General features: G+C 49.3%; 4 protein-coding genes across 5 annotated transcripts in view; 1 reads left to right on the plus strand and 3 right to left on the minus strand.

Annotated features, from left to right (window-relative positions):
• The window catches only part of PPP1R14B (protein phosphatase 1 regulatory inhibitor subunit 14B), a 6,743-nt gene extending 2,311 nt beyond the window's left edge, over window positions 1-4,432 (plus strand). The window contains exons 2-4 of the mRNA XM_056853158.1: window positions 3,595-3,678; window positions 3,844-3,876; window positions 4,322-4,432. Of these exons, the coding sequence (XP_056709136.1) occupies window positions 3,595-3,678; window positions 3,844-3,876; window positions 4,322-4,390 (186 nt within the window). The 3' untranslated portion in view covers window positions 4,391-4,432. The remainder of the gene's footprint in view (window positions 1-3,594; window positions 3,679-3,843; window positions 3,877-4,321) is intronic.
• Window positions 4,433-9,585: 5,153 nt separating this feature from the next.
• Window positions 9,586-20,077, minus strand: FKBP2 (FKBP prolyl isomerase 2). Of its 2 annotated transcripts, none has more exons than XM_056852955.1 (6): window positions 19,973-20,077; window positions 15,780-15,958; window positions 13,866-13,978; window positions 11,385-11,431; window positions 11,141-11,176; window positions 9,586-9,659 (listed from the first exon to the last, which is right to left on the minus strand). In XM_056852955.1, the coding sequence occupies exons 2-6, from the start codon at window positions 15,945-15,947 to the stop codon at window positions 9,598-9,600; spliced, it is 426 nt and encodes a 141-aa protein (XP_056708933.1). In that variant the 5' UTR covers window positions 15,948-15,958; window positions 19,973-20,077; the 3' UTR covers window positions 9,586-9,597. The 2 variants fall into 2 exon arrangements, with proteins under 2 accessions (XP_056708933.1, XP_056708934.1); XM_056852956.1 differs by lacking the exon at window positions 19,973-20,077 and adding an exon at window positions 18,556-18,670.
• Window positions 20,078-37,637: 17,560 nt separating this feature from the next.
• VEGFB (vascular endothelial growth factor B) lies at window positions 37,638-65,423 on the minus strand. The gene is made up of 6 exons (XM_056853037.1): window positions 65,386-65,423; window positions 49,165-49,361; window positions 43,390-43,463; window positions 41,999-42,031; window positions 39,947-40,072; window positions 37,638-37,685 (listed from the first exon to the last, which is right to left on the minus strand). Exons 2-6 carry the CDS (start codon window positions 49,348-49,350, stop codon window positions 37,664-37,666), a joined length of 441 nt encoding a protein of 146 aa, XP_056709015.1. The 5' UTR covers window positions 49,351-49,361; window positions 65,386-65,423; the 3' UTR covers window positions 37,638-37,663.
• A 13,699-nt stretch (window positions 65,424-79,122) lies between these two features.
• On the minus strand, window positions 79,123-121,675 carry DNAJC4 (DnaJ heat shock protein family (Hsp40) member C4). Its single transcript, XM_056853633.1, has 6 exons — window positions 121,584-121,675; window positions 118,329-118,428; window positions 93,159-93,361; window positions 91,569-91,742; window positions 82,230-82,316; window positions 79,123-79,276 (listed from the first exon to the last, which is right to left on the minus strand). Exons 1-6 carry the CDS (start codon window positions 121,673-121,675, stop codon window positions 79,123-79,125), a joined length of 810 nt encoding a protein of 269 aa, XP_056709611.1.
• Between the last annotated feature and the right edge of the window lie 5,277 nt (window positions 121,676-126,952).

Consider the following 126,952-nt stretch of genomic DNA (forward strand, 5'->3'; position numbering starts at 1 on the left):
CCATGCTCTGTGTAATCTTCTGTTTTTTCTCCAGATCCCAAAAGCAGATAGATCCTATAGATTTGCCCAGGGCCTGCTTCCCTGTCCCCAAAATTGTGGAGGAGGCTGTGTGTCTTTGTGGGAGACAAAGAACATTCTCTTTACTTTTACATTTGTGGTGAAGGTCACTTAAGGTCATTGGGACATAATCTGGCCCCACGTGTATTGCACATGTTTTGGGAAACTTATTGTAACCCTTCCCTCCCCCATTCCTCCCCCCCCCTCACATACAGGAAGAGGTGGAACAGAGTCTGCCTTAGATTTCCTTCTTCCCATATCCTAGCACGTTTTGTGGGGCTGGGGAGGAGTCTTTGACTTCCCCCACACTCTTAGCTTTGCTAATGATGTTTGATCTTAAATTTGGGAGAATGCAGTCACCTCTTCCTAGAGCCAACTTTTAATGCATTTATATATAATTTGCTAACCCTGTAGGATTTGTGCACAAAGAGGCTGTTAAGAACGCTGAAAACATGGTACAATTCCCCCCTTCTCCTTCCATCCTTGCAAATCTGTGGTTACCGCATGACAGGGGAAATTGAGGGGCCGGGATGCTGGAACTCTTTCTCCAAGATCCCTAGGTGGATTCCTGGCCAAGGACTTGAACCCGAGCCCCAAGACTAATTTTGTGTCCGCAGGGCTGCCATGGCAGGATCAACTTTCTGTCCGCCTCTCTTTCCCCTCCCAGACCCCTCCCCAATGCCATCTGGCAGCAAGCCAGCCCCCAGCATTGTGGGGAGAGGAGGATTTAGCAGCCATATGGACCTTGTGTCTGAGCAGGCTAATAGGGTAGGAAGAAGCCAGTAACTGGCTGATTAGGGATGCCAAAAGCTGGTGCCCTGGGTTCAAAAGCTGCCCTGACCCCTCCCCACATACACAAACTAGTTTATCATTAGCCAATGAAGACTTTATTGGCGGCCTTGGAGACAGGGTGCCGGCTGACCTGATTACCTTTGTCCCCATCCCTGCCTCAAACTTCCCACCTCTGCTAATTCTCTTCAATATCCCTCAATGGCTTCCTTGTTACCAGGCTAATGGGTGCCAGTTAGGGCAAGTCCCAGCATGCATTGCGTGAGCTCACGCTAAGTTAGGTTTAAAGGGAAGTCGGCTGGCTCCCAATTAATAGTAGGAGTATTAATGGATTGAATGAGAATATGCGGCATTTGCTTATGAATGGGCAGTAGAGCGGAAGAGAGCTGACTTTCATTTGTTACATCCTTGGGGAGAGATATTCCCTCCAATGAGGGAGAGCTGGAGGGAATCCTCTTCTAAAGGTAGTACCGCCAGCCTTCCTTAGGGCCACTATTAAAAACAAACTTTTAAAAACTGCTGTCCGGTTTATTGCAGTGACTATCAATGAAAAGCTTTTTAAAATCTATTCATCTGACGGACCGGTTCGATTGAAAGGCTGCAGCTTGGCATGGGAGGGGAGGGGGAAGAAGGAGTCCTCTTCCTTGCCATAGAGCAGCGGTTCCCAAAGTGGGCAGTACCACCCCCTGGGGGGGCGGTGGGATTACCTAGGGGGGCACTAAGAGGCGAGGGGGCAGCAGGGGGGCGCTAGAGGTGGGCCCCTTCAACTGCGTTGTTGGATAGGATAGGGGGCGCTGGGGTTGAGTTTGTGGAACCAAGTGGGGGTGGCCCGAAAAGTTTGGGAACCACTGCCATAGAGTCTGGGGAAAGAAGGGACTGCTTCCCGCCACCACTCAATTCCCACAGATTGGGTCCTTGTATCCCTTGAGCACATGATGGAAGTTGAGGTCCACGCAGGCAACTGAACGAGATATGTTTTGAAATGGTAGACATGACTACTACTCTCAACAGTACATGGGGAGGGTGCGTGTGTGCCAGTGTTTTTGAAAACATGCCTACGTTTTTAAAAATATCCTGCAAATTGAAAAGCTAGCATCTCAGGGAAAGGAGTGAGATAGAACCTTTTCCTCCATGGGTTGTTCTTTAATCACAAGAAGATTTAAAATGGCACCTCCTCCCCAACATAGTCCACTGTACCACTTCCGCTCTACAGCAAGATTAGAATAGGGTACAGAATGGGAGGGGGCATGGCTCAGTGGCAGAGCATCTCAGCATGCAGAAGGTCCCAGTTAAAGGGATCGGGTCATAGGTGATATGAAAGACCCCCTGCCTGAGACTAGAGAGCCGCTGCCAGTCTGAGTAGAAAGTACTGACCCTGATGGACCAATGGTCTGATTTAGTATAAGGCAGCTTCATATGTTCATATGTGGCATAGTTCTGGCCTGGAGGGTTTATACTATGAAGCCAGGGGAGCAGGCAGAATTTGCAAGGGAAGGGGATGGGAAATAAAGCAAGCTCCTCCCCCCAGCTTTCCAACTCAGGGGATGCAAGGGAACGAAAGCTGCGGTTGGTTCCTTGGAAATAAATGGAGGATGGGCTCAACTCCATTTATTTAAATATTTATACTACACTTTTCTTCTCAGCGGGGACCAAAGGCGGCTTACAACCTTAGTTTTTCACAAGAATCCTGTGAGGTATGCTAAGCAGAGAAAAAGCGACTGGCCCAAGGTTGCCCAGCACTGCACACTGAAGCCTTGAACCCAGATGCTAGTCAGATACTCTAACCACTACACTACATGGCACTTCTTGATTACCTACACTTCCCCCATTGAATACAATTGGAAAAGCAGGTTCGTGTAGGGTTGTGTGAAAATCTGGAGAAGGTAAAAAGGACAGATCTTTTGCCTTAGGAGGGCAAAACAGGGGAGCAACTTACACTCCTGGAGACAGTGTGATATAGGGGTGAGAGTGCTGGGCTATAGTTTGGGAGATCCAGGTTCAAATCCTCATTCTGCCATGGAAGATCATTCTCCCTTAGCCTAACCCACCTCTCAGGGTTGTTGTGAGGATAAAGGGAGAACAATGTATGCTGCCTTCATTTCCTTGGAGAAAGAGACCCCGATCGGGTGGAACGGTGGCATAAAGATGTTTTAAATAAATAACAGTGTACTAAACAAAAACTAATCTCCTTCCATGAGGGTAGGGCAATGCCTTCGTAATGTACACCTACACAGTCATAGAACTTCTCTTCATTACACAATTTGTCGTTTTTTCTTTTATGTGTGTGGGGAGGCATAATTCTCTCCACCCCCAGAAGTGTATTATCCCTCCAAGAGTGGCCATTAGGCAGAATCTTTCTCCCCTCTGTCCAACTGTGAGTGGCGCTTCCTTGGGACAGGAGTCTTATAAAGCAAGCCCCTCTCCCCTTGATGAAGGTTTTTATGCCCTGCTTTTCTCTCCCTTTAAGGAGTCTCAAAGCGGCCTACAATCACCGTCCCTTCCCCTCCCCACAACAGGCACCTTGAGAGGCAGGTGGGGCTGAGAGTTTGGAGAGAACTGACTAGCCCAAGGTCACCCAGCTGGCTTCATGTGGAGAAGTGGGGAATCAAACCCGGCCCTCCAGATTAGAGTCCTCTGCTCTTAACCACTAAGCCACACTGGTCCCACGGAGGAGCCTCCTTCCTTCCCTAGCCTAGAATTATCCCCTTTCTAGCTCCCAAATCCACATGCATCTTTGTTTCCCTGCAGGAAGAGGAGATCCCAGAGTTAGAAATCGATGTTGACGAATTGCTGGACATGGAAAGCGATGAGGCCCGCAGCGCCAGGGTGAAGGTAGGGGCAAAGAAGATTCAGCAGCACCACCACCACCCCGGTCTCGCGGGACGGCCTGGCTCTCAGAGACCCCCCCCCAAGGCTCCTGGATTGGGGGGAAAGGGCTGGGAAAGGGTTTTGGGGAGTCGACCCTCTCTGAATACTGGCCTCTGTCTCTTTTAACAGGAACTCCTGGTGGACTGTTACAAGCCCACAGAGGTGAGTTTTGTCCTCATCGGCACTCCCCTTTCCCTTAACGAACTATCAGGTTCCCCCAGGGCAAGGGAGGTGGTTCTTTCCCAAGTCTTCCTTGGCAGCTGCAGCAGCCTGGAGAAGTTGGAAAACAGCAGCTGACTCTCCCGGCTCCTCCCTCCCCCAGCAGGGAATGAAGTCCTCTTCCCTGGGCAGCACCGCTCAGAGGGCGGGGGCTGCTCAGCTGTTTCCCCACCGTCAGTGTTGCTTTGGGGAGGGGCAGGGCACAAGAGGGAGATGAAAGGTATGTATTTGGTGCAGGAAATGATCGTAATCTGATTTGAGTCTCCCTTAAGTGGTAGAGAAAGTCGGCATATAAAAACCAACTCTTCTTTTTGATGTGATTATAAATTGGGGAGTGTGGCTGTACCTCGATGACTCCCACCCCCTTTCTGTGTTCTTTTCTCTCCAGGTGTTTGTAGCAGACTTGCTAGACAAGATCCGTGGAATGCAGAAATTAAGCACTCCGCAGAAGAAGTGAATTGTCCATAGGGATCTTTCACTACTGTAACCACCCCCTCCCTTCCAGGTGAAGGTTGTTATTAAAACTCTGTTTTTTGAGGGAAGGGGGGTGATTTCATAATGGGGAGGCTGGTGAAGAATCAGTTATTGCTTCCCCCCATGAAGTGTGGGGAGGCCCTCTTTTTTGGGGGATGCTTCGATAATCAAAACCATCTGGACACTTTTTTTAGCAATATCTACCTGTCCCTCCCTGATGTTCCTCCCTCCGCTTGTGTGTTTGGAAAGGGGGGGGTGGAAGGAGAGAGGAGGGGGAGAGAAAAAAGGGTAGGATCTTGAATTTTTTTTAGAATGTTTTGGTTTTTTTAAATTGTGTTTTTATATAAATTTAATAAAGATGCTTTGAGAAAAAGTCTGATTTCTGCCTCTAAAGGGAGGGTGGGGGTTGAGGGAGGCACACAAATTCATTTAAGACAGATCAAAGTCCTTCATACGCATATTATGCGACCAACCAGGTTGCCAAAGCAGTAAACTTCACCCACCCATATCTAATATATACTCCACAGGTATGTACTGATGCCTTAATTTTAGGATTGTCAACCTCCAGGTGGTAGCTAGAGGTCTCCCGCTATTACAACTGATCTCCAGGCCACAGAGATCAGTCCCCCTGGAGAAAATGGCCACTTTGGCAATTGGACTCTACGGCATTGATGTCCCTCCCCTCTCCAAACTCCACACCCTCCTCAGGCATCACCCCCAAAATCTTCAGGTAATTCCCAACATGGAGATGGCAACCCTACTTAATTTCATGTTATCCATTGAACTACAGAGCAAGGGATGGTCTGGGTTGGTTAATCTGGGTCAGGAATGCGAGGACAGCGGCCGTCTTCTCCCCTTTCCCGGTTCGCCGTCTGCAGAGAACTCCGCCATGGGAATACACAACAGCCAGCCAGAGCCCCACCTAATAACGCGCTGTGCCACAGGTCCCACAGTTAGCAACACAGCCCCACTGGGGCTGCGACCAGCTTCGCCCCTCCCCGGGTCTGCGGCTGGCTCGAACACAGCGCAGAAAGAATGTCTTGCGGGCCTGGAACGAATCGGCCTTCGTGTTTCTCGCCTGAAGTCACCCTGCTGAGGCGAAGTGCCCGCCCTGGAGAGGCTGCTGCGGCCATGCCCTGCTCTTTCCACGTGGCTTCGGGGCCTCCCCTCCTCCCAAAAAACAGAAGCACCTATTACTTTAGAGACATTGGCACAGACTGTAATGGGGGCTGGGGGGGGGGAAGCAAGTAGCTATTGGAGCCGAGCCGCAGACTTAACACACACACCCTGGTACCCAGACCAGAGGAGGCCCACCCTACGCCGCTGAGGGGAGGGCAGAGATGCTCACAGGCTCAGTCCTGCTTCCATTTCATGAGCCAACCGGGTGAAATAAAAGCAAGGCTTCCGCCTGAGGGTGAGGCTGGGCCTCCTTCCTCTCTCATGCCAAAAGGGGTGTGCGCGGACTCCTAAAAAACAGGTGTCGCCTTTATTGAGTTCAGCTGCAACAACTTCACTGCCACCAGTTTTTTTTTAAACGCCTGCGCATTCCTTCACCTCACAAGCAGGCCAAGCGTTTTCTCACTGGGGGCTGGAGGGGATTTCCTGAGGAAGGGACTCGCTTTCTCGGCCTCCCCTATGAGTTCTTGTAGGCTATCCGGGCTGCGTGACCGTGGTCTTGGTATTTTCTTTCCTGACGTTTCGCCAGCAGCTGTGGCAGGCATCTTCAGAGGAGTAACACTGCCACAGCTGACGGCGAAACGTCAGGAAAGAAAATACCAAGACCACAGTCACACAGCCCAGATAACCTCCAAAAACCAATGAACTCTGACCATGAAAGCTTTCAACAATATCTCCCCTATGAGCTTTGTCAACAAAGCCACCCTCTTCCAGAGGATTTATGCATCCTTCCGTTTGGTCCTTAATTTTAGGGCTGTTTAGCTTGGAAAGAAGGTGGTTAAGGGGAGACACGATAGAGGTCTATAAAATTCTGCATGGTATGGAGAGAGTGGACAGGGAGAAGCTTTTCTCCCTCTCAATACTAGGACGCAGGGTCATCTGCTGAAGCTGGAGGGTGAGAGATTCAAAACTGAGAAAAGGAAGTCTTTCTTTACACGAAGCATCGTTAAATGGTGGAACTCCCTGCCGCAGGATGTGGTGATGGCTGCCAACTCGGAAGGCTTGAAGAGGGGAGTGGACATGTTCGTGGAGGAGAGGCATCCATGGCTACTAGTAAAAATGGATTAGTCATGATGCATACCTATTCTCTCCAGGATCAGAGGAGCATGCCTATTAAATTAGGTGGTGGAACACAGGCAGGATAATGCTGCTGCAGTCGTCTTGTTTGTGGCTTCCTAGAGGCACCTGGTTGGCCCCTGTGAACAGACTGCTGGATTTGATGGGCATTGGTCTGATCCAGCAGGGCCTTTCTTATGTCCTTTGGTCTTGCTAAGAAAGGAGGCCTGAGACTTACATCTGTCATGTATGACACAATTACATGCCTATACCTTAACAAATACGGAACAGACAACAGAACCTAACATCTTAGTTTTTAGTTGTGGGGTAGGGAGGCAACAGGCTAGCGCTTATGACCCATGAGACCAAGGTGTAAGCTATGTGGCAAAGTCACGGCAAATGGGGGGACAAAAAAAATTGAGCACAGCTTTTAACACTCGTGGCTTCAACGTTCAGCATGGCTTCTTGGTCCACCAATTCAGGAAGTTTGCTAGTTCAGGAAGTTCGCACTTGCAAATTTACTTGATTTGCATAAAGGATGCACATTGTAAAATTAGGCACATTTTTTTAAAAAATCAAAGCAGCGCTTTATGTCAAATGAAGGAAGCACAGAGAATCCTCTGTCGGCAAAAGATAGCTTAACTGGCCCTTTTCTTTCTCCAAGGGGGCCAGAACCAATTATTCGAGAGCGATCCGCAATGACCCCTTTCCCCATGATTTCCATGCAGATGCAACCACTGTTCTTCTAACAGTAGACAATACTGGCAGATTCCAGCAATGTTCATGCTAGCAGCTTATTGGAGAAGTGCGCCCGATGCCTCATCACCATTTTATGTGCCAGCTCACCACGCTTGCTTACCCTGTTCCCCCATGCGGCTTAAACTCCTCTTGCTCTCTACTGGGGTACCACAAAGTCAGGGTGGGTTTGTCTCACACAACCCCCCCACACACACACACCTTGTGAGCTGCACCTGAGGGACCACTGCCTGTTGGGCAGGAAGGTAGCACGGGCAACACAGATGAAGAAAAAGGCCCACTTCCTTCTGCCACCACTCGGAGTTCCAGTGCTTTGAATCACACCTTAAAGCAAGGTCATGAGTTGCTGCAAAGGACTGTGGGACAAGGGGCTCCAGGGCACATCCTTACTTGGCCTGGCCAGGCTAGAGATGGCTTTTTTGCCTGGCTGGGCACCATGCCAAGATCAATGAGTTGGCTTCTGCCAGGCAGGCCCTGCATCTTCCCTGCCAGCCATGCCTAAAGAATGCCTTCATCCCCAACTCTTACCTTTTCCTGGGCTTTCAGCGACCAGCTACAAAAGAACAGTGTCTGCTCCATATACCGTACACTACCAAAACACACCCCTGGTGGTGAGAAACTCTGGGGCGGGTGGCCAAATTACTTGCCCCCTGTGCACAGGGAAGAGTTTTTTAATCATTCCTGAGTAAGTTGTTGCTCTGTGTGGGGGGAAAAGTGCCTGGTCATCTTTCCGGTGAGAATGAAGACAACTGACTCAGCCACAGTCATCCCCAGTTGCAACAACAGAGCAGCCCAGCGTGGCCAATACCATCAAGGCTGGTTGGTGATGGAGACCGAGGCCAGGACTTTTAATGGGGTTTGGCTGCATGAGGTTTTTTTGTAGGAAGAAGAGTCGGTTTTTATATGATGACTGTCTCTACCATTTAAGGAAAAATCAAACCGGCTCACAATCACCTTCCTTTCCCCTCCCCACAAGACACCCTATGAGGTAGGTGAGGCTGAGAGAGTGTGACTAGCCCAAAGTCACCCAGCTGGCTTCATGTGTAGGAGTGGGGAAACTAACCCGGTCCACCAGATTAGACTCCACAGCTCATGTGGAGGAGTGTGTTCTCCAGATCAGAGTCCACCACTCCAAACCACTGCTCTTAACCCCTACACCACACTGGCTAGGAGGGGGAATGGGGTTGTGAGATGCCATGGGGAAAGGCTGCACAGAAATATAATATATGTGAACATTAACACAAGTGAAGCTGCCTTCTATTGAATCAGACCATAGCTCCAACAAAGTCAGTATTGTCTACTCAGACTGGCAGGGGCTCTCCAGGGGCTCGGAGGAGGTCTTTCACATCACCTACTGCCTGGTCCTTAACTGGAGATGTCAGGGATTGAACCTGGGACCTTCTGCATGCCAAGCAGATGCTCCACCACTGAGCCATGCCCCCTCCCCATGCCAAGCCGCCTTATAAAGACTCAGCCTTCTGGTGGAAAGTGCCAGCAAGGCGCACCTGACTTATGGTAACCCTGTGGGGTTTCCAAGGCAAGAGATGAACAGAGGTGGTCTGCCGTTGCCTGCCTCTGCGTACTGACCCTGGACTACCATGATGGTCTCCCATCCAATAACTAACCAGGGCTGACCCTGCTTAGCTTCTGAGATCTAAAGAGATCAGGCTAGCCTGGGCCACTGGGGCAGGAGCTCAGCCTATTGGTCCACCTGTGGCACCTTTAACTGGAGATGCCCCATGTTGAACAGAAACACTTTCTGCAGGCCAGGTGCAGGTTCTACCACCAAGTGATTCCCCTCTACGGATGCCAGAAGGGCTCAAAACAGGACCCAGTTCAAAGTACTTTGGTACACCCATTGCCCCCACCCCCAGGGCTGCAGGCCTGGTCCAAGCTAGGACTCTGCAGCAGCACTGCGGGTCCAGAAAGCAACACCATCCACCCGCTCCACCACCAATAAGCCTTTCAGCATCCTCCTCATTGGCTGGAAAACGCTCTTGGGTACAAAGCCTGGAGCCACGAGGCCCCGTTCCCCTCCTTTTGTACAGTAGTATTACCTGTCCTCCCACCGGCCGCCACGTCTCTTACTGCCACGATACAATTCTGGTCTGTGCTTTTATTTGGCCCATCAATGTCAATGTATCCACAGCCACTTCTGCAGATCCCTCCCCCCCATGCCCTCTCTCCCCCCCCGAGACGTAGCTACAGTTCCTGTCGTCGCTCGATCTTCAGCAGCTCGACTTCAAAGATTAACGTCGCACCACCTGGGGAAGAGTGCACACACAGAGAGAGAAATCAAGAGAAATGACAGCAAGATTATAATCTCTCCCATTCCTCATAGACGGCCATCTGTGAGCAATGCTGATTCTATGACCTTAGGCAGATGATGAGAGGGAGGGCATCTTGGCCATCTTCTGGCCATGGAGTAGGGGTCACTGGGTGTGTGTGGGGGAGGTAGCTGTGAATTTCCTGCATTGTGCAGGGGGCTGGACTAGATGACCCTGGTGGTCCTTTTCAACTCTATGATTCTATGTCCAACCGCAAGATTTGAGTCCAGCAGCACCATAAAGACGAACAAGATTTCCAGGGTATAAATAGGTACATATGTATATGTACATTTTTCTTTTAGCTTTAGTAAAAACAAATTTGCAGTGTTATTTTTTAGATACAATGGTTGATGATATAGCGAATGATATAAATTGTTTCACAATGTAGCTAATTTGCTTGAGGTGTGAGTATAATTACATATATCCTGTTTTATTAAAGATTTATTTACTCTTAAGATTTAAAGATTAATGCTATAGTATAGAATGTTAATGATAGAATAGAATGTTAAATCTCCGCTCATAGGGTGGATGTAGATCTTGTTTCAAGTATGAAGAAGGGTTGGTTTTTATATGCCGACTTTCTCTACCACTTAAGGCAGAATCAAACTGGCTTACAATCACCTTCCCTTCCCCACAACAGATACCCTGTGTGGTAGATGGGGCTGAGAGAGAGTGTGACTTGCCCAAGGTCACCCAGCTGGCTTCTTGTGGAGGAGTGGGGAAACAAATCCAGTTCACCAGATTAGCTTCCATTGCTCATGTGGAGAAGCGAGGAATTGAACCTGGTTTTCCAGATCAGAGTCCACTGCTCCAAACCACTACACCATGCTGGCAGTATGGAGCAATGACTATGTATACAGAGTGTGTGTTGTATGTGTTGTTTTAAGTTGTTTGGAAAATTAATTTTTTAAAATAAATAAAATCTCTGCACAAGAAAAAAAAGATTTCCAGGATATCAGCCTTTTAGGGTTAGATCTGGCAAAGGGATCCTGGAAATCTTGTTGGTCTTTAAGGTGCTAACGGACTTCACCTTGCTCTTCTACTGCAGACCAATTCAGCAACACACGTTCAACAAGTAAGAAGTATCATGTTTGGAAAGCTGACTGGGCCAGCAAAAAAAACAAAAAACAAAAAAAAATTAAGGACCACCAAATTAACAGAGTCACTCATTTTCCAACTCTCTCCCGCTGTTTTCCTGGTACTCTGAAGGCTGGGAGACAGGTGGCAGGTTACGGAAGCAATTCACTCACAAAGCAGCAGGGAATCTTATCTGGAGGAGAGTTGCGAGCCCATGAAACGTTCGGGCGTGCAAAATTCCAGAACTGTCCCTCCCCCCGCTTTCCCATTCCGCAGTTCAGAAACTGCAGCGGCATAAATCTTGTAGGTATGGAGAAAAGGGGACGGCGTACAATATTTACCTGGGATTTTGGGTGGAGCTCCCCGGTCTCCATAACCTGTGAGCAGAGAGGATGGAAGCAAAGTTATTCCCGAGGCCCAAAGATAGTGCCGTCATAGCTACCGTAACCATGTTTCAGAAGTGTAGCAGGGCTCCTCAGTTGGGGCGAAGTGCCAGAATCTCCCCCCACCCCCGCAAGCCTGGCTCTGACCTACAGAGCCCCAAAAGCATTTCTTGCACCCTTATCTCACTTTCTGTCTCCTCACCCAGCTCAGAGGGAATCACTAGTTTCCTCTTCTCACCCTCGCACATCCTAAAGGACCAAAGAGACAGTTGCCGTTAGTGCACCAAACCTTTAAAAATCATGTAGTGCTAACTGTTTCTTAAATATGCTGATTGGAAGGCTTAGTATTCACTATCAGTTATGTAAAATAATGATCAAGTATTGCAATTTATATAGATAGTATGAAGGTACGAGTACAAGTTTAGGTATCTTTCATCTGGTTAAAGGATTATTTCCTCTTAAGATTTAAAGATGAGTTTTTAGAATAATGTAAGAAGGCACAGAATGACTCAGATCCACTCCAAATAGCAGTTTCTGAAGGTCTTGTTGCATGTATGGAGTACTGAATATGTAGAAGGTGTGTATGTTATACGTTGTATGTATTGTTTTATGTTGTTTTTGAAAATAAATTTTTTACTAAAAACCCCCCCAAAACAAGCAAACCATGAGGGCTAGAACCTGGATGCTGTAGAGGATAGGTTAGGAGAGAGCTGGCTGAAGTTAAATCCTTCAACAATGAAGATCATGTGGTTGCGAGGCTCATGGGTGGCCAGCTCTGTTAGGAGCTTAGGGGTGTGCCCGATTCTTCCCTGGCGAAGACAGCATTTTATCACCTATGCTGAGCCTGCCAGCCGGTCCCCATCTGTCCTGCCCTGACCTTGCCACTGTGATCCATGTGACAGTCACCTCCCAATTAGACTACTGTAACGTGCTCTATGTAGGGCTGCCTTTGAAGATGCTACGGAAGCTTCAGGAGGTCCAGAATGTGGCTGCTAGATTGCTGTGACAGAGGGGGGATAATGTCTGCTTCAATAGAAGCTTGCTATGTGTGTGCTAAGGGAGTAGGGGAAAAGTCATGGAAAACGATAAAGCGAACTGGATAGAACCGCTGAGCTCTGAGGCTCCAGTCTATGTAAAACAACCAGATAAGCACGGAATGTTGACGTGCATTGCCAGAGCATGGACTTGGGATAAATGTCTGTTCCCCAGTAAAATCGGGGCTCAGTGTTTTGCTTGCTAGAGTGACTGAGCCGCAGCTGCAAATAAAACTGTTTTTCTTGACAACGGTCTTGGGTCTCTCTCTCCCCCCACGAACCCCGGTTTTCTGTAACATTCCTAACTGCGTTTCCCTGGTCTAGATGTTTAACATCAATACTTCGACACCTGGACTAGCTTCTGGTCAGCTTCCGGCGCAAATTCGAAGTGCTGGTTTCGACCTAGAGAGCCCTAAACAGTCTGGGACTGTCCTACCTTTGGGATCACCTCTTCCAGTACGCCTCTTCCCTGCTTAGATCATCACAGGGCCTTCTACAAGTGCCTGGTCCGCAAACTGCCTGTTCATCAACCACCAGGGCAAGGGCATTTTCAGTGGTTGCCCCTTCCCTCCCCGGGGAAGTCTGTGCCCTACAGGATCTTTCAGCATTCTGGAGGGCACAGCGGTTTTGTTTTGTGTGGCATTTTTTTCATGTTGCGAACCAGGGAGCTGGCCAGTTGTTTTAATTCACCAAGGAATTTCTGAAGTCATAAGAACATGAGAAAGGCCCTGCTGGATCAGACCAAGGCCAAGCAAGCCCAGCAGTCTGTTCAAACAGTGGCCAACAAGGTGCCTCTAGGAAGCCCACAAACAAGACGACTTCAGCAGCATTGTCCTGCTTGTGTTCCAAAGCACCTAATATAACAGACATACTCCTCTGATTCTGGAGAAAATAGGTATGCATCATGACTAGTATCCATTTTGACTAGTAGCCATGGATAGCCCTCTCCTCCACGAACAAGTCAGTTTTAATTGGCTTTATTGTTCTATTTATTGCTTTTATTTGCATCTATTGTGTTTTAAATGTTGTACTTTTACATGTTGTAAGCCCCTCCCAATTTTCCTGTGGGGAGAGGGTGCAGGATATAAATTAAATAAATACAAGTAGGTAAAACAAACAAACAAACAAACCACACCTGGACAGAGAGAAAACAAACAAGCAAACAAAACCAACTCAGCACCAAACTCGGGCTTCTCATCATTCTCAAAGGGAAAAAAAAGCATCTCCCATAATCCCCTGGAGAAAGGAAGCTGAGATGGCGACACAAGGCAAAGCTTCAGAGAGGGACATTAGTCAGGGGTTACAGCTCATGGAAGGCTGAGTCCTCGGTATCACCAATTAACCAGATGTCAGCCCCTGGGAAAGAGCTCTTTGCCAAAGACCTTGGACAGTTATGTTTTGCTTTGAAAAAGCCCTAGTTTTCATCTCCCCTTCAGACCTCTCATGTAACCGGCGCTGCGGGTTTCTTTTTTAAAAATTTGCCTGAAAGAGTTGCCGCCAAACAGAGAAGACAACACTGGGCCTCTTCACGTTCACCACAGGGGAAACTCTGCTCCTGTTCTTCCGCTGCTCAAAAACCGGCAGCCGTGTTGAAGCAGGCAAGTCCTGGCCTCGCCCCACCACAGACCCTGGGCAGGAGAAGGACTTACCCAAGCAGTCCTTGGTCCCAGCCTTTAATTACTTGCCCGGTCCCCAATGTGAAGACAAACGGCTGATCGCGGGTCAGGCTGCTGTCAAATTCGGTCCCATCTTCCAGCTTTCCCTGGGGGGGGGGCAGAATGGGATGTTGCCAGTCACAGGGAGCAATGTTTTCTTTAGAGCCAGCATGATGTAGCTGTTAAGAGCAGTGGTTTAGAGCGGTGGACTTTAATCTGGTGGATCAGGTTGGTTTCCCCACTCCTCCACATGAAGCCAGCTGGGTGATCTTGGGCAAGTCACAGTTCTCTCTGCTCTCAGCTCCACCTACCTCACAGGGTGTCTGTTGTGGGGAGGGGAAGGGAAGGTGATTGTAAGCCAGTTTGATTGTCCCTTAAGTGGTAGAGAAAGTCAGCATATAAAAACCAACTCTTCTTCTTTAACAATGGGCACCCCTGACTACACATCCCAGGGTGTTTCGGTTACAGCTAAAGTTCACAGGTACTTGATGACTCACAGCTTGCTGCAGGAACAAGATCCACTGAGAAAGATTCTTATTTTATCTTAAGTGTCTGCAACCCTGCCATTTCCTGTGCTCAAGAAGATAGATATGAAAGTTTTATCTATGATGGCCCATTCACAGAGGCAACCCATTGCTGGATGCTGCACCCAAACAATGAACAGATATAATTTATTTCATTTCAATATTCATCCCCTACTTATTCTCCCCAGTGGGGACTACAAGGGAGCTGATGCCATAATTATCCACCACTCCATTTTATCCTCGCCCTGTGAGATAGGTCAGGCCGAGAGTGACTGGCCCAAGGTCATCCAGCAAGCGTCCGTGGCAGAGCGGGGATTCAAATTTAAGTCTCCCTGACGCTCTAATCACTACACCACCCTGTCTCTTCATGTGTGAACCAGCCCTTGGTCAGCTAAGCTGTGTGGTTGAAGCCCAGAAAATATGCTGATGTGATTCTGCAATGGGGAAACAAAAATGTAGCACATGAGGCAGAATAGTATTCAGCTAAATTTTGTTACAATAAACCCAAGATTCTAGTCCTTATGGCAGCAAATACATTCTTTTAAGCGTGTGTTTAATGTCTGGAGAAACCTCAGCAGGTAGAAAGGGAGCTGAACAAGATTATCTTCTGTGGTAAGCAAGCAAGTCAGAGAGGACACACTTCGTCCTAAAAGAGGAACCACACAAATTAGCTCAGTTCACCCAGGGTTGCAGAGTTTTCTGATCACAGAATTGGGGCTAGAATTTTAATTTCATTTTTACCTCTCTCTCTCCCTGACCTTGAATTATTCGCTACCATCGTTTGGTATTCTAAACTCCACCCATCAGGAATTGCCAGTCCTACAGCTTCAATCTCCAATTCATTCTTTGAACATGCAATCATCACACTGGACATTTTCGCCTTTTATGCAAGGACTATATCCTGCAGTCACCACCCCGCTCCCGACTGCTTTGGGCTTCCTTTTGATTATGCATGCCTTTTCCGCCTGTCAGAGGTTGCTTCGCTCTCCCCCGTTTTGCCCGAGTTTTCCGGATGCTGTTTTAGTCAGAATTTGGAAAATGCAGGCAAAACACGCAGGGAAAGATGTGACCACTGATGGGCGGAAAAGGCATGGATAATCAAAAGGAAGCCTGAAAGCAGTCGGGGTGTATGTGTGTGACCGTGGGGAAACGTCCCTGCATAAAAGGCCTTTGTGTAGTGCTTTCAATTGTTCAAAGCTCAATCTCTTAGCCACGGTGCGGCACCAGCTCAGAGAGGGGGAAGATTACCCCTCTGGCATGTACTTGACAAAGCATGTCCCCCTCTCAAACACAGACCTGTGTCTGCCTCAGAGGCCTCTGGGAAATATTCCCAATGACCTGTGTTAACAGGGAAACGGTGCCCTCCCCGCATCGCTGCACTTACCGTGTAGTGCATGTGGAGCACATCTCCCTTGCGGGACTTGATGGGGCAATTGTCCACCCGCTTCTTGACTCCGATCTGGAGCTTCCGTTTGCCTTCCGTGCTCAGCGCTGGTGAACAGAGCGCCCACAGGACAAGGGTGAGCAATGCTGCCCCCTGGCTCGCTTGCATCTTAGAAGCCCCTGGAGCAGGGAAGAGCGGCCCAAGGGTGGAAGTTGCGTTGCCTACCCTATGAAAGCTTCACAGGAAGAGGCTGGCTCAGCAGCTCCCAGCACCCTCCTCCAAAAACAAAAACCCTTCCTCCCTTGAGCATGTACCAGAAAAGGTTAAGTAGGAAGAGGTGCCACTCCTCCATGCACCCGTCAGGCCACTGCATGTAACGCCACCCTTGGTACATCCATGATCATAGAGCGGTACAGCTCGCAACCCAGCTTCGTCACTCAAAGACTGCTTTCCCATGAGACATAAGTACATAAGAAAAGCCCTGCTGGATCAGACCAAGGCCCATCAAGTCCACCCGTCTGTTCACACAGTGGCCAACCAGGTGCCTCTAGGAAGCCCACAAACAAGACATTATTCAGTGAAAGGTTAAAAAATGAATTTGGGGGGTGGGGAGAACTGGGCGTGCGTGTGAGAGCCCCAAAAATGAAACACAAGTACAAGAGCATTGTAGAGACCGGGGCATTAAAACTGATTTAATCTGCAAAACAAATGCCACTGGATTCCTGTTACTCCAGAGAAAGTATCTGAAGGAGGAACTGGGGAGGGTGAATAACCATGGAAAAATCTCCCCACCAAGAACTGTTTCCCACCATTTGGAGGTAAGAAAGGGTTTCGTGGAAGGACAGCTCCATCGTCGCCCTTGGAAAGCCCCCTTCCCCAGCAAAGAGGGGCCAAAAGAGGCCCCTGGCTCTATAAACTGGGGGCGGCGCCCCCCCCCATCTGAGAAGGCTCCACTGCCGATGTGCCATCCTCCTGCCAAGCCAGAACCTCCGTAACTAGACCCGGACAGGTTATTCCTATTTCCTTTGCCAACGAGATTTGATATTTCTAGTTCTATTCCTACTGCTCCAGAAGGTCGGACCAGAACCAACAGGTTTAAATTAAATCAAAATATCTTTCAGCTGAACATTAGGAAGAACTTCTGGACAGTTAGAGGGGTTCCTCGGTGGAACAGACTTCCTCGGAAGGTGGTAAGTGCTCCTTCCCTGGAGGTTTGTAAGCAGAGTCTAGGTGGCCATCTGACTACAAGGCTGATTCTGTGAACTTAGGCAGATCATAAGATGGAGGGCAGGAAGGGATGAGTCAGTGCTCAGCTCACATGGCCCTTTCTTACATGCCCATAGTAATGCCAATCACCACTTTGGGGTCAGGAAAGAATTTTCCTCCAGGTCAGATTGGCCCAGGGATCCTGGAGGGGTTTTGCCTTCCTCTGGGCATAGAGCAGGAGTCACTAGGGTAGTGGGGGGGGGGAGAGGTAGTTGTGAATTCCCTGAATTGTGCAGAAGGGTTGGACTAGATGACCCTTGAGACCCCTTCCAGCTCTATGCTTCTATCACATTGGTCATTAGATGTTTTGTACTGCATAATTACACCACCACTTGCATTGTTATTCAATTCTGTATTCCTAGTCCTACTGCATTGTTCAGTGGATGTCCAAAATTGTATGATTACATTTTTTCCTCTTTCTGTAGTCTATAATCCGCCTTGAGCCACAGCAAGAAAGGTGGGCTATAAATAGGCGAGATAAATAAATACATGTTCATGCTGTTACCTCCCAGGAGTATAGCATAGATGGCTGTGGTTTTCTATGGCCAGCAGCAGCAATAACCATGTGCCCTTTTCATGCACACATATGTTGGGAGGGGACTTGGCTTAGTGGCAGAGCAGCTGCTTGGTATGCATAAGGTCACAGGTTCAATCCCCAGCATCTCCAGCTAGAAGGATAAGGTGCATGGTGTGAAAGACCACTGCCTGAGATCATGGAGAGTGGCTGCCTGTCTGAGTAGGCAATACTGACCTTGATGGACCCATGGTCTGATCAGTATAAGGAAGAGTCACATCCATCAAACTAAAAAGCTGCATTGAATTCCAAATAACTTTCTCCCATTGTACACAATGAATCAGCCAATGGTGGACAATTCCTGGGGCATTCAAGCTCCTAAAAAGGTGATCCTGGTGTGTGAGAACTGTAATATTTTCTTACATCTGTACAATGCTAGCTCCCATATATATATACTAACTGCGCAATATTTTCCCCTGCCATAAAGGAGATTAGAAAACATGCAGAACGCATGAACACATCAAGCTGCCTTACACTGAATCAAACCACTGGTCCATCAATATCAGTATTGTCTAAGCCTTGCAGTGCCACATCCCCTCCTACCTGACCCTTTTTAAGTGGCGATGCCGGGGATTGAACCTGGGACCTTCTGGATGCAAAACAGATGCTGTCCCACTGAGCCACGCCCCCCCTCTCCTGTGAAAGCAGAGTTGAGGATGGAGAGATGATGCCTGTCAAGAAATGTCGTAAATTTCACCTCTTAGGGGGACTGAGCTCCATCCAGATGGCCAGCCTGCCCCCTCCTTTTACGTGGAATCCCCAGGAAAGAAAGCCTATAACCCAAAGGCAAACAGCCCCAAACAGTTCATGCACATTTTGCCCTTCCGGTTGTCTGTATAAATTAGCCTAATCGGCCCAACTCCCACCTCCTACCCTGGCATGCAGCAGCGCGCGGTCCGTTCAGGTCCCCCCAGGAGCCTCCGGACCCCGACTTACCCGTGCAGCCGGATGTGACTTGACACTGGTCCCTCCCACTGGCAGCCACTGCCACCAGAGTCCAGATTTCCTCAAGGATACTGGGGTGTCGCCACCCCAGGAACCATCCGGCAAGGCCTCTCTTCCTCCCTCTCTCTCCCCCCCTGAGACCTCCCTCCCCACCCTTCTAGACAGGCTCTCCTCCATCTGAACCCTCACCGTTCCTAGCTTCTCCCCCCAAAAGATGACCCTGGCCTTTCCTCTCCCCCCACCAAATGTAAAACGGCAGTATCTCCCCTCCCCCAACCCCCCCCTCCCAGACGCACCCCCTTTAAGAGACCCCGTAACCTCCCTCTCCTTGCCCGCCTTTCCTGGGACCCTCTTGGCTAAAGGTCCACACCCCGCCTTCCTCCGCCTCCTCTTCGTCGCAATTGGTCACCTGGGCCCACACCCACATGACCCCCGCCCCAGAGGGGTTCCGCACCTTGTGCACCCAGACATCCCCCGGCCCCCCTCCGGCGGCGGCGGCCGGCTTCTCCCTGGGGATCCAGACCTGGCTGAGCTCCGAGTGACTCCCGGCCCGGCCCGGCTCCGCTTCCCAGCCCCCACCTGCTCTCCGCAGGTGAGCGGCTCCTCCCTGGGCCCAGGTGAGCCCCACCCCCTGGGAGGCCCGGCCCGGCTTGCGAGGGACCCACACCTGCCCGGAAGCCTCCCCGGGGCCCTGGCCCCACTCCTGGCGGACCCACACGGCCGCCCCCCGGACAGGGTCCCGCCTGGACCCGTCGTGGCTGCAGAGGCCCCCGAAGCTGCGGCTGCTGCTGACGCCCCCCGCCCGCACCCCCTCGCCCTTCGCCCCCCCCGCACGGGGCGGCGGGGCCCCCACGTGCTGGGGGCTGGCCCCCTTGGCCGCCAGGACCACGAACGAGTCGCAGAAGCCCCCCGGGGCGCCTGGCTCCTGCGGGCTCTTTCCACGGGCCCCCCCGCCCGCCCCGGCAGGGCCTCCGCCCCAAAGCCTCAGGCCCCCAAACTCGGCGCTGCTGGGGCGGGCCCCTGGCCCACGCACGCCCCTCGGGGCCCCCGCCTCGGCGGCCTCGGACGCCGGCGCCCCCCCGTGCTCCAGCCCCCCCCGGCCTGGGCCCCACGAGACCTGGGTCCCCACGTCCTTCAGCTGCAGCCTCTGGGGCCCCTGGGCGACCCCCGGTCCCGAGGGCACCCCCTCGCCTCCAGAAGCCCCCCGCTTTGGGGGCCCGCGCTCCTGGGTTCTCTCCCGGCCGCTGCTGCCGCCCCCCGTCCCCCTCCATCCTGCGTCCTGGGGCTCCTGCCCCCTCTCTGGGCCCCCAGGGGACTTCGGCCGCCCCTCGGCCGCCCCATCTCTCCTAGGCGCCCCCTTCCCCCGCCCCGCCCTTTCCTCGGGACCCCCCATCCCCCCCTCTCTCACCTCCTTTCCTCACTGGATGCCACCCCCCCTCTGCGCATGCGGCCTTCTGCCGCACGCCTGGCTAAGCGCGCTGGAAGCCGCCCTGGGCGGCGCCATGTTTAGGAGGCCTCTGTCATGTGAGCGGCCGGTTGTCCACGTCACGCGAGCCCTGAAAAAGTGATTTTAATCTTTCGCACGGCTGCGTCTCTTTCTTCCTCGTGCTCTGAGGCACAAAGGGTGGGGGGGGGATCTAAAAGGACGAGCCCACCCCAGTCACGTGACTGAAAGGAACCGTCACTTCAGGCTTCAAGTTGAAACCTGGGGAGGAGTGGGCGTGGTTACGCGTGAGGGCTCCCCCTGGCGTGGGAAGGGCGGTGGTGCCGCTTCTTTGTCCCTTGTCGGGCTCAATAAAAAAGCCTTTTTAAAAAGATAAATTTTGTTTTTACAATTTTCTGTCTTTTTTTTCTAATACTTTCAGTGTTCAGGTCTTCTTTCCTTTCCATTTAGGCCTCGCTCCCTGCATGTGCGGCCTTTCCTTCCCCCACTTTGCTTCAATTTATCTGTTTCTTTCCGTTTCCAAATTTCATTTTTTTCCTTTCTCAGGCATCACTGGGCCACAGAGGAGCCAGAGTTTTGCTAACAACCATGTTTTGTTTTTATGTATTTGGTTTATTTATACTATGCTGGACTGGTTGCCAGAGTGGCTTACCATACAGAATTTTTTTTTCCCCTTCCAAAATTAAAGCTAGTTGTTGAGATACCGTTTCATTTTTGTTGATCTTTTACACAACAAGCTTTTCCAAGTACTGCTGCCGTGCTGACAACACGTCTTTGATATACCTTCCCTAAATCTATAAATAACCAAATAACAACATGTTTGTAGTCACCATGTCTTCCAGATGCACTTGGAAAAAGTTTGGATTTTCTGTGTTGGTGACAAAGCGCTGTCCCCTTTATTCTTATTTTAATCGCCATTTTGCAAACTGAGTGCACCCCCCTCATCTCCTGAACAACATAGCTCCTCCCCTTACAGATTAAGGATCGGACAGACATAGGGATGCCAGCCTCCAGGTGGGATCTGGGGATCCCCCCGGAATTACAGCGCATCTCCAGACTACACAGATCAGTTCCCCTGGAGAAAATGGATGCTTCGGTGGGTGGTCTCTATGGCATTGTACCCCACTGAGGTCCCTGTCCTCCCCAGGCTTCATCCCCAAATCTTCAGGAGTTTCCCAATATGGATCTGGCAATCCTACCCCTACATCCCACTGGTGGCTGGGGGGACCTGGCATTGGCAACCCTAGCAGACACCTTCCCACGCTAGCAACTTTTGATTTCATTGGTCACCCCTTTTTGGACTTCTGTTTAAACTGTTATTTGATTGGTTCTTTTATCTCTCGGCTGGAGATCAATTGTAATAGCAGGGGATCTCCAACTAGTACCTGGAGGTTGGCAACCCTGGTTACCAGCCTCAGTTTAAGGTACGAACTATCACATATTGTCCCTTTGAACTGTGTGTCCTGAAAAATATAATAAAAACAATTAGTGTTTTATTAAATAATAATAATAAAAAATAATAAGTTAATAAATAAAAATGCACATGTGCTTTCTCCATATGTGATGTTATGCTCTCCCGTTCCCCCCTTCCATTATTCTGTCAATCCCTTACACTGTCTCTCATGCTTGCTCTTCCAACAGCTTTTTTTTTTAAGGACTAGCTTTACTATACCCATTTCACAAGTTGGGAACACTGAGGCTGAGAAAAACCTGAGTGGACAAATCACCACTTGCAATGGAGAGACTTGGGGCAGGGACTTAAATATCTCCGCCGGGTAGGGTTGCCAGCTCTGGGTTGGGAAACACCTGGAGATGTTTGGGGTGGACCTTGAGGGTGGGGTTTGGGGAGGAGAGGGACTTCAATGCCATAGAATCCAATTACCAAAACTGCCATTTTTCCCAGGGGAATTCATCTCTGTCGCCTGGAGATCAGTTGTAATAGCGGGAGATTGCCAGCTAGTACCTGGAGGTTGGCAACCCCACTGCCAGTGGTTCTCATTGCCTTTCTTGATAGCCGTAATCCCGTGATCTTTCTGTAGCCCATTAGCATATAAAACCATGTGATCCTGGCACCAAGACTTTGATCCCTATGCCCCTTTGTGAATTTCTTATCCTGGTGGAAATTGACCTCTAGGGTCGCATAATCCGATAAGGTATTTTAACCCTTGTATCCACATACAATCTGCCCAATTCATGACAATCTCCCTCCCACCTCCCTCACACAACCTCCTTGACCTCTAGAATTACATGGGTGAAATAGCGCTTTGACCCTCTGTGACCTGATCACCTGTAACGTGACCCACTCCTGATCTTTTGGCTTTCTCACCAACCAATTTCCTATCTGGTGATCCAGCCCAGTGGCTGTTGTCAGGCCTGTCCACATTCCCAACTTTCTAATGTCTCTAACTTCAGATAAACTGCTCAGATGCCTGACAGCTCTTCCCCCATTAAAACTGGAGATTATTTTAATATATTTATACTCTGTTTTTCTCCCTAATGGAGACCCAAAGACGCTTACAACATTGTTCTCCCCTCGTTTACCCTCACAATAACCCTGTGAGGTGGGTTTGGTTAGGCATGACTGAGACTGGCCCAAGGTCACTCAGAGAACTTTCATGGAAGATTGGGAATTCATAGAATCATAGAGTTGGAAGGGACCACCAGGGTCATCTAGTCCACCCCCCTGCACAATGCAGGAAACTCACAACTACCTCCCCCCCCCACACCCCAAGTGCCCAGAAGGTGGCCAAGATGCCCCCCTCCCATGAACTGCCCAAGTTCATAGAATCAGCATTGCTGATTCGATCCAGTGTATCCCAGATCTAACTCTCCAACCCAGAGGTCCCCAATGTGGCACCCATGGGTGCTGTGGCACCTGCCGACACCTTTTCTGGAGCCCGCCAAGGGTTTTTAGGGAGTGGGTGGGGCCAAGTAGGGTCTCCTTTCAGTACACAACAGTTGTAGAACAGCTTTCCCTGGGAGGCGTGTCCAGCACCCATTCTGTTTTCATTTCGGTGCCAGGAGAGTCCATTTTTATTTCAAATTCTAGGCAGGTAGTTGCTACCAAAATAAGAGTCTTGTGACACCTCCATGCCAGGGTTCCCAGTGCTGTTAAATCTGTGGGTGCTTTGGGAATTGTGAGGCAGCTGGGCCGCAGGGGACTGGGAGAGCTACCACACAATGGCTGCCAAGGGAGGCAGGAACTGTCACAAAATGGCTTCCAAGTTCCAAGGTGTGTAGGGTTGCCAGCTCCAGGTTGGGAAATACCTGGAGATTTTTGGGGTGGAGTCTGAGGAGGGTGGGGTTTGAGGAGGGGAGGGACTTCAATGCCATCGAGTTAGGGTTGTCAGTCCCTCTTTGCCATCGGCAGGAGATTTTGGGGGCAGAGCCTGGGAAGGGCGGGGTTTGGGGAGGGGAGGGACTTCAGTGCCATAGAGTCCAATTGCCAAGGCGGCCATTTTCTCCAGGTGAACTGATCTCTATTGGCTGGAGATCTGTTGTAATAACAAGAGATCTCCAGCCACCACCTGGAGGTTGGCAACCCTGCATAGAATCCAGTTGCCAAAGCGGCCATTTTCTCCAGGGGAACTGCTCTCTATCAGCTGGAGATCAGTTGTAATAGCAGGAAATCTCCAGCTAGGCCTGGAGGTTGGCAACCCTAATGGTGAGCAATCTCAAAAGACTGGAAAGTTCCAAGGCAAGCATTCTCCTTTGATAGGGACAGTGAATTCTGCTGTCCTCCCAATTTTTAGATCTCCTTTAGTTTATCTGTTGCAAAGCGAAATGGCTTGAGCCACTGGACTGTGAAATTATCCTACGGCACTTACGAAACGAGGCTTTCATTTTTTTGATCTTGTTGTTCATATTGGAGATAATAGGGTTGGATCCTTCCATCTGCTCAGCTAAATGCGCAGCCTTTCTCTGGTGTAAGCAGTCAAAGACTCTGTGTTTAGCTGAGCGCAGTGATCAGGATCCAGCCCTTTCCTGTTGACGTCGCTAGTTCTGGTTTTGCTGTTAGGCTGCTATTTATATTTTTTAATCTGCTGTCTTATTCTTCATGTATTTTAAGTATTTTAGACCACATTGTTTGAGTTCGGTTTTGTTCGCCATTTCAAGCATCATAGTAGTATAGTATAGTAGCTGTTATGTGTCATTTGTAGGGTTGCCAACCTCCAGGTACAAGCTGGAGATCTCCTGCTTTCACAACTGATCTCCAGCCACGAGAGATCAGTTCAGCTGGAGAAAATGGCCGCTTTGGCGATTGGACTATGGCATTGAAGTCCCTCCCCAAACCCTGCCCTCCTCAGGCTCCACCCCAAAAACCTCCCACCGGTGGCGAAGAGGGACCTGGCAACCCTAGTCATTTGGTTGGTCCTAATAAAAGTTAATTACATGGATGGTGTTCTGGTTTTTCCCCAAACTGTGCCCAACATGTCCTGCAGGGGGCACCAGAATCCCATGCCAGTGCGGGTGGGGGCATTTGTCTGCTGGTAGAGATCTGGGAAGAAGAGCCCCTGTTGCCAATGAGAGGGACAATTCTCCACCACCTTCCTTCTGCTTTGTCTCGTGTGTCTAGCTGGGATGCCGCCATCAATAGGTTAGCCAGGAACTGCATGGGGCCAGACAGATGATCTCTCCCCCCCACCCGGACAATTTGCCCAGTCGGGCTGCTTAAGGCCGGATACCTGGCACCATTCTCTCATATTAAAGCTTTTGTCACTTGCAGGGCTCACAAAAATAGACAATTCAAGTTGTTTTCTGTTTGAAAAGTTGGAGTGGCAGGTCAGGAGAGAAAAACAGATCAAGAAAAATGCACATAGGGCACAGCTAACACACTAGTTTAATGAAAAACTAAGAATATTACTCTACATATTCTGAGGGAGGAGCGGGGAATCAAACCCAGTTCTCCAGATCAGAATCCACCGCTCCAACCAAGCTGATGGATAGGGACAGTTGACAGCCTTGGTTCTCATCCTTTTACTCCCCACCCACCCACCAAACCCCCAGCTTCCAGCAAGCAGCGGCCCTGATCAAGGGCTTGGTGGAGGGGGGTGGGGTGAGAAATTGCTTCGCTGTGCCTCCCACTGTCCAGGTCTCCAACTGGACTCTCCAAATATTGACACTTCTTCCAAGGTTGGGACCAAAGTCCACCTGGAAACCCCACGGGGCGCACACAGGCACCTATTCCTACGCACGGTATGCCTACGTCGCCTCCTTTACCTGTCTTGGGAAACTCAGGGAGCGAGGGAATGGGAGTTGCTCTGGTTATGGGACTCAGGACCCTCCCCTCCCCCAGAGGAATTAGGACGGAAAGCAGGAGCCCTGCTGGATTGGCCATTTTCGTTTCAGGTGCAACTGGGAATATGACAGGGTATGAAGGCAACAAGCAGTCCTCCCTTTAGCCTCTGACGCTGAAAGATATATTGCCTCTTTACATGGAGGTTCCATTTAGCTGTTCTGTAGTCATCAATAGTCTTATGCTCCATGAATCTGTCTAATCCCTCTTGGGAAAGTTAGTCCTATACTTACAGCTAAGCAATTTCCTCGGGTATTAGAGAGGAGGAGCCAGTGTGGTGTCGTGGTTAAGAACGGTGGACTCTAATCTGGAGAACCAGGTTCGATTCCCCACATGAAGCCTGCAGGAGGCTGGACTAGATGGCCTGTATGTGTGTGTAAAGTGCTGTCAAGTCGCAGCCGACTTATGGCGACCCCTAGGGTTTTCAAGGCAAGAGACGAACAGAGGTGGTTTGCCAGTGAGATGGCCTGTATGGCCCCTTCCAATTCTATGATGGAGTGAGCTTTGACTTTATGAAAACTTATGCTGAATACATTTGGCTAGTCTTTAAGGTGGCTCCAGACGTCTGTTTCCTTAGGGCACTGTTTTCAAGCTCTGAATCAAGAGAACTGTGAACGTCCTCACAAGCGATTTATCAGGGGCTTATCCCAGTGAGAAGATGCATGGCGCCTAAGAGTTCATGTGCATGCATTCAAGAGTTCATGTGCATGCAGAGAAGAGGGGCCTGGAGACCAAGCCCTATGAGGAAAAGCTGAGGGAGTTGGGAATGTTTAGTCCGGAGAAGAGGAGGTTGAGGGGGGACATGATTGCTCTCTTGAAGTATTTGAAGGACTGTCACTTAGAGGAGGGCAGGGAGCTGTTCCTGTTGGCAGCAGAGGATAGGACTTGCAATAACGGGTTTAAATTGTGGGCGGAAAGGAACTGGCTGGATATTAGGAATTTTTTTTTTACAGTAACAGTTGTTCAACAGTGGAATCAGCTACCTAGGGAGGTGGTGAGCGCCCCCTCACTGTCGGTCTTTAAGCAGAGGCTGGACAAACACTTGTCAGGGATTCTCTAGGTTGACCCTGCATTGAGCAGGGGGTTGGTCTAGATGGCCTGTATGGCCCCTTCCAACTCTATGATTCGATGATTCTGTTCTATCCTTCAAAGGCAAAAATAGGAACAGGGAAGGAATGGGATGTAGGGGGGGGGAACCCAGATGAATAGAGACAGCTGGAGGCATTGTGGTGGCTTTGCCGTCTGATTACTGCAAATGCATCTCTCAGCCAAAAATGATGTCTGATGGGAAGCCACCGCTTACGACAAAGGAATGTTAATGGCTGCCGAAGTTTCCTCAATGGGAGCTAATTGTCAGGAGGTGGTCTCCTGATAGCAGACACTTTCTTTTGTTCAAGGGCCCTGTGAAAGCTGGGAGAAAGTGACACCCCACCAGCTGAGGGAAGGGGGGCAGATGTATGTGTGCGCATGTGAAGAAGTGCACCTTTGGTGTTTGGGAAAGAGAGAGAACAAGAGGCAGAGCTGTGGTCATAGAATCATAGCGTTGGAAGGGACCGCCAGGGTCATCTAGTCCAACCCCCTGCACAATGCAGGAAATTCACAACTACCTCCCCCCCCCACACACACCCAGTGACCCCCTACTCCATGCCCAGAAGATGGCCAAGATGCCCTCCCTCTCATTATCTGCCTAAGGTCACAGAATCAGCATTGCTGACAGATGGCCATCTAGCCTCTGCTTAAAAACCTCCAGGGAAGGAGCGCTTACCACCTCCTGAGGAAGCCTGTTCCACTGAGGAACCGCTCTGTTAGAAAATTATGTCGGAAAGGCCTCATGGGGCACAGGGCCTCTCTCAATGGGGGTCTGATGTGTAAAGGCAATAGGGTTGCCAACCTCCAGGTACTAGCTGGAGATCTCCTGCTTTTACAACTGATCTCCAGCCGATAGAGATCACTTCACCTGGAGAAACATGGCCACTTTGGCAATTGGACTCCCTGGCATTGAAGTCTCTCCCCTCTCCAAACCCCGCCCTCAGGCTCCACCCCAAAAACCTCCTGCCAGTAGCAAAGAGAGACCTGGCAACCCTACAAATCTACCACCCTGTAGGAGTGCCAGTGTGTCTCCACCTATGCTCTTCGTGTGTACTTGTAAATAAAACAATGACGGGTTGAGTATCCCGTATCCGAAAAGATCCAAAATCCGAAACATTTTGAGCGTTGACATGATGCCAACATGAGATCATCTGACCTCATGTGACGGGTCACAGTCAAAACGCAGGCGCACAACAGACAGTTTATTCAGCATCCCCAAGGGGAAATTGCTTATTGGTAGCATATAAACTCAGAGTCAGGAAAGATGGTGATGCCAAACAACCACAGATTGTCCACATGGATGGCTGAGATAGCGACGCCTTTGCTTTCTGATGGTTCAGTGTACACAAACTCTGTTTCATGCGCAAAATTATTACAGATATTGTATAAAAGTACCTTCAGGCTATGTGTATAAGGTGTATATAAAACTGAATATAAAACACTGTTGTTGCTAGCCCTGCACCTGTCCCGAGTCTCTGCTTGGCAATGCCAGTCCTTTCCCTTACGCTACGGGGATACCAAATTCTCTTTGGGTAGTAACTGCTGCCTAGGGTTACCAACCTCCAGGTACTAGCTGGAGATCTGCTATTACAACTGATCTCCAGCCGATAGAGATCAGTTTCCCTGGAGAAAATGGCCGCTTTGGCAATTGGACTCTGTGGCATTGAAGTCCCTCCCCTCCTCAAACCCTGCCCTCCTCAGTCTCCACCCCAAAAACCTCCAGCCGGTGGCGAAGAGGGACCTGGCAACCCTACTGCTGCCACTAGGGTTGCCAACCTCCAGTTACTAGCTGGAGATCTCCTGCTATTACAACCAATCTCCAGCCGATAGAGAGCAGTTGACCTGGAGAAAATGGCCGTTTTGGCAATTGGACTCTATGGCATTGAAGTCCCTCCCCTCCCCAAACCCTGCCCTCCTTAGGCTCCACCCCAAAAACCTCCCACTGGTGGCGAAGAGGGACCTGGCAACCCTAATAATTTCCAGCACACACCCATTCTTACTGATTGCGGAAGGCCTCACCCTGCCCGCCAAATTAATTTGCTCTGCGGCAGCCTAGCCTCAGTTCGTTGAAAAAAGCCAAGAGAATGTTTATTCTTCTGGTAAAGCTACATTTTGAAAAACATAAATATCCTGCAATATGTTAGCAACGGTTCAAAATATCCCTCACCAGCTGCAGCCTGTGAAATGGCAGGCTGCGCACTGCATGGCGCCTTGGTGTTCATAAGCGCACATAGACCTATGAAAAACGCATCCTCTACCCTGGGAAACAGTGAAGAATGGTTGGAGTATTGAGCTAGGATCTGGGAGACCTGTGAAAACAAATGGTATTGTGCAAGAAGAATCAGATGAGATGATCAATGCTGCAAACACTCATTCATGGGGAGGGGCCGTGGTTCAGTGGTAGAGCATCTGCTTGGCATGCAGAAGATCCCGGGTTCAATCCCTGGCATCTCCAGTTAAAGGGACTAGGCAAGCAGGTGAAAAACCTCTGCCTGAGACCCCGGAGAGCCGCTGCCGGTCTTAGACAGTACTGACTGATGGACCAGGGGTCTGATTCAGTATAAGACAGCTTCATGTTTTCAAATGACAGGCCACTTGTGATAACTCAGAACCCGGCAGTAATGAACCAAAAGTTCTGTCAGCAACAGCTCTGCGTTTGCTTGAGACCAGATCTTCGGAAGACCCTCTACAAACCCATCCACTTACCCTGTATGTTTCGAACGCCCTGGTTTAGTTCCTGGCATCTGCTGTTAAAGGATCTCGGATACAGGGTTCCCCCCCCCCCCCCCGCTGCATAGCCGCTGCCAGTCAGAGTATGCCAAACCTCCCAGACTGAAAGAATACAGCAGAATACTCTCTTAATCATTTCATTGTGGAGGATAGGTTCATCAGTGGCTAAACAGAACCTCCATGTTCTGTGGCAGTATACCTCTGAATATTAGTGTGGGGGTCAACAACAGGGGTGGCTTTGGCCTCTGCCTGTGGATCTTCTGGTGATGAATCTGGTTGTCCTCTGTGGGAAGCAGGATACTGGATGAGATGGACGTTGTTTTGATCGAAACTGATCCAGACTTTTTTTGATCAGATCTTCTTGTGTTCAGAACCACTTTCCACATGCGTGAGATTAAAAGAGATGCTTCCGGTTCAGATTGTTAAAATGTGAAGTTAGCACCAGGTCTTTGCCCTGGAGAGAGGACATTTTTTGTCCCTAGTACACATAAAGCTGCCTTATACGGAATCAGATCTTTGGTCTATCAAGGTCAGTATTGTCTACTTAGACTGGCAGCGGCTCTCCAGGGTCTCAGGCAGAGGTCTTTCACATCACCTACTTGCCTAGTCCCTTTAAATGGAGATGCCAGGGATTGAACATGGGACCTCCTGCATGCCAAGCAGATGCTCTACCACTGAGCCGCAGCCTCTAAAGTATACACATGAGCAAGGTACAATCCGAAGTTATTGCACGTATAACCCAAGATGATAAGTGGGAAAATAAAATACAGGATATTAAAGGAAAATGGTCAAATTATATGGAATGGATAAAAAAAGAAGCCAATTCGTACATAGCATATAAGATGGAAAGATTGTGTTCATGGCTAAAATTGTAAAGGGAGCCTTTGGTCCGAGGTGGGGAGTTGAGGGTGGGGGGGAGGGAAGGGAGGAAAAAAAAGGTAAACTAAATGTATAAGAAGATATATTGTGTATAAAATTTCCTCTAAAAAAAAAAAAGTATACACATGAGCATAAGACACTGCCTTATACTGAATCAGACCATTGGTACATTAAGTCAGTATTGTGTACTCAGACTGGCAGCAGTCTCCAGGGTCTAAGACAGAGGGCTTTCACATTCTCTCCTACCTGAACCTTTTAATTGGAGATGTCAGGGATTGAACCTGGGACCTTCTGCGAGTGAAGCAGATGTTCTACCACCACTGCCCCAGGGGGTTGCTAGCCTTTTTCACAAGTTACGGTGAATGTGCATACAATTATTGTACAATGTACACTTGATTTTTCCTTATAGGAAAATCAAGTGTACATTGTACAATAATTTGTACAAAAAATATTTTCCTTATAGGTATGTTGATTCATTCTGATGTTACAGCCAACACATGTACAACTGAACATGTGATTAAACCTCCCATTTATCCAGGTACTGGTCCCTGGTTTCATTTGTAAAGTGAACGTGAATTGGTTCTTTTTAGCAAACATGTAAATGCAAGATGTACATGCATTCAATGTAACACGTAACATGTGAACCGGGCAGGGAAGCCAGCCTCCAGGTGGCACCTAGGGACCCCATGGAGTTACAGCTCATCTCCAGACTGTAGAGGTCAGTTCCCCTAGAGATAGGGTTGCCAACCTCCAGGTACTAGCTGGAGATCTCCTGCTATTACAACTGATTTCCAGCCGATAGAGATCAGTTCAAACAAACAAACAACTTTATTGTTGTTCCCCTCCCCAAACCCCGCCCTCCTCAGGCTCCGCCCCCAAAATCTTCCGCTGGGGGTGAAGAGGGACCTGGCAACCCTAATCGGCGCCATTCTCTCCTAGATACTTTCCAGCCCCCTCACCCCAGCCTAGGGTTGCCAGCTCCGGGTTGGGAAATACCTGGAGATTTTTGGGGCGGAGCCTGAGGAGGGTGGGGTGTGAGGAGGGTAGAGACTTCAATGCCATAGAATCCAATGGCCAAAGCGGCCATTTTCTCCAGGTGAACTGATCTCTATTGGCTGGAGATCAGCTGTAATAGCAGGAGATCTCCAGCTAATACCTGGAGGTTGGCAACCCTACCCCAGCCTGAGTAGTCCAGCGCGGAAGGAGTGTTTTAATAGAAGCCGGTGTGGGTTTCTCAGCCTCCCTAACTCACTGAACTTTACCTCCATTTCAGTAGCTCCTAGAAACACAGCGAGGGAGGGGGGACAGGCTGACTTTGACCCCAAAAAAACTACGGCTGGAGAGCCAGAATCATTGCAGGGCATGCCGTGCAAGGGTAGACGGTATTGGTACACTGTGTACAGGAAGTTGGAAATGAAGGCTTCTAATGTTATTATTAAGAATGGTGGTGGAAGAATGGCCAGGGAGCGGGGGGTTGTTTGGTTTCTTTTCGCCCTCTCTCCTCAGGGATTGCCAGGGAAAGTGTTTGGCAATCAATCCACGAAAGTACTTCTGGACACACCTTATAATTAAACATATGGATTTGGCTACCACAAGGAGGAAGACGAGGATTAAAAAAACAAACAAACCCAGAGCTCGAATAGAGTTAGGGTTGCTTACCTCCAGGTAGCGGCAGAAGATCTCCTGCTATTACAACTGATCTCCAGCCGATAGAGATCAGTTCACCTGGAGAAAGTGGCCACTTTGGCAATTGGACTCTAAGGCATTGAAGTCCCTCCTCTCTCCAAACCCCACCCTCCTCAGGCTCTGCCCCCCAAAACTCCCACCGGTTTCAAAGAGGTAATTGGCAACCCTAAGGTGGGGCCTGGAGATCTCCTGGAATTATAACTGGTCTCCAGACTACAGATTATCAGTTCCCCTGGATAAAATGGTGGCTTTTGAGGGCGGACTCTGTCATGCCTCGCGGATGTCCCTCCCCTGACCAATCCCCGCCCTCCCATGGGTCCACCTCCCAAATCTCCAGGAATTTCCTACTCCAGAGTTGGGAACTCTATGTGGAGTAGCAGGTAGTGTGTTGGACTAGCATCTGGGAGACCCAGGTTTGAACAAGACAAGGGTTGCCAACCTCCAGGTGGTGGCTGGCGATCTCCTGCTATTACAACGGATCTCCAGGCGACAGAGATCAGTCCCCCTGGAGAAAATGGCCATTTTAGAAGGTGGACTCTATGGAGTTATACCCCACTGAAGTCCCTCCCCAAACCCCACCCTCCTCAGGCTCCACCCCCAAAATCTCCAGGTATTTCCCAACACAGAGCTGGCAACCCTAAGCAGGGCTTATCACAGGCCCTGGAGGCAGTGGGGGAGGCTCGGACTGGCTTGACCTGCCCTTGGCTGTCAGTAGCCACGCAGGGCAACAGTTCACTTTAAGAAGGGTTGCCAACCTTCAGGTGAGGCCTGGAGATCTCCCAGAATCATAGCATCTCCATACAAGAAGAAGAAGAGTTGGTTTTTATATGCCAACTTTCGCTACCACTTAAAGGAGACTCAGACCGGCTTACAATCACCTTCCCTACCCCTCCCCACCACAGACACCCTGTGCGGCTGAGAGAGCTGTGGCTAGCCCAAGGTCACCCAGCTGGCTTCGTGTGGAAGAGTGGGGAAACAAATCCAGTTCACCAGATTAGCAGCTCATGTGGAGGAGTGGGGGATCTGTTGCTCTGGAGGAAACAGCAACTTTGCAGGATGGACTGTATGGCATTCTAGACCGCTGAGGTCCTCGCCTTCCCCAAACCCCACACTCACCAGTTCCACCCCCCCACAAACCTCCAGAAATTTCTCAACCCAGAGTTGGCGAGCCTAACAATAAACTTTCCCAGGCCAGTCTGCCCCAGGTAGCTCCCACCTAGCAAGGGAGGCTGGCCATGTTCCTGGGCACAGTGATAACTCACTTGTAGGCTTCTTGGAAGTGCCACGCTGCTCGTAGCTGGAAACAGGATGCTGGACTGGGTGGTCCTTTGATCTGATCCAGAAGAGCTCTTTGTGATGCTCTTCCATTCCATGCCAAGTTCTTGAGAGAGATTGACGCCTTGGGTAAGGATACCAGGAATCTCAGATTCTCTAGAGTGAGCAGCCGGGTCCACAGAGCTGCCGGTGGATCGTGGGGATTAAGAACTCTTTCCTCACTCTTGGAGGAGAGAGGAATGAACTAGGAGGGCACTGGGGCAAACTTGCAAACGATTGTTAAAGTGTATCAAAGGTGGACTGAAAGTGCATTATTCAGCTAGTGTGGAAGCAACACTGTTTCCCACTCCCTTCCAAACCCTAGAAAATCTCATCATTTCACACAGTAAAATCCAGCAGCAAAGTGCGTTGGAAGTGGATTATTAAGCATGTGTGAAAGTGCCCAGAAGAAAATCAAAAACAGGGCTGGAAATCAGAGCGGTGGACTCTGATCTGGTGATCCAGGTTTGATTCTCCACTCCTCCATATGAGCGGCAGATGCTAATCTTGTGAACTGGCTTTGTTTCCCCACTCCTCCACATGAACCCAGCTGGGTGACCTTGGGCTAGTCACAGCTCTCTTAGAGCTCTCTCAGCCCCACCGACCTCACAGGGTATCTTTTGTGGGGAAGGGGAGGTGACTGTAAGCCGGTTTGATTCTTCCTTAAGTGGTAGAGAAAGTTGGCATATAAAAACAACTTCTTCAAACCCATGCTATTGCAAGGGCTCAGCTCCAGAACCTGTTAGGAATGCTGGGACTGAGCCCGGCAACCCAACCACAGCAAGGGTGGCCCTGAACCCATGCCGTTTGCTTTTCTATCACCACCAAGTTTCTAGAGCCACTTCACACACATACAATTTCCAGATTATTATTATTATTATTTTGCTGTTAATTGGCAGGCAATTTATGGCAAAAATTGTAGGGTTTTCAAGGTTAGAGATGCTAAGATCATAAAAAAAACTCTGCTGGATCAGACCAAGGCCCATCACATCCAGCAGTCTGTTCACACAGTGGCCAACCAGATGCCTCTAGGAAGCCCACAAACAAGACGACAGAAGCAGCACCATCCTGCCTGTGTTCCACCGCACCTGATATATTCGGCATGTTCAGAGTTGGTTTTCCATTGCCTGCCTCTGTGTAGCAGCAACCCTGGACTTCCTCGATGATCTCCCATCCCAGTACTAACCAGGGCTGACCCTGCTTAGCTTCTGAGATCAGGCTATCCAATTCAAGGCAATTTCTGGATAAGGAAAGGGCGGTTTTTAGCAGTGGCACAACTCTTTTGAGAAACTTAACGATCCGATCCTGCCCTCGTTACGGCCTCGGCTCCCTATTCTCACACCACCAAAAGCCCGATCACGTGAAGCCAATGCAGCTGGGATCTTGCACGCACACCCCAGCAATGGCTGGAGAAGCCATGCAGAGCAGCACGTCTTCGGGTGGCAGTGCCAAGGCTGGGCATGGCTAGGCCCATTCAGCAAGCCTGGGAAAGAAAGGAGCGACTCAGCAATTCACAGGCCTTGAAAAGAGAAAGAGGGGGGGAATCGGGTTCCCTGTGCCGCTGGGGAGGGACGGAAGGACACCCTGCAGGAATTGAAGCGGCCCGGCCAGAGTGAGCGGCGGGAAATGCTAGGCTTTGCTCCCCCAACCCACCCACAGAGCGTGCCAATTTATATACCCCCATCAGCCCTGATAGCTAAGTAGACCCTCCAGGTTCTATTTGCTATCATAGCTAAAAAGAAACAGAATAGCAGTTTTGATCCATGGAACCTCCACATGGAGAATCATAGACTCTCAGGGCCATCTAGTCCAACCCCCTGCACAATGCAGGAAATTCACAACTAGCTCCCCCCCCCAACACCCCCAGTGATCCCTACCCCATGCCCAGAAGATGGCCAAGATGCCCTCCCTCTCATCATCTGCCTAAGGTCATCGAATCAGCATTGCTGTCAGATGGCCATCTAGCCTCTGCTTAAAAACCTCCAGGGAAGGAGAGCTCACCACCTCCCGAGGAAGCCTGTTCCACTGAGGAACCACCGTTAGAAAGTTCTTCCTAATGTTTGGATAGAAACTCTTTTGATTTAAGATCAACCCGTTGGTTCTGGTCCGACCTTCTGGAGCAACCGAAAACAACTCGGCACCCTCCTCTATGTGACAGCCCTTCAAGTACTTGAAGATGGTTATCATATCCCCTCTCAGTCTTCTCCTCTTCAGGCTAAACATACAGTATACCTTTGAAAACAGCAAAGGCCTCCACGCAGAGACTGTAAGCTTCCTGGAAACCGGGTCCTAAACTAGGTGGGGATCCAGCAGGGCCCTTTTGGCATTCTTATACTTTGTTGGCATTCCTACACAAAACTTGTGATTCTCTTTCAAATACTGGCAGGGGAGCCTATTCGCTCCCCTGGGAATGATGCAGCCTCCTCTGGGGTGATGTGGTAACTGTTTAGAACAGGGACCCCTCAATACTTCCTCTTGAAAACATACCTTTCCCTGGGAAGTCCTCAGTGTCACCTTTTTTTTCCTGGCTCTTAAGCCAAGTTGGCACAGATGTGAATTACATTCGCTCACCTCCTAGGGTTGACAGCCTCCAGGTACTAGCTGGTAATCTCCAGCTATTTCAACTGATCTCCAGCCGATAGAGAACAGTTCACCTGAAGAAAATTGCCACTTTAGCAGTTGGACTCTATGGCATTGAAGTCCCTCCCATCCCCAAACCCCACCCCCTCCTCAGGCTCCTCCCCAAAAACCTCTCGTCAGTGGTGAAGAGGGACCTGTCAACCCTGTCACCTCCATAAGACCTCTTCCTTTCTTCTTTTGACTCTTGCAATTTTTGTGCTCCTAGGGGCAGCCTGCCCTTTCCATACACACGTGCCCTTATTTATTTTACTCCGTAACGGAAACTGGTGGCAGAATATAATTACAATAGTTGAACTCTGCTGATTATTCTGGAACGGGAAATGCAGCACGTTAACTCACGTTAAGCTTCCTGATACTGAATCAGACCGTTGGTCCATCAAGATCAGTATTGTCTACTGAGACTGGCAACTGCTCTCTAGGGTCTCGGCCGGGGGTCTTTCATATCACCTGGAGATGCCAGGGATAGAACCAAGGACCTTCTGCACGCCAAGCAGATGTTCTTTCACGGAGCCACAGCCCCTCCCCCCCCAGGCCTCAGGATGAGATCTTCTTGTTATCTTACCACTAACACAGGGACTATTCATTAGCTAAGATCCCATGGCCATAATTCCAAGCTAGGATTGCCAGGTCCCTCTTTGCCACTGGCGGGAGGTTTTTGGGGCGGAGCCTGAGGAGGGCTGGGTTTGGGGAAGGGAGGGACTTCAATGCAATGGAGTCCAATTGCCAAAGCGGTCATTTTCTCCAGGTGAACTGATCTTTATCGGTTGGAGATCAGTTGTAAAAGCAGGAGATCTCCAGCTAGTGCCTGGAGGTTGGCAACCCTATTACGAGCACTATTTATTTACTTCATTTATACCCCACCTTTCCCCACAGTGGGGACCCACAGTGGGCCACACTGTTGCCCCCTCCTCTGTTTTTCCTCACAACAACTCTGTGAGGTAGGTTAGGCTGAGAGCATGTGTGACTGGCCCACGGTCACCCAGCAAAGCTTCCAATGGCAGAGCGGGAATTTGAACCTGGGTTTCCCAGATCTTAGTCCGACATTCTAACCACTATACCATGCTGACTTTTCTAAGCCACATTGGCTCATGCTGGCAGAAGGGCTTAGTCGATTCAATTCCCAAAGCTATTATGAATTCCAGCACCCATCACAACTGTAGAATGCAAATAATCTCTTTTTTAAAAAGTCTAAATCCATTCTCCTTCTTTCTCCTGCCACCACCCTGTCCCAAAGACTCTCTTTGGGGCAGAGACCTGTCTCTTTACCTTATGAGAACCTGTAAAGTACCCGGACGAAGTTTTATAAACCAGCAAGACTGGGAGACAGAGTTCTGTAGGGTGTCAGCTGCGGAGCGGTCACCGTCCCGTGGCAGTGTCTTACAGGCAGATCTTTATGGATATTAATATTATAATAATATAATAATATTCCTAACAATAACATTGCGTGACAGGAAGCACAAGCAGGTGCGGGGCTCTCACAGCTGCCAAAGCTCTAAAAGGTGTCTCTTTCTTCAGCCTGGAAGGAGGTGATCTCTTGTTGAGAGTGCAGTCGGGGCAAGGTTGTGAATGTAAAAAAGATGGGGCGGTGGGGCGGGAGGCGGGGAGAGAAGGCGCCTTTGAAAAGGAGGCCATTAAATTAAAAGTGACATGGGTGGACCACAGGGGACTGGTTTCAGGTTTTAAATATGGAGGCAGCATCTTTAAAACGTCTCTAGGCTGTGGGGGGGCGGACTTTGAGCTTCTGTGGCAGTCCTGGCAATATGCAGTACAGCCCCACTCTTCTGCGGATCAAGGGGGGGGTGCAGGCCAAGGTGGCTGCAGGCATCCCCTCCTGGCAATTGTCAGTCATCTCCTGAACAAAGAGGTCTCCCCGACAAATAACCCTCGTCTGTTCCCAGATGAGAAAGGTCATCGCCACCGGAAGGGGATCTCATCGCAAAGTCCTTCTTTATTATCCAGTGACAGTGCAAGATGGGGAAGGGCTATTCCTAAGCCCCCCTCCTCCTTGCTTTCCTGGTGGATCATCTGCGGAGCTTTTCACACCTGCGGGGAGGAAGACAGTTCAGTTGGAGACGGCTTAAAAATGCATTTCAGTATTGAATAAAAGTCCTTTCCAGTACAGGGTGGGGAGATGATCCTTGGGGGGACATTAACACATGAAGCTGCCTTATACTGAATCAGACCCCTGGTCCATCAAAGTCAGTATTTGTCTACTCAGACCGGCAGCGGCTCTCCAGGGTCTCAGGCAGGGGTCTTTCACATCACCTACCTGCCTAGTCCCTTTAACTGGAGATGCCACGGATTGAACCTGGGACCTTCTGCATGCCAAGCAGATGCTCTACCACTGAGCCACAGCCCCTCCAGGTGTGCTCAGTCTGGCACTTACATGCTAAAGGTGAAAATAAAGAACCTGGCGTAATGGACTACTTTCCGAAATGGTGGTGGTGGGAAGTGCCATCAAGCCGCAGCAGACTTAATGGCAACCCTATAGGGTTTTCAAGAGAAGAGATGAACAGAGGCGGTTTGCCATCACCTGCCTCTTTTTAGCAGCCCTGGACTTCCTTGGCGGTGTCCCATCCAAGTACCAACTGCGGCTGACCCCGTTTAGCTTTTGAGATCTGACAAGATCAGGCTGTTCTGGGCCATCCAGGTCAGGGCATTTATTGAAATGCAGGTCACTCATTTTCCATCCTCACCTACGAAGCTCTGGTCACCACACCTAAAAAAGGATATTGCACAGCTCGAGAAGGTGCAGAAAAGAGCAACCAAAATGATCAGGGGACTAGAGCAACTGCCCTATGCGGAGCAGTTAAATTGCTTAGGGCTGTTTAGCTTGGAAAGAAGGCGGTTAAGGGGAGACATGATGGAAGTCGACGAAATTATGCATGATATGGAGAGAGTGGACAGGGAGAAACTTTTCTCCCTCTGTTATAATAATAGAATGCAGGGTCATCTGCTGAAGCTGGAGGGTGAGAGATTCAAAACAGATAAAAAGAAGTATTTCTTCACATAACACATAGTTAAATTGTGGAACTCCCCGCCCCAGGATGTGGTGATGTCTGCCAGCTCAGAAGGCTTTAAGAGGGGAGTGGACATGTTCATGGAGGAGAGGGCTATCCATGGCTACTAGTCAAAATGAATACTAATCATGATGCATACCTATTTTCTACAGTATCAGAGGAGCATGCCTGTTATATTAGGTGCTTTGGAACACAGGCAGGATAATACTGCTGCAGTCATCTTGTTTGTGGGCTTTCTAGAGGCACCTGGTTGGCCACTGTGTCAACAGACTGCTGGACTTGATGGGTCTTGGTCCAGCAGGGCTTCTCTTATGTTCTTATGAAGCTGCTTTACAGTGAGTCAGACTCTCAGCCCATCAAGCTCAGGATCGTTCATTCTGTTTAGCAATGGCTCTCGGGCAGAGACAGATCCTTTCGTAGGAGATGCCTAAGGCAGAACCTGGGATGCTCTGAATACAAAGAAGGCTCTACCAATGCCTATGGGTCTTCTTGCAGGCATTTCCCCTAGCCCTCTTACTTGAGATTCCATAACTGGATATGTCGGCAATTGAACTCGGGGGTCTTTACCTGGAAGTGATGTCATCGTATTCTAATGACAGTTCTCCCCCCCATCTACCCCAATCCATTGAGGGAACGGAAGGGACTGCAGAGTGCAAACAGGAATTTTCCTGCCATGGGGCAACTGGCATGCCTACCCCCTCCTATGTCATCAAGGGTTTTGTTAATTGATAACTGACATACCAATATACCATTATATAGATATCAATATAGCTATATATCAATCTCCAGAAGCATTCAATAGGTGGAGACGTTGACAATGGCATTACGCAACACTCTAGGAATTTCACAGATCTCTATGGTAGGTGACACTAATCGCTGCCCCCAAACCCCACTTTCCTAGACCTCCCACCAGTTGCGAGGAGGGACCTAGCAACCCTAGCCATGCAGTCCACCTTCCAAAGCAGCCATTTCCTCCAGGAGAAGTGGAACAAATGTTTTCAATAAATAAATAATAAACAATCGATGTAGTCTGGAGTTCAGCTGTAATTCCAGAAGGCCTCCAGCCCCCACCGGGAGGTTGGCCACCCTAAATCTCCGCTTTCTTTTCTAAGTAAGTCTCCAGATGCTGATGAGATATGAGTTGAAATGGGTAGGCAGAATTTTATGCACACATTTCATGAGAAAAACAAATCCAGTTCCCGCTTTCCATCACAGTTTGACCATCCTTGTCAAAAAGTGGAATAAATAAATTGAATATAAATAAGAGGTTACGGGAAACCCCACCTGCAACTGTGTTCATTGAGTTCCAAGCCAAGGTTCCGGCAGCGCTGGGGCCGGCGCCGGCAGCGGCATTTGCACGTCTGTGGATCCGGCTGCTTCCGTCTGTCCAGACAAGGCGGGCAGGGTACCCTGGGAGGGACAATGGGATTCTGGGTGAAACAAGGCTTTTGGCCCAACAGTTTGTGGGGTTACAAGTGACCTACGTTTGCCATCCTCTTCCCGTTTTTCTGAGAGTGTTCCTATGCCTTGAAGATAGGGTTGCCAGCGCCAGGTTGGGAAATACCTGGAGATTTTTGGGGCGGAGCCTGAGGAGGGGGGGTTGGGGAGGGGGAAAAATCAATGCCATAGAGTCCAATTGCCAAGGCAGCCATTTTCTCCAGATGAACTGATCTCTTATCAGCTGGAGATCAGTTGTAATAGCAGGAGATCTCCATCCACCACCTGGAGGTTGGCAACCCTACTTGAAGAGTTGCAAGGAAAAAAGAATTTCGGTCGTGTACGTAGGGTCCTCAGCTCTGGGTTGGGAAATTCCTGGAGATTTTGGATGTGAAGGCTGGGGAGGGTGGGGTTTGGGGAGAGGAGGGGCTTCGGCAGGATATAATGCCATACAGGCCAGCTTCCAAAGCAGCTATTTTCTCCAGGTAGGGTTGCCAGCTCCGGGTTGAGAAATACCTGGAGATTTTGGGGGTGGAGCCTGAGGAGAGTGGGGTTTGGAGAGGGGAAGGACTTCAATGCATAGAGTCCAGCTGTCAAAGTGGCCATTTTCTCCAGGTGAACTGAGCTCTGTCAGCTGGAAACCAGTTGTTATTCTAGGAGATCTCCAGCCACCACCTGGAGGTTGGCAACCCTGTGTACCTGCTATCTTTCTTGTCTAATGTGAGCTACATTAGAAACTGAAAATGGTTCCACATGGGTTTTAACTGCCACACTTTCATCCAAGGAACTTTAGTTTCCAGCACAAAGAACCCCGGGAACTGTACTTTTGAGCCGAAAGAATCTTGACAGCTGTAGTTTTTAGAGAATGCCGACATTTTCCAGTTTGAGATCTTTTGCTTCTTTACTGAACTGCAGCTTCAGAACTGTCTGAAGCCATGACAGTCAAACAAAGTAAGATACCGAATTACATTTTTAGGCTAGTCAAGGATGATTCATCCCATCCTTTACAGCTCTATGACGCTATGGGCCCTGTTCACACAACAAGCCATTCTCTGATCTGTTTGAACCAGGGGTCAAAATTCGGACCCCCTTCAACCTCACAGATGTGGATCCAGGTTACCAAAAAAAGGATGTACTTCTAACAGCTTCATGTCAGGCAGATGTCAGCACATGAAGCTTTGACTACTATGGAGCTGGTAAAAGGTAAAGGTCCCTTGTGCAAGCACCGGGTCATTCCCCACCCGTAGGGTGACGTCACATCTTGAAGTTTCCTAGGTAGACTTTTGTTTATGGGGTGGTTTGCCAGTGCCTTCCTCAGCCATCTTCCCTTTACCCCCAGCAAGCTGGGTACTCATTTTATCGACCTCGGAAAGATGGAAGGCTGAGTCAACCTTGAGCCGCCTACCTGAAACCGACTTCGGTTGGGATCGAACTCAGGTCGTGAGCAGAGCTTGGACTGCAGTACTGCAGCTTACCACTCTGCGCCACGGGGCAGGGCTCTAATGGAGCTGGGGGGAGGGGCAAAAGCTGCTCCTGTTGATTTCTGCCTGTCGTATGGGTGTTAAAGGCACAGAACCCCATTCACGCAGGACCGCCTTAGGGTGTCCATACCACCAAAACAGTTTGCTCTTCCCTCCTGTTTCTAGACCATTTATCTTCCGACTTCCTCCTCAGGAGAAGAAGCGTTGCAAAACAAATGGTTTAAAAAAAACACGTTTTGGTAACTGCTTCATACATTTCTTCTAAGAAATGACTGATTTAATGTCTCTGAAGCATGCTGTGCTCTCAGAAAAAGTTACATAAATGCTCAGTATGATTCTAATTCAATCAGCCATTTAATCTTTAACTGCCCTTGAATGAACCAGCAGATGAAGGAGAAAGGAGATGGAATTATCTTACCTTTCTGTTTTGTCTGCGATCAGTTTCTTTGGTCTGAAGAGTGAAATAGAAGAGAAGAAGATTAATACATTGCGGCGGTTTGGGGTTGGGGGGGGGGTTCAACAAGGTTAGCCGGTAGGGTTGCCAACCTCCTGGTACTTAGCAAAATGTAGACACTCCTGTGAAATTAGTAGTAGAATCCAAACTTGCCCAGAAAGGCAACTAGTCCAATAGTAAACAATAATAATATACTTCATCAACAAAGAAAGACAGTTTTACAATGATATACGTCACAGCAAAGGTCATATACACACATCTATACATGAACAATTACAATATATGCCATAAATATAGACTGAAATCTTTTTATTCGCAGGGATCTCGGGTAAGTATACCCCGAGGTCGGAGAGGAAGAAGACAGCCATTTCAGTTCTTCATCAGTTCTTCTTCCTGAACCTATAATTGCGTACATGTTCTTTTTTTTTAACTTCCTTAGTTTACTTCACTTTCCTTATGTACTTAGCGGACCTTCCCCAGTATGATTCTTTGAAGTTTAGACCATGTCCTTCTAGTTACATCATGTTCGTTCCCTATTTTGCTTTGAAGAGGACAGTTAGAGGGTGCCTTTTTGAAAATTTTAAATGATCAATACAGCATGTGGTAGCTTCCCTGCCTTTGCCACCATTGTTGTAGTTGCCAACCTCCAGGCGGGGCCTGGAGATCTCCCAGAATTACAACTTGGGCCAAAAACTGAAACAGGGGCACATTGAAAAATTGAGCAGAATGAGTTGATCATATGTCCCTTAACCCACTTTATTCCCCGTTTCAGCCAGGATCAAATTTACCCGGGCTGGGGGGGGGGGGGAACTGTACGCATTACCTTGAAAAGCAGGGATGAAACTGTGCCAATCGATCCACGTAAACAGAAAGTGCGGGAGACATGAAGTTACTGTTTAGTTGGCACACACCCCACGCCCCCGGTGATTGGTTGTTTCAAACTGACCAATGAGGGCCTTCCCTGCCCGGGAAACGACCAATCACCGGGGGCGGGGGTGTTTCAAGCTAAACAGGAACTGTGCACGTCTCCCACACTTTCTGTTTACATGGATGGATTTGCACACAGTTTCGTCCCTGCTTTTCAAGGTAATGCATACAGTTTCCCCCCAGCCCGGATCAATTTGATCCTGGCTGAAACAGGGAATAAAGTGGGTTAAGGGACCATGTGTTTTTGGCCTTGGTCTGATCCAGCTTGGCCTTTCCTATGTTCTTATGTTCTTAGATCCTAGCCCAACATTCTACATTAAGGCACTGAGATGACTGCAAAGGGCTTGACATAATTTCTTTTAAAGTTATTAATATTAGCTGCTTTTCTAGGCTCCCCAACTTGCCCGTCTACGGCCGCTGACTCTCACCTGCATTCACATGCACTGTGCTCCACAAAAGACATCTGACCTAGGTGGCTGTGTGGGAACCGGGTTTTCATCACCTAAGTGACAAAGGGAAAGAACGTAAGAATCACCTTGCTGGAATATACCAGCTAGACTGTATATCATGGTGCCTTCCCACCCACACCCCCACAGTGGCCAACCATTGTCCATAACCCTAGTCTCTATTGCAGAGGTAGACTGCCTCTAAACATGGAGTTTCCATCTAGCTATCACAGCTAGACGAAGAGTTGCTTTTTTATATGCCAACTTTCTCTACCACTTAAGGGAGAATCAAACCGGCTTACAATAACTTTCCCTTCCCCTCCCCACAGCAGACACCCTGTGAGGTAGGTGAGGCTGAGAGAGCTCAAAGAGAGCTGTGACTAGCCCAAGGTCACCCAGCTGGCTTCATGGGTAGAAGTGGGGAAACCAACCTGGTTCACCAGATTAGAGTCTGCTGCTCATGTGGAGATAGGGTTGCCAACTGGAGATCTCCTGCTATTACAACTGATCTCCAGCCGATAGAGATCAGTTCACCTGGAGAAAATGGCTGCTTTGGCAATTGGACTCTATGGCACTGAAGTCCCTCCCCTTCCTAAACCCCCTCCTCAGGCTCCACCCCAAAAATATCCCGCCAGTGATGAAGAGGGACCTGCCAACCCTATGCAGTGGAGTGGGGAATCAAACCCGGTTCTCCAGATTAGAGCCCACCGCTCCAAACCACTACTCTTAACCACTACACCATACTGCTTCTAGTAGCTGGGCATGATGCTGTCTCATTTCCTTTTCAAATACAGCTAAGAAGACTCCTATTAGGTCAGAACAAAGGCCCAGCATCCTGTATCTCGCAGCAGCCCAAGTTAGAGATGCCAACCTCCAGGTGGGACCTGGGGATCCCCCAGAACTACAGTTCATCTCCAGACTAAAGAGATCAGTTCCCCTGGAGAAATCGGACTTTATGGCCTTGTATCCTACTGAGGTTTCTGTCCTCCCCAGGCTCCAGCCCCAAATCTCCAGGAGTTTCGCAACCTGGATATGGCAACCGTACCCCTGGCCCAACTATTGTTTCCAGGAAGTTTTGAGGCTGGATGTGCCAGTGACACTCTGGTTTGCACCCAGCATCGGATATCTAATGACAGAGTGTCTCTGAAGTTGGAGGCTCCATTCTTTGCTTATGCTGGCCAATGGCCGTAACAATAAATTACGCTCCATTCTTTGCTAATACTCATTTATAGGCCTATATTCCACTGATTCGTCTAATCCTGTTTTCAGTACCATCTAAACTCAAGCTCTCAGAGCACCTTTTCCTGATTTGGGTCCGGTAGCTCCTTAAAGACCAATGAGATTTCCAGGAAATACGCCTTCAAGTTAAAGCTCCTTTTATCAAATATAAGTAGGGGAGGGGCTGTGGCTCAGTGGAAGAACTTCTGCTTGGCATGCAGAAGGTCCCAGGTTCAATCCCCGGCATCTCCACTTAAAGGGACTAGGCAAGTAGGTGATGCGAAAAGCCTCAGCCTGAGACCCTGGAGAGCAGCTGCCGGTCTGAGTAGCCAATACTGACTTTGATGGACCAAGGGTCTGATTCAGTAGAAGGCAGCTTAATGTGTTCATGTGTTCAAGTAGGTTTACCAACTCTGGATTAAGAAATTCCTGGAGATTTTGGGGGTGGAGCCTGGGGAATGTGGAGTTTGGGGAGGAGAGGGACCTCCGTGTGGTCTTATGCCATAGATTCCACCATCCAAAGCAGCCATTTTTTCCTGGCAACTAATCTCTGTCATCTTGGACAGCAGTTGTGATTCTGGAACACCTCCAGGTGGTGGCTAGGGATCTCCTGGAATTACAACCATTCTCCAGATGACAGAGATAACATTTACTTGGAGAAAATGGCCATTAATGAAGGTTGACTCTTCGGGTTGCCAGGAGGTTTAGGGAGGCGGGGTTGGGGGCGGCGAGTGGCATCATCTACGTGATGCTGTCCGTTCTGCATAAACCGGAAGTGATGTCATCACGTACATGATGCCGATCACTCCCCCTCCCTTCTCCTGGCCTGCTTCCGCCCGCCAACCAGCTGTTGGCGGGCAGCAGAAGCAATCGGCGGGCATAACCTGACAATTCGGAACCAGGCAGTTGAGAACCCTATGGACTCTATGGCATTATACCCCGTTGAAGTCCCTCCCCTCCCCACACCCTGCCTTCCCCATGCTCTACCCCCCCAAATATTCAGGAATTTCCCAACCTGGAGTTGGCAACTCATATCTGACAAAGTCAGCTTTAATTATTGAAAGCTTACACCAGTGGTTCCCAAACTGAGCTCCACAGAGCACTTGGTGCTCTGCGAAACATCTCTTGGTGCTCCATGAAGAGACTGGAAAGAAAAAAATACCACTTTCATTTGGTTTAGTAAATAGAGGCTAGGTGAAAATTAGTGCTCCGTGACTAATTTCTCTCCTGAAAAGTACTCCATAACTCAAAAAGTTTGGGAACCTCTGGAAATCTTGTTTGTCTTTAAGGAGCTACTAGACTCGAATTCTACTGCAGACCAAAATGGCTACCCAGCGGAAACCATCCTCCTGATCGTTCCTCATGTTTTCCACCGTATTCTCATTCTCTCCAGCGCACCAACCGAAGGGAGTGGCTACCATTATACCCAATTAAGTGGGCCCTGCATTTGATACCCCTGCCAAAGGCACAACCGCCCTGGTTTAAAAATCAAAGGGTGTGTGTTTGTGCGACAGCCTCGCATTTAGTTGAAAAACACATTTCAGTGGTAGGACAATCGTTGTGCACACAGAAGGGCCAGAGTCTGGTCGCTGACACCTCCAGTTAAAGGATCTAACATGTTGGGAAAGACCTTTCTCTGCCTGAGGCCCTGGAGAAGCCAGGGCTGTTCCCCGTTGAAAGCACTGAGCTAGACAGACAATTGGTTGGACTCCTTAGGAGGTATCATCAAATATTCACCGGCAGCTATTACATTGAAAAAAGACAACAGCTAGGGTGCCAGGTCCCTCTTTGCCACCTGAGGGAGGTTTTTGGGGCGGAGCCTGAGGAGAGCAGGGTTTGGGGAGGGGAGGGACTTCAATGCCATAGAGTCCAATTGCCAAAGCGGCCATTTTCTCCGGGTGAACTCATCTCTATCAGCTAGAGATCAAATCAAAGTATTTATTACGGTCCACGACCAGCAACTACAGCAAAAGTACAGAGTGGGAACGTTATAAAAATAATCATAGAAAACATCAACCACGAATACAGACAAATGTAATGTGTTTAACATATTATCATATTAACAGTCCTTAACGAAAACTAAAAATAAAATTACCTCAAGGACTTAAAATCTATACCACTCTGATGTAAGATCATGTCTAAGGTTAGAAACATAAGTACAAAACCTGGCCACCCTCCGTGTCGTTTGATGGTTTTTATCCAAGAGCAGATATTCAGTTTCGATTTTATTAGATCTCCCTGGAAAGCTCAGCTGGAGATCAGTTGTAATAGCAGGAGATCTCCAGCTAGTACCTGGAGGTTAGCAAAAATCCGACACAGTTTACAACCACAGTCTTTCAAAAGTGTTATTCTTTACTTAACAAAAATTGTCACAGGACTCCCTGTGAAAGGAACTGGACATACGTATATTATTATAAACTATACTAAAGCAATTTTAAGACTTACCTGTGTTATGGGCTTGTATAGATATTGTTTTGAACCGCGTACTACTGATTACTGCATGCTCACTTTGTGACAAAGGGATCACTGTATATTATTAGAAACATTTATGTTGACTAAGGTTACTTTTTGACAATTTTGTTAAGTAAAGAATAACACTTTTGAAAGACTGGGGTTGTAAACTGTGTCAGGTTTTTGCTAATATCTAAGTGTACACAGTGGTGCTTATTTCCTACAGTACCTGGAGGTTGGCAACCCTAACGACAGCTCATTGGTGGAGTACATGCTTGCAATGCAGAAGATCTTTGGTCCAGTCCCTGATACACACACGCTTTAAAGGGTCTCGAGGCTCAGATTAGAGGAGAAAGCACCAAGCTGACTGACCAAGCGTCAGCTAGGGCAGTACTGAAAAGGGAAAAAAAGGATGGTGCTGTGGCTCAGTGGTAGAGCACATGCTCTGCATGCAGGTCACAGGTTCAGTTCTTGGCATCTCCAGTTTAAAAAGGTCAGGTAATAGGTGATATGAAAGACCTCTTCCTGAGACCCTGGAGAGCCGCTGCCAGTCAGAGTAGGCTACAGTGACCAATGATGACTTAGTGGAAGACAGCTTCCTGTATGTTTGGGGATTGGGAGGGAACAACGGGTTGAAATTAAATCAGAAGAGTTTCCACCTAGACATTAGGAAGAATTTTCTAAGTTAGAGTGGTTCCTCAGTGGAACAGACTTCCTCGGGAGGTGGTAAGCTCTCCTTCCCTGGAGGTTTTTAAGCAGAGGCTGGATAGCCATCTGTTAGCAATGCTGATTCTGTGACCTTAGGCTGATAATGAGAGGAAGGGCATCTTGGCCATCTTCTGGGCATGGAGTCTTCTGGGCATGGGGTCACTGGGTGTGTGTGGAGGAAGGTAGTTGTGAATGTCCTGCATTGTGCAGGGGGGTTGGACTAGATGACCCTGGTGGGGCCTACCAACTATGATTCTATGACATGTCACCGTGGTAGAATATCTGCTTTGCATGCAAAAGGTCCCAGGTTCAGTACTTGGTATATCTAGTTAAAAAGGACAAAGTAGTAGGTGATGTGAACAATCTCTGTCTGAGAGCCTGGAGAGCAACTGCCAGTCAAAATAGACAACACTGACTTGGATAGACTAATCTTCTGACTCAGTAGAAGGCAGCTTCATTCATTCATTCATTCATTCATTCATTCATTTTATTTCTACCACACCGAAGCCGACGTATCTTCAATCTACCTTGCATGCAAAAGGTCCCAGCTTCAGACCTCGGCATCTCCAGGATCAGATAGAAGGTAATACGAAAGACCTCTTCCTGAGATCCTGGAGAGCAGCTGCCAGCCAGAGTAGACAACACTGACTTGGATAGACCGATGTTCTGACTCAGCAGAAGGCAGCTTCATGTGTGTTCAAGTCTACCTTGCATGCAGAAGGTCCCAGCTTCGAATCTCGGCATCTCCAGGATCAGGCAGGAGGTAATGTGAAAGACCTCTTCCTGAGACCCTGGGGAGCAGCTGCCAGTCAGAATGGACAACGCTGATGTTGACAGCTCAACATCATATAGAGTATTCAAGCATTCAAAAGAGAGAAAGGGAACCAGAACACATGGACCATTTATGCTTGGTAATTAGCAGCGTGTTCCAGGCTGAAGTGCCCCACAGATTTTTTTGAGTTTTTCATGCTGAACCGTCCTTTAGGAAGTGACTGCGAAGCCAGCGCATACCTGCTTCGCATTTCTTAACAGCCCCTTTAACGTGACCTATTTTGTTTGCTCTGCCCCCACCGCGAAGAATCCCCTCAAGGAAGCATGCAAAATTCACAGCCACCCGTTAGCTATGCAAACAGAGGTTGCTAATGGAAGGAACAAAGGAGCAGGTGAGTGTGTGTGCGTGGGTGGAATTTCTCCTTCCGTGAATAAGCATTTTAAAGGTCACATTAAAAAAAAACCCAGCTTTGAGCGAGCATCAAAATTGACAGTGCATAAATGGCCATGCTCTTAGAATACACAAGGTGTTTAACCTTGTTGTTGTATAAGTCAATGTTCCCTTCCGGTCTTTCCGAGATTTAAAATGGCGCCCCCCGGGGGCCTCACCTCCATGATCACCACGTGCATCTGGACAGGCACACACTGCAGTTCCTCGTCCGAGCAGCAGCCAGCGCAACGGCGCAAGGGCACACAGGAGGGCACCAGGATGTGTTCCACCTCCCCGGGGTGCTCGGCGCTCACTGGCACCAGTGTCTCCTTGGGCTGGCAAAAACTGCGGTTATACACATCCATCCACCGGATCACTGCAGGGAGAAGAGCATCAGCAGAATCAGAGAGCCGCTCTGGGGACAGCAAGTGTTAAACTACAGGGCCCAGGTGGTAGTGCAAACCTCTAATCTCCCTGCCAGGGCGTAGAAGCGTAGAGTTGGAAGGGACCACCAAAGTCATCTAGTCCAACCCCCTGCACAATGCAGGAAATTCACAACTACCTCTCCCCCCCCACACACCCCAGTGACATCTACTCCATGCCCAGAAGATGGCAACAAAAACCCCTTCAGGATCCCTGGCCAATCCGGCCTGGGGGGGAAATTGCTTCCTGACCCCAAAGTGGCGATCAATCAGCACTACCCTGGGCATGCAAGAAAGGGCCTTGAGAGCCAAACACTGATGCAAACCTTCCTACCCTCCTTTTCAGGGTTTGCCAAAGTTCATAGAATCAGCATTGCTGCCAGACAGCCATCTAGCCTCTGCTTAGAAACCTCCAAGGAAGGAGAGCCCACCACCTCCCCAGGAAGCCTGTTCCACTGAGGAACTGCTCTGACTGTCAGAAAGTTCTTCCTAATGTTTAGCCGAAAACGCCTTTGATTTAAGCATAGTTAGGGTTGCCAATCTCCAGGTGGTGGGGAGAAAAAAGGCACCTCTGTACTAATACCACGAGGTTAGGAAAACAGTACAGGATGATATATATACACAAAGTGCAAATTTTATAAGCTACTGAGATGAAACAAGGACCATATACATAACACATACAAAGCACAAATATATACAATATGTACAATCTGCATAAAGCAGAAATGATTCCAAAGGTCTCAACAGAGTACCAGGTAAGTATTAGTATTGTAATCTTTGTGTATAAAGTCCATATAAAGCCACAATCATCAATGGATACGGCCGTTTCAGATCCACAGCAGTGGAAATCTTTCTTCAGTCCTTCCTAAAATTAATATTATACAATCAGTATATAAATATATAAAGATTATGACTATTGAAATATAATTGAATACAATACACTCACAAAAAAGTGCTGTTATACATTCATAATTCCTTCCCATGCAGGGTAAGTACAAATTGATTCAATCAGACGTCAGCAAAGTACATCACATAAGTGCAGCAAGTAAAGTCAAACACAGCCTTAAGGAAAACCCAGGTGTGCACGGTTGCTGGTGATGCATACCAAAGGCAAGTTAGAAATCTTAAAGTGACAGTGTGCATTTAAACAGAAGCCAACTCAGACTTATAAAAAACATGTCAGATCATTATCTAGATTTAACCCATTTGGAGACATCGTATTCAGGAGGTGAATGAAAAAAGCCTCCAGCAACAGTGCATCACCAGCAACCGTGCACACCTGGGTTTTCCTATGTAATTGAGTAAGGCTGTGTTTGACTTTACTTGCTGCACTATGTGATGTACTTTGCTGACGTCTGATTGAATCAATTTGTACTTACCCTGCATGGGAAGGAATTATGAATGTATAACAGCACTTTTTTGTGAGTATATTGTATTCAATTATATTTTAATAGTCATAATCTTTATATATTTATATACTGATTGTATAATATTAATTTTGGGAAGGACTGAAGAAAGATTTCCACTGCTGTGGATCTGAAACGGCCGTATCCATTGATGACTGTGGCTTTATATGGACTTTATACACAAAGATTACAATACTAATACTTACCTGGTACTCTGTTGAGACCTTTGGAATCCTTTCTGCTTTATGCAGATTGTACATATTGTATATATTTGTGCTTTGTATGTGTTATGTATATGGTCCTTGTTTCATCTCAGTAGCTTATAAAATTTGCACTTTGTGTATATATATCATCCTGTACTAATCTCCAGGTGGTGGCAGGAGATCTCCTGCTATTACAACTGATCTCCAGCCAATAGAGGTCAGTTCCCCTAGACCAGTGGTTCCCAACCTTTTTTTGACCAGGGACCACTAGGACTTTTTGCTTGGTGCAGGGACCCCAAGGTTCAAAATAAAAATTCCGAGAATTTGAAAATAAACTTTAATCATAACTGTTAGTTAAACATTAAATTATATTTTAATATATTTTTATAATAGAGAACTTTTAATTGAAAATATTAATTTATTATGGGTTTATAACTTTGTTTCACAAACCTTAATTTAGTTCTTGCGGACCCCTGGGGGTCCATGGACCCCTGGTTGGGAACCAGTGCCCTAGACAATGGCCGCTTTGGCAATTGCAGTCTATGGCATTGAAGTCCCTCCCCTCCCCAAACCCTGCCCTCCTTAGGCTCCGCCCCCAAAAACCTTCCGCCGGCGGCAAAGAGGGACCTGGCAAGCCAAAGCATAGTGGGTGTGAAGGGTTGCCAAAGTCTGGGTTAGGAAATTCCTGGAGATTTGGGGGTAGAGCCTGGAGAGGGTATAATGCTATAGAGTCCACTGTCCGAAGAAGCTGTTTTCTCCAGAGGGACTGATCTCTGTTGCCTGGAGATTAGTTGTAATTCCAGATCTGCAGGCCCCACCTCGAGACAGGCAGGCCTCCAAGTGGGCGACAACACGTTCAGGGGGGCGTAACCTTTGCCGCAAGTCCATTTCCATGATCAGGGGTTTCCAACGGCCCTGGAAGAAAATGTCCTGTCCCTTTAATAGTGGCTTAATGTCTAGAAATGAGCAGCTGAAGCTCATCGTGGCCTAGAGGTAAATAAAATCTAATTAAGTCTTTCTGAAAGGGAGAGGACAATGTTCTATTTAGGTCATTTCAGACATAAAAAGGTGGAGGGCCGGGGAAAATTGAAGGGGAAAAAAACCCACTCCCAAAAGCTCCCTCATGAATAGGGTTGCCAGGTCCGTCTTTGCCACCGGCGGGAGGTTTTTGGGGTGGAGCCTGAGGAGGGCGGGGTTTCGGGAGGGACTTCAATGCCATAGATTCCAATTGCCAAAGCAGCCATTTTCTCCAGGTGAATGGATCTCTATTGGCTGGAGATCAGTTGTAACAGCAGAGGATCTACAGCTAGTACCAGGAGGTTGGCAACCCTTCTCATGAAGATTTTATAAAGGGCTTGCAGCATATTTAGTCCTAGGATTGCTAAACGCTAGGCGAGGCCAGAGATCTGGAATTACAACTGATCTCCAGACTACAGAGATCAGTTTTGGTGGAGAAAATGGGGTGCCATGGAGCGTGGGCACTGTGGCATCACATCCCTGCTAAGCCATTTTCTCCAGGTGAACCAATCTCCGTCGACTAGAGATCAGTTGTAATCCCAGGAGATCTCCAGCCATCACCTGAAGGTAGCTTACCTGTATCTAGGGTTGCCAACTGCCAGGTAGTAGAAGACCGCCTGCTAATTCAACGGATCTCCAGCCGATAGAGATCAGATCACCTGGAGAAAAATGGCCACTTTGGCAATTGAACTCTATGGCACTGAAGTCCCTCCCCTCCCCAAACCCTGCCCTCTTCAGGCTCCGCCCCCAAAATCTCCCACCGGTTGAGAAGAGGGACCTGGGAACCCTACCTGTATCCCACGGAGGAATGGAGGAATTGTAAATGCAATGCTTATGGGTAAATACAAGAAATGATACGATTAAGGAGAGCCTTGTGAAATGAAACCGAAGAAGGACATTGAAATGGAGTAACTCGAGAAAATTGTCTTCCAGATTCTTTTGTGCACTCTCCTAACCAGACAGGTTGCTTAATGAACTGTTGGGAATGTAAACTCCAACGGATGCGGAGCTTTAAAACTCACATTGGTGTAAAACTGTTTTTCCTCATGTATGGTCCTGTAACCAGATTTTCTTATTTAAGAATTGCTATTCTGGATACTGGTGTTGTATAATATATAGAAATAAGAGGGAGATTAAGACTGGGAAGGGCAGCCTTGAAGGAGCTAAAAAATATTCTGAAGTGTAAGGATGTGTCACTGGCCACCAAGATCAAGTCAATTCATGCCATCATATTCCCCATTACTATGTATGGGTGTGAAAGCTGGACATTGAAGAAAGCTGATAGGAAGAAAGTAGATTCCTTTGAAATGTGGTGTTAGAGGAGTGCATTACGGATACCATGGATTCCCCCCCCAAAAAAAACAAATCAGTGGGTTATAGATCAACTCAAGCCTGAACTGACCCTAGAAGCTAAAATCAATAAACTGAGGCTATCGTATTTTGGTCACATTATGAGAAGACAAGAGTCACTGGAGAAGACAATCATGATAGGAAAAGTTAAGGGCAGCAGGAAAAGAGGAAGACCCAACAAAAGATGGATTGACTCAATAAGGAAGCCACAGCCCTGTTTGCAAGACCTGAGCAAGGCTGTCAAAGACAGGACACTTTGGAGGACATAGATTCATAGGGTCACCATGAGTTGGAAGCGACTTGACGGCACTTAACACACACACACACACTCACACAACATATAAGTATTAAGGTAGTATTGCCTATCTGTGTTGTATTTGTGTTGAGACTTTGGTTATTAACACAGAAGTGTCAGACTTTTGCTAGTACCACCTGGAGGTTGGCAACCCTAATCATCATTAGGGTTGCCAATTCCTGGTTGGGAAATTTGGGGGTAGAGCTTTGGGAGGGAATGGCTTAGGGAGGGACCTAAGTAATAATGCCATAGAGTAAGTAATAATGCCAAAGAGTATATCCTCCAAAGCAGCCATTTTTTCCAGGGGGACTGATCTCTGTCACTTGGAGATTAACTGTAATTGTGGGAGATCTCCAGCCCCCACCTGGAGGCTGGCAATCCTAGCAACTTCATGCTTTTTTATTGGGCCAAGATAAACCGGGTTGCCAGGTCCCTCTTTGCCACCGGCGGGAGGTTTTTGGGGCGGAGCCTAAGGAGGACAGGGTTTGGGGAGGAGAGGGACTTCAATGCCATAGAGTCCAATTGCGAAAGCAGACACTTTCTCCAGGTAAACTGATCTCTATCGGCTGGAGATCAGTTGTAAGAGCAGGAGCTCTCCAGCTAGTACCTGGAGGTTTCAAACAAGTAATCTCAACTGTATAGTTATAGTTGTAATCAAAGTTACAGTTGTAGGCTTATTATAAAAATGTAAACCACTGACAAAACATATAGTGATTAATATATTTACAATTATAATTATTCAGTATGAGACATATATTGTAGACACATTATTGTTCGCATAATTTTAACATAGAAGTATCATGGTTATATGCTTCACCAGGTACATAACATCTCATCCCCCCAAAAAAATTTTTTTATACAGCTGCAAAATGGCACAAAATAATGTTCTTGTTAATTTTATGTTGATTTTCTTTTGAAGTAAAGTTAGGCTGTTATCCGTCTGGTAGTGAACGAGGCTGTTATCCGTTTGGTAGTGGTACAGGATACCGGTCAAAATGCCTGTTTCGATCCTTCTTCAGCCACCCCAATAGTTCACAGAAGTCTTCAGCTACTGGGTATTTACCTCAGAGCTATAGCTATTAATTTAATGCCAATATTACAGTTAGCTCAACATTATACTTATCTCTTAATTAAACTATGCTTACACCTTATATTTTCATTATATTTACAGCAGTCAAAAAAAGTCTCATACTCACTTAATTGTTGACATTCAGCAATTTAGCACAGTAACTTGTGAGGTTTGGACGTGACAGAGATTCTTTCTTGTTCACAGTCATTATGTTACTAGCAAACTCAGTTTAAATATCTTATTTCGATCCCAGGTGCAATGTATTGTTACAGAAAGGGTGTATTGTTACAGAAAGGGTGTAAAGTCATTGATCATGTTTAACCCATTGGGTATTACACAATTAAAGAGATGCACAAAGCGTGCCTCTTGTTGACAGAGTATTTTCTCTACATCAGACTTTTGATACTTCTTAGGTGTAAATTGCCAAACCGCAAAGAGTTTTAAGTCATCTTCTGAATGCTTGTATTGCATCCAGTGCTCTACAATAGGCGCCGCTGTCATGTGATTGCGTATTCTGGACCTGTGTTCCCCAATCCTTAATTTTAGGGGGCGTGTCGTTTTTCCTACATAAATTATTTTGCATGGGCAAATTAATATGTAAATCACATTCTGCGAATTGCAATTAGTAAAGTGGCATAGATTATATTTAAAACCAGTGTCTTCTCTCGTGAAACTTTTCACTGGTAATGAAAAGCGACACACTGCGCATGATCCGCAGGTGTAATGACCTACTGCCCCTACTGTAGGTGGAGCATTGGTCCAATCTGTATGGACTATGGAGTCTCTTAAAGATACAGTCCGCTTTAACCTAATTAAGGGTAGCTCTGAGCATCCTGGTATGTCCTGTACTATGTGCAAATGTTTAAAAATAATATTTTTTATTTTATGGGCTAGTGATGTGTAATTAAAGGAAGCTGTTAATCTGCCTGTAGTCCGGGTTTTTTTGGATAAAGAGTGAGGAACGATCTATGCTATTAGCACGTTGTTTAGCTGCATCAACAATGTGTTTAGGATAACCCCTTCTTAATAAGGTGTTGGTAAGATCATTTGAAGCTATGTCATAGTCCTCCCTTTTTGTTGCATTTCTCTTTAAATGCAAGAATTGCCCATAAGGTAAATTATTTTTTTAAAAGGGGGGGTGATGTGAGTCATAATGCAGTAATGCTCCCTTATCTGTTGGCTTCCTATAAGGGGTGACCCATAGTTTCCCTTGTGCATCTATGTTTACCACAGTATCTAAAAATGGCAACTTCATAGTATCCATTTTACAATCAAATTGAATATGTGTATCACACTCATTAATTTCTTTGCAGAACCGTTCATAATTCCATGCATCATCAAATAACATTATCAGATCATCCACAAATCGGCAAAAGAAATCACATGATTTTTAAAGATATCATTAACAAAAATAAATTTCTTTTCAAACAAAATCATATAAATGTTTGCCACCGAGGGAGCCACCGCTGAGCCCATCGCGACTCCTTTCGTTTGTTGATAACAACAAGTACCTGGAGGTTGGCAACCCTAGAGATAAATGATACATGGTCCCCTGCATGTTAGCCCAAGAGTTACAGGCATAAAAGTGATTGTTCTTCCCTACAGAGTTAATGGTTTTAAATTTAAAATGTTAGCAAATTAGATCATCTAAAGCAAGGGATTGTAACCTTTAGTCCACTACCACCCACCGAGTATGCAATGTTATCAAACATTCCCCAAGTGAAAACTTAGGACATAAAAACAGCACTCCAGACAGGCTTTATTTAACTGTTTATACGTCATATTTATTATATACATATACAACACACAGGCATACATCCAATGAAACCCTTATGTCCGAAGGCCGTGAGCCAATTCCTTAATGTTAGGTTGGATTTCTATTAGCTGTTTACCATTTTTTAAAGGACCCTGGGGGACCTGGGATTTTATCCTCAGGTCAAGGCGATTACTCACTACAAAACAACTCTCCCTAGCTGTCAGAAGCCCTTGCACGTAAGGCAGAAGGAACAACCCAAAATCCCAAATAGTGGTGGGGATAGGGTTGGCAACCTCCAGGCACTAGCTGGAGATCTCCGGCTATTACAACTGATCTCCAGCCGATAGTGGTCAGTTCCCCTGGAGAAAAAGGCCGCTTTGGCAATTGGGACCTGGCAACCCTAGGTGGGGAAAATGCTGTCAAGTTGCAGTTGACTAATGGCAACCCCCAATGGGGTTTTCAAGGCCAGAGGCGAACAGAGGGGGGTTTGCCATTGCCAGCCTCTGCACAGCAATCCTGGACTTTTCTGGGGTCTCCCATCCAAATACTAACCCTGCTAAGCTTTAGCGTTGCCAACCTCCAGGTACTTAGCAAAACCAAACCAAAAGCAACTCCGTGCCTATACCTTGGTGGTTTGGAAATTAGCACGGGTAAATGGTACACAAATGCTCAGAGCCAGTTAGCAAAATACAAATATTATTAGGTGCTAGACAAAAAAGACAAGCTGTGTGAAGCAAATATTCTTAACAACTGTGACTAAGCAATATACATTATATACATGGAATAATTCATATTATGGGCAAAAAAGTCCTCTTCTTAAATATTTCAAAGATCCGTTCCAATGGTATAAGTTATTCTCAGGTGTAAATCCAACAGGTAAGGATCCAAGGTTTATAGATAAAGATATATATATAGATTTACAAGATCTAATGAGATTGGGCTAGCCTGGGCCATCCAGGTCAGGGCAAAATCACACAAAAAAACCCCCTCCTATTTAACCCCAAATGTCCTGAATGCCCTCTCAGTTCTGCCTGTTGCCCTCTGGGTGGGCTGTATGTGAAGAATCTATGGTACCGTAGTAGAAGCCAGTTTTAATCGGAGAGGTGGAGAGTTTACATTGGTGTATGAGTTTACATTGGTGTGTGTGTGTGTGTTTAAAGCTGATCTGGTTCCGGTGCATTACTGTAAAAGGGAGTGAAGCAGAAAAGATTAAAGACGACCTTTCCTCTGAACAATGTAACTTTTTATAATTAAATGGCAAGTTCTTCCCCATTTCCTTCAATATCTCTCAAAAGCATCTGCATTGTGGTTTTGTTGATATGCGAGTTTATTTAAACTAAAGTGATTAATCTACTGATGCATTACGTAAAAGGCGGGCAATAAATCAACTTAAAAACCCTCTTTCCAATTGCTCATTTTTTTATTGCGGTTTTGGGAAACTAGGGAAAAGGATATGGCTTAACTACTTGCTAGAACAGTGGTTCTCAACCTTTTTTGCTCCATTCCTCCCTTTCCCCATTGTTCAGAATACAATTCCCCCCTTCCCCAGATAGTCATAAACTTTGTTGAATGTCGCAGATTAATTTAAAAACAAACTACAATTTTACAGATTGTACATAATCTACAGGACATCCCACTTTGCTGAATAGTGGTCCCAATCCCCCCCTGGAACCCTAACCCCCCACCCAGGGGAATTCCCCCCTTGTTGAGAACCCATGTGCTAGAATAAGAACTCCTGGGACTTCTTCTCAGTCCTGGGAAGGGGGGTGGGGACCGATTTTTAGAATTGCTGAGTGTTAGAAGGGGAGAGGGTCTACAGGATGTTAACTGGGAGGGAGGGGAGCAAATGGATTCACGAGTTAAAACTCGTGCAAGGGGGACCTGCCTTGGAGACAAAGGCTGCACGTTCAGCAGGGGGAAAAGCAGTTGATGTGGCCGACGAAAGCGCTGACAGATTGTAAATCTGGACTCCTGGGTTCTTTAAAGGCCGAGTGGGGCCTACAGTTTGGAGACTCCAGTTGCCAGGACTTCTATGTGCTTCAAAGCTCAAAGAAAAGGAACTGGTTGTAATGGTTACAGCAGAAGTGGTCTGGGCGCCAGGAAACGGGACAGGAGGGCGTCAAGATTGAGTTGATTAATTAATTAATAGATTAAAATCTGTTTTGCTTGGCCAAAAGTGGCCCCGATTACTCCAGCAACATATTTCATTTTTTCCAAGCTCAACTCCCCAGTGTGCGTGTGTGTGTGTGTGTGTGTGTGTGTGTGTGTGTGTGCACAGCACCATCAAGTCGCAGCTGAGTTATGGCGATCCAACAATGGGCTTTCAAGGCAAGTGAGGTGGTTTGCAATTGCCTTCCACTGGCAGAGCCTTCCTTGGTGGTCTCCCTTCCAAGTACCGATCCTGCTTAGCTTCTGAGAGTTGATGAGATCGGGCTACACCACTAGGGTTTCAAACCTCCAGGTGGTGGCTGGAGATCTCCTGTTATCACAACTGATCTCCAGCTGATAGAGATCAGTTTCCCTGGAGAAAAAGGCCACTTTGGCAATTGGACTCTATGGCATTGAAGTCCCTCCCCTCCCCAAATCCTGCCCCCTCAGGCTCTGCCCCAAAAACCTCCCGTTGGTGGCGAAGAGGGACCTGGCAACCCTAAATATCACGCCACCTTCTCCAACTCCCTATTAGAAGAGGCATTCTCCTGTGCATGATATAAGACCAAATTCCTATTAGATAATGCCCACTCATATTGCAGTAGACACTATCTCAGAAGAAGAATTCCAGAAAGAAGGTGGAATTCTTTGCTGAGACCTTGCCTGCACATATCACAGCAAATGCCATGTTAGAAGAGGCATTCCTTCCTCGTGTGAGAAAGGAATGTTTCTTTTAGGATGGCACCTGACATGACACATATGTGCATCATCTAAAACTAGGGTTACCAACAGGCCTGGATAAAAATGCCCCGTCCCTTTAACAGTGACTTAATGTGTGGAAATGGGCAGATGAAGCTTTTCACAGCATGGAAGTAAATAACATCACCTGGTAAATAACATCCTATTAAGCTTCTATTAAAGGTCACATTTAAGGAGCCCTGTGGTGCAGAGTGGTAAGCTGCAGTACTGCAGTCAAAAGCTCTGCTCACGACCTGAGTTCGATCCCGACAGAAGTCGGTTTCAGGCAGCCGGCTCAAGGTTGACTCAGCCTTCCATCCTTCTGAGGTCGGTAAAATGAGTACCCAGCTTGCTTGGGGTAAAGGGAAGATGACTGGGGAAGGCACTGGCAAACCACCCCGTCCGTTAACAAAGTCTGCCTAGTAAATGCTGGGATGTGACATCACCCCATGGGTCAGGAACGACCCGGTGCTTGCACAGGGGACCTTTACCTTTACCTAAAGGTCACGTTTAACGAGCTCAAAGCAGTCTCATATATTATCTTGACAGTTCTTAAAACAGCCTGTAGGATAAGCCAGTGCGGATGCTATTTTGTAAACAGGGGAAACTCAGGCTGAGAGGGCTTCCTAATTCCCTCTAGTAAATTTATACAAGAAATGAGATTTCTACCTTACAAGATAAGTCATTATGGTCTTAAGCCATTACGTATTTCTCCCGTCACAATTTTCTTTGCAGATTGGAATACCATGTGATGAACAAACAAAGCTGCTTTACACCGAATCAGACCCTTGACCCGTCAAGGTTGGTACTGCCTACTCAGACTGGCAGCAGCTCTCCAGGGCCTGAGGTGGAGGTCTTTCACATCACCTACTTGCCTGGTCCTTTCCAACTGGAGATGCCAGGGATTGAACCTGGGACCTTCTGCATGACTAGCAGATGCCCCAGCACCTCCCTGCTTCTAGACATACAAGCATTCCTTGGAGACATTGCGGATTTGGTTCCAGACCACCACAATAAAGCAAGTCACGCGAATGTTTTGGTTTCCCAGTGCATATAAAAGTTATGTTTACACTATACTGTAGTCCAGGGATGTCAAACATAAGGCCCACGGGCTGGATTCAGCCCCTTGAGAGCTCTTGGCTGTCTCGGCCCACGAGACAGCCAAGACAGCCACCCCCCCCATCTCAATCTGGGCTGGCGAGGCATGGTCTGGCAAGACCAAATGACATTTATGTCATATCCGGCCCTCGAAACAATTGAGTTCCACACCCCTGCTGTAGTCTATTAAGTGTGCAATAGTATTATGACTAAAAAAAATGTACATAAGAACATATCATAAGAACATAAGACCATGTCAGATCAGACCAAGGTCCATCAAGTCCAGCAGTCTGTTCCCACAGAGGCCAACCAGGTGCCTCTAAGAAGACCACAAACAAGACGACTGCAGCAGCACCATCCTGCCTGTGTTCCACAGCACCTCATATAATAGGCATGCTCCTCTGAGACTGTAGAGAATAGGTATGCATCATGACAAGTATTCATTTTGACTAGTAGCCATGGATAAATATCCTCCATAAACATGTCCGCTCCCCTCTTAAAGCCTTCCAAGTTGGCAGCCATCACCACATCCTGGGGCGGGGAGTTCCACAATTTAACTATGCATTGTGTGAAGAAATAATTCCTTTTATCTGTTTTGAATCTCTTGCCCTCCAGCTTCAGCAGATGACCCCATGTTCTAGTATTACGAGAGAGAGAGAGAAAAGCAATATTTGCGAGTTGCAATGAAGAGAAGCACAGTAAAATGAGGTATGCCTGTAATTTATAATTTCTTGGGTTTACAAGTACATTTCAGTGGTAGCCCAGAGGTAAACACAGCCTTGGAGAGCACCTATTCCTGGATGTATGGGTAGGCCAACCCTCATCTTTCTGCATTTCTGCCTGAAATTCCTTGAGTTGGGATGAGCAGTAACCACATATTGGGCTTCTACACTGTGTGCTCAACTACATTAGTGCCAGGTAGGGTTACCAGCTCTCGGCTTGGAAATATCTGGAGAATTTGGGGATGAAGTTGAGGGGGGCGAGGTTTGGGGAAGAGAGGAATTTCAGTGGGGTTAATGCCATAGAGTCCACCTTCCAAATCCTCCGTTTTCTCCAGGTGAACTGATCTCTGTCAGATGGAGATCAGTTGTCATCCCAGAAGACCTCTAGCCACCACCTGGATGTTGGGAACCCTAGTGTCAGGGTGGCCCAGGTGTGTGGAAAAGCTATTGTTTGCTCCTATGTGTCTCTAGGATGAAATTTCTGTTTGTTCTGCAAGACTGTGTTTTCTTTCATTCTTGGTGCAAGTGGTCTTTTCTGCAATGGGTTGATCCCTTGGCCACCAAATTCCATATGATTTCAGAGGGCAGCTCTAAGGGAAGGATGCTTCTAAAGGTGAAGGTTCCCTGTGCAAGCACCAGGTCATTCCTGACCCATGTGGTGACGTCACATCCCGACGTTTCCTAGGAAGACTTTGTTTATGGGGTGGTTTGCCAGTGCCTTCCCCACTCATCTTCCCTTTACCCCCAGCAAGCTGGGTTCTCATTTTACCGACCTCGGAAGGATGGAAGGCTGAGTCCACCTTGAGCCGGCTACCTGAAACCAACTTCCATCGGGCTCGAACTCAGGTCGTGAGCAGAGCTTGGACTGCAGTACTGCAGCTTACCACTCTGCGCCACAGGGCTTCTAGGGTGCTTCTACTCATTTGTTATTTATGGGAAACAATTGATCTTTTATGCATGGATTGTTTCCCACCCCAAGTAATTCGGGGCTTTGTTTTCATTATGCAGGCATTTCCCAACCTTTAGAAGTCGCCTTGCTCTCCCCTCACTTTCCCCCTGTGTTTTCTGGACACGGTTTTAGCCGGAGTTTAAAGTCTGCCTCGATCCCAAATTGAAAGCTGGTCTTGTGCATACCTGTCAATTCGAGGTTTTCTCCCCATGCCCAAGGAGGAACATAATTGGCTGGTGTGTGTGTGCAAGAGGGGGGCGGATAGATCTAGCCAGATGCAAAGGCCTGCTCTAATGCTAACCTGAGAGTATTTTAAGAACACTTATTGTGTGGAGAGAATGCTGAAATCATCAGAAAGGACCTATGAGGCTGCTTATTTGGTCAGTTTCACAGAGAGTGTTGGTCAGTTTCCTTGGCTGGATGGAAGTTTTGTTTGTTTGTTTGTGGGTAGAAGATTACCATTAATTCAGAAGCTCTGCATTTTTGCAGGTAATGCATAATTTATCTCTGAATAATCTCAAGTACTGGAATTTCTTCGGGGGGGGGGAAGCCCCTGTGCATAGTGTTTTAAGAATTCAAATGGAAATACTGTGCATATAGAGAGAAGCAAATCCAGGAGAAACAATTTATACATAAAAGGCTATTGTGTCCTCTCCAAACGAGGGTTCCCAACTCCATATTAGGAAATACATGGAGATTTTGAGGGTTGGAGCCTGGAGAGGGTGGAGTTTGGGGTGGGGAGGGGAGGTTCCTTAGCTGGGTATAATGCCAAAATGCCACTCCAAAGTGCCATTTCCTCCAGGGGAACTGATCGTCTGGAGATCCATTGAAACAGCAGATCTCCAGGTGCCACCTGGAGATTGGCAACCCAACCTCCAAACCCATTTGCTTACTTGTGTGGGCAGAATCAAGTTGTTGATGTTCAGGAGGGAGCTGAAGACAGTTTGTAAGACTGCATTGGATTGATTTAGCTTTTATTATTTGCAATCCTAGTAAGAGTTTTGACATTGTGACTTTGGTGGATTTTGTAATTGTTGTTTTTTCTGTAATATTCCGCAAGGGAGAAAGATAGCTGATAAACGTTTTAATAAATTATAAATAAAATAAGTTGTTTTGTTTATGTATTTATACCCTACTTTTCTCCCCAGTGGGGACCCAAAGTTGTTTATAACATTATTCTCCTCTCCTCCATTTGATTCATACAAACAACTACCCTGTAAGGTAGGTTCAGCTGAGAGTGACTGGCCCAAGGTCCCCCAGCAAGCTTACACAGTAGAGGGAGGATCTGAACCCGGGTCTCTCAAGTCCTAGCCAGATGCTCAAATCCCCACGTGACACTATCTCTGCCAGGGAAACATGCACTGTTTTTTAGCTTAAGTATTGCACGTTTGCAGAATGATCTTTATAAATGTTTTTGTTTTCCTTGTTTATCTCTACTTTTCTCCTGTTGGCTCCTTTCCTGTATTTGTTTTTATTGGCTTGTAAGTGTTCTGAATGCTTGGAAGTGTAACATAGGAGGCAAGGGACCGCCTTGTAAGCCAGAAGGTTGTGGGTTCAAATAGTGCCTCTGCCACCAACTTGCCTACTGGCCTTCAGCAAGTTGTTCTCTCTGTCTTCCATCTGCAAACTGAGAATATCACACTGACCTACCTTGCATGGGTGTTGTAAAAATGGCCACTCCGGAAGATGGTATAGCATTATACCCCATTGAAGTCCCTCCCTTCCTCAAACCCTGCCCTTTTCAGGCTCCACCCCCAAAATCTCCAAGTATTTTCTAGCCCTGAGCTGGCAACCCTATCCTGCCCAGGAATTAAGATCGCAGGGAGAGGCCTTCCTGACTGTCCCATCAATCAAAGAAGCTCATTTGTTGGGCACGTGAGAGAGGGCCTTTTCATGTATTTAAAGGGCTGTCACTTGTACTGCAGTCCAAGCTCTGCTCACTACCTGAGTTCGATCCCGACGGAAGTTGGGTTCAGGTAGCCGGCTCAAGGTTGACTCAGCCTTCCATCCTTCCGAAGTCGGTCAAATGAGTACCCAGCTTGCTGGAGGTAAAGGGAAGATGACTGGGGAAGGCACTGGCAAACCACCCCGTAAACAAAGTCTGCCTAGGAAATGTCGGCATGTGATGTCACCCCGTGGGTCAGGAATGACCCGGTGCTTGCACAGGGGACCTTTACCTTGTAAATTTGTTCCTGTTGGCAGCAGAGGCTAGGACTTGCAATAATGGGTTTAAATTGTGGGCAGAAAGGTAAGGTAAGGTAAAGGTCCCCTGTGCAAGCACCGGATCATTCCTGACCCATGGGGTGACATCACATCCTGACGTTTCCTAGGCAGACTATGTTTACGGGGTGGTTTGCCAGTGCCCCCAGTCATCTTCCCTTTACCCCCAGCAAGCTGGGTACTCGTTTTATCGACCTTGGAAGGATGGAAGGCTGAGTCAACCTTGAGCCGGCGACCTGAAACCAACTTCTGTCGGGATCGAACTCAGGTCGTGAGCAGAGCTTGGACTGCAGTGCTGCAGCTTACCACTCTGCGCCACGGGGCAGAAAGGTACCGGCTGAATATTAGGGAATTATTATTATTTTTACAGTAAGAGTTGTTCGACAGTGGAATCAGCTGCCTAGGGAGATGGTGAGCTCCCCCTCACTGGCGGTCTTTAAGCAGAGGCTGGGCAAACACTTGTCAGGGATGCTCTAGGCAGATCCTGCATTGAGCAAGGGGTTGGACTAGATGGCTTCTATGGCCCCTTCCAACTCTATGATTCTACCTCTGTTTGGATCTTGCCTTGAAAACCCTACAGGGCTGTCGTAAGTCAATCGTGACTCGATGGCCCTTTCCACCACCAATTCATGACGACAAATTCATCCATAACCATGAATGCCAGTCCGCTTGAGACCATCTGCCCAAGGCAGCACCCTCGGTTCACGTGTGCACGGAACGTCAACATCATAAACGCATTGCATAGTTTAGTATGCCGTATGTAACAATGACAAATTCATTAATAACCATGAATGACAATTCACTCGATAAGCAAAGAGGTTTGACGTTGGACTCTGTGAGCCGGAAGGTCAAACAAAGGTGGGACCGGAACAAATTTGTCCACTGACCTTAGGCGATAGAAACCAATAAGTGGGGACGCTTGTTCTGGGGAGCTCTGGGGGCAGTTTGCCCCCTTTCTGTACCCCTGGTGATGACCACAGCCCTCGAACCCCCCACCTAGCTCTTACCTTCCCCAGATGGATGGGCCGTGTCAGCGTCAGGATGCATAATCTGCAAACAGATCAGAAAGAGAATCGGGTCAGAAACAAGAGGCCATTTCCCGCCATAGTTTGTTTCTCCGCTCCTCCACATGAAGCTTGCTGGGTGATTACTATTCTCGCAGAACTCTCCAAGCCCAAGCAGAGGCAGGCAATGGCATAAGAACATAAGAAAGGCCCTACTGGATCAGGCCAAGGCCCATCAAGTCCAGCAGTCTGGTCACATAGTGGCCAACCAGGTGCCTCCAGGAAGCCCACAAACAAGACTGTGGCAGCACCATCCTGCCTGTGTTCCACAGCACCTACAATAATAGGCATGCTCCTCTGATCCTGGAGAGAAGAGGTATGCATCATGACTAGCATTCATTTTGACTAGCAGCCATGGCAAACCACCTAGAAAACCCTACGGGGTCCCCATGAGTCATCTGTGACTTGACAGCACACAGACACGCACATAAAGTCTGGTTTGCAGATCTTCTTTCTCGGGGCCAGCCCCCAAACGATACATCCCTCTATCTCCCCTTCCCCACGACCACTACAAGCAAACACAGCTCAGGGACACAAATGATTGTGGGAATCTTACAGTGGTTGCAGCGGGACGTGTACTTGGGTGTGAGGTAGATGGAAAATCCTTGGGTGAGAGAGGTGATGTGAGTCTTCAGTTGGAGGGATCGGGCAAAGGGGACGGAGTCCAGTTGTGAACCATGAAACACACAGTCACCAGAAAGGCACTGGTGTGAACCAGCACGCAACGTTCACAGTTTGTGCACATCTGTTACGGGCTGTCAAGTTGCTTCTGGCTCACAGAGACCCTTTGAATTAATGACCTCCAAAGAGTCCTCTCGTTAACAGCCTTGCTCAGGTCTTTAGGGTTGCCACCCTCCAGGTAGTAGCAGGAGATCTCCTGCTATTACAACTGATCTCCAGTCGATAGAGATCAGTTCACCTGGAGAAAATGGCCACTTTGGCAATTGGGCTCTATGGCACTGAAGGCTGTGGCTTCCTCGATGGAGTCGATCCATCTCATGGTGGGACTTCCTTGTTTCCTGCTGCCTTCATATACTAGTTGGGTGTTAGAATCATAGAATCACAGTTGGAAGGGACCGCCAGGGTCATCTAGTCCAACCCCCTGCACAATGCAGGAAATTCACATCTACCTCCCTCCCCCACGCACCCCCAGTGACCCATGCCCAGAAGATGGCCAAGATGGCTTCCCTCTCATGATCTGCTTAAGGTCACAGAATCAGCATTGCTGACAGATGGCCATCTAACCTCTTATTTAAAACCTCCAGGGAAGGAGAGCTCGCCACCTCCCGAGGAAGCCTGTTCCACCAAGGAACCACTCTGTTAGAAAATTTTTCCTAATGTTGTTGGTTTTTTAAGACTCCAGTTTTGGATCAAATTGAACCAAATGTATAATGTAAATTGAACTCATGGGTGCAATGTATCTGATTTTATATCATTTATCCTGGATTTCAAAACTATTTTGCATCATATATATTTGCTTCTGCTAGTCATAAGGAGAGCCACAGAGGAAGGGCAGCACTGTGAAATCTTCCTTCCTGACCACGGGAAGTCTTATTCAGTAACTCCAGCCAGAGAGGTTTTGTGGTCACTGTTTGGTCTGGGGAGATGTGGCTTCACATTCAGTGGAGTTCACTGGATGATGTTAGATCAGTTTTCACCCCATGAGGTTGTTGACAGGATAAAGGGGAAGGGAGTGAATTATACCGCCTGAGTTTCTTGGAGAAAGCAGAAACAAAATCTAATAAATAAACCAGCCCAGCTTCAAAGCACACATGGCCCATGTTTTAATGTGGAAATTTGCAAACCTAAGGACTAGAAACCTGTTCTCTTTAAAAAAGCAGAGAGATCTTCGGTTTTCTGCACCCCTGTGGAATTACGACAGACCTGTCGCTCAGGAGAACCAGGAGAAGAGAGAAGAAATCTTGCAAAGGGAAAAGTCTGGCAATCCAAACCGAAATCTCTCCCCAAATTCTCCATCCTTCTGAACCACCCCCTCCCCTAGGAATTGCTCAGATTTTTATGATAAGGGCATAATGAGCTCTGCTGGATCAGACTGTCCAGTCCAGCGTCCTGTTTCCAGCCAGATGCCTCTGGAAGTTCATAAACAAAACGGGGAAACGACGGCCATTCCCACCCAGAAGAGCTGATTCGCCTCTACACGGAGCTTGCTTTTCCTAGGGATGCATCCAAGTCTTTTCTCAAAGGCACCGAGCTTTGCGGCTTCCACCCCGTCTTGTGGCTACGCATTCCACAAGCTCCTCATGTATCGCGTGCAGAAGGCACTCTCCCCCACAAACACACTCTACCACTGAGAGATCCCACATGGAGGCAGAGGGAATCCAGGCTGTCAGGATGGTCGGGAAAAGCATCTGGATTCTAGGAGCGCGTGGAAGTGCTCCAAGGCGCGTTGCAGCGTCGAATCGCTGGTACGTGTTTCACGAGCCAGGAAAGCGCAGCTGGGTGACCCTCAGGTGAACGGTCTTTACTGAACATGAGCCCACGGGGGGGGGGATGCGTGATGGCCATCTTGTCTGTGGTGTTGAATCAGGGGACGGGTTCAGAACGGACCGATTCGCCGCTGCGCATGGGCTCATGTGCAGGATGGGACACGCCGGGAGAGAAAAGGAAGGGATGGGACATGCGCTTGTCAGAAGCCACGTGGCAGTCTTTGTGCGAGGAACATGCAATTGCAAAAAAAAACCCACCCCCCATGGCTCTAACTGCAAGAATTGGTGCAAGGAACTAGCATAACCTAATGGCTGTGATCTGGCTATGACCCCAGAAGACCCAGGTTCAAATAGCTGCTGTGCCATGAGCTCACAGGGGAGGCTGGAACACGTCACTCTTAACTTCAGCCTCCTGTCTGTAACACTGTGGGGGGGTGGTAAGAATGCTGCCCTACCTTATAGGGCCGTTGTCAGGATTACCAGTTGTACAGGGAGTGCTTTAAGCAACCACAGCGATGAAAACCCCACCCTCTCTCAAAGGCCCGATCCACGCTTATTTTCCAGCAGCGAAACCTTAAATTGTCTCTAGAAACTATTGACGGAAAAGCCGGAGGGAAATCCAGAAGAACAAGCGAAGACGGAAAGTGCTGGGAACATTTCAAGGGAAACAGAAGAACAAGCATAGCAGATTGGATTAAAACCTGGGGATGAGATGGAAGATTCAACCTTTTCAGCTGCTGGTGACAAAAAGAATGGCGAGATTTCCCTCCCCACCCCTTTTCTTTTTTTGCGTCATGGGCTCAACCCTGGAATTAGTTTCCAGGGCTGACACCTGGAACATAGGAAGTAAAAGACCTCTGAGCATGCGTCGAGAGCATTTCTACTAGCTCCTTTTGGACTCAAGATTCAGTGCCTCTAAAGCCATTCTCACCTTTTTTTTTTTTTTTGCCATGGGCTCAACCCTGGAACGTGTTTCCAGGGCTGAAACCTGGAACATAGGAAGCAAAAAACCTCTGAGCATGTGTAGAGAGCAACCCAGAGAGCAACCTTTTTTGGCATGGGCTCAACCCTGGAATGTGTTTCCAGGGCTGAAACATGGAACATAGGGAGTAAAAGACCTCTGAGCATGTGTAGAGAGCAACCTAGTTCCTTTTGGACTCTAGATTCAGTGCCTCTAGGGCCGTCCCCACCTTTTGGGGTCTGTAGTCATACCCGAATGGCTTCCCAAATGGGAAAGGGGGTGGGAGAAACGCTGGGGCAGCTCAGGGGCCACGGCTACAGCCCTACCGACCCTGGGTGCAAAAAGAAGCGTGGCCAAAGGGTGTTTCGGTCTTTTAGAAGATACCACACACATGGTGTGGGGGGGGGGAAGGCTGGTTAGTCTGGAACAACTGCCAGGTGGTGGAGGGCACAGCAGTGCCCGGTGGCAATAAATAAATAAATAAATAAATAAATGGGAGCTGCAGGAAGTGAATCATTCCAACCACAGGACGCCACCTACCCCCCCCCACCTTCGCCTGGAAGCTTTAGTTACCCTCCCAGAGAGGCACTGATGGGTGGGCACGCCACTCTGGGCAAGGGGCCCCTCCAGGGGGCAGGAGCCACACCCCCTTGCCCGCAGCCACTCCAGTCCCTCTTCAGCTCGCCCCCCTCGACAGCACCCCCATTCTCTTCGTGCCACGCTCCATTGGCTACCAGCTGTGCCCTCTGCGGCTCCTCCCCACCGCCTGCGGCGAGACTGCCCGGTGCCAGCTGCGCCTCGTTTCTGGTGCACCCACGACAGCTCCTTTTCCTCGCTCCCTTACGCCCCCCCCCCCGCCCGGCAACGCTGCCAGGTGTTGCTCGGTCCCAGCCCCCCCCCCACACACCCGGTGCCCACCTACCGTCGCGGCACAGTAGAGGATCTGCAAGGTTGTCGTCAGGAGAAGCTGAAGGGCATTGCAGGGGGCATTCATGGTGCCAAGGCTGCGTTGCTTGAGGGGCGGTGGCGAATGGGGCAGGGGCGTCTTCAGTGCCGGCGCCCCGAGGATCCGGGCGGCCCCCTCCCTCCGGCAGCCTCCTGGCACCCTGGCATTGTAATCCAGGCCAAGGGGGGCGAGGCCAGCCGCCCCCCTGCCCAGCCTCGCCTCGGACGCACAGCACACTTGGCCAAACTTTGTTTCTCTTTGGGCAGGGGGCGGCTGCCAGCTCCGAAGAGCCTCAATCCGTCGAACCGGCGGGGCGGGCGACGGGAGGGGTGCCGGGCGGGCAAAGGCGACCCCCGAGGTCACGGGCAATGCCCCTAGGCAAGGGCATCGCTGCCCGCCGCTTCCCCCGCGGCTCTGCAATCCGTGCCGGAGGTCCAGCGAGCGAAGGGAGGCGCTTGGGGGGGTCGGTGGGGGGGCAGGCTGCAGGTGCGCCGGGGCGCCGTGCCCCGCTCCTCGCCCCTGCCCGGGAGGCGGCGTGCCAGGCGGGGACGCGCCCGGGGAAAGTCACCGGCTCCGAGTGGCAGAGCGGCGGGCGGACGGGGGAGAGAGAGAGAGAGAGAGGCCAGGGAGCCGCGCCGGCTCATGTGACCCGACAATCCCACCCTACGGAGCGGGGGGGGGGAGGGAGGGAGGCAGAGCCGGGCGGCTGGGAGCGGGGGGAGGGAGGCCAGGGGGAGAGAGGGCGAGGCTGGGGGCAGCTGCTGGGCTGGAGAGACGGGCAGGGGGGCTGAAGGGCCCTCCTCCCAGCAGAGGTGGCAGGGTAGCACTCTTCCCAGCGCCTTGGCATTCAGGTGTAGACTGCTCTTGCGCGTGGAGGTTCTGCCTGGCCATCGCCCTCCTCCCAGCGCCTTGGCATTCAGGGGGTAGACTGCTCTTGTGCGCGGAGGTTCTGTCAGGCCATCGCCCTCCTCCCAGCGCCTTGGCATTCAGGGGGTAGACTGCTCTTGTGCGCGGAGGTTCTGTCAGGCCATCGCCCTCCTCCCAGCGCCTTGGCATTCAGGGGGTAGACTGCTCTTGCACGTGGAGGTTCTGACGGGCCATCGCCCTCTTCCCAGCGCCTTGGCATTCAGGGGGTAGACTGCTCTTGTGCTTAAAGGTTCTGACGGGCCATCGCCCTCTTCCCAGCGCCTTGGCATTCAGGTGTAGATTGCTCTTGCGTGTGGTGGTTCTGCCTGACCATCGCCCTCCTCCCAGCGCCTTGGCATTCAGGTGTAGACTGTTCTTGCACGTGGAGGTTCTGCCTGACCATCGCCCTCCTCCCAGCGCCTTGGCATTCAGGTGTAGACTGCTCTTGCGCGTGGAGGTTCTGCCTGACCATCGCCCTCCTCCCAGCGCCTTGGCATTCAGGTGTAGACTGCTCTTGCGCGTGGAGGTTCTGCCTGACCATCGCCCTCCTCCCAGCGCCTTGGCATTCAGGGGGTAGACTGCTCTTGTGTGTGGAGGTTCTGCCTGACCATCGCCCTCCTCCCAGCGCCTTGGCATTCAGGTGTAGACTGCTCTTGCGTGTGGTGGTTCTGCCTGACCATCGCCCTCCTCCCAGCGCCTTGGCATTCAGGTGTAGACTGTTCTTGCACGTGGAGGTTCTGCCTGACCATCGCCCTCCTCCCAGCGCCTTGGCATTCAGGTGTAGACTGCTCTTGCGCGTGGAGGTTCTGCCTGACCATCGCCCTCCTCCCAGCGCCTTGGCATTCAGGGGGTAGACTGCTCTTGTGTGTGGAGGTTCTGCCTGGCCATTGCGGGGAGGTTCTGGCCATTTTTTATTTTGCCAGCAAGACGCAGCTGACTTAGGGCCACTTTGTAGGGATTTCAAGGCAAGAGACGTTGGGAGGTGGTTTGCCATCGTCTTCCTCCGCGTCGCAACCCTGGTGTTCCTCAGAGGTCTCCTGTCCAAATATTGTCCAGGGTGGACCCTGTTGAGCTTCTGGGATCTGACCAGATCAGGCTAGCTTGGGCTATCTGGGTCAGGGCTGTGGTTGCTTAAGAGGCAAGAGAAACCCTTGCTGGATCTGATCCAAGGACTGCCTAGCATGCTGACTTTCCAGTAGTGGCCGACCAGGTGTGTTCAGGAACAACCCTGGTTGTTTGTCCCTGGTAGCCTGGGATACAGAGTTACACTGTCCTTGAACACAGAGGATCCAGTTAGCACTTAGAGTTAGCACTTAGAGTTAATAATTCTGTCCCTTCAGCCTTGCTGGATCAGACCAGAGCTGCACTTAAGACCAACCAACACAAAGGCCAACCAAATGTTTCCCAGAAGGCCCCAAAGCCTCTCGCTGCTGCCTCCCCCTGCTGGCCAGGGGTATGTTGCTGCTGGACAAGAAGGTTCTACTTGGAAATCACAGCTAATAGCCGACCTCTCTGCCTCTCCCATGAATTTGTCTAAAATGGAAGGAGAATTATGTATACTGCCCTAAACTTGGCAGGGTAAAACTGTTAAGAGGCAGACTGGTTCGAATTATCTTTTAAAGCCATCTAAACCATTGAATCTTGTGCCAGTGAATTCCACAAGCCCATTATCCACTGCCTGGGCAGTGGAAATGTGTTGCAATGCTCCCCCCCCCATCGTTATCCAGTCCTTTCTCTGAACAACTAAGGGTGGCATGCACGGTCCTTCCTGCCTTCTTTCATCCTCACAACAAGCTTGTGAAGTAGGCTGGGCTAAGCAAATCACTGGCCCAGGGTCATCCGGTGAGCTTCATGGCAGAAGAGGTATTTGCACCTGGGTCTCACCAGTCCTCATCTAATGCTCTAACCACAGAATCATAGAGTTGGAAGGGACCACCAGGGTCATCTAGTCCAACCCCTGCACAATGCAGGATATTCACAACTACCTCCCCACACACACACACAGTGACCCCTCCTCCATGCCCAGAAGATGGCCAAGGTGCCCTCTCCCTCATGATCTGCTTAAAGTCATAGAATCAGCATTGCTGACAGATGGCCATCTAACCTCTTCTTAAAAACCTCCAGGAAAGGACAGCCCACCACCGCTCCGAGGAAGCCTGTTCCACTGAGGAACCTATCTGTTAGAAAATTCTTCCTAATGTCTAGACGGAAACTCTTCTGATTTAATTTCAACCCACTGGTTCTGGTCCGACCTTCTGGGGCAACAGAAAACAACTCGCACCATCCTCTATACGACAGCCCTTCAAGTACTTGAAGTTGGTGATCACATCCCCTCTCAGTCTTCTCCTCTTCAGGCTAAACACACCCAGCTCCTTCAACCTTTCCTCATAGGACTTGGTCTCCAGACCCCTCACCATCTTTGTTACCCTCCTCTGGACCACTAGCAATCGCTCTCAAGCAAGGCAGGACAGTTTGAGTCAGCCCCCCATATATTCCCATTCACTTGGTGCAATTATATTTTTAGGAGTTTCTAAAAGAGCAGCTTGCAGTTCGAGAGAGGGCCGTCCCAGATCAATCTGCACCAGAGACGCAAAATGGGTAGAAACGACCGAAAGAAATGAGGGGAAAAAAGTCTTTGTGTATCATCTTTAAGGCTTAACGGATTGTGGCAGAAGTTCCTGCTGCCATAAATCTGCGGTCTTTTCAAGAGGCTGCAAGACTCCCTTTTCGTTTCTGGCTGCCAAAGAGTAACACGGCTACCACTCTGGAATGCGTTACCAGAAAGCCATTCTGTGCCTGGTGTTGGCATTGGGGGCATTCAGCTCCCTGGTTGCCTGCAGAAAAAGAGTGCCCGACTTCCACAAGGTTCTGTCCTCGGCAGGTTACAACTTCTGCCTGGCACAAATACCAGCAAAGGGAGCCCCGGTTCAGCCTGGCACAGGAATCTCATTCGAGGGAAGAAGGGTTGGCTTTTATACGCCATTTTTCTCTACCTTTTTAAGGAGTCTCAAAGCGGCTTACAATCGCCTTCCCTTCCCCTCAGTGGTGGAACATCTGCTTGACATGCAGAAGGACTCAGGTTCAATCCCCGGCATCTCCAGTTACAGCAGCCTCTGCTTGGCATGCAGAAGGTCCCAGGTTCCATCCCCGGCATCTCCAGTTAAAGGGGCCAGGCAAATAGGTGATGTGAAAGACTTCTGCCTGAGACCCTGGAGAGCCGCTGCCGGTCTGAGTAGACAACACTGACTTCGATGGACCAAGGGTCTGATTCAGTAGAAGGCAGCTTCATGTGTTCATGTGGTAGGTGGGGCTAAGAGAGTTCTCCGAGAGAACTGTGACTAGCCCAAGGTCACCCAGCAGGCTTCATGTGGAGGAGTGGGAAAACCAACCTGGTTCACCAGATCAGAGTCCACCGCTCATGTGGAGGTGTGGGGAATCAAACCTGGTCCTCCAGATTAGAGTCCACCACTCTTAACCACTACACCACGCTTGCCAGCGGAGTTCCATTCATACTCCAGCAGCTTGGTCCTGATGAACTAGAAACCAAACATCAGAAGCTGTTACAAGCCTCCAGGTTTGCTTTTCGTCCCCCCTCAGGCAAGGAAGGGCTTGATTCTTAGGCTGTGTGAAGACAACAGTGTCCTTGAACATACGCAGAGTGCCCACAACTGCCTTGTGTTTGTATATATTTAATTTTTTTTAATTTGACGAAAAATACCGTTATCAGCCAAGGTGCATAGTTTTCTGCAGCTGACCTCGTGAACAGGGTTCCCAGCTGCAAACATTTCATACGGACAAATCCATTGCCCCACCCCAGTCCACCTGCGAACTTCTGGACATGTGCCTGCTTCATACCCAGTGTGTCACTTAAGTAAATCTTCCAGTAAAGGACCCTGAGAAACCAAAACCACACCTTTGTGGCTCTAGGAATAGCTGGGACCTTCCAGGTTTGGAGCATATCTTCCAAGCCCAACACCTAACAGATCAGTAACTAAACATGGATGATAACTCTTCAGCTGCAAATGGAATCCAGCAAATGAGAGAACTGCTAGGTCAGCAAGAGGTGTGGTTAGAGTGGGACATATTCTAAGTCTGGGCAGGGAAAGTCTGTACTTTATCCGGTCTGCCGAAGTCCAGCATCGTTTCCATTTTTTAAATGGATACCCTCCCCGTCCCTTCCTTCCATCCAAAAGGTTTCTTCATCAGCACCTCAGAGTCACGGCAAATGTCTGAGAAAGGTTGTGGACTTCGGCCACATCTGGGGAAACTGAGCTACACCTCCAAACAAGGTCATCTCCATTGGGTGGGAATGCGCTTCCTGAATCAGTCAGCAGGGGGCACTGGCAGAAGAATAATGCACCCAATCCAAGGAAGAGAGGGTACCTGGGGGCTTCACACGTTACACAGGCAATCCTGGGTTTGACGTGAAGCGTGTGCTCAACAGCAGATCACAGCTGCACATGAAAAGAGTTCCAGGCCTTTTAGCCTGACGTTTTTAGCTTTCTTCTCGCAGGGAACTTCTGAGACACGCATGGAGGAAAGCATCCTAACAAGCCACTGTTCTGGATGTTTGCATGGGCTGGAAATGTGCTGGGTCAAGCGCCTACCTTCATAGGCGCCATCACATACACTCTTTGCTGCCCTCTCGCTTCCACTGATTTTATTTACTTCATTTATATTACATAAGAACATAAGAGAGGCCATGCTGGATCAGACCAAGGCCCATCAAGTCCAGCTGTCTGTTCACACAGTGGCCAACCAGGGGCCTCTAGGAAGCCCACAAACCGGACGACCGCAGCAGCACCATCCTACCTGTGTTCCACTGCACCAAATTTAATAGGCATGCTCCTCTGATCCTGGAGAGGAGTCCAGTAGCACATTAAAGACTAACAAAATTTCTGGCAGGGTATGAGCTTTTGTGAACCACAGCTCACTTCTTCAGATACAGATAAATGTCATGGAGAAAATAGGTATGCATCATGCCTGGTATCCATTTTGACTAGTAGCCGTGGATACTAGCCCTCTCCTCCATGAACATGTCGACTCCCCTCTTGAAGCCTTCCAAGTTGGCAGCCATCACCACATCCTGGGGCAGGGAGTTCTGCCTTTCTCACCACTATTCCACCTTTCTCCCCAATGGGAACCCAAGGTGGCTTGCATCGTTCTCCTCCTCCATTTTATCCTACCAACAACCCTGTGAGGTCGGCTAAGGCTGAGAGTCTGTGACTACCCCAAGATCACCCAGCAAGCTTCCATGACAGAGTGGGGATTCGAACCTAGGTCTCCCAGATCCTACTCTGACACTCTTAACCACTACCCCATGCTGGTTCTGCTTAATCCGTGTCCAGTCAGTCCAGCCGTCATCCTCTGGGTGTTCTTTCAGTATATCTGTCCCTTCGTTTTCTTCTCCTGGTCATTCTTTTCTGTTTTCAACCCATGGTGCATCTCTCCCCCTCCCCACTTGCGCAAGTACACGCAGACTCTTTCTGGGAGGCTGAGGACACGTAGGGGTTGTGAGGCACACTCGGTGGTGGGGTGTGCTCTTTTCCTCCCACCCCACAATCCGAAAGCTACGAGCAGGAGTCTTGTGGCTCAGGCCCTTGCGCTCAATAAGATTAAAACTGCATTTCGCACATAGTTCCCATTGCAGCGGGGTCTTGCTAATCCTTCGTGCGCGTCACTCCCAGCCACCTCCAAAGGTCCTTTTCCCTCTCCTTTCCCCAGCCCGTCCCCCCCTTTTTCTGAAGGAAACGGGCTCTGAATGTTGAAAAACACCATTTTGAACGCCTCAAATCCTCCCCTCCTCGTGATCACAGCAGAATCTGTCAATTTCTTCCCCTGGGGATTTTTATGCTGTTCTCTTCCTTACCCGATTCTTCCCACAAACCCCTGTTTTGGGGTCCCCAATGTACTGCCAGTGGGCGCTATATCCCCCGCTGGCACCTTTCCTGGCACCCGCCAAGTGTTTTTCGAAGTGGGTGGGACCAGTTGGGGCTTTTGCCCAGCGTGGCTTCTGATGGGACACCGGACATTTTGGCTGGTTGCGTCAGATTTTTCAAAACATTGGTTCGGCGGCAGCAGCTGCCGCCACAGCTCAAGGATCTTCATGCCGTGAGTGAAGGCAAGCTGTAGCAGCCACTGCCTGGCTGGCTCTGCCTCCTGAGGCAGCCATTTTGTGGCAGCCATTTTGTGGCTGCGCCCACCAAGCTGTGTCAGAAATTCAAAGGTGCCTCACAGGCTCAGAAAGGTCAGGGACCCCTGTCCTACTTTATCCTCCATTCAGGAGCAATGCTTTGCTGCAGATCAGCCATTCCCATAAATGTCTGGCTGGGGGAGGGGGAATAGATGTGTGAAATGACCAAAGGCTCCTGTGGAAACAGAGACCCAACCCACTCAGAGGAGGCTTCCCACTGTGCCTCTGTGTGAGTCAGGGGAAATGGCATGACTAAAGCAATCAGCTTCTGCTGGGTCTTTGCATCAGCTGCCGGTAAAGCTGCGGGCTCCAGGTTGGGAAATACCTGGAAATTTTGGGGGTGGAGACTGAGGAGGGCAGGGTTTGGAGAGGGGAGGGACTTCAACGCCACAGAATTCAATTGCCAAAGCGGCCATTTTCTCCAGGTGAACTGATCTCTGTCGCCTGGAGATCAGTTGTAATAGCAGATCTCCAGCTACCAACTGGAGGTTGGCAACCCTAGCTGATGGTTACACCACACCCAAAGCAGAGATAGAGAAGAATCGTCTAAGAGGACTAAGGCTGGTTTCTGCATGAGTCGCTGCCTTGGGCTTTGTCCTCTTCCAATAACCCTCAGAGGATGTCTCTGTACCAGGTATGGCTGGATCATTCCGGCACTCGAGAATGCTTTCCTGGAAGTGAGTTCCACTGAATAAAATGAGACTTAACTTCAGAGCAGACGTCCGCTAAGCATCGTCTTTCACAGTGCAAAGAATGACCCAAGCTCAGCAGAGGGTTGCTCGCTGCATCTCTGTATGATTCACTGTTCTAGCCTTGCTTTCCTTCGATGAATCTCTGCTGAGAGGTGGGTGTAATTAGATCATTTCTGATACAGGAAGGCAGCAGACTTGGAGGAGTGCCTGCTGCCTTTCTAACTGAACCACCCGCTCTGGGTTAGTTCCCTTCCAATCCGGTGACGCGCTCTGGACAGTGACCATGCAGAAGAGCAAAGGGTGGGGGCCTCTCCTTAGTGAGTAATTCTTGCTCTTTAACACTCTGACAAGTAAATCTTTTGTTGCTTCTGATTTAACTCGGGGTGAGGAAAACGCTGCCTGAACTATAACGCTGGCAGCGCGGTTTGACTTCCTGCAGATGGCACAGTGGACTCCTGGCAGCAATGCCTCCACGCCAACCCACTTGTACGCCCGCCTGGGCATGCTTCAGCGGTGTGCTCCCTTGCTCCTGAACCGGAGGGCGAGAGAAACCTGCCACACCGTTGAAGAAGAAGAGCTGGGTTGTATATGCTGACTTTCTCTACCACTCAAGAGAGACTCAAACTGGCTTACAATCACCTTCCTTTCCCCTCCCCACAACAGGCCCCCAGTGAGGTAGGTGGGGCTGAGAGAGCTGTGACTAGCCCAAGGTCAACCAGCTGGCTTCATATGGAGGAGTGGGGAAACCAACCCAGTTCACCGCTCGTGTGTAGGAGTGGGGGAATCAAACCCGGTTCTCCAGATCAGACTCCACTGCTCCAAACCCCGATACCATGCTGGCTCTGGAGCGAGCAGAAAGCAGTAATCTTTTCAGGTGACGGAGCCCAGAGGGGAGCCGTGAGAGCTTGGCCTGCTGCGAGGATTGGACAAGCCCGGTGCATTCTTCAGGAAGGGTTCCCACAGAACAGAAGAAGAGCCTGCTGGATCAGGCCCTTCTGTCCATCTAGCATACTGGTCCACACAGCAGCCAACCGGCTGCCCTGGAGAGCCTGACATGGCTCAGAGGCTGAGGCCCTCCCCTGCCGCTGCCTTCCAGCACTGGGATTCAAAGGCTTACTGCCTCTGAACATGGAGGTTCCCTTCAAGTCACCACGCCTAGCAGCCATCAATGGACCTCTCCATTCATCTGTCTAATCCCTGTCTAATCTCTACTCCGACTGGCTGTCAAAATCTCAGGCACAGAAATGTCTTCCCCAATGTGGGCTAAGAGGAGTTTGCCAACAACTGAACCTGTGGCCTTCAGCCTGCAAAGCAGGTGCTCCACCACCACGCTACGGCTTCTCCCTCCATAAAAGCAACGGCCAGAGACCCATTCTCATGACGGAACATGGTTCTATTTTACAGACAGATGAGCAGCAGAGGAGGGGACTCGACCCACAATTCCTCCCGCCGCACACATACGAGCCGTCTCCTCCACACTTGGCTTCCAGAACTCTCCAGCAACCATCGGGAGACACGGGAGCAGGACCCAGGCTTCACTTGGCAGCAGGTGAGGGGGAAGCCGGGTTTGCGACAGAGTCCAACGCTCCCGTTGCTTGCGGGAGCGGTCCGTTCGGGATGCGATAGCGCTCGGCAAATTCGGCATGCTTCTGCCGCAGCAGCTCCTGCTGCTTCTCGAGGCCGATGGACCTGCAGGGAAGGGCAGAGGTGAGCGGAGAGTGGGGGTCCCCTGGGCTCACCACAGGTCCAGTTTCTGGAGGGTTCATCAGAGCGAACAGTTCACGGAGACCACGTATATGTGTCTTGGGCTGGATTTGATCGTGCTGAAATAGGGCCTTCGGAAAAAGCAGTACCAACCTCAGCACAACGTATGACCTTTCGGTGTTGGAAAGTGCCGTCGAGTCACAGCCTGCTTATGGCGACCCCGTAGGGTTTTCCAGGCAAGAGAGGAACAGAGGTGGTTTGCCACTGCCTGCCTTTGCATAGTGACCCTGGACTTCCTTGGTGGTCTCCCATCCAAGTAGGAGGGGCCGTGGCTCAGTGGTAGAGCATCTGCTTAGCGTGCAGAAGGTCACAGGTTCAATCCCCGGCATCTCCAGTTAAAGAGACTAGGTAAGTAGGTGATGTGAAAGACCCCTGCCTGAGACCCTGGAGAGCCGCTGCCGGTCTGAGTAGACAGTGCTGACTTTGATGGACCGAGGGTCTGATTCAGTAGAAGGCAGCTTCATGTGTTCAAGTACTAACCAGGGCCGACTCTGCTTAGCTTCTGAGATTGGGCTAGCCTGGGTCATCCAAGGACTGGCCATATGACTTTTGATTTAGGGAAAATGGCAATGGGTGCTGGGAGGGGAGTTCACGATAAGAGGTCTGTAAAATTCTGTGTGGAGAAAACGTATAAAGAGAAACTCCCCCAACCCCCGTAACAGAAGAATTTAGGGTCGCCCTATTGAATCTGCCATGACCTGGATGGCCCAGGCTAACCTGATCTCGACAGATCTCAGAAGCTAAGCAAGCTTGGCCCTGCTTAGTATTTGGATAGGAGACCACCAAGGAGTACCAGGGTCGCTATGCAGAGGAAGGCAATGGCAATCCACCTCTGAACGTCTCTTGCCTGGAAAACCCTTGGGGGTCGCCATGAGCCAGCTATGACTAGACAGCACTTTATACACGCACACACTATTGAAACTGATCAGCAGTAGACTCAAGGCAGACAAAAGGAAGGGCTGCCTTGTATAATGGGGGAGTTTACCTGTGGAACTCCCTGCCACAAGACATTGGACATATTCACAGAGGGTGGGTCTGTCTGCTAACTGACAGGCATGATGGCTGTATGCATCCTCTAGGTTCAGAGGCAGAATACCTCTGCCAGATGCTAGCATGAGGACTGCTGCTGCAGGCCCTGTTTGGGGGATTACCCGTGGCATCTATGCAGGAACAGATGGGCCACTGGTCTAATTCAGCAGGGCAACTCTTATGTTGTTGTGATGCCCCATTGGCCTTCTGACGCTACACACCTGGCTTTATAGTAATGTAATCTCCCAAGGGAATCCTGGGATCTCTGTTGTCTGCACTTTTGAGTCTAAATGTGTGTTTGTGAAGGGCCGTCAAGTAGCTTCTGACTCACGGTGACTCTGAATCAATGTCCTCCAAAATGTCCTATTGTTGCTTGCTCGGGTCTTGCAGACTGAGGGCCGTGGCTTCCTTTACTGAGTCAACCCATCCCGCCTTGGATCTTCCTCTTTTCCTGCTGCCTTCCCCTTTCCCTAGCATGTGTCTAAACTGATGACTACTTCATGCACCTGGTGAAGAGAGCGGTGACTCACATGTGCTGGAATAACCTTTTGTAGCCTTGGAAGGGCCACTGGCCTCCTATTTTTATTGTACTACGGAAGCCTCAAGTCTCGTCACCTTTGGCAAGCGGCAACTCCCAGGGCTATTTGAGGGAAGCCGTGACGGCGCTAGCAATCAGTCTTAGGGAGAATGTCTGCAACGTCGTCCACCTCAGCTGCCTGCTTGTCTCTTCACACTGGTATAAAACATCCCTTTGCGCACATCCCTGCCTATCTGCCAGCATTTTCAAATAAGGTATCTTTTAAAAAAGAGAATAATGGGGCTGTATGCGGTCCCTGATTCTGCACAGGAAAGAATAAGAACATAAGAAAACCCTGCTGGATCAGACCAAGGCCCATCAAGTCCAGCAGTCTGTTCACACAGTGGCCAACCAGGTGCCTCTAGGAAGCCCCCAAACAAGACGACTGCAGCAGCACCATCCTGCCTGTGTTCCCCAGCACCTAAGAAAATAGACATGCTCTTCTGATCCTGGAGAGAATAGGTATGCATCATGACTAGTATCTGGTATCTGGTATTCGGTGGAATATGGAATCTGGTATTCGGTGCCACAGCCAGAATTCTGAAAATTAAAACGCTGCAAGTTTCTAGTCCTCATGGCTATGAAGGTAAGCTTGACTATTGCTGGGAAAACCCGGCAGAATCTCTGCAGCCAGAGGATGGGATGGTTTCAGTCGTCAGAGAGTGGCGCTTCAGGGCCCTCCAGAGCTCTTTCTCTCCCCCCACCCCGCTCATGACTAAGGGCAATGAAATAAGTGTACAGAGTAAGGCCATTTATGCATGGGAGGTTTTGCCTTGGATTTGCTGCTCTCTAGATGCACGTTTCCCCCATCCAACTTCTTAAAATTAAAAAATAAGCCCCCATGCAGAGTTTTGAGAATTCGAATGGGAAAACTGTGCATCTAAAGAACGGCAAATCCGAGGCAAAACCTTCCATGCATAAATGGCCTTTAAGCCAGAGGTTCCTAAACTTTTTGAGTCATGGAGCACTTTTCAGGAGAGAAATTTGTCACGGAGCACTAATTTTCACCTCACACCTATATACTAAACCGAATTACTGTAGTCATTCCAATCTCTTCACGGAGTGCTAGGAAACGTTTCGTGGAGCACCAAGTGCTCCACGGAGCAGAGTTTGGGAACTGCTGGCCTAAGCAAACACATCCACATTGTGGCACGCTGGGGACTGCTGAGGGTTGATGGGTAACGGGGCACAGCATGGAAGTGGGGGTAAGGCCCACGGAGAGAGACCGCCAAGCCTAGCAATGAAAAAAAGGCCCGCCCTGCTGACCCATACCTGGCTCGCTCCTTGTTCTCCTTGTATATCTGAGTTATGGTCTGGTCCTTCTCGTCCATGAAGCGATTGTGTACTTCCTCCAGCTTCCTGCAAGCAAGCGGTGTGGGGGCAGGGGTAGAAACTTAATAGGGTGTGTTGGCCATGGACTAAAAGAAACTAGAAGCAGAACATTCTGAAGCAAACCAGAATTCAAACAATTCGTGTCCCATCTGTTCATTGTCCCCCCCCCCATACACAGGAACTGGGGGGGGGGAGAGAAAGCCCTTTCCTACTACAACTGGGGAGTCTTGGCCCAGCTTTGCCTCCCATCTCTCCCAAGCCATTACCAGAAGTAAAGCCTCTGCCTGAAGCATCTCTTTTCTCCTTCTCTGCCTGACCCTGGAGACAACTGAAGTTCAGAGAACGTAGTCCAAAATACTGTAAACCTGCGAAAGCTTAAAGAGGTTCTCCTGTATGGTTGTTGGCCTCAGGGTACTGAGGCAGAAACAGACCTGAAGAAGCCCAAGGACACACACGGAGCTGTCAAGAGTAGACTCGTGACCATCTATCCCATTCGGCAACAGCTTGCCAAGGTATTGGGTGGAACGGCTTAGGGCTGTTTAGCTTGGAAAGGAGGCGGTTAAGGGGAGACGTGATAGAGGTCTATAAAATTATGCATGGGATGAGGAGAGCGTACAGGGAGAAGCTTTTCTCCCTCTCTCATAATACCAGAATGCAGGGTCATCTGCTGAAGCTGGAGGGCGAGAGATTCAAAACAGATAAAAGGAAGTCTTTCTTCACATAACACATAGTTAAACTGTGGAACTCTCTGCCCCAGGATATGGTGATGGCTGCCAACCTGGAAGGCTTTAAGAGGGGAGTGGACATGTTCATGGAGGAGAGGGCTATTCATGGCTACTAGTAAAATAGATATTGGTCATGATGCATACCTATTCTCTCAAGGAACAGATGGGCATGCCTATTACATTAGGTGCTTTGGAACACAGGCAGACAATGCTGCTGCAGTTGTCCTGTTTGTGGGCTTCCTGGAGGCACCTGGTTGGCCACTGTGTGAACAGACTCCTGGACTTGAAGGGCCTTGGTCTGATCCAGCATGGCCTTTCTTATGTTCTTAGCTCTTTCCTTTCCCAGGCTGGGAAGCAGAGCTGTTTGAACTGGAGGGCCAGGGAAGGCATCTGGGATTGCCCCCATTCCTGTACGAACAGGGTCTGTGGTTCAGTGGTAGAGTACCTGTTTGGCAAACAGAAGATCCCAGGTTCAATTCCAGGCATCTCCAGTTGAAAGGATCATGTAGTAGATGATGTGAAAGAGACCTTGGCAGGGCAAACAATCCTGACTTTGACAGACTGATGGTCTAATTTGACAGCATAGTTTTCTGCAGCTGACCTCGTGAACAGTGGTCCCAGCTTACTTATGCCGTGCTTCAGTTCTTTCTGGTGGTTTCAGACTTCTAAAATCCTAACGCACTGGTTACTGAATGGCCCATTTTGTCAACTGTAATGACTTGCTATGTGTAACCTGCCTTGAGTCCCCGTGGGGAAGGCAGACTATAAATAACGTAAAATAGGAAGAAGAAGAAGAAGAAGAGGAGGAAGAGGAGGAGGAGGAGGAGGAGGAGGAGGAGGAGGAGGAGGAGGAGGAGGGGAGGAGTAGTAGTTGGTTTTTATATGTCGACTTTCTCTACCACTTAAGGAAGAATCAAACCAGCTTACAATCACCTTCCCTTCCCCTCCCCACAACAGACACCCTGTGAGGTAGGTGGGGCTGAGACAGCTGTGACTAGCCCAAGGTCACCCAGATGGCTTCATGTGTAGGAGCGGGGAAACCAATCCAGTTCACCAGATTAGCCTCTGCCGCTCATGTGGAGGAGTGGGGAATCAAACCCAGCTCTCCAGATTAGAGTCCACCGCTCCAAACCACCCCTCTTAACCACTACACCACACTGTGGTTTACAAGCAGGACTGGTTGGAACACGCTGTTTCTTCCGCCTCCTGCCAGCCAGCTTTTCCTCCTTTCTGAACCTACCAAGAACGCTGCCCTCAAAGCAAGGACATTACATTCAAAGCGTGTCGTCCATACGCTCTCCAGTCGCCGCCACCCTCTTCTGTCCCCCACTTCCCCAAAAGAGACACAAAAGACTGCATGTCACTCATCTAATAAATACTGAGCTCTATCGTGCAGGGAAGGGCTAATTAGGGGCTAAGACACCCCCCCTTCCCCAAAACCCCATTTCCATGACAAAAGGACAAAACTGTTTTGCCCCCTTGTGCCCTCTGGTATGTTTACATTGGGCTCTGGAATAATGCAATGGGGTGGAGGGGAAACCAGGGTTCAGCCTGTTGGGCAGGCAGGCGGCACTGTCCCTCCCAGAATCCTTTGCAAACGGGCCGTTCTTTGTGAGCAGGCCAAAGAAAAGGAGGGGGAAAAGCTTGTGAACTGATTGATGAGTGTGCCCCCATGGCCTGCACAGCCCCCCCCCCCCCGCCCTTCCTTCAATTCTTTCTCCGTGGGATTTGCGCAAGGGATTTGGAGGAGAATGAAGAATAGGCTGGCAGACTTCTGGGGAAACGGCTACCCCCAAACAATGCTTGTGTGGCATCCCTGGGGAATGAAAGGGGGCATGGGGGAGTTGTCTCTGGATCCCCCTAAATTCTTACAGGCGAGGGGTTTGGAAGTGTAGTTTAGTTGGGTTGGAGGCCCCCTTATTTAGCACCAAAGGCAAGACTCCCTGACCCAGGATGCATTTGTTCTAAGCTTCTGGGTGAATGGAAGTCACCCTGCAGGATCTCCTTCCCTATATGAATGCAATTTTGCACAGAGGACTCCCCTGGAGTGTTACGCTCGTTCTTTTACAGGTTTGCGAAGCACGGCACTGGCTTTAGGTTTTTCTACAGCTTGAGAGAGCTAAGAATGATTTCTTTCTGGGCGATGACAGAAAGAAGATGCTTGCTGGCTGGTGATGGCTGGTGATGGCTGGTGGCTACTAGCTATACCCTATACACCAGGGGTCCCCAACGTTTTTGAGCCTGCGGGCACATTTAGAATTCCGACACGGCACAGTGGGCGCGGCAACAAAATGGCTGTCGCAGGAGGCGAAGCCAGCCGCAAAATGATCCCCAAGCTTAACTTCAGCAACACAGTGCAGATCCTTGTGTTGTGGTGGCAGCTGCTCCCAAAGCAACATAAAAAAAAAAAATCTGCACAGCCAATCAAATCTCCAGCAGTTAATCAGAAGCATGCTGGGCAAAAGCCCTACCTGGTCCCACTCTAGGGCTGCCAGGTTCCCCCTCTCCTCCAGCGGGTTTATCACTGCCTCCCCCACGCCACCCCAGGCAAAGAGTGTGCCTTTGGGACTCCACCTGTTCCCCCTGGTTGTAAAAGCTCCGTCTCCTGTCTCATTTGCTGGCTGCGTTCAAAACTGCCGAACTCTTCATGTGTGTGTTTGTGTATAGCAGGGGTCTCCAATTTGTGTATAGCAGGGGTCTCCAACCTGCCGACACCTTTTCTGGCTCCCGCCAAGTGTTTTTAGGAAGTGGGTGGGATAGGGTTGCCATGTTGCTTAGATTGCCCAGCTCGGCAATCCATTGCCCAGCTCGGAAGTGGGGATCACGTGCGCGCGGGCTCGCCAACGCGATCCCATCCCTTCCAGATTACACCCAGAAGTGCCGCATTGTGATGGGCCTTTTACCGCTCAAACTGGGAGTTTGTGTCGGTGCGGCTGGTGGGGCCCCCGGCGATGAACCCAAGCTGCTTTCAAGGCTAGCACCTGCTGGGCTCCTGGCTGCTTCCTCGTGCTCCAACCTGTCTGTCTGTAAATAAACGCGTGTAACCAAAAAGCCATAAATCTCCACTGCTCACGTCGCCTCTCCAGGGAAACTATCCTGTGAAAGGGCATCCTCCAGGTTTCCCTGCCATTCGGGGAGGGAAACGTTGCCGACGGATCTGCGCTCTGCCCTAACATGAGGTCTACCTTTCCTCATTGCTCATCTTCCATCGGGGCTTGGGATTTAACCCTGCAACAAACCCCCCCTTTTGCCCTCCCCGTGCTCTTCCGCACCCCCTCCCTGCTGCAGACTTAAGTGGGCATGTTTAATTGCATTAGGCTTGATTAAAGGCTGCTCACGATTAATCTCTCCCTGGTCACGGAGGGCTAATTAGGCAATGGATTAGAATTAGAACTGGCTGGCAGCCGGGCTTGGCAGGTTACGTTTTGCAGGGAGGGCACCGATCTGAGAAAGTTCTGCAAAAATCTTTTTTAAAAAAGCCCCCCAAACGAAACCCCGACAGCAACCATCCCAGCAGCCCCACAAGGATCCAGTGTGGTGTAGTGGTTAAAAGCGGTGGTTTGGATCGGTGGACCCTGATCTGGAAAACTGGGTTTGATTCCCCACTCCTCCACATGAGCGGAGGAGGCTAATCTGGTGAACTGCATTGGATTCCCCGCTCCTCCACATGAAGCCAGCTGGGTGACCTTGGGCTAGTCACAGTTCTCTTACAGCTCTCTCAGTCCCACCTCCCTCACAGGGTGTCTGTTGTGGGGAGGGGAAGGTGATTGTAAGCTGGTTTGATTCTCCATTAAGTGGTAGAGAAAGCTGGCATATAAAAGCCAACTCTTCTTCTTCAACCATGATGGTACTAACAGGGATCGGCAGGGATGTGAGCCAAGGGCGATGGGCAGCTTCTTGAGCGGCCCCAGGCCCCGTTTCCCTTTCTGGACTGCAGGGATGGCCCCATTCTAAGCCTGCCCCTTGCAACACTCACACACATGTGTAAATGTAACCCTGGCGCCCTACCTTTGTCTAGCGGATCTGTGACCCGCAACTGGGTGGCATCCCGACCTGACGTTGGTGGCATTAAAGGGTACAAGTGCCATTTTTTTCTGTTTGTTTAGAGATGGGAAACAAAGATAAAGGCTGGGTCCTGCCAGCTCTTCTTGCGGCCAAAAAAGTTGATGCTTCAGGCTTGGGAAAGCGAGCTAGCGCTCTCCATCGCTCCGCCAGCGGACGGAAGAGCTGAACTTGCCTTCGCTGCCTAGGAATTAGGATATTGCCGCAGACAGTTATGGTTAGACACGCAATGAGAGACTTGGACCGCTTCTACAGAAGTGACTGCGTAGAGTCTGTTAACAATAAGAATCAAGAGCTCAAATCCACCATGCGTAAAGGCCTGAAGCTACACAAGGCTCCTTTCTTTTTACGGGTTTTGTTTATTTTATGTTGTCGTTTGGGGGTTTGTTTGTTTGTTTTGTTCCTGCCTGCTATTGTAGTGTAAAAGGAAACAGAAAATAATTCAATAAACAATTTTAAACCACTCTGGAAATGAAGACAAAGACTGGGAGGAGGGTGAAGTCAGAGAGGAAAGAGAAGGAGAGAAAGAGAGAAAGAAGAAGAAGTAGTAATAGAGGTACAGAATCATTAAAATAACACTTTCCATGTGCTCAAAGAGCTTCACATACAGCATGTTGCTATGATCCTTACGACAGCCCTTTAAGGTAGACCTGTGCTATCATCCCCATATCCATATTGCAGAGAATCAAGGGAGAGAGAGAGAGAGAGAGACAGACAGACAGACAGACAGACACACGGACAGACAGACAGACAGACAGACAGACAGAGACTTTTCTCAGGTCACCCTGGCCATTTATGCAGGGTCAATTTTGATGCTCGCTCAAAGCTGCTTTTTAAAATATGCCCTTTAAAATGACTATTCACGGTCCCAATGCAAGAGGAGAAAATCAAACAAATTCCATCCTCCCCACTCGCCTGCTCCTTCGTTCCTTCGTTTGCATAGCCGTTAGCAATGGTTGTTTGCATAGCTAAGCTGTGGCTGTGATTTTTCATGGTTCCTTCAGTAAATGCTTCGATGAGGGGGCCGAGCAAATACCAAAGGTTGCGTTAAAGGGGCTCTTAAGAAATGCGAAGCAGGTATGCGGCGGCTTCGCAGAGACAGCTGGAATGGCGGTTCAGCTTGAAGAAATTAAAAAGAAAATATGCGGGGCACTTCAGCCTGGAACAAGCTGCTAATTACCAAGCATAAACGGCCCCTGTGTAGTGATCCTCAATCATTCCCAGACCCATCCTCTAGATCCAGAGACTGTTATTGGGTATAGTACCCGAAGAGCTGGACAAAAACCATAGAGACCTGTTTGGTTACATGATAACAGCAGCCAGAGTGGTTCTGGCATCAATGTGGAAGCAAGAAGAAATCCCCGAGATAGAAGGGTGGAGAGAGAAAATAGCCGAATACGCAGTGATGGCAAAGTTGACGCATTTGCTGTACAGAAGACCCGAAGGGGAGTTTCAGAAGAAATGGAAACTTTACTATGAATATGCTGATATTGTGCAGTAGATTAATTTAAATGTGAACAATGGCTATCGATAGGGAGGTAATAATAATGAAGGGTAGAATACATAGGTGGCTTATTAGAAGCAGGAATTTAATCTGATTAATTTTATATGTATGGTAAATGGTTGTAAAATTATAATCAAAGATTTATTAAGCAGTTGCGTAAATACGTAGTTAAAAATGATAGCCTTTGATTTAAAGCAAATGAATTTTTCATAACTTAGTCTTTTAAGAATATGTGATTGCTCAGTTGTTATTAAGGTTGTTAACATACGGTTCCCTCTGGTAGGCTGGTTATACTGTATGTATGGGTGTGTGTATGGATTTTTTTCTTTCTTCTTTCAATAAAAACTTATGGAAAAAATCATTCCCAGACCCAGGACCCACATTTAACCCCCAGGTAGCGGCACAAGACCGAACAAACTGGAAGCCCTTAACAGGGAGCGATGTAACACCAGAGTCACATGACAGGAAGAGGAGAAATCCCGAGTGAAGACCTCACCTGTGTCAAGGTCACGGCTCTGGGCAGCAGGCTGAGAGAGCTGGGAAACAGGAATCATAGAGTTGGAGGGGACCACCAGGGTCATCTAGTCCAACTCCCTGCACAATGCAGGAAATGCACAACTGCCTCCCCCCACACACACACCAGTGACCCCTACTCCATGCCTAGAACATGGCCAAGGTGCCCCTTTTTGTAATAGATTCCCTTAGCCATTTAGCTCCAGCAGCCTTTGTAAAAATGGCTCCCGTGCTGTGGGGCGGCATTTAAATGAAGGTTCGTGACAACCAAGAAACAGACGAGGCTCTCACTCTGAATGTTTCTCATGTATGGCAGGAGGGGGGAAGTAAAAGAGGCAAATCCCTTTTGGACAGCATCAAACGAAACCCGGCAAGCAAGACGTCAGGGGGACCAAAGGGCTTTGCTTCGTTTTGGTTGCTTGCGCTTTCAAGGAGGATGCAAACAAAACCGGGGAGGATTTAGAGGAGAGCATCAAAGATGATAAAGCGTTTGGAATGCGTGACCTCAAAGGGGAGAAAGGCAGAAGGGCCTGAGCAAGTGCAGCTTAGAGAGAAGAAGATTAAGGGGAGGGGGTGCCAGAGGGAGGGGTGGGTGGGCCGGCAGCAACGTGGCCTAAAGATCAGTGGAATCCTCCTTGCTGGACCTGAAGATGGCTCTTAGCAGCACAACGCTAGGAAAAGTGGAAGGCAGCAGGAAAAGAGGAAGACCCAATATGAGATGGATTGATTTGGCACAGGCAGCCACGGCTTTCAGCTTGCAAGACTTGAGTGAGGCTGCCAATGACAGGACGTTTTTGGAAGCCATTAATTAGTAAGGTCGCTGTGAGTCCGAAGTGACTGATGGCACTTAAGACAGTGGGGGGGGGGTCCAAGAATCTCACACATGAACACATGAAGCTGCCTTATACTGAATCAGGCCCTGGGTCCATCCAAGTCAGTATTGTCTACTCAAACCGGCAGCGGCTCTCCAGGGTCTCAGGCAGGGGTCTTTCACATCACCTACCTGCCTAATCCCAACTGGAGATGCCGGGGATTGAACCTAGGACCTTCTGCATGCCAAGCAGATGCTCTACCACTGAGCCACGGCCCCTGTCCTTATACACCGCTGTTTCTCCCCTTGTTTTGGGGGAAGAGTGTCTGAAAAACTAAGTCCAATAGAGGCGATGAGAAACAAAGTTCTTAAACCGTTGGGCAAACAGAAAAACTAACAAGTCTCCAGGTCCAAATGGCATATATACCCGAGAGGTCTCAAATATGAGCTTGTTGATCTTCTATCAGGAAAGCAGCAAATGTCACACCAATTTTTAAAAAGCGAACCAGAACAGAGCCAGGGAATTACAGGCCAATTAGCCGAACATCTGTTCCAGGTAAATTAGTGGAAACTGTTCTTAAAGACAGCATATTGAGGAACAAAGCCTGCTGAGAGAGAATCAGCACGGCTTCTGCCAAGGGAAGTCCTGCTTCACCAACCTTTGGGGGTTCTCTGAGGTCATTTATGCATGGGAGTTTTACCTGAGGTTCGTTGCTGGCTGGATCCACACTTGCCAGTTGGGAAGCTATACACCAGCAGTCTCCAAACTCAAATCAAGTCCCACCCTCTTTAAATCCTGCTTTGTAATTGGCTTACTTTGCAGGGCTTATTGTGAGAGAAAATCCCCCCCAAACCCAACTGCCACATAAAAAAGCATTTTAAGAACAACAAAACAACAACAACAACAACAACCAGAGCAATCTGGGGGGAGAGAAATCCAAGCTCGGTTTTCCTTTCTTTTGCTCAGAAAAAGCTCAGAGGGAGCAGGAAGCATTTTAATTCCCACCTCTTTACACGATGCTTTGTGATTGGCTGTAAGAGAAGCCAATCTTCTGTGTCCTGTGCTTTGCCTTCTGCATGGAGATTTCAGCTGGGCTGAGCTCAGGGGGGAGGGAAGACTCGGGTTAACAGAGGAACGGCAAAACCCGGACATTGCGAGGGCTGGCAGCGAGGTCATTTCTAATGGACGGAACACTCATGCAGAACTCCAAGGAACAACCAAGACAGACAGGAGGCGAATGTGAGTCCAAGTACTCATGCATAAATGACCTGAGAAGGTTAACCAGCATGTGAATAAGAGTGATCCAGCAGACCTTATAGACTTGGGCTTCCAAAAGGCTGTTGACAAGGTGCAACAGCAAATACTTCCAAGTAAGCTTAGCATAATGGGACAAGAAGATGGGTCTTCTTATGTATTAAGCATTGGTTAAACACCAGGAAGCAAGAGTGCAGGAATAAATGGGGCAGTTCTTGCAAGGGAGGGAAGTGAGCAGTTAAGAGCAGTTAACGTATATTGGTTAAGGGCCTCCCGGGGGTCCTGTTTATCTGATTCATTCCCCGCTTTCTCTAACAGACCAAACTGGTAGCCTCCCAACGCTGTTGCCTCTATGTGGAGAGCCATAAGCATTGCAGAATGGAGGGGAAAGCGGGGGGCATCATCCTACCTGAACCCCACGTAGTGGACAAGCAGGCTGCCCAGCATCATGAGTAAACAGTAGCCGAAGAGTTTCTTGTTAAGGCGCTGTTTTTTCTCCAACTCAGGACCCGAAAAGGACTCTGGACGGGCTGCGTGGAACTGCTTCCAGTAACGGATGTCATCATTGGGGTCCGGCTCGCTCCTGGGGGGAGGAAGGGAACCAGGAGAAGGGTCAGAATGAAGAACTAAGGATAGGTATCAATGCACAAGGCAGCCCCACATAAGAACATAAGAAAGGCCATGCTGGATCAGACCAAGGCCCATCAAGTCCAGCCATCTGTACATGCAGTGGCCAACCAGGTGCCTCTAGAAAGCCCAGGTGCCTCTAGAATTGTCCTGCCTATGTTCCAAAGCATCTAATATAATAGGCATGCACCTCTGATCCTAGAGAGAATAGGTATGCATCATGACAAGTATCCATTTTGACTAGTAGCCATGGATAGCCCTGTCCTCCATGAAGATTTCCACTCCCCTTTTAAAGCCTTCCAAGTTGGCAGCCATCGCCACATCCTGGGGCAGGGAGTTCCACAATTAAACTACGCAACCCATCAGACTGCCGCTTGGGGGGACCTTCTCGGTGCTCTATCAGGGGAAAGGTGGAGACAGAAAAAACTAAGGGATTGTTTAGAGCACCAGGGCATGGGAGGCTCTGCGATCAGTCACATGGAGAAAAAAACAGGCAGGTCACTAATTTATGCATTCATTTAGATGTTATTCATGTCCCCCTTTTCTACCAAATGGAGCCCCAAAGCGACGTACAGCATCGTTCTCCTCTCCTCCCTTTTACCCTCATAACAACAATCCTGTGAAGTGGGTTAGGCTGACAGAGACAGATGAGGGAGGGAGGGCGAGAGAGAGCCCTGCTAGCCCACGGGTTACCCAGCGAGTTCCATGGCTGAATGGGAATTCAAACCCGGCTCTCCCAGATCCTATTTCATATAAAAACCAACTCTTCTTCTCTCAATCTATTTCAACCCCAAGTAGCTTAGAATTTAGAAGAAGAGTTGGTTTTCATATGCCGACTTTCTCTACCACTTAAGGAAGACTCAAATTGTCTTGCAATCACCTTCCTTTCCCCTCCCCACAACCGACACCCTGTGAGGTAGGTGAGGCTGAGACAGCTGTGACTAGCCCAAGGTCATCCAGTTGGCTTCATGTGTAGGAGTGGGGAAACAAATCCAATTCACCAGATTAGTCTCCGCCACTCATGTGGAGGAGTGGGGAATCAACCCCGGTTCTCCGGATCAGAGTCCACCGCTCCAAACCACCGCTCTTAACCACTATACCACGCTGGGTCTCCAGACAATGAGGAAAACAGCAGAGGGAAAATGAGCGACAGAGAGAGACAGAGAGCGAGCAGGAGAGACATAAAATGAATGAGAGAGAGACGGACAAATTTACATCCAGACCTGCCTTATCTCCAGTCAGGGCACGGGCCCACTGGACTCTGTACTGTCTACCTTTCTGACAGGCAGCCGCTCTCCAGGGACTCGAGGAAGAGAAAGGCCTTCCTCAGCCCCTACCGGTAGCCAGCCAGCCCCCCCCCCCCGTCCCTTGCCTTGGTTCGAAGCTGCCGAAATCAAATGGGCTTCCCTTGGGGCTTCTGTGCCAGCTGCTGGGGGGAGGCCGGGGCCCTTGAGCAGCCCTCAGGATGTCGTAGCGCTGCCGGCTACTCTCCTTGCTCAGCACCCTGTAGGCCTCGTTCAGCCTCACGAACTGGCTGTGCAGGTCCGGGTTGGCCGGGTCGCTGTCGGGATGGAGCTGCAGGGGAAGAGAGGAATCAGAGCCAGAAAGTAGCCCCAGCTCTGGCCACGAGGATGTGGCTGTGTCTCTGTGACAGCAGGCGGGGCTGGACAGACGGACCAGACTATCCACCTATTCTCTCTCCCTGAAATATGGGTCTTTTGTAGGGTTTCCAACCTCCAGGTGGTGGCAGGCGATCTCCCACTATTACAACTGCTCTCCAGGCAACAGAGATCAGTTCCCCTGGAGAAAATGGCCGCTCTGGCAATTGGACTCTATGGCATTGAAGTCCCTCCGCTCCCCAAACCCCGCCCTCCTCAGGCCCCGCCCCCAAACTTTCCAGGTATTTCCCAATCCAGAGCTGGCAACCCTGGTCTTTTGGTGCTATTTTTCACTGAGAAATATCAAAAATACGACACACTCATGCATATGCTCATTGCCAGTCTGGAGTTCTACATGGCTAGCTCATCCTGTATGATCAGTTGCCAACCTCCAGGTGGGGCCTGGAGTTCTCCGGGAATTGCAGCTGAACTCCAGACAACAGAAATAATTTCCCCTGGAGAAAATGGCTGCTTTGGAGGGTGGACTCTACGGCAATATACCCTGCTGAGGTGCCTCCCCTCTCAAAACCCCACCCTCCTCAGGCTCCACCTCCCAAACCTCCAGGTATTTCCCAACCTGGAGTTGGGAACCCTACTTCAGGGTCTGGTGTGGCTTTCTTAGTCTCTGTCAAACATCTGTGTACAGAGATTTAGAGCGAGGGCTGGAGAGGCACAGAGACAGCGCCAGAGATGGACCCTACAATGTGGTCAGCCAAGACAGTTTGAGCACAAAGAAGAAGAGGAGAAGAGTTGGTTTTTAAATGCCGACTTTCTTTATCACTTAAGGGAGAATCAAACTGGCTTACAATCACTTTCCCTTCCCCTCCCCACAACAGACACCCTGTGAGGTAGGTGGGGGCTGAGAGAGCTGTGACTAGCCCAAGGCCACCCAGCTGGCTTCATGTGGAAGAGTGGGGAAACCAACCTGGTTCACCAGATTAGCGTCCACCGCTCATGTGGAGGAGTGGGGAATCAAACCTGGTTCTGCAGATCAGAGTCCGCTGCTCCAAACCACAGCTCTTAACCACTATACCACACTGGCTCTCTAAGACAAAGAGTCTGAGCTATGGCACAGGGAGTCCTGGGTTCAACTTTCACTTCAGCTGCGAGCAGAACTAGGTGGCCTTAGGCACGTTCCCCTCATTCCGGAAGCTAGATAAGGGTAGTCTGTCTCGCAAGGTGTTGAAAAGCCAGTGCTGTGTGTTTGGTTGCTGTAAATGGGGGCAAGCATCGCTCCCATTTCCTGGCTCTGCCAGAGACCTGAGCAAGAGATCGGGCCTTCCTTGCCTCAGGAATTTAACACCCACGTGGGAACATGAAGCAGGCCAGTTGGCAGCCCTCTGTCAAACTGTCTGAGCTTTGAAGACCAGGGGGCAACGCAGACAGGACTTGACCCAGTTAGGAGGGTAATGAGGAAAGGCTGTGTACTGAGCCTTCCTCCCCATGCCCCCCCTTGCTGTTAGCTGTTCAAGTATCTGTAACAAGCACCCCTCTGGAGAAGGCAAGGAAAGCTGCAAGCCGCAGGCTGAATGCTTGCACCAAAAACACAGGAGAGGACATAGAATCACAGAGTTGGAAGGTGTCACCAGGGTCATCTAGTCCAACCCCCTCCACAATGCAGGAAATTCACAACTACCTCCCCACACACAGCCCCAGTGACCCACTACTCCATGCCCAGAAGATGGCCAAGATGCCCTCCCTCTCGTCATCTGCCTAAGGTCACAGAATCAGCATTGCTGTCAGATGGCCGTCTAGCCTCTGCTTAAAAACCTCCAGGGAAGGAGAGCTTACCACCTCCCGAGGAAGCCTGTTCCACTGAGGAACCGCTCTAACTGTTAGAAAATTCTTCCTAATGTCTAGACGGAAACTCTTTTAATTTCAATCTGTTGGTTCTGGTCCGACCTTCTGGAGCAACAGAAAACAACTCGACACCACTCTCTATATGGCAGCCCTTCCAAGTACTTGAAGGGCATCTTTGAGTGTCCAGCAAGCATTTCCCGTATGCTCTCAAGAGTGTCTTTGCAACCTTTCAAGAACTAGAAACATGAATTTTTTTAAAGGTCCTCAGATAGCTAAATTCCACGCCGAATCCAACGCTACACTACGCAATCTGGCAGAAACGCGGCACACACACACGCATTCAAAGCCAGTGCTAGACGGAGCCTTTCTAGAACCCCCTCAGGATTACCTCGGACCGCTCGTCTCCTACCCTGGTGGTGGTGGAAAGTGCAGTTAAGTCACCGCTGACTGATGGTTACCCTGGGGGGGCCATTGTAGTGTGGTGGTTAAGAGCCATGGTTTGGAGCGGTTGACTCTTAAGCTGGAGAACTGGGTTTGATTCCTCACTCCTACACATGAAGCCAGCTGGGTGATCTTGGGCTAGTCACAGCTCCCTTAGAACTCTCTCAGCCCCACCCACCTTGCAGGGTTTCTGTTGTGGGGAGGGGAAGGAAAGGAGGTTGTAAGCTGGTTTGATTCTTGCTTAAGTGGTAGAGAAAGTTGGCATATAAAAACCCAACTCTTCTTCTTCTTCTTTTCCAGGTAAGAGCTGTTTGGAGGTAGTTTGCAATTGCCTGCCTCCGCGTGGGCTGAGAGAGTTCTGAGAGAACTGTGACTGGCCCAAGGTCACCCAGCAGGCTTCATGTGGAGGAGAGGGGAATCGAACCCAGTTCTCCAGATTAGAGTCTGCCGCTCTTGACCACTACACCACGCTGGCTCTCTCTCCACGAACCCTACAAACACACAAAAGCTGCCTTTTACTTAGCCAGACTGCTGGTCCATCTAGTTCAGTGGTTCCCAAAGTGGGGCAGTACCACCTCCTGGGAGGGCACTAAGAGGCAAGGGGGCAGCAGGGGACGCTAGAGGTGGGCCTCTTCGACTGTGTTGTTGGATAAGGTAGGGAGCACTGGGGTTGAGTTTGTGGAACCAAGGGGGCGGTGGCCCGATAGGTTTGGGAGCTCAATATTGGCTCCTCTGACCGGCAACAGTTCTTCAGTAACTCATGAAGAAAAAGGTCTTTCCCCACACCTGTGATCTGAGAGAGCCTTGAAGCAGAGAAGCCGGGGACTGGAACTCAGGACCTTCTGCAAGCACTGGGCCACTACAACTGCGCTGCCCTTCCGACCTGGTTCATTTGCGGCAGCTTGAAAGGACTCTCTTTCTCTGTCTTTCCACTTTTCTATACTGCACCTGGACAGATGCCGCTTTGACGTCCCACACAATGATGGAAAGGCGAGGCTTTAAAAAAAAACAACCACTCCTAATAAAAATGAACACACACTGTTGGCACAGGCCCGGAACAGCTTGCCAACTTCATTCTTCCCAATTGTCTCTTCTCTCCGTGCCCTCAGCTAAGGTGATTAGATCAGCCTTGGCAGTGGCTAAACTCCTTTGGAATGGAGAAACCGAGGAGGGCACCGACTTTGGCAGTTTTCAGCTAACGCAGTAAGGCAGCATTACTTAGGAGAGCATTTGAGGGAAGTTAACCCTCTCCCGTATGGCAGCTTTAACATTCATTGGGGTGGGAGGGCGGCAGACAATAAATCACAGACAAACCATATAGAAACAGTATGATGTTTTATTCCATGGGTGGGGAACATCAGGCCTGGGGGGGGGCGTTTAAGGCCTGGTCTGGCCCTTCGTGGGTCCTGGCAGACATCTGGCTCAGAAGAATCTAAGACTGGTGATCCGCCCCCTCCCGTGGGCAGGAATAGCCTCTATTCAAGCAGATGTGAGTTTGTTTTGCCGAGAAAAGGAACCTTTTCCCCCCTTGCAGAAGAGTCGTTAGCTATGGAGCTGCTAGGACCGCCCAAGAAACTGTGTTAACCCTTTCCCACCCAGGCTGTGGAGAAATGTATTCCCTCTGTACTACAAGTGAGCTGGGGGCGGGAGTGGCAACAATGGAGGGGTTAAAGGGGGCAAGGCCAGAATGCCCTGTGTGTCCTCATTTCATCCCTGCAGGTGGAGGTAGCAGGAGCCAGCTGTAGAATCTAGCCCCGACCATGCAGAGCAGGAGCAACTCCGGCGTGCAGCTGGACGGCTATGCCGGCTGATGCAACAGACCATCCTGTACCACCAGGTGGGTGAGTGCACCACTGTTTGGATGCCTGCCTGCTTGCCCGCTCCAGGGGGGTTCTTCTGGGGCAGCTGCCTGCTTGGGGCTTGGTCGGCTAATTTTTAAGTTGATAATTTTGTATGGTCCGCGAATGATGTTATAAATATCCAAATGGCCCTTGGCGGAAAAAAGGTTCCCCACCCGTTTTATTCATGGGGGGGGGGGTTCTGGGCATGTCAGATCCTGGTTTCTAGACGCTGCCTTGAGTCCCTTGCGTGAGGAGATACGATGGAATACATGTTTTTCAATAAATCCACCAAGTAAGTAAGCGTGCAATAGTTCCACCCTGGTAGAGAAGGAAGCACGGTATAGCCCAATCTCGTCAGCTCTCAGAAGTTAAGCAGGACCAGTATTTGGCTGGGAGACCACCAAGGAAGGTTCTACAGAGGAAGGCCACGCCAAACCACCTCTGCTTGATCACTTGATTTGAAAGCCCCTTGCTGGGATCGCCTTAAGTCGGCTGCGACATGATGGCACTTACGTGCGTGGTTGTGGTTTGCGGAGGGGCCGTGGCTCAGTGGTAGAGCATCTGCTTGGCATGCAGAAGGTCCCAGGTTCAATCCCCAGCATCTCCAGTTAAAGGGACTGGGCAAGTAGGTGATGTGAAAGACCTCTGCCTGAGACCCTGGAGAGCTGCTGCTAGTCTGAGAAGACAATACTGACTTTGATGGACCAAGGGTCTGATTCAGTATAAGGCAGCTTCATGTATTCATGCATACCCTGCCTTTCTCCCAAAGAACCCAAGGGAGCTAAGAGCAAATAGGTCAACAGGCACCAAGTTACATTAAAACTACCAAGTATGTCCAGGAAGACTCAATATGAGGAGGAGAAGAAGGAGAAGGAGAAGAGTTGGGTTTTATATGCTGACTTTCTCTACTACTTAAGGAAGACTCAAACCAGCTTACAATCGCCTTCCCCTCCCCAACAGACACCCTGTGAGGTAGGTGGGGCTGAGAGAGCTGTGACTAGCCCAAGGTCACCCAGCTGGCTTCATGTGGAGTGGGGAAACCAACCCAGATTAGCATCCGCCACTCACGTGAAGGAGTGGGGAATCAAACCCTGTTCTCCAGATCAGAATCCACTGCTCCCAACCACAGCTCTTAACCACTACACCACGCTGGCTTAAACCTACACTTGTGCCCGCTGTCCTCCCCCTGCAAAGAAGGCTCTGCAGCTCGGCCTGGCAGTGGGGAAGGGCCAGACTCTATAATCATTTACATCTGGCCGAGCCACAATCGTCTCTAGCAGAGCGATCCGCAAAGGCTGCCAGCAAAAGAGAAAAGGCCCTTGACGGCTTCCAGGAACAATAACCGGGGACAGAGGCCCCTGCACTGTGCTGGCCGCTCCTTTGTTCCCGTGGGACCATCGGTCACACAGCGGCAGCGAGGTGGGTGGCAACACAAGAGACCTGTTGGGAGCCAAGGTTTGCTGCTAGTGCCGAGACGGGGTGCATTCCTTGGCTGGGAGGCCAGTGGCAGCTGTCAGCCGGGAGACCAAGATGTCAAGCTGTAAGGGGGCACGGGAGCGGCCATCTAAAGAGGCAGGGAGACGCTTTCCGGGACAGCGGTCCATCTCAGGCAGACGGCACACGGGACGGTCCCAGCAAACTGCAAGGATGACCCCCCCCAAAAAAATTAAATTACAACTTACCCACAAGTTCGCCCAAAGTTAGCCTGCCTCTGTAATGAACAGGGGCTGCGCAAGGAACTGACGCAGGTCACACACCTCACCTTTTAGGAACAAACCCCAAGGGTTACTGTTCTGAGTGTGGTAAACTAGCAGGGTGCAGTGGTTTGAGGACTAGGATCTGGGAGACGCAGGTTCGAATCCCCACTCTGCCTTGGAAGCATGCTGGGCGACCATGGGCCAGCCACTCCCTCTCAGCCTGACCTACCTCGTAGGGTTATTGTTGTGAGGATAAAACGGAGGAGAGAACAATGTAGAAGAAGAAGAGTTAGTTTTTATATGCTGATTTTCTCTACCTTTTAAGGAGAATCAAACCAGTTTACAATCTCCTTCCCTTCCTCGCCCCCACCACAGACACCTTGTGAGGTAGGCGGGGCTGAGAGAGTTCAGAGAGAACTGTGTCTAGCCCAAGGTCACTCATCAGGCTTCATGTGGAGGAGTGGGGAATCAAACCCGAAATTAGAGTCCACCGCTCTGAACCACTACACCACGCTGGCCGCTTTGTAAACTGCTTTGGGTCCCCACTTGGGATAAATGAAGCAAATAAATAAATACTTAATCGTAATAAGGGAAGAGGGGAGAGAATTTGCACTCACGAGAACTTCTAAACAAAAGAACAGTCCAGATGGATTAAACAAAATGCCCATCTGCTCCAGCAGCCTGTTTCTGACAACGGACAGCCGCACGCTCCTAGAGAAGCCCACAAGCAGGCCATGAAGCTTACGGCTTTCTTCTTTTGCAAGTTTCCCATCATCTGATATTTAGAGAACACTGCCTTGGAGCACTGACACATTTTCCTAATGATTTCGAACAAGACAAGAACATCCTGTGGGCATCCATGCGCACCCCCAGGTGAACGAGGCTTCAAAAACTGCTAGGACGAATCTGTCACAAGATAATCCCGTATCTGCACAAGGCTCAGCTGATCCTCTGAACATGGTCCCCCCACCCCAAATACAGCATTTAGTCCAAGCAATTAAAACAGCCTTGCAGTTAAAACCATGGAAGCGTGGGGTGGGGGGGATTTTCTGGGGCAGAAAGAAACAAGGGACATTCAGAATGGAGCGCTTGTTCTCTCCAGATGTAATCCTTTGGCTAAAATGAGTTCCCACAGACTACTTGGGAGATGGGTGGGCAAATAGGAGAGGCCTGGAAATCACTTGGGGGACTAATGCTACGTCTTGTGTGTGCGGCGGTGGTAAGACCACCTGACAAGCCAAGAAAAGCCCCTCCCTCCCTCGGGGATTGCTCAACGACGCCCTTTGTTAGGCTCGCTCTTAATTCCTAAATGGTCTGTTAAAAGCAGAACTCTTTGCACAAAAATCCTTTGAAGTCAGCCAAGCCTTCGCTTCCCTCTTCCCAGCAGCGCAAATGGAGGCCGCTGGAGACGGAGGATGACATTGATTTACCCAGATCTATCCCTGAACATGGAGCTCTGATGACAGGGGACCGGGAGGACAGGTCCCTGCCCCAGGAGTTAACAATCTGAAATTCAACTGAAGGTTAACAACAAGGGGAAAGGAAGGAACCGGAAGCAGGAACCAACCGCGGGCGGGTGTGTGTGTGTTAGGTTCAGCTATGTTTCTGCAGGGAATGGGGACAATTGTTTTGTAGAGGCATCGCTGTCCTCAACCTACCCATGTATTTCTTTTTTGTCTTATGGTCACCTCTGATCAAATGTGTTTGGCAGCTTTTGGAAACCAACACAAAACGCTGCCAAACCCACTTGAAGAAGAAGAAGAAAAGAAGAGTTGTTTTTTTATATGCCTACTTTCTCTACCACTTAAGGAAGAATCAAACCGGCTTACAATCACCTTCCTTTCCCCTCCCCACAACAGACACCCTGTGAGGTAGGTGGGGCTGAGAGAGCTGTGACTAGCCCAAGGTCACCGAGCTGGCTTCATGTGTAGGAGTGGGGAAACCAACCCAGTTCACCAGATTAGCCTCCGCCACTCATGTGGAGGAGTGGGGAATCGAACCCGGTTCTCCAGATCACAGTCCACCGCTCCAAACCACAGCTCTTAACCACTACACCAAGCTGGCTCTTTGCCAGAAGTGAAAGGGAAAGGAGTGTATGTATGTATGTAAAGTGCTGTCAAGTTGCAGCCAACTTATGGAGACAACCCCCCCCCCCGCCCAGAGTTTTCAAGGCAAAAGATGAACACAGGTGCCTGCCTCTGTGTAGGAACCCTGGACTTCCTTAGCAGTCTCCCATCCAAGCACAAACCAGGGCCGACCCTGCTTAGCTTCCAAGATCCAGGCTAGCCTTGCTTACATACCCCTGAGCATATTCTTTCTAACAGCCTCTAGCTATTTCCAGCTTCTAAGAAGCAATAACTTTCCGCACCAACTCAGCTCCTGCATTCTCTTGCTTATCTCTTTTCAAAAATGACCTTGATAGGCTGAAAAGCTGGGCTGGAGCTAACAAAACAAAATTCAGCGAAGACAAATGGGGGGGGGGAATCTGCATTTAGGCTGAAAGAATCAAAAGCCTAGGTGCTCGATGAGGGAAACCAGGCTTAGCAGTGCAGTACACGTGAAAAGGATCTATGGAGTGTGGTGGATTAGAGGATTGGATCCTGCCTGCTTTTCCAGGGGAGGGGCTGTGGCTCAGTGGCAGAGCCTCTGCTTGGCATGCAGAAGGTCCCAGGTTAAAGGGCATCTCCAGTTAAAGGGACTAGGCAAGTAGGTGATGTGAAAGACCCCTGCCTGAGACCCTGGAGAGCTGCTGCTGGTCTGAGTTGATGGACGTTGATGGCCTGATTCAGTATAAGGTAGCTTCATGTGATCATTCAAGCTCTTCCAAACCTCCACCGCAATGTCACCAACATATCATGTGGCTTTTATTCAAATGGGTGCTGCAATCCTCAGCACAGCCTCTTTGATGGTGGTCTCCTCTTTTCCCCAGTAGGAAAGCTGGTACGAATGATGCTACCTTATACTAAATCAGACCCTTGGTCCATCTAGTCAGTAACGTCTACTCAGACTGGCAGAGATCTCTAGGGTCATAGGAAGAGGTCTTTCACATCACTTACTTCCTGGTCCTTTCAACTGGAGATGCTGAGGATTGAACCTGGGACCTTCCGTATAGCAAGTAGATTCTCTACCATTAAGGCATGTTCCTTTCCCCTGGTAGGGCACAAGCCCATAGCATCCATGTCACGAGAGGTAACCGTTTCACTCTATTCTGCGCTAGGCAAATCTAGATGGTAAGTGCTCCCTCACTGGAAGTTTTCAAGCAGGGACTATCAGGGATGCTGTAGCTTTGGATTTTCTGTACTGAGGAGTCTAGGTAGCCTATTCGGCCCTTCAGATTCTATGCCTTTCAGGGCCACGGTTTAGCAGCAGAAGGTCCTACGTTCAATCCCCAGCATCTTCAGTCAAAAGAGTTGTGGGAAGAAAGGGAAGAAAAAGAAGAAGAAAAGGGAGTTGGTTTTTATATGCCAACTTTCTCTAACACTTAAGGAAGAATCAAACCGACTTACAATCACCTCCCTCCCCACAACAGACACCCTGTGAGGTAGGTGGGGCTGAGAGAGCTGTGACTAGCCCAAGGTCACCCAGCTGGCTTCATGTGTAGGAGTGGAGAAACCAATACAGTTCACCAGATTAGCCTCCGCCGCTCATGTGGAGGAGTGGGTAATCGAACCCGGTTCTCCAGATCACAGTCCACCGCTCCAAACCACCGCTCTTAACCACTACAGCATGCTGGCTCTCCCACCGTGTGGTAAAGGACCTGCTTTGCATGCCAACAACTTCAGGTTCAATCTCCGGCATCGCAATTTTTTTTTTTTTTAAAGGATTTCACATAGCTAGGCAAGGCAAGACCTTTCTCTGCAGAAAACCTTGGTGAGCCGACGCCTCCCAGGGCAGACGATGCTCAGCGGATTGGATCGAGTCTGAGGCGGCAAAAGGCAGCTTCTTTTCACCTGAGCCCTTGAAGTGATCAGTCCTAACCTGAGGATAAGGGCCATTCTTTAAAAAGTCTTTCCCCCCTCTTTCTTTAAGCTATTCACTTTTATTATTCAACCTACTGCAATCTTTTTTGGCCTCGGCGGCACCACTCAGCAGCTTTGGTTTCAAAACACGAAGCACCTGCCCTCGGCAGCCAAATGAAAAACAACCTCCCAGAACACTAATATTTTTCACGGCCGCACAATGACAGGCGCTTGACGACAAACGCCCAGATCCTCCCTGAGCAAAGCCGGCATCGCTTAGTGGAGGCTGGAGCCGCTGACGGGGGGGAAAAGAGCGATAAGGAAGGCAGTGCAAACCCTATGCAGCGTGTACGTTTCCCCCCCTTGACGTGAGAGGGAAATAACTGACCCGAAGGGGACAAAAAGCCCTCTTTGTTTCAGGGCCCCTGGCAGGCTACTGGGCTGTCAGGACGCTAAAAAGAGTTAAGAAGAAATGATGGGGTTTACCCCGCCCGTCTGCAAGAGAAACAAACTAAAGACCTGGACGCCCCTCAGCGCCTGACAAGCCAATAAATCCTCCCTAATGGCTAATTAAGCGACGTGACGCAAGAAAACAAGCAGGCCGGAGGGGAGGTTATTGTTTTCGAGCGGCAGGTCAGCACGCACAGACGGACCTTCTTCTCCTCTCATTAAAAATGGCAGGGCGGCCGGGAAAGGAAGAGAGGGGGGCGAGAGCCGGACTTCAGGAATGTGCCGAGTCGACAGAGGCCCCACCTGTGACCCAGATTCTCTGCCCAACTGAAGGAGCTCCGGATAACGCCCAGAGGTCCCCAAGACTTGTCCCTGTTCCAGCTTTTTTTTGGGGGGGGGGGAGACACACACTTCCATTTCTTGTCCCCGGTCCAGCGAACCCTGCCCGAGAAGCCACTGGGCCCACGGCAGACAACTCTTTGCATAACTTGACAGGACGTTTCCCAACCGGGCCAAGGAAGGGAGTGGCCGAAGGCAAGCTGTTGTGCGCCGGACGGGAAGCACCTGGGGCAACCCCCAGGCAGGGCTAGGTTGCTATCTCCAGTCAGGGGCTGTGCGCAGCTGAACCCAAATCTAGACCCAGAGGCAGCATTTTCCAGCCCAGGCCCCAGTGGTCAGTGCAGCTGGCAGAAAGTTACACTCTGTAGACCGGGCAAAGTCAGAAGACCAGACTCGAAGCATTTCTATCATGCCGGGCCAATCCAGACAGCTCGTCACGTGGTAGAATACTGTATGCTCTGTTCTTCTCTGTGCTAAGACCTTAGTCTGTGCTAAGATGCAGTTCTAGACTAATTCTCTAGGCCAAGCCCCAAGTACTCACCACAAAATTCCAGGTTCAAGCCCCAGAGTCCCAAGTAGTTACATTACTCAACTTGAAACATTCAGGTTGGCGGGTTATTCAATAAAAATAATAAGAATAAAAAGAAGAAAGAAGGAAGGAGAAGATGAAGGAAGGAAGGAGAAGGAAGAAGGAGAAGAGTTGGTTTTTATATGCTGACTTTCTCTACCACTTAAGGGAGAATCAGACTGGCTTACAATCACCTTCCCTTCCACTCCCCACAACAGACACCCTGTGAGGTAGGTGGGGCTGAGAGAGTGTGACTAGCCCAAGGCCAGCCATCTGGCTTCATTTGGAGGAGTGGGGAAACAAATCCAGTTCACCAGATTAGCCTCCGCTGCTCATGTGGAAGAGTGGGGAATCGAACCCGGTTCTCCAGATCAGAGTCCACCACTCCAAACCACCACTCTTAACCACTACCCAGAAACACTTAACCAAAAGCCAGTCTAAGATTTTATTTATTTGTATTGATACATTGCTTCCCCCCTCCAATGGAGACCCAAAGCAGCTTATGATATCCTTCACCCCTCTTTCATTTTATCCCTGCAACAGCCCTGTGAGGTACTTTAGGCTAAGGGAGAGTGACTGTCCCATGTTCACCCAGCAAAACACCATGGGCAGAGTGGGGATTTGAACCTGGGTCTACCAGATCCTACTTTGACATGCTAACCACTACACAATACTGGCTCTGAATACCCTTTCCTAGCATGTACAGAATACCACAATGGGGGAGGTTAAATTGCTCAAAGCCCACCTGCTATACTAGTAAGGAATAACCCTCAAAAGTATCCTATCCTATGAGAGCGGAGTCAGATTTTATCAAATGCTTGGTATTTGAAAAAGCAACCAGACAATCCCGTGTGCTCTCTTATCAAATAAACAGGGAACTGGCATTCTTGACAGTATATTATAGAATGTGATGGGGGAGCCAGTGTGGTGTAATGGTTAAGGTGTCGGACTAGGACCTGGGAAACCCAGGTTCAAATCCCCTCTTCCACAGAAGCTTGCTGGGTGACCTTGAGCCAGTCACACACTCTCAGACTAATCTCCCTCTTGGGGTTGCTGTGAAGATGAAATGAAAAAGGGGGCGAATGTTCTATGATGCTTTGGGTTGCCACTGGGGAGAAAACTGGGACAGACAGCTTTAAAAGGGGATTAGATACATCCATGGAGAACAGGTCTATCAGTGGCTACTGGCCAAGATGACTAGAGGTCGTAAACCACTGAATACCAGTCCCAGGAGGAAGGTCGGGGGAGGGTCTCAGCCTCTACTCCAGGCGTGTCGGACTCAATTGTTACAAGGGACGGATATGACATGTCACTTGGTCGAGCCAGGCCATGCCTCGCCAGCCCAGATCGAGAGTGAGAGGGGGTGGCTTCCTTGGCTGGCTCACAGGCTGGATAAGAGGAGGAGGAGGAGGAGAAGAGTTGGTTTTTATATGCCGACTTTCTCTACCACTTAAGGGAGACTCAAACCGGCTTACAATCACCTTCCCTTCTCCTCCTCACAACAGACACCCTGTGAGGTAGGCGGGGATGAGAGAGCTGTGACTAGCCCAAGGTCACCCAGCTGGCTTCGTGTGTAGGAGTGGGGAAACAAATCCAGTTCACCAGATTAGCCTCCACCGCTCATGTGGAGTGGGGAATCAAACTCCAGATCAGAGTCCACTGCTCCAAACCGCCGCTCTTAACCACTACACCACACTGGATCAGACCTGAGGGCCTTATGTTTGACACCCCTGCTGTAAGCTCTGTTGTTGGACCTCCAGGGTAACTGGTTGGCCACTGCGGGAGGCAGGATGCTGGCCTAGATGGACCACTGGTCTGATACAGCAGGGCTCTTATGTTAAAAAGAAAGCAAGCAAGAAAACTTGGTACAAAGAATACTTGGGTAGCTGCCTTATGCCCCCAACCCTGAACAGCCAGATTACTGTTGTCCCCATGTGGCACTTGGGAAGCTCCTCTTTGGCCCCCGGACATGGGTCTTCTCTTTATTTACCTTGCAAGCTTGTGAGTTTGGGGAATGGCGCTAGAAAGTAAACATTAGCAATTTGGCCGCCACCACTTACAGGAAACTTGGCGGGGATGGGAGGGAATTTGTGCACACAGAGAGTAACCAACTCTTAACTGCTTCAGAGAAAGGCAGCCACTCTATCCACGAGGCCAAGGGAAGTGTTCCAGGGTTAGGTAACAGGTGAACAGAGTCACTCAGGGTCACAAACCCAAGGCACGTCCCGCCTCTCTAACTTGCTACAGAATGACTACATCTGAACCCAAAAGACCCTTGGGGTCTTTTTCTGAAAGATGGCAGGCATAACAAGCGGACTACCCTCATGCCCATTCTTTGCTTTCCAGTCAGCAGTCTAAAGGGGATCCTCCTTTGCATCCTCTCCAAAAACCAGGGCTGCATGTGCTGTGATTCCGCAGAGAATAAGTGCAAAAATAATTACATTTTATTTGCAATGGCTTTCTTTTATTGTCTTAGCTGTAGGTTTGCCTTCAGGAGGCCACTGGGGAGTTGGTGTAACATTTTTTTTCCTTTTAAAGATAGGAATCAAGTGCAGCGGAGCCGATCTTCCTAAGTGTCTCAGCTCAAATTTTAAGATAAGCAAGTTTCCTGCCCTTGTGGTTATGAACTTATGCTTGAAGAGTGTGTGCTGTCACTGATAAAATCTCAGAAGACAAGAGGGTCAGTGAATAAGATAAGATTACTATCAGAGGCAGAATAAATTATGCAAAACACAAGGCATCGTGTAAATGGAATTAATGTGGGATGTGGTATTCCACTTCAGATCAGGGGCAGGTTTGGAGTGGAACTGAGGGTTTGTGGGTGAGGCCTGGCAGAATTTGGAGTTCATAGAATCATAGAGTTGGAAGGGACTCCCAGGGTCATCTAGTCCAACCCCCTGCACAATGCAGGAAATTCAAAACTACCTCCCCCCCCCCACACACACACCCAGTGACCCCTACTCCATGCCCAGAAGATGGCCTCCCTCTCATCATCTGCTTAAGGTCATGGAATCAGCATTGCTGACAGATGGCCATCTAACCTCTTCTTAAAAACCTCCAGGGAAGGAGAGCTTACCACCTCCCGAGGAAGCCTGTTTCTGGTTCGATCTTCCAGGGCAACAGAAAACAAATTGGCACCATCCTCTCTATGACAGCCCTTCAAGTACTTGAAGATGTTTATCATATCACCTCTCAGTCTTCTCCTCTGCAGGCTAAACATACCCAGCTCCTTCAACCTTTCCTCACAGGACTTGGTCTCCAGTTGGTAAAATAGTGGCCAGCCTAGCTGAGGGGTCTCTTCAGATGTCTTAGTGCTACTTCCTCTAACAAATCCTTTTCACTTTATCTATTTAAGAATGGCAAACATCAGTCTCCTCTCCTCCGTCACAACAGCCCTGTGAGGTAGGTTAATCTGAGAGTGTGTGACTGGCCCGAGGTCACCCAACAAGCTTCCATGGCAGAGCGGGGATGAGAAACTGGGTCTCCCGGATCCTAGTCTGAAGCTCTTAACCACTACTTCACGGTTGGGCTCCTTCAGTCTGAATCCTACATCTAGAAAAATCCACTTATCATTTCCACTACATCTCCAAATCAACCATATAATGTTCATTTTTTGCCCATCACAGCAGAACTCTGCGTGGTGTAGTTGTTAAGAGTGGTGGTTTGGAGCGGTGGACTCTGATCTGGAGAACCAGGTTCGATTCCCCACTCCTCCAAATGAGCAGCAGAGGCTAATCTGGTGAACTGGATTGGTTTCCCCACTCCTCCACATGAAGCCAGTTGGATGACCTTGGGCTAGTCACAGCTCTCTCAGCCCCACCTACCTCACAGGGTGTCTGTTGTGGGGAGGGGAAGGGAAGGGGATTGTAAGCCGGTTTGAGTCTCCCTTAAGTGGTAGAGAAAGTCGGCATTTAAAAACCAACTCTTCTTCTTGTTTTACTTGGTGGATTTATTGAAAAACATGTACTCCATCTTATCTCCTTGTGCAAAGGACTCAAGGCAGCATCTAGAAACCAGGATCTGATAAGCCCAGGCCCAGCCCCCCCCCCAACTCTTCTTCACCTGTTTGAGTTGATGAGCAGAAGATTCAGGACAGATAAAAGAAAGTACTTTGTCAGCAAACACCTAATCAACGTGTAGAATTTTTCCCCACAAGAGATGGTGAAGCCTTTGAAAGGGGATTAGAAAAATGCATGGAGGCGGAAAGGGCCATCAATGACTACATGGAACCTCCATGTTCAGAGGCAGTGTACCTCTGAATGCCAGTTGTGGTGGGTGGATGCCATATGAAAGAGCTACTGCCTTTGAGCCTGCCTCAGAGGAAGCACGTGGATAGCCAATGTAGGAAATAGGATGCTGCACAGCAGACACCGTTGGTCAGATCCAATGTTCTTATGACGAAAGTTGCACAGGTCAAGACTCAAAAAGCTTAGAGGTGTGGCTAGCTCTTATTTTCCCTTTACTCTGGGAATAGACAGGTATTCCGGGCATGTGGAAGAGTAAGAGAAGTTCGTCGTCAGAGAATAATTACCAAAGAACCGAACGACAAACAGATGCCAACTTATTAATCATTGATCCCTATGATGCATTCATAATAACCAGCAGCAAATCTTGTGACTGTGAATGACGGGGAAGACACTGTTTTTCCTCTGGCCTCCTTCGATTCCACCCTGCCCTCTTCCCCGGCACAAGCCCTGATCGCTGTTTTCGTCCCATCGCGTGCGGTGCCTGACCCACGTTCTTGTTCGCCACCGAAGATGCAGGATCACCGAGCTTTATCTCAGATCTCCTGGCTGATAAAACAGATTATAACAATACTGTGGTGAAGGGCTGGGTGGACGGGGTATTATTACAAAGATGGGGGGAATGTTAACAAATACCCTACGGCTGGCTGCAAGCTTTAGGAGTTTTGTCCTCTGAGCTGAGCCAGGTCTGAAACGTTTTGCAACACTGCCGGGAACGCCCCCAATTGTACAAAGTTTGGTCTGTACCAAAACCTTCCCCCTCCCCAACTATGTCTCCCCTCTCTCCTGCTGGCCTGACTTACCCCCCCCCAACACGTGCTGCCCTGGGACTGCTCGGTGGGGATGGAAGACAGAGCTGGCGGGGAGGGCTGACGAAGGAAGAACATGCCCCTAATGGGTAACCTCGTGTTAAAAATCTACTGGGGACGAGGGAGCCAAAGCAAAGAAGGAAAAGGGGGGCGGTTAAAGATTGATCAGCCGGGCTGCTATCTCCGCAGAGATTTCGACACTGCCCCTCCAGCCCACTTTATTTCCCGCCCCGTGTCGGAGAAATGAGCAAAAACGGGCTCCACATTGGCTCAACGGCTGAGCAGCCCTCCCGGGCGAGCCAAAAAGATAAAGATTTCCAACGCCGGATTCCTGGGCAGGCCTCCAGCACAGCTGAGGTTGGAGATGGGTTAAAGGAGGGAGCTGGCCAAGGGCCTAGAACCGTTCCCTCGTAGCTGTGCCAGAGCATTTTGGGGGCTATGGGATGTGAGGAAAGGAGGGCAGGGGTTTTTCCTCAGAAAGAAGTCTAGTAGCCATCGCGCGAAGTGATGGTATCGCTTTACTCTGCTCCGGTTAGACCTCACCTAGAGTATTCTGTTCAGTTTTGGGCACTGCAATTTAAAAAGGATGTAGACAAGCTGGAAAGTGTCCAGAGGAGGGCAACGAAAAAAATGGTGAGGGGTCTGGAGACCAAGTCCTATGAGGAAAGGTTAAAGGTTTAGCCTGGAGAGAAGACTGAGAGGTGATATGATAACCATCTTCAAGTACTTGAAGGGCTGTCATGCAGAGGATGGTGCAGAGTTGTTTTCTGCTGCCTCAGAAGGTCGGACCAGAACCAACGGGTTGAAATTAAATCAAAAGGGCTTCCGTCTAGACATTAGGAAGAATTTTTAACAGTTAGAGCGGTTCCTCAGAGGAACAGGCTTCCTTGGGAGGTGGTAAGTTCTCCTTGCCTGGAGGTTTTTAAGCAGAGGCTAGATGGCCATCTGTCAGCAATGCTGACTCTATGACATTAGGCAGATGATGAGAGGGAGGGCATCTTAGCCATCCTCTGGGCATGGAGTAGGGGTCACTGGGGGTGTGGAGGGGGAGGTAGTTGTGAATTTCCTGCATTGTGCAGGGGGTTGGATTAGATTACCCTGGTGATCCAACTCTATGGCTCTATGATTCTTCTATGATTCTAGGAGATAAGGGGCAGTGCTTAAGAGTACGAACACTGTTTTCGTTGTTGTCATTGCGGGAGCCCGCACAAACAAAATGGAAGGCTTCTGTTACAAGATGCTGGACAGATATATGGAACCTTTGCTTTAAACCAGTGATGAAGAAGAGAGGCTTTGGCTGTAGTGGCAACAGACACATAGGAAGGCCCCAATTTCCATCCCCGGCATCTCCAGTAAAAGCAGCTCAAGGAGCAGGTCTTGGAAAAGACCGTTCTCTGAATGAACTGGAGAGCCGCTTCCAGTCAGGGAGGCGATCCTGAGCTCGGACCAGTCGCCGGACTCAGCACGAAGCAGCTATGTTTGCTCATCTGCTCCGACTGACAGGAGGGAGAAAGAACATTAAACAAATCCGAGGCTCCCGTGGAAAGCGCCCACCCACGGAGGAGGCTGCCTGCTGCATCTCCGCTGGATCGGCCTGGCCTCCTTCCAACTGGCTTCCGCTGCTGGCAAGCGGGCGATAATTCCGCCACGTTTTCCTGTCGCTGGGAAGGCTGTGCTGTTTTATTGACTCTTTAACCAGATTTATGCTCCCAGTTCATTCTGGCTGACTAGTTTGCCGTCTGTCGATGCGGACTTGCCCGGTCAGATCTTGGGAAGGAGGGGAGGGGAGCTTTATCGTACCGCTCTGGGGCGCCGCTGTGATCGTAAGCCGCCTTAAGGACCACCGACCAAAAATGCAGGATGCAACTATTTTAAATAAAATCAGCAAACGCTTTAAATAAACGTCCACTGACAGATTTATCGCCCATAATAATCCCAGCCTAATCCTGGTACTGGGCTACTATCCCGCATGATAAACTGTAAATGCTTCCTCCCAAAAATGAGGCCAGGGGAGAGAAACTGCAAGGATATTCCTTACAACTGCAGTTGTCTAGCTCAATTGTTGTGTGGGCTCCCCAGCCCCCTTTCTCTCTGTCCAACACAGCCCTCTCCTATCTCCTGCCGTGGGTTCCCCAGAAGCCAGTGGCAAAACCTCCTGGGTTGCATCTGAGTCCCTTTGTCTGCCCTACTCTTTAACGCAAAGGATATGGGGACCGGCTGCAGTTGCTTGATGAGAAGAAGCCCCAGGTAAATGGTAGAGCATCTCCTTGGCATGCAGAAGGACCCAGGTTCAATGCCCGGCGTCTCTGGTTACAAGACTCAAATAGGAGGGGATGTGAAAGACCTGAGCCACTGGAGAGCTGCTGCCAGTCTGAGTAGACAATAATAACTTTGAAGGACCAAGGGTCTGGTTCAGTATAAGGCAGCTTCATGTGTTCATGGGAGTGCTAAGGGGCTGTAGAGCATCTGCTTGGCATGCAGAAGGTCTCAAGTTCAATCCCCAGCATCTCCCGTTAAAAGGCTCAGGGAGGAGGTGATGTGAAAGACCTCCACCTGAGACTGCTGACCTTGATGGAACAATGGTCTGATTCAGATTCATGTGTGCGCTCAACTAAAGTTTAAACTAACCCACTGCCAGTCAGAGGACACATGAACCCACGAAGCTGCCTTATACTGAATCAGACCCTTGGTCCATCAAAGTCAGCATTGTCTACTCAGACCAGCAGTGGCTCTCCAGGGTCTCAGGCGGAGGTCTTTCACGTCACCTACTTGCCTAGTCCCTTTAACTGGAGATGCCGGGGGTTGAACCTGGGACCTTCTGCATGCCAAGCAGATGCTCTACCACTGAGCCATGGCCCCTCCCTGACTTAATAGGCCAATGGTCTGACTCAGCAGAAGGCAGGGCCATGTGGAAAGACCTTCTGTATGGTGAATGGCACCATTCTTCAATGTGATTTTTCCCGATAGTTCCCTGGACAGAAACAACAAAAATGCAGATTCCTGATCCAAGGAGCTTACAATCTAAAAATCAAGATCAAAGAAGCAACTGAAGGAGGTTCTGTTCGGTCACACATAGGCTTAGTTTCAGCGGGAGAAAAAGGACTAAGAGGCCAGGCCAAAATTTCTAGAGTGCGTGGAAGTCAAGAACGACCGATGATGGGAAGCGACTCTGCGAAATAAGCTTGGTTAAAGGGGGAGGGGGTGAAACAACACAATCAAGAAGAACAGCACCAAAGGCTTCTGCCTCTGTTTCCACCACTGTGCCAGGTAAGGGGATCAGCTGTAGAACACCCGCCTGGCATGCAGAAGGCCCCAAGTTCAATCCCCGGTGTCCCCAGTTTAAAGGATGTTAAGCAGCAAATGTTGGCAAAGACCTTCCCAAGTCACAAGCAAGGGCCATGGTTGAGTGGCAGAGCATCTGCTTGGCATGCAAGAAGGCCCTGGGTTCAACCCCCCAGCATCTCCAGTTAAAATAGTATCATGTGGCAGGTGCTGTGATAGACCTGAGAGCTGCTGCCAGTCTGAATTGACCAGGGGTCCCCAATCTTTTTGAGCCTGCGGGCACATTTGGAATGCTGACACAGCACGGTGGGCACAGCGACAAAATGGCTGCTGCAGGAGGCAGAGCCAGACACAAAATGATTGCCAGAGCTTAATTTCAGTAACACGGTGCAGATCTTTGAGCTGTGGTGGCAGCTGCTGCCAAAGCAACATTTTACAAAATCTGCACGTCCAATCAAATCTCCAACAGTCAATTAGAAGCCTTGATGGACTACAGTCCTACCTGGCCCCACCCACTTCCTAAAAACAGCTGGTGAGCACAAGAAAAGGTGTCAGTAGGCGCCATTTCTCCTACAGGCCCCATGTCGGAGACCCCTGTAGTAGACAACACCAACCATGATGGACCATTCAGCACAAGGCAGCTTCCTGTGTCCATGAGTGTCCAAGTGGCCACTGCCAGTCAGAGGAGATGATACTGAGATAGAGGAGGCAATGGCCAGTCAGCAGATGTTCATATTTGTCAGGGTTGCTCTGGGCCAGTTTCCCAAACTTTTTGAGTCATGGGGCAGTTCTCGGGAGAGAAATTCATCACGGAGCACAAATTTTCACCTCGCACCTATATACTAAACCAAATGACAGTAGTGTTTTTCTTTCCAGTCTCTTCACAGAGCACTAGGAGATGCTTCGCGGAGCACCAAGTGCTCCTTGGAGCACAGTTTGGGAACCTCCGCTCTAGGCAGATCCTGCATTAAGCAGGGGGTTGGACTTGATGGCCTGTATGGCCCCTTCCAACTCTATGATTTTTTTGAAGGGGGCTGTAGAAAAGCACTTGTGTGACAAGCAGAAGATCCCCAGCATCTCCCATTTAAATGATCTCAGGTAGCAGGTGATAGGAAAGACCCTTCCCTATCCAAGATCCTGGAGAACCGCTGCCGTTGACAGTAGATCATGTTGAGCTGGATGGGTCAACGGCATGAATCGGTAAAAGGCAGCTCAGGGTGTTCACAACTCTACCCACCATCTCTGCCTCACCCTCGCCACAGCAACTGAGTCTGAAACCCTCTTCCTCCCTGGCCCAGAGCTCGGTTCGGAAACCCCCCCTCCCGCCCGATGCTGCTACTGGGGACCCAACCTCTTCCAGAAGTTAAGAGCGTCCCCTTGACAGCAAGCTGGGAGGGCGAAGTGCTACTTGGAAGCGGTCAATTAAATACTGGGGCTTTCCAGATTCCTTTCTGGGGGAAGGCTGGGCCTGGGGCCGAGATGTCGTTTCTTGCGGCTTCAGAGGGACAGAGACAGCTGCAGGCAGATGGTGGGAGAGCCCGGGGAGGAGAGAATCTACTTCAGAATCCTCTGAGCAGGGCGTGTTGCGGGAGCTACTACTACAACGGCTGGGCATTCTGCATCCCCCAAATGTTCAAATTCCAGGTCATGAGAGCCCCAGTTTGGCACTCAAAGATTATGCTGCTGTGCGCATACAAGTGATCGATTCGCCCAGTGCTGTCCATTGACAACAAATGGATTTCGGCAAATACCTTAGCATTTCGGATGAGACTGGCTGGAATAATAAAGCAGAAGGAAGGGAGTAGTGGCAAAGAGCAGGAAGGAGATTATCCTTGCATCTTCTACTACTAGACATCAGATACTGTCCATATTTTTCTAACAGTTAGAGCGATTCCTCAGTGGAACAGGCTTCTTCGGCAGGTGGTGAGCTCTCCTTCCCTGCAGGTTTTTAAGCAGAGGCTAGATGGCCATCTGCCAGCAATGCTGATTCTTAGGCAGATCATGAGAGGGAGGGCATCTTGACCATCTTCTGGGCATGGAGCAGGGGTCACAGGGAGTTGGGGGGGGAGTGTAGTTGTGAATTTCCTGCATTGTGCAAAAGGTTGGACTAGATGACCCTGGTGGTCCCTTCCATCTCTATGATTCTACATAGATCTTTGTAGTCATGAGGTCTGGAAACAGTTTTTTTAATGAAGGGTGAGATTCTCACAATTCTACACCAGTCACTAAATTCTGTGTTTGCACAGTGTAGAAATACGGGCACCCAGACATTAGGAAACACTCAATCCTACCTGAAAGCACTTCTTTTCCCCGGGGCATAGGCTTGTTTTCAAGATGCAAGGAAGGAAGCACACCACCGAGAAATCACTTTAAGCCCTACTGTGTAGAGACGATGGGATCTGAAAACATTTTGGCCCCACCAATCTGACAGCCAATGCCATCTCATCCAACCCAATGTAGAAGATGTAACTTAAAGCAATAGAATTAACTAACTGCTCTGTGAAATGTCTTCCAGCCACATCAAAATGGTCTAAAGAGCTTCCCAGCCTTGCACGGCTCTGCCTCCTCCCTTGGAGGCACCTTGGCAAGCCGTCAGAAATACCTGATGGGGTGGGGACACCCTTATCTGTGATGCAGAAGGATGTTCCCTCAATCACCTGACAAGCATCCCCCCAGGGCTGGCTAGAGATTTCCCCATCATTGGGATGTCAGTTGGGGGTCTCTGGCAGTTTCTGGCAAGGCTGACTACTTGTGGTCCAGGACCTCACCTAGAGTATTGTGTTCAGTTTGGGGCACCACAATTTAAGAAGGATGTAGACAAGCTGGATCGTGTCCAGAGGAGGGCAACAAAGATGGTGAGGGGTCTGGAGACCAAGTCCTATGAGGAAAGGTTGAAGGAGCTGGGTATGTTTAGCCTGAAGAGGAGAAGACTGTGATATGATAACCATCTTCAAGTTCTTGAAAGGCTGTCATATAGAGGATGGTGCCGAGTTGTTTTCTGTTGCCCCAGAAGGTCAGACCAGAACCAACGGGTTGAAATTAAATCAAACGGGCTTCTGTCTAGACATTAGGAAGAATTTTTAACAGTTAGAGCGGTTCCTCAGAGGACAGGCTTCCTCAGGAGGTGGTAAGCTCTCCTTCCCTGGAGGTTTTTAAGAAGAGGTTAGATGGCCATCTGTCAGCAGTGCTGATTCTATGACCTTAGGCAGATGATGAGAGGGAGGTCATCTTGGCCATCTTCTGGGCATGGAGTAGGGGTCACTGGGGGTGTGTGGGGGAGGTAGTTGTGAATTTCCTGCATTGTGCAGGGGGTTGGACTTGATGACACTGGTGGACCCTTCCAACTCTATGATTCTATGCTCCAAGCACTTTCCAATATTTCAAAAGGTTCTGGGGTACAGTCTCAGTTTGCTCGGGGAACCAGACGTGCTAAAAGCAAACTGTGAGCCCCAAACTGGGACACCTTCTTATGGAAAGCACAAGTGTTTCTTGATTACAAACACAGGTGTCTCTATTTCTCATTCTCTCCTCACACAGCCAGACAAATTAAAACCTCGACCAGAACAGATAAAAAAGGGCTGGTTTTCCTACAGAAAGTCGCTCCAGCACACTTCTGGCCCAACACTGCCCTCTTCAGGAAAGAAGAGGGAGGAGAAACTCAAGAAGACACCCCAAATACGCCTGGAGGCAAAGGGCTGCGGAACGGGTCACTGGATTTATTTCATTCTAAAGACACGCTCCAGGCTTCATTGCTGTCTTTCCCTTCAAAAGCAGCCTGCCATGTTTCCTACAATTATTCCATCAGCTCCATAATCCCTTTGGTTCTGCTGGGCTAAAGACCGGTACCTTGGAGGAGGGGGGGGGGGAGGGATTCCCAAAAGACCTAGAGCAGCGTAACACCTTTTCATTACAACTAATGAAATTGTCACAAGCTATTGTGCAAGCGTTCGCATTTCTCAGAACTCTGAATCCAGGCTGGATGGGGGAAAAAATGAAGAGGAGGAGGGGGAGAGGAAGGGGAAAAAATGTTTAACGGCAGGCAAAGTCTGCAGTTTGTAGCCTACTTGAAGCGGGAGGCAAGCAGGCGCTGGAGAATTAATTAGATGTGATGGCAGCGAGCGAAAAACAGATTTCAAGATGCATCAGAGATTATTCTCTCTGAGAAAATGAAAGTCACCAGATCCCTCCTTGACACACCCACAGTTCTCCATTCAAGAGTAAGGGAGTCGGTGCAATCCACGGGGGAGTTCTCCAGAGAAAGCCCTACTGAAACAAATGAGAACTGGGCTTCCATTTTGTAGATGGGGCATGTGCCGGAGAAAGCCCTGGTGGGAAAACACCCCTCGCTCGGACCAGAGGTCTGACGAGGGGAGAGGCTGATGAAGGGAGGACCCTGGCCTGCACCACCTCTAAAATAAACATCAGGAAGTCCGGCATGACACTAACAAGCTCCATACCAACGGTCTTCAAACCCACGGGCTGGGGCCCTCAGGGTGGGGGTGGCACAGAGACCACCGACAGAACTACTATTCTAGATGACACGCCTGGCAGGAGTGGTTAAAGCAGGGGTGTCAAACATAAGGCCCGCAGACCGGATCCGGCCCCTTGGGAGCTCTTATCTAGCCCGCAAGCCAGCCGAGGCAGCCACCTGCCCACTCTCGATATGAGCTGGCGAGGCATGGCCCGGCCTGACCCGACCAAGTGGCATTTATGTCATATCCGGCCCTCATAACAATTGAGTCCGACGGCAATGCAGGACAGGGAATCTGCAAGTGGGGAAAGGTTAAGAAGCTCCTCTTGGCCTGCTCATTTCTGTTCCAAATTCATTTATTTAAAATGTAGATGCCACCTTCCCACCAAACTGTAACTACAACGGCCCTACTGGATCAGTACACAGGTCCGCCTAATTCAGATCATAAAGCAGGACCTCTGAAGCTGATCTGAGTAAACAGGCAGGCCCAAACAGAAGATAAACCTTACGATACACTGGCCCCAGACCAATGATGGCTTCAAGGCTTAATAGCAGAGCTTTGAACTGGGCCCGGAAACTAGGAGCCGGTGACGCAGAACCGCCAATGACATCTTAGCTGCCACATTCTGGACCAGCTGCAGTGCCTGCCTGCTTTGCAAAGACAGGCCTACGTTCAGCGCAATTCCTCAATTTGCAGCAAAGCGGTTTTTCAGCCACAGCCAAGACCCTCAGAGGGAGAGGGGGCAGCAGCAATAACAAAAGGAGTATGTTCGAACATGTTGCCGGGCCCCTGTTGCAACAGAAAGTGCAGCGGCCCACAAAACCTTCTCCCTCGACAGTCTGATCTAGAAGTCACAGCACCCCACCCCCCCCAGTATTTGGCTCTATCTGCCACGGGGGCTGTCGCTTCCACCTGCAAATATTCCTAGCCTGGCCCAGCCAAAGGGCAATCCCCACTCCCACCCACTCTGTTTGTAACGTACCTTCTTGGACTTGGTGAAGAAGGCCTGCTTGATCTCCTCCAAGGTGGCATCTGGTTTGATTCCCAGCAAATCGTAGTAGTTGCTGTTCCTGGCTGGAGACCTGAGAGGAAGAAGAAGACTTGGTTTTTCTATGCTGACTTTCTCTACCACTTAAGGGAGACTCAAATCAGCTTACAATCACCTTCCCTCCCCCTCCCCACAACAGACACCCTGCAAGGTAGGTGAGGCTGAGAGAGCTCTAAGAGAGCTGTGACTAGCTCAAGATCACCCAGCTGGTTTCGTGTGTAGGAGTGGGGAAACAAATCCAGTTCACCGCCGCTCATGTGGAGGAGTGGGGAATCAAACCCGGTTCTCCAGATCAGACTCCACTGCTCCAAACCACTGCTCTTAACCACTACACCACGCTAGTGGACAGGAGAGTTGCAGGAACGGCTGTGGCAGGAGAGTCATCATCGTATGGACCTTCACATGTGGAAACAGAGGGGCTGCACAGGCGCTAGTAGGAGGGACAAATAAGAAATCATCGATGGATTCATGGAGGAGAGGCCCATCAATGGCTACGAGCCATGGGGACTGAAGGAAGCCTCCATCCACAGAGGCAGCATCTTGGGGTTCGGGTGGACTTTAAGAAAAATATGAGCAGTCAGTGTGATGCAGCGGCAAAAAAGGCTAATGCGGTCTTGGGATGTATCAACAGAGGCATAACATCCAAATCGCAAGGTATCATACTCTTGTTGTACACTGCATTGGTCAGGCCAGACCTGGAGTACTGCGTGCAGTTCTGGAGGCCTTACTTCAAAAATGGACAGAACGAAGAAGGTGCAGAGGAGAGCAACGAGGATGATCAGGGGCCTGGAGACCAAGCCCTGCGAGGAAAAGCTGAGGGACTTGGGAAAGTTCAGTCTGGAGAAGAGGAGGTTGAGGGGTTGTACACGATTGCACTCCACTCTCTGTCACTTAGAAGAGGGCAGGGAGCTGTTTCTGTCAGCAGCAGAGCAGAGGATAGGACTTGCAATAGTGAGTAAAGGTGGAAAGGTATCAGCTGGATATTAGTTAAAAATTGTTTACAATAAGAGTAGTTCTGCAGTGATACTGGCTGCTTAGGGATGCACTCTCTCTGAACTCTCTCAGCCCCACCTACCTCACAGGGTGCCTGTTGTGGGGAGGGGAAAGGGAAGGTGATTGAGAGCCAGTTTGATTCTTCCTTAAGTGGTAGAGAAAGTCGGCATATAAAAACCAACTCCCTTTTCTTCTTCTTCTTCAGACCTGGCTAGTGGCCTACCTGGGATGGAGAGCCTTGGAGCTCTCTTCAGGCACAAATGGGGAGGGGCTATGGCTCAGTGGTTGAGCCTCTGCTTGGCATGCAGAAGGTCCCAGGTTCAATCCCCAGCATCTCCAGTTAATGGGACTAGGCAGGTAGGTGATGTGAAGGACCTCTGCCTGAGACCCTGGAGAGCCGCTACCGGTCTGAGTAGGCAATACTGACTTGGATGGACCAAGGGTCTGCTTCAGTATAAGGCAGCTTCATGTGTTCACATGATATTCAGGGAGAGCTAGTGAGGTGTAGTAGATAGAGTGGCAGACTAAGAACCTGGGTGATCCAGGTTCGAATCCCGTTCTACCATGGAAACTTCCTGGGTGACCTTGGGCTTATCACACTCTCAGCCTGGCCTACCTCACAGGGTTGTTTTGAGAAAACGGAGGAGGGGAAACAGTTTCCTAAGCCACCTTGAGTTGGAACTGGGGAGAAAAGTGGGGCATAAATAAATAAATGCAAATGCACACATGCATCTTGGGCCCCTGGAATCGGCAGGCAGTATGAAGCCTCTCGATTGGCCAAGCCTGATATGAAAACTGGCAGCCTGATCTGGAGAGACCTTCTGCCTGCTGTGTTTCAGGCTGTGTCACCAGGACCCAGAGAGTTGGAAAGCACGTGCTCCAGGTGTGGATACAGACTTGCTCAGAGTATCACCCCATCCTCGTTTTCCCATCCCTTCCGTGGCTGTGTCCAGCAGCAGAGAGCATCACACCACCCGTGCCTCAGTGCCACACCTGTTTAAATAAAACAATTATTTACTCTGGTTGAATTAGCAAGATTTATTCCCAGAATAACAGGGGAGCACTGGGGGGCGAGGAGGGAAAGGCAAAACCTCCCTTCTGCTGGCAATTCTCCCACCTTCCAAGCTGTCCTGATAACAGGGAAGCACTTTGGTTGGCTGATTCAGGAGATATTATATACACAGCTGGCGAATGTTATAAATACCCTTTCCAGCCCAGTCCTCTTAAGTTTGTGATGAACCTCCTGTTCTTTCGCGTTTGGTATACGTGTGTTGGGAAGAGGAACGTGCTCTGTTGTGTGTCGTTCCCCCAGCTCTCTAGGGTGTCTTCTCGTGTACTATGAGAAGAGTGGTACTGGTGAAGGTGCCATGTATTTAGACCCACGGCGTGTTCTCTGCCCATTTGCTTCTCTGGGCATCTTTCAGCCTGGCGGTTTCAGCATTTAGAAGCCCTTTTGGAATGACGTTTTGTGAAACAGTCCCCGTGGAGAACGTTCCACCGAAATGGAATATCAGAATCATCTTACAGGATTGAATCAAAGGTCCATCTAGGCCAGTATTCAGTTCCCGACAGGGACAGCCAGATACTTCATGGAAGTGACCGCTTTTGCCCCCAGTAGTGTATGTGAGGGCAGGCAGCTGCCACAGGGAAACCCATAACCAGGGTCCACAGATGGTAGCCCACACCTCCTGACTGCTCCCCAACACTTAACAATCAGAGGTACTCTGCCTCTGAATTTAGGGGTCTAGTTGTGTTCTTATGTTCAGCTATCGTAGCAGCGACAGACGTATCCTCCATAAATCTGTCCCCCCCCTTTTCAGTCCACCTAACACAATTGGCTGTCGCCGCATCTCTGAGCCATTAGTTCCACACAAATGATAAGAACATAAGATGAGCCTGCTGGATCAGACCAGTGTTCCATAAAACCATATAATCATAGATTGGAAGGGGCCATACAGGCCATCTAGTCCAACCCCCCATGGCTCAATGCAGGATCAGCCTAAAGCATCTCTGACTAGTGTTCATCCAGCTGCTCCTTGAAGACTGCCATTTGAGGGGGAGTTCAGAGAGAGCTGTGACTAGCCCAAGGTCACCCAGCTGGCTTCATGTGTACGAGTGGGGAAACCAACCTGGTTCACCAGATTAGAGTCTGCCGCTCTTAACCACTACGCCACGCAGGATGGGGATTGAGCTCACCCGTTGCAGAGGGTGGTTGAGAACGCCCGGAGCCCAGCACTTTGACATGGTCGGCAGCATCTGCAGATGAGACAGGGAAGGGCTGAAGTCATCTTCGGCCTCCAGGAGCACCACCACACCCAGCTTCTCGGAGGCAGCAGGTCGACGATGGCTGGGAAAGAGCACCAAGAGGCAACTGGAGTTATTACGTTTAATAATGCGACTGAGCACCTCTTTCCCAACTTCACCCAAGATTGAAGGGCTTATCGCAAGCTCTTCCCCACAAACATTTCGCCCCCTGCCTGTCATTCTGGCCACCGGCTGTTTGACATCTTACGCTCACCTCACCTCAGGGGAAGGGACCTACCCCTTCGTCACATGTGCGACTTTGTAAGGCCCTGTAAGGTGCAACAATGACGCTGAATAGAGACAATGGTATTACAGCTCTTTAAAAAAAAAAGGATTTTTTTATAAATATAAGCAAAACAAGGAAAAAGTAGAAACCATATCACAACAATTACAATTACATCGAAACAAAGAGATGAAAGAGTATACATATAATAAACAATGATATAATATTGGTTCTTGTGGGTTATCCGGGCTGTGTAACCGTGGTCTTGGTATTTTCTTTCCTGACGTTTCGCCAGCAGCTGTGGCAGGCATCTTCAGAGGAGTAACACGGAAGGACAGTGTCTCTCAGTGTCAAGTGTGTAGGAAGAGTAATATATAGTCAGAAAGGGGTTGGGTTGAGCTAAATCATTGTCCTGCAAAAAGTATCAAAGGTAATGTGCTAATCATTGTCCTGTAAGTATCAAGATAATGTGCTAATGAGGGTGTGGTATGTTAATATGGAACCATTGTATCCTGAAGTGATCTGTTGATGTGTGAAATCCAAAGCTAATCTGCATGAAAGATACTGCAGACTTGGCCAACCTGAGAAATCAGCAGTGGCTGAACATGGACTGACCCAAACAGGACACAGGGTCTTATTCCAAGACACTGAAAGGCTGGACAATTCTACCAACTATTTTGTCAGATTGCACAGAGAAGCCATTGAAATTCATAAACATCAGCACAACTTTAACAGAAAAGAGGAGAGTTTAAGAATGAATAAGGCTTGGCTTCCTGTCCTGAAAACCTCCAGACTAACAAAGACTACAGTCAACAATAGCCATGCAGATTAGCTTTGGATTTCACACATCAACAGATCACTTCAGGATACAATGGTTCCATATTAACATACCACACCCTCATTAGCACATTATCTTGATACTTACAGGACAATGATTAGCACATTACCTTTGATACTTTTTGCAGGACAATGATTCAGCTCAAACCCAACCCCTTTCTGACTATATATTACTCTTCCTACACACTTGACACTGAGAGACACTGTCCTTCAGTGTTACTCCTCTGAAGATGCCTGCCACAGCTGCTGGCGAAACATCAGGAAAGAAAATACCAAGACCACGGTTACACAGCCCGGATAACCCACAAGAACCAATGAACTCTGACCGTGAAAGCCTTCGACAATGATATAATAAACAATAAATTATTATCTCCTTTCTTCACTCGTTATCTTTCTTCTTTCTGTTTCTTTCCTTAAATAATGTGCCAGATATCTTCCAGGTTTGTCCGCATGTTCAAAAAGCTTCTGTTTAAAAATCTTAATTTCTTCTATATCTTCTCAGTTTCAAGCATATCTAATTTGTTTCTTAATTGCTTAATCTCAGTTAAAGTTTCTTTATTAAGGCAATTTTTATGCTGTTCCTTCAGCATTTGAATTCTGTCCATTATTTTCTTGGTTTGCTCCAATTGTCCTTTCTTTCTTTTTTTGAAGCAATGGCTATTAAGTTCCCTCTCATATAAGCCTTACTGGTTTCCCAAATGGTTGCAATGGTGGTATCAGCTGTATTGCTTAATCTACAAAATTCTTCTGTGTCTTTTCTACATTTTAATTGTGTCTTCTTGTAGTAGATTATCATTTAATCTCCATCTTCCCCTTCTGCCTCTGTTTTGTTGCCAAGTTGCTACTAATGGATTGTGGTCTGCAAAGGTCTCTAGTTGTATCTGTACATTCTCTAGATTGATAACAAAAGTTTGCGATTTCCAGCACATATCAATACTTGAATAAAAATAGTACTACAACTCTTGTGGTCATCAAAGACTTGCACCAACATGACAGCACTAATTGTTATCAAAGCCCTGTAAGGCAGGCCAGTGTTACTGACCCCACATCTCAGACTGCAGGACTGAGGTTCAGAAAGTAGTGACTTGGCTAAGACCACATACTGACCTTAGAAACATAGAATCATAGAGTTGGAAGGGACCACCAGGATCATCTAGTCCAACCCCCTGTACAATGCAGGAAATTCACAACTACCTCCCCGCACACACCCCAGTGACCCCTACTCCATGCCCAGAAGATGGCCAAAAAATCCCCCCTCCAGTATCTCTGGCCAATCTGGCCTGGAGGAAAACTGCTTCCCACTTGACCTGGAGAGTCAGACAGGACACAAACAGGCCTGAGGCTCACTTGCTCACAACACAAATAGGCCTGAGGGAGAGAGGGAGAGAGAGAGAGAGTCAGTCGTATTTGTTAGGGTGTGAAACCATGGCTTGGCATTATGTTTGAACCAAGCCTTACCCACCACGCAACCCCAGCTCCCATTGGCTTATCCAAGAAGGCGCATGAGCCCTATGTAATAAGGAGGTGTGTGTGTGTATGTGTGTGTGTATAAAGTGCGGTCAAGTTGCAGCCAACTTATGGCGACCCAGTAGGGTTTTCAAGGCAAGAGACTAACGGAGGTGGTTTGCCACTGCCTTCCTCTGCATAGCGATCCTGGACTTCCTTGGTGGTCTCCCATCCAAGTACTAACCAGGGCTGACCTTACCTAGCTTCTGAGATCTGAGGAAATCAGGCTAGCCTGGGGATATCCAGGTCAGGGCAATAAGGAGATACTTGTTGACAAAATACGCACGGCCAGTGGGAGATTTCAGCATATACCTGTAGAGGCCAGATTATGCCCGTAATTTTAATTCAATTGAGTCAATTATACATGTTTTATTACACTGTGAATTTTATTGGGAGGTTAGAAATAAGATGATTTTACCTGTGCTGACTAGAAATTTTAGAAATGTCAGCCATTCGAATGATTTTATTGTTAATTTTTTATTAGACGATAAAGATGCTTTTATCTCTTATTCAGTGGCAAAGTTCTGTTACGTAGCCAGTGAGATACGGAGGTCCTCAGTTGGGGTTTTACAATTGTAATTTTGTACTGATACTTGCTGGTCAAATGACTGTAAATAAACTGAACTGAACTGAAAATATGCATGGCAGAAGCTTTTAAGCAACAAGCCCTGTGGGGTACAGGGTTGGGCCCCACTCAGTTATAAACTTCACGGCGCGACCGAGGGCCGACCGCTGTCCTTCTGCTTGATCTCAGTTTGTAGGGTGATTGCAATGGCAGAACTGGGAAACCCCTGCACACTTTGCTCACTTGCCTTTATTTGTGTGAACGCAGCTTCAGGGGTCAAGTTTAGAGCCAGCATATGCCTGGGCAGGCTTCTGGCAGGCTCCAGGCAGGTGGTGAGGGAAATGAGGGCTTTTGTTAAGGATCCACTGCTGATGCAGCAATGTGGGAAACACAGAACTCAGCCAAGGAGACCAAAGGGGAGCCAAGATTAATACAGTGGGGCAGGTTCCAAGCCAGCGTCTGGCAGCTATTCGAAGGACAATGGCAGATACAGTGCCACCCTGCCAGCTCCTCAGGCAGCGACCGCCAGTGCCTTTCCCCTGCCCTGCTTCCCTTTTAAAATACTAACTAACCCAGAAGAAGAAGAGTTGGTTTTTATATGCCAACTTTCTCTACCACTTAAGGAAGAATCAAACTAGCTTACTATCACCTTTCCCTTCCCCTCCCCACAACAGACACCCAGTGAGGTAGGTGGGGCTGAGAGATTGGCCCAAGCTCACCCAGCTGGCCATGTGTAGGAGTGGGGAAACCAACCCGGTTCACCAGATTAGGGGCCACCGCTCATGTGGAGGAGTGGGGAATCAAACCCGGTTGTCCAGATCAGAGTCCACCGCTCCAAACCACCACTCTTAACCACTACACCATGCTGGCTCTCTCGCAGGTTGCATGTCTGCATGCTACAACTCAGAGGCAATTAAAAAACCTCCCTGCACATGGGAAATAGTATGCCAAGGTGGACCAAATGCTAAATTTGTGTGCTAAATTTGGCCCCCAGTCCGCTCCCGGGTGAATGCGGCTTCAATCAGGTAGTCACTCTTCATATCGCCGCACAGCCAGACGACAACAAATTCCTGGAGAATGCTGCCATATCTCATTCTGACCTTGAAGTGCCCACTGTAAACAGGGAGCTCGACTTCAGCCGGGCGCCTCCTTAATTGGGAGCCAGATTACCTAGGACGCGATTTCCATTTGCATCTCCCCCCCCTCAGAGAGTTAATTGGTTGCCACAGCAACAGACCGAGACCCTTCCTCTGTCACATCCCATCCTCGCAAACCTGTCAACCCGCCTCCCCTGCCCTTTCTCCTGGAACGATTCCTCGCCATCTTGGGAGCCCAGCTCAGCTAGCTGCCCCGCAATCCAGAGGAGGGGGAGGAAAAAATCCACAAGCCGTCACAAAATTCACATTCATGAAATTCACACGTGGCTGACCCCCCAACAGATGCAGCGCTTAGGCAAACAAGCACTGGGGCTTTGGAAACCTTCTCAGCCAAAAATAAATAACAAAATTAGAAAGGTGCTAAGCGAGGCGGACCTGCTCGAGGAGGTCATGGATTGCTGTCATTTTTCTGCCATTTACAGATAAAAATGGATCGCTTTGTCTGTCTGGCTTTGCAAAGATGCATTCTGCAGCTCGCGTTCTCACCCTGCCGTTCCTGCCCCACTCTGATAACCATGAATTTTTGTTCTGAAGTTAAAAATATAACTGGATGAATAAATGGAGCGGCCTTGGATCAAATATTACAAAGAATGGCAGACAGCGGCGTCCTTGTGATGCCAATTTACAGAGATCATGTTCCGACTCCCCCCCCCCCCCCGCTCAGCCTTCTCTGGCGTCCCTAAGCGCTGCTTTTTCCATGCTGGGGTGGGTGGGGGAGAGATTACTGCTAAGGGTTAAGGCTAATGAAAAAGCTTGTTAAGAAATGATCTGCGTTTTCCACACGTGCGAGCAAACGGCCCTTGCGAAGCTGGCCCCCACCAAACTCTCAGATGCCACTGCTGCCGGGTGTATTTATAGCAAACTGCTTCAACTCCCTGAGTCAGAGATGTCCACCCAATGCCAAGTTAATTAATGATTGTTATTAAAATCATCTTGACGTACTGAGCACTTGGCGATTCTTCTTCCGATTGAT

Source organism: Euleptes europaea, chromosome 7 (assembly GCF_029931775.1).
Source record: "Euleptes europaea isolate rEulEur1 chromosome 7, rEulEur1.hap1, whole genome shotgun sequence".
NCBI lineage: Eukaryota > Metazoa > Chordata > Lepidosauria > Squamata > Sphaerodactylidae > Euleptes > Euleptes europaea.

Bases quoted from the DNA above. Each gene is read 5' to 3' on its own strand.
- DNAJC4 (XM_056853633.1), bottom strand. From the start codon at position 121,675: ATGACTTCAGCCCTTCCCTGTCTCATCTGCAGATGCTGCCGACCATGT. The intron at 82,317-91,568 runs GTAGGATGATGC...GCTTGCTTGCAG, and splicing joins GTCCACTACGTGGGGTTCAG to GAAGCTGGAGGAAGTACACA. The intron at 79,277-82,229 runs GTATGGGTCAGC...CCTTCCCTGCAG, and splicing joins GAGAACAAGGAGCGAGCCAG to GTCCATCGGCCTCGAGAAGC.
- FKBP2 (XM_056852955.1), bottom strand. From the start codon at position 15,947: ATGCAAGCGAGCCAGGGGGCAGCATTGCTCACCCTTGTCCTGTGGGCG. The intron at 11,177-11,384 runs GTGAGGAGACAG...CTCTGCTCACAG, and splicing joins AGTGATTCCCTCTGAGCTGG to GTTATGGAGACCGGGGAGCT. The intron at 9,660-11,140 runs GTAAATATTGTA...ACTCTTCCCCAG, and splicing joins AGCTCCACCCAAAATCCCAG to GTGGTGCGACGTTAATCTTT.
- VEGFB (XM_056853037.1), bottom strand. From the start codon at position 49,350: ATGGATGTGTATAACCGCAGTTTTTGCCAGCCCAAGGAGACACTGGTG. The intron at 43,464-49,164 runs GTGAGGCCCCCG...TTTGTCACTTAG, and splicing joins TGCACGTGGTGATCATGGAG to GTGATGAAAACCCGGTTCCC. The intron at 37,686-39,946 runs GTGGGGTTTCCC...TCCTCCCCGCAG, and splicing joins CTCAATGAACACAGTTGCAG to GTGTGAAAAGCTCCGCAGAT.